At 36.5% G+C, this 144,179-nt stretch overlaps 5 protein-coding genes across 5 annotated transcripts; 2 read left to right on the top strand and 3 right to left on the bottom strand.

The window, feature by feature from the left end:
• Positions 1 to 41,985: 41,985 nt before the first annotated feature.
• On the top strand, positions 41,986 to 48,021 carry gpr26 (G protein-coupled receptor 26). Its single transcript, XM_026286812.1, is given in 4 exon segments — positions 41,986 to 43,204; positions 44,940 to 45,053; positions 46,355 to 46,590; positions 46,593 to 48,021. Coding segments are annotated over 4 exon segments (1,047 nt in total). The 5' UTR covers positions 41,986 to 42,533; the 3' UTR covers positions 46,619 to 48,021.
• A 26,741-nt stretch (positions 48,022 to 74,762) lies between these two features.
• chst15 (carbohydrate (N-acetylgalactosamine 4-sulfate 6-O) sulfotransferase 15) lies at positions 74,763 to 97,247 on the bottom strand. The gene is made up of 8 exons (XM_026285729.1): positions 97,116 to 97,247; positions 81,042 to 81,894; positions 80,196 to 80,535; positions 79,823 to 79,966; positions 79,183 to 79,339; positions 78,857 to 79,013; positions 75,790 to 75,937; positions 74,763 to 75,649 (listed from the first exon to the last, which is right to left on the bottom strand). The coding sequence occupies exons 2-8, from the start codon at positions 81,465 to 81,467 to the stop codon at positions 75,465 to 75,467; spliced, it is 1,557 nt and encodes a 518-aa protein (XP_026141514.1). The 5' UTR covers positions 81,468 to 81,894; positions 97,116 to 97,247; the 3' UTR covers positions 74,763 to 75,464.
• Positions 97,248 to 112,995: 15,748 nt separating this feature from the next.
• Positions 112,996 to 119,842, bottom strand: pla2g4f.2 (phospholipase A2, group IVF, tandem duplicate 2). The gene is made up of 20 exons (XM_026286777.1): positions 119,834 to 119,842; positions 119,293 to 119,365; positions 118,974 to 119,110; positions 118,298 to 118,426; positions 118,118 to 118,158; positions 117,922 to 117,964; positions 117,760 to 117,814; positions 117,367 to 117,515; positions 117,144 to 117,266; positions 117,026 to 117,060; positions 116,678 to 116,816; positions 116,318 to 116,454; positions 115,971 to 116,193; positions 115,749 to 115,866; positions 115,414 to 115,551; positions 115,218 to 115,325; positions 114,147 to 114,320; positions 113,868 to 114,037; positions 113,599 to 113,785; positions 112,996 to 113,234 (listed from the first exon to the last, which is right to left on the bottom strand). The coding sequence occupies exons 1-20, from the start codon at positions 119,840 to 119,842 to the stop codon at positions 112,996 to 112,998; spliced, it is 2,427 nt and encodes an 808-aa protein (XP_026142562.1).
• Positions 119,843 to 121,070: 1,228 nt separating this feature from the next.
• On the bottom strand, positions 121,071 to 129,083 carry pla2g4f.1 (phospholipase A2, group IVF, tandem duplicate 1). The gene is made up of 20 exons (XM_026285728.1): positions 129,000 to 129,083; positions 128,689 to 128,761; positions 128,110 to 128,246; positions 127,850 to 127,981; positions 127,702 to 127,742; positions 127,538 to 127,580; positions 127,277 to 127,334; positions 126,922 to 127,088; positions 126,607 to 126,726; positions 126,054 to 126,088; positions 125,749 to 125,887; positions 125,446 to 125,582; positions 125,090 to 125,312; positions 124,875 to 124,992; positions 123,584 to 123,721; positions 123,229 to 123,336; positions 122,652 to 122,831; positions 122,347 to 122,516; positions 122,069 to 122,255; positions 121,071 to 121,828 (listed from the first exon to the last, which is right to left on the bottom strand). Exons 1-20 carry the CDS (start codon positions 129,006 to 129,008, stop codon positions 121,524 to 121,526), a joined length of 2,520 nt encoding a protein of 839 aa, XP_026141513.1. The 5' UTR covers positions 129,009 to 129,083; the 3' UTR covers positions 121,071 to 121,523.
• A 1,957-nt stretch (positions 129,084 to 131,040) lies between these two features.
• vax1 (ventral anterior homeobox 1) lies at positions 131,041 to 143,784 on the top strand. The gene is made up of 6 exons (XM_026285727.1): positions 131,041 to 131,216; positions 131,954 to 132,131; positions 134,074 to 134,166; positions 135,408 to 137,356; positions 139,107 to 139,294; positions 141,935 to 143,784. The coding sequence occupies exons 4-6, from the start codon at positions 137,140 to 137,142 to the stop codon at positions 142,481 to 142,483; spliced, it is 954 nt and encodes a 317-aa protein (XP_026141512.1). The 5' UTR covers positions 131,041 to 131,216; positions 131,954 to 132,131; positions 134,074 to 134,166; positions 135,408 to 137,139; the 3' UTR covers positions 142,484 to 143,784.
• Positions 143,785 to 144,179: the final 395 nt, after the last annotated feature.

Genomic DNA, 144,179 nt, shown 5'->3' with positions numbered 1-144,179 from the left:
TGCCAAAGTGTTGATCCCGCCAATCAGATCTCTCAAACTCTAGGAGCTTATATAACCTTGGTCACCATCCAGCTCTCTCTCCATCTGGCTGCATTAGACTGCTCCACTTTACAGCGCACTCGTTTTCTCATGGAGTGCATTCGCTTTGTCTGTCACGGCAGCGCTAAGATCTCTCTAGCTCTCTCCCTCCCCCTCCCACCTCCTCTCTTAACTCATTTTTTTAATCTCTGTGAAAATGCCGAGCTCCTGCCCGTTATTACCAGAGTGGGTGTGGGCCGACAGACAGCTGTGTTTGGGCCACTTGTTCCTCAGCTGTGGCTGATTGCAGGCCTCATGCTCAAGTGTGTGTGTAGAGGCCTGATCATGCGGCCGACTTGCTGCCACTCGCCCTTCTGATGTACGGTTCAAACACTGGCAAATTGACGTTAATCAAATAACACAGAGGCCCAGAATCAAGCTTGTAAAGTCCCATTTCAGAGCCATGAGAGAGCGAGACGGAGAGAGAGAGTAAGAGAGGGGTTCTTTTTATTTTGTCTGCTAAGGGTACGGATTTTGAGGCTTGATTTAATTTCCTTGTGCGGCAGAGACCAGCACCCACCATTGTTCTGCACTTAGATTGAATAAGGCAGTTAACCAGCACTAGAGTGAGAAGTACTACTCAACTGCATGCCTGATTGCTCCGAGATATATCTATATCAAGCAAATAACTCAAAAGTACAGTAGCTTATTGACTAATGCAGCTCTCGGAGGATGAAATTAGGTGCTGTTTATTATGAATCAGTCCGGTATTCCAGCAATTGACATTCATGAACTCTTCATGAAGATGTGGTATTGGCGGTGTAGAGGTTGCTCTCTTGCTTACAATCTGAATTATGATTGTGTACTTTAAAAAAGTAGGTAGATGGCCGAAACTCTGTTGGACTATTCTGGAAACTCCAAAATACCTAGAAATTTAGTTAATCCACAATAAAAACCTGCAATTTCTGTTACAGCCCCAATCATAATTTTAGTATTTTTTTTTTCTTTAATTTTCCAGTTAAAATATCTTTTTTTTTTTAGTTTTAAGTGGTAAAACTAAATCTGCAAGCGCATTGAAAACTAAAAAAGCATATTCTTTATTATTATTAATAATAAGGATAACAATAATGATAGTCTTATGTGGTGTATTAACACTCAAACTTCAAGAACATCTTGTTTTAAGGATTTTTAATTCGAGCCAAAACAGAGCAATTTCAATTTTATTAAGAAGTCAACTTTTACAGTGTATGGAGAATAAACAAACATAACCAAAGGGGTAAGCTATTAATATTCTGACAAACAGGAACAAATACACACAAACTTCTAAAATGTCAGCTATATCAAAAAGCACCAAGTAGTTTTCTAAATACTGTGCAGCGGGTGCGATTTCCACAGCGTCTGAATTCCTCAGAAAGCCACAAAAATCCCATCAAATAAACATGAGGAGCTCGGCAAACAATGCCCAATAGTCTTATTCCTCTTAAATAAAACTACTTCCACTGGCTGTATGCAGGCTTTAATATTGCCTTAAATATTAAACGAAAGAACTCTGGGCTCATCTATTTTTCATTTATTGGGTACAAATGTAAGACATCATCAATCTTAGATAAATTACTGACATTTTCATCTCAAATAAAAAAGGGTACACTTTATTCTGAGGGAGAAAGAATTGGCCGCCGCCACCTTCAGCAGCATTATAAGCGTCTGGGGTGTTCGAGAAGGCAGCGGATTTTTATTTCAAAACAGCTCCCTGATTTTAACCATTTAAAGCTGAGCAACACTGCAAATGGCCCTTAGCATAATAACCTGCCACACTCCGATTCAGTAACCACAGAAGGGTTTTGGGACAAGATGTTTTCGCGTCTGTGTCGGTGAGTTAGAGGCTCCGAGGGAAAAATGGAGGCCTTTAAGAGTTAAACCTTCCATTATTTCATATCGGCTTCGGAAGAATAAATTGTCGGAGAATTACGGTGGAAATATTTACAAATGACGGCGGCGGCGTGAACTTAGCCGCATGTGAATTCATTAGTCATTTAATACAGCCATAATTATATTGTGTTTGAATCGTATATTTCAGAAAGGTGAGATCGGTCAATGTAGGCCTGAGGGCAGGCGCGGTGTAATTACAACCTGATATACAAATGGGACCCGTAATGGGGGAACAGTCAGCCGCCTAGCCTGTGGTGACCCCACCAGAGGATTACCATACAGAAGGGGTGAGCCTGTCTCTCAAAAAATGAAGGAAAAAAAAAATCGAGGTCTCTCAATCCAAGGCCCTGGGGTTCAGACAGCTACCCCCCTACCCGCTAGCTTCACACGGCTAGTGAAATCGGTGCGGGCGGTGACATTAATCTGAGCGGCGCGCTAATCCGTCATCGCACAGGTATACAGAATGTTGGGGAAACGGGTACAGAACCAGGCAGTGGGATTTATAACACAAGCTGCGACATGCTCAGTTAATTCACCTCGACGATGGTGACAGGCTACTGCCACATGCATAATTCACGCGCTAAAGATGGAGAGCGCGAGAGAAAGTGACACGCACACACATTCACACAAACCTGGCATTATACCCAGGCCCAAATCTCTACGTCTAGGCTTCTTTCCTCTAATTTCCTCAGCAGGATGGATGAATATTTGTTTATCATTCTCTTTCCGTCTCCCAGTCAGCTCTCCACGGCCCTCACGCCTCATTTGCATAGGTAGATTGAGATACAGTGTGAATAACGAGATGTGGGGTGAAAGGGAACATGGGGTTTGTGGTTGATGAATCATTCTCTCTGGCTGGAGCTGCACTTCTGTAAATGTTTGATTAGTTGTAAATGGATTACTGTTAGATTTTGAGGTTGGTAGGTTTTAATGTGGCTTTTGCATTGGCTCAGTGCCAAGCAACGGACTTCCCCAATGTGTGCCAAACCTTCGTCTCTGCGTTTTCTTTTTCTTCTAGGTGTTTGTATAGCTGAGTCTATAGGAAATGCAGTCCAAATGTTTTTTTTATACAATAAATACAATTATATACAGTGTGTGCATTTTTTTATCAGTATTTTGTCACCATTAATTGTAAAATATTTCAAATATATATATATTTTTAAATGAATACAAATTTCAAATTTAATCAAAATGTATAATTATTTTTATATTATAGACTGTTTATATTAATACTGAAGATAATTCATTATCTTTCAATATTTTTACCGCATTGGTGTTTTCTCTTGTATAAAACAGATGTAATAATATTTAGAGATGCATGTGCTTAAATCAAAATGCAACTATGTGATAATTATGATAAACTTAATTCAAGATATATTTCCAGAAATATTTGTCTTACAACTGATATAAATATGTGAAAAACTTTTCTAACATTCTAGCGAATATCAGGAGTGCTACAATGATCCGTTCATAGCCAGGAATCTCATTTAATCTCACACCTGCCGTTACCTGCTTGAGGAGACAAGTAATTAGAGAAGTCGAAAGATATTTTTCATTAACTGAAGTTTTGACACCTTTGACCGTTAATCTAATTTTTACCCCTTTAATTTCAATTCTGCCACATTCATCTCATTTCTAACACACACTCTCTCTCACCAGCCTGGTCAGACTGCACTTTTTATTCGAATTCTCCCTATGATACCATTTCTCCTGTCCTGGTAAAAAGAAATTGTAATGCTATTGTTGACCTAGACAGCTGGAATGATCATTCTAGAATAGCAGGGAAATGTTTGTTTATATTTGTGTTTGCAAGGGGTCAGAGACTCTTTGCACCCCCACTTCCCCGTGCCCTGCTGTGTTTCCCCCAATCTGTTTGCCTTGCTGACCTTTCTCCGAGTGAGATGTATTAGACTGGTAGCTCATGCAGGAACAGTGCATTAGGCAGTGTTGGCCGTGGCCTGGTGACAGCCGCAGGAACTGTGTGCTAATGGCTACAGGCTTGTAGAATGTTCCCTCATGAATCAATAGCGCTAATGCTAATGCGACGAGGATGTTGACGATGAGACATCGGCGTCGCTCTATCTTCACACTTTTAAATCCCTATCTCTTCATTACCTCATCCACTTCCTTTACTAGCTTCTTCCAGTCACTCATTCCCTTCTCAGTTGTCCGTTATTGGCATGCGCCTCTTTTCTTTTTCCATTAACTTCTTGTCCTTTTCCTTTCATTTTTACTAACCTCTTAACTCAATAGCCAATGTTCTCCTCCCTCATTCTTCGTACTTTCCTTTAGAGGGAGGGAATTAGATGTGGAGGGGAGAGAGAGAGTTAAGCAGCTCATTACTTTGCGCTCTGATTGGGTGGAGTGAGTGAGCTGGGCGATAATAAAGCCTGAATTTTTCAATACGGTTAAAAATGGGTCCGTGACAGCCGAGCTGGAGAGCAAAGGGCCGCCTTAGACAGCGCACAGAGGGCCACCGAATTAGCAATACCATACATCATAAAATCTAATTAAACCCGGCTGCACGGCCAAATGAGCTCCCTCACTCTCCCGCCATTCTATTAAACGAGCTGGAGAGGGCTGACTGAATTATTCACAGTGAAGGATTTTGCATTTATACAAAAATTGTGCACTTAATTGTCCATGCTATATTACAGATTTGGCCTTATGTTAACAATGAGCCTTAAGCACACTTAGTGGGCCATATCCAGAGTGTGACGGAGCTTATGCGGCCGCCATGGTTTAACCAGGATGATCACTATACTACGATTAGAGACGATGTGTGAGCATGGGATTGTCATTGTAGGGCTAAGACAATTAATTCATCAGTCTATTTACAACATATAATTAGAGAGATAGCTCACGCAAAAAATAGAATTCAGTCATCATCATCTCGTTCTAACTAGATTATCACACAGCATCAGGATCATTATTGACTTTTTGGAGTTGCATCTGTTTTTTGTTAGATTTGTTGACAGAATTATCAGTTACGCTAAACATTCATGGCAGATCCCTCTTTTACTAAAGAAATAACCCACACAAAAATGAAAATCCGGTCATAATTCATGTCATTTCAAACCTGTATGACTTACTTTCTTCTGCAGAACACACACACACACACACAAAAGGAATATGTTTGATAATGTTTCCATCCATATAATGAAAGTCAATGGGGTCCAAAACAACACTGCACCACATTTATTTTGTGTTACACATGCAGAAGAAAGAAAGTCAGAAAGATTTTGCAATGACATAAGGATGAGTAAATTATGACAGGATTTTCATTTTTGAGTGAACCACCTCTTTAATAAAAGAAGAATCTGCCATTGAGAATAAAATTACTTATTGGGAATAATTCTATCAACAAATCTGAGAGAAAAAAAACCAGATGCAACTAAAAAAACAGGTGATGATTCTAATGCTGTGCTATAATCTGGACAGGTCTGAAGCTGAGAATGCATCTGCACAGTTGCGAGCGAGAGGCAAAGTCATTTTGTGTATTATTGCTTGTGTATTTCAAGGCCGAGGCTAGAAATTAAAGCGAGAAAGAGTCATCAATCACAACACTTGCAGGTTTTTTCCACCATAACATTTTTCAATCAATGAGCCATTTCACAATATTCCAAAGAAGTCATTATAGCTATTGCTTTTTTACCCCCTCTCAGGCTGTGTCTTTCTCCCTCGTTCCTGGCTTTCCCATCTTCCGAGCTTTCCGAAAACACAACTTTATTATAGTCGCTGTCAATACAGTAATAATAAAGAGTGTGCTCGTAGCTGAGGCCGCCGTAATACACTTTTAACAAGAGCGCCGCAGATGCGTGGCCAGTGAATATTGAGTTTTAAAACTCTTCAGCGCGTGATTTGTGGCCCTGTCAGGGTGAGTATTTGTCAGTGTCGGGGCGGTACGGGCTGGTGTTGACAGTTTGCTGGTAAGTTTGGAGTCTAGAAGGCTAAACTCGCTGATCAGCCATTACAGAGAGTCGGGCGGTGACAGTCAGGTGATGGATCTGTGTTTATCGTGGGGCTGGGCTTTGCTGCCAGACATTATTATAAAATAAAAGGTAATTTTGTCAGGTTTCAATCAAGCCAGCCATCATTTGTCATACTATCGTGTTGGCAAGCACGTCCTCGCGGTGATGGATTGTTGTGGCGTGGTGTCTCGTGTCGCCGGCTGCTGTTGTTAAAGTCGGGAGGCATTAGCTGTAAGAGCTGTTTGCGGTGCGTTATCTCTCTACAACTGACCCCATGAGGTCTTAATCTCTTTTTAGCGATGGAGTGTAGCGCTTGCTTTAGATTGTATTCCTACATGCTGTGTGACATCTCCCCTCGCTCTGCTGGAAGTACAAAAAAGCCTTTGTTTATCTGTTTTACGCTTTTGCCTCTCTTGCCTATATATCTCTATTTCTTTCCAGAGTCTTCCCTAGCTTAGTGGTTTAGCTAATTCTCTCAATCATCCTCCTGAGATTACAGTTCATGAAAACTATTTATGCCTTTTCGAGGCAAACACTCTTTTCAAAGAAACCGTGGGGCATCTGATGTGCTTTAATCATCCCTGATAAAAACTGACCAGGTAGGATGGCTAGATGCTATCAAATATCTAATTCTTCACAAATTAATTTTAATGGATGTGCTGGATCAACTGACATGTTCATGAGCTTAACCTTGGTTATTTATTTACAGGATGCAACGGTTTAATCACAGAGAATGCTTCCTGTCATTCAGGATCACATTTCAGCCGAATTAATCAAATAAATGGTACACTCTCAGGTAACCTAAACATTTTTTTCATATGATAACATCTAAATAAACTGATTTTATTTAAGTTAAAATGTACACATTTGAATGCATCAATATGACAACATACTGTAGGTTACACAAATGCTAAGGGTTAGTTCAGGTGGAAAAAAGTATTTTATAGCCACCAAGGCTGCTACAAAGCCTTCTTACAAAAATACAGTAAGAAAATATTGTGAGATACTGCAATTTAAAACTGCATTTCTTTTTTAAAATATTTAAAATGTTTTCCTATGAAGGCATCATTGTGATATGCTGCTGGTGCTCAAGGAACATTTTTGCATTATCACAGTTGAAAACAGTTTAAGTTTAAAGTTAAGGTAAAGTTTCTAAACTGTCCTAAACTGAATAAACTCTCTGAACAGCAAACATGCCATGAACATTAGCTTTAGCACATCACAGCCATTAGCATGCTACAACAAGGCACAATTTATGCACTATTTTTAAACAAGACCATTTTCATAATGAGAGTCTATAAAACCTAGAGTTAAAGTCAGTATCGTGTTCATGTTTTCTGATTTGAAACATTTTAAACTGACCTTCAGAGTGGCTCGGTCCACAGACAGAGCAGTAGTTAGAGTTGTAATGGGCTTTTATCTGTGATTAGCCGCTAGCTGCTCTGTCACATTTAAGTCTGTAATGCTTTAAAAGTATTAACATTAATATTCATGCACACCTGCACAGGGAGCGCTGAGGTACCCCAGGACTTCAGGTTTGACTAAGAGCCACCATTACTGCCCAGCATTGAGTTCAGTCTGATGGCAGCGCTGCCCTCTACCGTGTCATGGTTCAAACTCTGCCTGAATTCAACACACAAAAAAGAAGCCTTTTATATAAACAGTCACAGTCACAGATTCTGTTTTCAAACCCCATGTAAAATCATATAGAGTGAAACAACTGCAGTTCTATACACCTCGTGCTTTTCTTTTATCTAAAACAAAAAGCATATTTAAACTGAAGTGAATGTCAGGATAAAAACTTAAACACACTTGTAAGCACATAAATGCTAAAAAGTAATTAACTAGAAAAATAATGGGTGGGTTTTGGCTGTTTATCAGTGCATTGTAAGACATGATTTATTGCATAATACAATCTAGAATAACCTACTCATATCATTGGTGTTTCATTCCAAATGTATAAAATTTGGGGAAAAAATGTATAAACAAATGTTTAATTTTTTTTAACATTTGACAAATTTTATTTTTGTTATTTAACATATTATACAGTAACTAATATAATAATTGTTTATTAATATGTTTTTAATATTTAATATTTACAAAATATTATTTATAAATTAAAAATATATATTAAATGTATAAATTAAATGAATTATATATAATTTCAAATATTTATAAATTGAATAAATACAAATACATTAATAATTATTGCTGTGGTTGTTATATTTTAATTAGCATGCATGACTAATTTATAATTATTTAATTTAAATGTAAAGTTGAAATTAATGCAAAATAATAATATAAATATAATTAATATATTATAATAACAATAATATACAGTTCAGAACGTTTGTGTGTGTGTGTGTGTGTGTGTAGCTTATACACACACATAAATGTGCATTCAGAAAGGAATAAATTATAAGCATTGCCAAAGTTTTAGTGTTAATAATTTGCTAAAAAAAAAAAAATTGGTTAGTATGTGGCTGCTTTAATACGGAAGACAACAGGCTTGAAAAATCTGCATAGCAAACACAAAATCAATTAAATCAGCCTTTAAATCTGCAGATGAATCCTTTATAGTGCTTGACTGTTTTGCTAGTTCAAGACATTCTTTCATCTGAAGCTAAGCCAGTCCCTTTGTACACGGCCCACTTCCCATCAGAATAAATCTCGAATTATGCTGACTTTTCCCCACTTACAGAAAAGTAATTTTACTGCGGCATTTATAGGTTAAAAACTACCCAATTTCATGTCAAATAAGCTCTCAGGCAGGAAGTGCTGCTAATATTATGTCTTCCATGATGGAACGAGATGTATTCTTTTATCATCTGCTTCTGAAAAACTAGATTTGGATGACACCTCGCCATCAGGGCATCAGATTCACGGTCAGGAGATAAAATGGCACTTAGGATAATGTGGTTGCCCTTAAGGTATTTGGAGGTGAATTATATTCTGTGATTAATAATCTGGAAATTAAAGACTCACTCATTTTCTAATTTAATTCCTTCTCCAATGGAAAAATGTTCACTCTGAGGTAAATTGGCGAATAATGTCGTTAATTCAAATGCAGATGAAATTTCAATTCGGGGTGGCATTGGGAAGTTTGATTGACGAGTCCCTGGTGGATCGTTACCGCCACCATCCACCATTGCACCAATTCCCCGGCAGTTGTCGTAATAACGGAAGCGATGGACGAAATGAGACAAGTAGCAGGCATTCCCCTTGTCACTGACTCATTCACTCAGCCTCATCGCACAGTTCTCTAATCGTATTTCTGCCCTTCAACTCTCTCTCGCCACTAAAATAATGAACAACGCAGGGGAGGTCAGGAATCATGGGAAATTGCAGTATTTGCTCTGCATTTCAGGCTCCACAGCCCACTGTTTCTAATTATTAGCATGTATAATTACTGGCATCTGCCTCGATGGAGAGAGTCAGGAAAAATAAAATGGCTGCCGTAGAGTTGATTTAATGAAGGGTAAATGTCAAGGTAATTACATGGCAGCACAGGTTAAAAGCAACGTTAAATTTCCCAGCAGTGAAGTGACATTCACCTGACAGAGAGACTCTGAGAGAGAGAAAATGTCAATATATTCAGTATAAATGTTTTCAGCAATACATGTCCATTCATCTCATTTTGAGCAGTCAGCATGTATTTCTAATAATGGTCCATTTAAAGGCAATTGTCTCGGTTTGACTTTTTCTTTTACTTTTCATGATATCTGTCTTGAAGATTTGTTAGACCTTTTACCTGCAGGCTTCGGCAAAAAATGGTCCAGTCTCACCCTGTTCAATTAAAACAATCAATGACGATAAAAGGCATTTGTTCCAACACATTTAACTCTGAACCTCTGGTCTCACTGCTCGCATCATCCTGTTATAACCTCCAGCACAACAACACAAACACCAAGTTTCATACATATGGTAACTACCAAAAAATTAATAAAAAATGTTTAGTTCTCTGTTGAAGTCCTACCCCAAACTGCCTGTATTTACTTTTACACATAAAATTTTTGCACAGTTTTCATATATTTGCCTTACATACTGCCTTTTCATGTCTAGTATTTATAGGGATTATGATTTATTCAGGCTAATTTATTCAGATTAATACTTCATTATTTTCTGTTTTTATTCATAGACCAGTTATTCTCAAACACTTTGACTCATGCCTCACAAGTATATTTTTGCTACTTGCGCTATAATGATGAAGCTTCTTGCTTTCAAACGTTTTAATTTACAGAAACCAGTACTGTCAGTATATTATTATTTTACAATAATTAACTAAATAAATATAGAATATACTAAAATCATTTTAGCATAATTAAACTAAGTAAATTAAAATTATATATATATATATGTGACTTTTCCACTTTGTGTTTTATAGGATTAGGTTTCAATCAATTATTTTTAACTCACAAATACGATAATTTCTCCACAGTTTCTACTCAAAATATTATAAAGCTTGGCATAACTATATATTAGGGGTGTAATGGTCTACAAAATATTTCTGTTTTAAACCATAAAGGTGAGCCAATGGATATCACACACGGAACATGCAAACTTTGCACAAGAGTCGAAACCACTTCAACATATGCTGATAAAGACATATAGCTAACTGTTTTTATTTATTCCCTTAATATTTATCTTGTGGCCCATACAAAGTGAAAACAAAATGGTTTACACATCCACCATGGGAAGGCTAAGTGTTGCTGGATCAGCCAGATGCAAGCTTGCACTGGAAGAGTAGGTCAGACAAGGAGGAATCAAAGCCAGGTTGAGCACCACAGTGCTGCTGAGTCCAGCTCTGTATCTGGTGCAAGTGAGAAACACCAGCCCCCACAACAGGTCGCGTACCAACCAATGGACAGCCCTCAGCAACAGCATCACAAACATATAACCACCTGCACACTCCCAAGTGTAACATCTAAGGAGCTGTCCCGCTGCCTGCAGACCCAAAGTCAACTGGCCAAAAGCCAAAGACAAGGATGAATGGAGAAGCTTCGCCTCAATCCTCTAAAACTGTGCAACATTACCTTAACAACAGTTCTGAAAATGGACAGGAAGGCAAATAGCTACATCAAAAAATGGCTTGGCCTTCCTTGCAGTCTTTCCAATCTGGCACTTTTTGGGAGAAACATCTTGGAACTCCAACTAAAAGCCATCTGTTTGGACTACAAGCATCAGAAGGTGAGGCTGCTATTTGAGATAAGATCCTCAACAGGATGCATGTGGAACATGCACAGACACTGGAACAGGCCATCAACCAACTACAGCATCAGGAGACTGTTGGGTTATCACAGCCAGGAAGGACAGGGCTTGGATGGGGATCTGCACCTAAAATGTGGTCCAAAGCATCCACAAAGGAAAGATAAATCTGGTGATCACAGAAGTGTCAAAGACCCCAGAACCTACAACTGTGGTATGGATTGGAAGAGAACTGTAATCTCAGCTCCTCCCAGAATCCAAGTCTTCAGCACATGCTTTCTGAAAAGAAGACCTAAAACAGTCAAAGAAGACCTAAGACAGTTGATCAACTAGAAGCCTGTGTTAGACAAGAATGGGTCAACATTCCTATTCCTAAACTTGAGCAACTTCTCTCCTCAGTCTCCAGACGTTTGCAGACTGTTATAAAAATTAGAGGGGATGCCACACAGTGGTAAACATGGCCTGGTCCCAACTTTTTTGAGACGTATTGATGACATGAAATTTAAAATCAACTTATTTTTTCCTTAAAATGATACATTTTCTCAGTTTAAACATTTGATATGTCATCTATGTTGTATTTTGAATAACATATTGAAATTTGAAACTTCCACATCATTGCATTCTGTTTTTATTCACAACTTGTACAGTGTACAGTGTCCAGAATGTTACTCTTTATTTTAAGTGGCCAGTTCCTGAGGAGTTACTGTACCATGTAAGTACACTGGCATTACAGTGGTACAACAACTCCAACTCGAGATCCAACTCCTCCCACTATACCTTACACTAAACCTACCCATCTCCACCTCCTGGATCTCATTTTCACCCCCAAATCTGCCCATTTACACCCCCTGACCAAATGGTCTCAATTACTCTTATACATATTTTAGTTACAATATGTATATAATTCACAAGTTACACAACCAATCAGTGAAGTGAAAAAAAAGTGTTGTTACCAATGTCTTGTTACACATTTGTACTTACACAAACCATTCGGATGGTCGTTACATTGTTGTAGTTACAGAAATATTACAGCTGTAGATACTATGTAACAATGTGTACTTAAATATGTATATATATATATATATTCTAAACTTAGAATAACTTCCTTTACTTTTCCAGGTCTATGATTTTTTTTATAACTTTTCCAGGTCTAAATGTAACACTTTTAAAATTCCGGTCTATGGGAACCCTTGTGCTTAAATAAAAAGACTTGTAGTTTATTTTGAAGGCATTTTATATCATCTTGAGGCCCCCTGGGAAGTTTATGGGCCCCGGCCCCCTGGTTGAGAAATGCAGTATTACACTCACAACAACCATGTAGAAGAACAACAATTTATTACTTTCACACAAAATAAAGACATCTTTAGAAGCATTACAAACACAAATCACATCGCTCAGGTTTAGTGGTGCACTTTTGGCAGTTTCGAGAGTTCAAACAGGGTAGGAGGCAAGTACAGCATGCAGCAGGTGTGGGCTGATGGCTTTCACATGGCTGGCTCTTTCACATTAGCCTATTTTTTTTTTTTAATGACAAACCTGTATGCAGACTGAAATCTACTGTATGCACCAATGGAGCGGTAAAAGTTTTGCTTGTATTTGGTTTAGTGAGTATTTAGTGATATGAACAGAGGGTGTGAACTATGTAAAGCTAGGCAAATGATTTAAGCTCTTTTTCATCTATCTGACTGAGCTTAACTAACCACATTTGTAAATTAATGAGACCTTGTATTCTCCACTCTCTCTTTTAATGCATGAACTCCTCCACATTTGGCTCTTATTCACAGCTGTGCAGGAGGAAATACTGTAAGCCGAGCTGCTGGCTGTGTTCAAAACAGAGTACCAGCATACTCAGTTCATTTTTTAAACAGCGGTATACTGTGCAAAGTATGCAAATATTGTGTTTGCATGAAAAATCCAGCCCATTTAGTACCTTTATTAAAATACACAGTATACAAAGTAAATTCTATACCACTATCCCACAATGCAAAGTACGCAACCATTTAAATTGCGACAAAGACATTTTTTTTTCTGTCTTCTGGACCCATTATTTGATCATACAAATTTATCTGAATCTGAATTCTAAATACCAAATATCTTTTCTTTTTTTTTCTTTTTTTTTTATAATCACGTCACACACATGCAATGTAATGAGAAAATGTGACAAAACATAACAATGACAAATATTGTGAAATCATGCCTGCTGTTTACCTACTATTTAAAAATTGTAAGAAGCACCCTGAAAAGATACAAAATATATTGGTATATTTGTTATAAAAACCTTTTGTTGATATAGGCTGATAGTAGATTTTATTAGTAGATAGTTAATTTTATTATTTTTAATATAGAAATTTTATAATTTAAATATAATCTTAAATTTAATCTAAATAAATATAAATGTTCCCTATTTCAGTGGTTCATTTATGGATAATAGCACAGATCTGTATACAATTAATACAGATAAAACATTGTTAGACCCAAATTATTAATTAGCCTAAATACTACATTATTTAAAATATATACTGAAAAATATTGGTTTATCAGTATTGGCCCAATTTTGATATTAGTGCATCCCAATTGTATAATTCTCAATATTCAGTAACTAGTAATTTCATCCTGAACAATAAAACCTCTCTAGAAATCATCTAGGGATCAAGACAGAAGGTGACATCCAGACCTTTGCCCCTCCGAGCCTCTCTCTCTCTCTCTGACACCATGTCACACTATTCTCAAACATCCAATTCTGCAACATTGTCAGAGTCTATTCATTATATTTGGCATGGCAGGTTAGGTGTGCATGAATGAGTGTGAGTGTAAGCAGAGAGGACAGGAGGGGTCATAACACCCCTAAAAATCTAATAATCCCTGCGGTCTAATGGTCCTCCACCTCTCCAGCTCTCTCCTTCACTCACACACGGCCAGCACTTGAGCCAGCCTGGGCTGAGAGGAACATTTTCTCACCTTATTGTTCCTGTTCTTTTCTTTTCCTTTTCTTGCTCAGCTGAACCTCATAGACTGTGAGTGACTGAGTGCCACTAGAGAAGCAGCCGGTGCACAGAAAGATTAGGGCCATGCAGGGTTAAGCCAACAATATGTAGAAGCACTAAGGATTGTGTAGGTTATACAGACGTAAATGACTGTGTGTGTGTGTGTGTGTAGATGACAGGTCCATCATTGCAACCATCGTGCTGCAAAATCGGTTAGGATTGCATAGCAGATCTCTCTCTTTATTATGTCAGGGTGTGAAGTATTTCTCAATTAGAAGTAAATTTGATAATCAGTCACGTAACTTGATGGCCTGCATGGGTTGTAAACAATACTCTTATTTACAAAGAGAGCAGGTGTAAGATCATGAACAAGACTCTCACAAAGCAATTCTCTCTTTTAAATACACTGAGAGAGGCACTTTGTTTTCAGCCTAACGACCCCATTTAGAACACGTCGGCAAAATTAATGCGGAACAAACTCGGCAGTAACCGGGCCGACTAATTTTTGCTCATTTCGTGTGAATTATTGATGATGGAGAAATATACCATATGCTCTCGCCAGAGTCATGCACATCCATTCTGCTGCGATACCACGCCTGTTTGGTGAAAAAGTAGTGGAAACTTGCTTTGGCCGTGCTTTGGTGCAAAAGGTAAGATATAGCTGTGTGTTAATCACGTATAAATCAGGTGTGGTAATTACACTCCCAGCTGCTGCCTGAGGGGGAAGGAGGATCTTTTTGCTCCATAATACAGACTACACACCTGATTCATTTGAATCCTGAGTTCCTCAACTAAGGGGGTCCGTGTCATGACAAATAATACCCCATCAAAAGCCTACCCACTTACACTTTACTCCAAAGTGTTTCTATCGGCAGACTGAACTTCTTTTGAATACCCTAATAAGCTTATTATAAAACCTAGAATATAGTTTGTTAAAGGAATAGTTCACCCAAAAATCTGTCAATCTGTCATCTTTTTAAGAAACTCTTCAGTGTTTCTTTTTGTCCATCCATTAAAATTCAGCGGCCACACAAAACTGTTACCACCATTCTTAAAAATATCTTCTCTTGTGTTCCACAGTAGAAATTAAGTCAGAGTTTTGGAAAAACTTGAAGGTAAAATGATGATCAATCCCTTCAGTACAGTATATTTTATAGCAAGACTGTGGTTAGCAAGATAATACTAAAGATATCTTCACGTAATGCTAACCGATTATACTGATAACGAACCATGCTCTATGTATTTTTTTTACCTTATGTATTTGCATTTATGCATTTAGCAGACACTTTTATCCAAAGTGACCTACAGTGCATTCAGACTAACATTTTTTTACCTAACATGTGTTCCCTGGGAATCGAACCCACAACCTTGCGCTGCTAACACAATGGTCTACCACTGAGTCGCAGGAACATTACATACAAAGATCACTGAGCATCACAAATGGTTACCCCTTTTGTTCCAAGCGATTTGGCATGACATAGAGGCCCACTAGGAGACCCTGAGAAAACTTCAATGACCAAATAAAACAAAACACTTGATCAATTCAAATTAAAAATAAAATGGTAAAAAATGTAACACTTCCATTTGTTAACATTAGTTAACTGCATGAACTAACAATGAAAAATACTTCTAATGCATTCATCATCAATCTTTCTTAACTTTAACATGTATTATTATTACAGCCAAAACAATTTTTGTTATTATTATTACTTATTCTGAGCTTTTTTTTTTTTTTGTAACTAACACATATTGTTAATGTTATTGGACTAACTTTACCTTATCTTAAAGTGTTGAAAAAAAAAAAAAAGGAGAAGAAAAAGAAAGAAATGTGCTGAACTGCAACATCTCATTTTACATAATCTGTCATACTTTTATATACTGGTCAGTCCTGATTCATTTACACAATGTAGCTTACTGTCAGATCATTAAACACATATAAATACGAGCTGTATGTAAGAGCATATAAATAATTTTTATTTAAAAGAAATCTATGAAAACATTCGTCTAAAATGATCTGACACAGGTCCTAATTTGTGCTTCAAGAGTATATTTAATGTCTCATCAACAGATACTACCAATACTGTAGGTTGCATTCAGATGGACTGTTACACAGGTCATTTTTTTTTTTTTTTTTTTGCCTTAACGAGAAATCCATCTCATAAATGAATTCCCTACTCTCATTTAAAACCGGTCGATCGCGCAAGAATAGCTAATGATCTAAAAGATTTCGTATATTGGTGCCATTACCGTCTGTGATATCATAATCTTATGACACACGATTTGCACTGTCCGGAGGAGAAGGGGGACCCCTAGTGTTGGGTATCTGCTACTTTCCCATCCATTGCTGATGCATTGTTTCCTTCACTGAAACCTACCAGAAGATGATTTTTTAAAGCCTTCACATTTTCATCTTTAATTACAGTCAGATAAAGTCAAGATAGTTAAAGGTGTCCTATAAATGATTGCTCAGTTATTTTTTAATTGTTGTGAATTATTGTACACAGGTCTGATTCAATTTACTCTCTTGCTCTTATTTCTTTTGAGTGAAGATGAAGGAAACAATCACTCGCTTGTTCCATACCTGAGTGACTCTTTCAGTAATAGTCAAATAGCTCTGAGGGGGAAAGTCAGTCCAATCCAGCCTAAGTTTGAATCGTGGATAATTTCCTGGTGCCAGGGAAGGGGATTTTGTTTTGTATGCAGCACTAGTAACTTTGCATATATAAACTGTATTTGTATAGCAGGTCCCAGCAATGCAAAACTGCATGGTTCTCTCTAAAGCCGGACAATAATAACCAGCAGCTATTTAACTGAAACTTTATGTGACCAGCCCTCTAACCCTGTTATCCAGAACTTTTACTGATAGGCAAATGCAAGAACAAATTTGTTGGTATGGTGATTTTTATCTTTCTCTCACTGCGATATGGCTGCCATTTACAGCAAATGTGTCTGATAAGAGCGCTCTTCAGCACGGTTCAGGCTAGAGTGATGGCAGTTGTTGCAGAGTCCCAGGAATTGCCTGGATGACAGTATATGGATCAGTGTCACAAGTCACGGGTCATTCAAAATCGCAGCGAGCTGCTGGTCCTACACTTCTAATTAAAGTACTACATGTATACGATGACAGACATTATATGTGCATGACTAATGTAGGAATTTGCTTGCACTTAATATCATTTCACACTGCTTGTACAATACTAATCTTTTTAATGTACGTGCCCTAGTATTAACCATATCTGTGTGTGTGTATACAGACATATGAATCAGGTATATGAAGCAGGTTTTGAGTAAGTATCAGTACGTGATTTTCCATGACAACATTTTTTGTCATTATTTCCATATATAAACATTTGTTTTGTAAATACTTAAGGAATAGTTCTAATGCATATAGTATATAAAATATATAAGAAAGAAAAAAAATCCAAAATAACACTTTGAAAAATCGCTCTATAATGGTACAGTTCTTTGAGTCAGGTGTTGATTCACTAAGTACTCTGACCGATTCATCAAACCGATTCAAACAACTGAATCAACTTGTTGTAGATGTTGTTGATTTACTAAAAAGAGCCAGGTCACTTGTTCAGGAATCAGTTTACACTGGCAACATTGTGCATTTTAGATTCAATAAAAAGAGTAAATTTTGTAGGTTATAAAAATTACACTGGTCACGTTGTAGATGTCGAATTGTTGCTCGTGAATCAGGCTACCTTAACCCCTCTGTGTGCTTTTGATTAAAAAAAGAACTGCCTCGTCTTCATTTCTTTGTGAATTGGGCTATACGCTGACAGTTACAGTATGTTTTGATTTATTAAAAATAACTAACTTATATGAATCATTTGTTTGTGAATCACTCATCTTCTGTGTGGTTTCCATATGCAGTCAGTGATGACGACTCTATGGAAGGATTTTTTTCTTTTGTTTTTGTGGTATACATTATTTCGATTGCATCTTTCAGAACAAACTCACATTCACTACTCTTCCTTTGCTGTGGTGCCACTGATTCAGCGGCAGGGGAGTGACGCTCTGGCAAAGTGGTCTGTGAAATATTGTAACTGCACCAAGAAAGCAGGTGTTACTTCTACTTATCTTGCACAACATAAATGACAACATCTTCAAGATCAGTAATTATGCATTCAAGTGTTTCTCTTTTTTTAATTTATCTAGCTATGCACTTACTAATGGAAAAATCTTTAGTGTTTTTGTATGCACGCACACAAACACGTAAACACAACATTTGGAACGGCTAAACTCCAGGCTCATTGAGACATCAAACAAGAGGGTTTTAATTAGCAGGGAGGGAAGGGATGTAATGACAGGATCTGTTGCAGTATCGGTGTCTTTGTATACATGAATAAAGAGGTCACAGCTCTTACTGTATCCCACCATTCATGGCTCTTTGCAGCCGAAAGCTCAGAGAGGAACACCTGCTGTTTCTAATCAGACCCTGTTAACCAAACGCTGGCAGAAGGGTGCTGCTCTCTGTTTATATTTTGTGTGAGGAGATCACTGAGAGGTTCATTTGCTGTAAAAGAAGAGGTCAGCACATACACACAAATACATACAAAAGAGCATCTTTGGTGGAGACCACAGGCCAGACAGGGACAGAAGCATTTCAGGGCATAAAATTGATGTGTGTTCGCATCTGTGTGTTAAGATGCTAATTTATGATTGCAGTGTTGTAAACAAAGGGCGCATTCACACCCTCAGCCGGCCCGTGACAGCACCAGTACCCTTGGTATGTGCTCAGGCCTCTGAGGATTTATGGAAAAATGATAAAGCGGCTCAGCTCTCTAAATAACATCTGCTTTTCAACAAGAGAGACGAGCAATGCAGCGCCCGTCCTTTCTTTCTGCAAAGTCAAAAATAAAGGGGTGGGAAAATAAACGGTGCTCATAGATCTGACTGTTGTTTTGTTGTACGGGCCGCAGATTTCTTTTGGGTTTTAGAGGCTTTACTTCTGTTTTATGTCCGCCTTTTATTTAATCACACAAATCAGCTGGCATTTCTTTTGTTATTTTGGATCCAAGGCTCAAAGCAGCAAGTAATCACGCGTCGGCGATGACACCTCATCCATCCCAAGCTCGGCGTTCTCAGACAGACTCCACATTTACACCCACTGTGGCCTTGTGCCGTTCACACAGCTGCTTTTAGTTATGGTGAGTGGTAATCACATTGCTAAAGTTTAATTGTTCAATTATTGGTGCGCTTTGTGAAGGGGAAACACAGACCTATCCCACACCCTCTTCTCCTCTCTGCTCTCTCTCTCTCTCGCTCTCTCCTCCTCTTCTCTCTCTCCACCAAATGGACCATATTTGTAATGGTTAGCAATTAGAGGAAGGGCCCTTTTGCTAAGTTGTGCCTGGTGCAGGCTGCTCAGCCCTAATGAAAAGCTTTTATTACAGAACCCGCTACTGCAGTTAGCAGCAAATTATGGGTCATTTCTGTCAGCCCAGGGCCCCGGCTGCCACGGCTACATTTAGATAAATGACTCGCATCAGGCAATGCCAAACAGCCAGCCGTGGGGACATCCGTCTTTTTTATTTAATACACAAACCCACAGACACTGGCTTTTATCTATCTATCATTGTTCTGGAGGATGGCGTGATGGAGGCAGGTAGACCAGATCAGATTTGTTTTTCCAGGGAGTGATTGAAGTCATTGGGGCCATAAAGCAGCGCGCAGACACACGCTGCCATTGTCATACACACCATTAAGAGGGCTACAGGGGGCTCGTATGTTTAAAATCTCCATCCAAGTCCACTTTTTTTCTTTATGCTTTTTTGATTTGCATAAAATGGAAAATAAACCCCTCTGTCATCCCACATGAACACAAATCTATGGTTAGTTTCTGCAGTAGGCCAGCACCGTCAATGGCTTTACTATCTAAATTGTTTACATTAGTGTGTCCTGGTTGGAAATATGGTAAATATTAATTAAGATTCACAGCCTCACACTACTTGCTTACCTAGTCATCATACTGTATAAGTCAACCAGCCAACTATATCAATATGCTTAAACCACCCTAAAAATGACCGTAGCTGGTTTAAACCGGTTGCATAGACTGGCAAGCTGATGGTTTTAAGATGTTTCCAAGACTGACCAGCTGAAAAGTTCCCTAAACCCCTCTAAAACCAGCCAAGAGACTAGCTTAATTATCCAACAAAGTATCTCAGGCAATTTGTGCAGTCCTACAACCTTCATTATGGGTTGTCCAAAGAACTTTTCAGTGAATAGTGTTTCTAGGCGTGAGGCACATATAATAATCTAAAGAACCATCTTCTACTATAAAGAATCTTTTGTGCAATTCACTCAAATAGTGGATAGTAACGTTTCTTTACAATCTAATTAAGAACCTTTACATTTAAGAGTGTATGACTCATGACTTTCCACACCAGGAGAAGCAGCTGTAAATTCGCGTGTGTGTGTGTGTGTGTGTGTGTGTGTGTGTGTAGCTACATTTTAAAGACACTTCAGTTGTCAGTAATTCTCCACGGAATATATTCAGACTTAAGAGACACTCATTTAGTGGCTGATGTCATTGTGTCACTGTCCACTCTCTTCATTATCCAAATAGACGTCTGTGTATTAATAATGGCCGTGTCCCCGGCGCCTAACACAAGAGGCAGTTGCCGGGAAACCGAGCGCGCTATGCCGTCAACTTCACCCGCGTCGCCGGGTAAACATTACCGAGTGATCCCTTTCTTCATTACACTCGCTCCCTGATCTCTCTCCAGCGCTAATGAAGAGGGGAGGACTGTCTTTCTCCAGCAGCACAGAACAATCGCTCTGCATTCTCTGGCTTTGTGTCTGCCCGCGGTAATGAGTAACATATTCACGCAGACGCTTTTGAAGATGCCTCCGATCGCGCGCATCACGGAAGCAGAAGCCGACTCAACAGCGCTTCTATTCAGCACACACTGACTGCTTCACGCAATTACTGCATTTCGCACATTTCTCAACCTTTATGCGGGTGACTTCGTGACAAATGGTCCTTTTCCCCCCTCTCTCATTCATTTTCTGTCCGTCGCTGTCCCTTATTCTTTCACACGCTGTTTCTTTTGCTTGACTTTATTCTCGCACAGAGATGTGTGTAGCCTACTGTCATTTCCCTAAGATTGTTGTATGTCAGGTAACTCAGCTGTTTACCAGGCACAACTATTAGTATTATTTTTCTCAACATAAGACTATAACAGACTTTACTAGGCTTGTGTATGTTTATCACAGATACAAATCAGGTCATTTACATGGTCTCCATATCTTGTTCTATCTCTTCTCTATTTAAATGTATTTGTACCATAAAATTCACATTAAGAGCAAAGTATTTCTGACAAATAAATAAAAAGGTAAATTTACACATGTAATCCAAAAGAACTGGAGTCCCATCATTTTTTTTTTTTTTTTTTTTTTTGGAATAGATGGCTTTTAAATCTAATCTTTCCAACGGAGGCATTGCCCAGAAAATTAGGCACTGTCGCCATCTATAGGTGACATGGGGTATTAGTAGGTCACCTCCAAATTTGTAAACAACATATTTCTGGTTTTATATTGTAATCTACATTCTTTGCGATAGATTTATCATTGAATTTTGCATTATTATATCCTAGTAAATTAGAAAATACCTGACATATTTTCTGCATGAAGTAGCTAAGTAACAATGAAGATGTAAAATCCAGGACAAACAGAAGGCCTGCTTCCCCCTAAAAACGCTGAGGCATATTCGTGTGGAATTGGGCTAATGAATAAACAGCTAAAATGTGATAATGTTTAATATCCTCTTTCAAGTCTAACAGAGTGCAATACAACAGTCATTTGTATAACGGCAGCCAAGCTTACGGAGCATAAAATACTCATCGATGAAGCTGGCATTGTTTTTTTTAGAGGTTAGGCAAATCTCAGGCAAATCCTGGCTGTTTTTTCTTGACTATGATTCCTCATTTGAAGTCACCGTAATAGTCTGAAATTTTTTTTTTTGCATGGCTATCAGATTTTTGATGAACGAGGTGTTAGAATTTAAATGATCTTATTACCATGCATTCTGTGAAGTCACCAAAACAGTTCTCGAGAACAGATGCATAATATATAACAAACAACTTTAAACCTTAAGAGGACAAAAGAAAACATGTGAACTGTTTGCTCTGCAGGGCCTTATTTGCATTTAAAAAGTGAAGCACTAGAGGATCAGTTATTTGCCATGGCCTCTGTGATCATGGATTAACCGTCTTCTGGAGCTTTCTGTCCCCACATCACTTCATAACATTCATATTTACTGACAAATCAGTGACATCTAGGTCTGAAAACACAGTTAGGCCACATCAAATTATAGTACATCATATACTGTTGATTATGAAAGTGTAAAGCTGGCAATTCACATCTGCATTAAGTTGAGAAAACAAGGCCATGTACAGTAGTAGTCCAGAAGTCCTTTAGTAATATCAAAATCAAACCAAATTACTGAAATGTAGAAATCAAAATTAATGTTCACTGTTTACCTACGACAGAGGTTATTGAATGTATATCTATAGGAATAATGACATAATACAATATTAGCTGTGTAAAAAATTAACCCAGATCTATCTATCCTCCAGTTAAATTATGTATATCTTTATATAAAAAAATCTAACACACACACACACAATATCTACACCTCATCTTTGTAAATATTTTTTAAGTAAACATTCACATGCAAACAGACAACTCTTAGCTGAACCCTGATCCATGTTGTTCCTAAGAGACAGTGTTTCAGACAATAGAGATCTATGCAGGTCCCGGTGGGCCTTTTGAGCAGATATCTCTGTTAGCTGTCCATTGTACGCCTGTCTCAAAGGCCCTGCTGACTCTAGGTCAGTGTGCTCATACACACATTTATCATGTAATTACCTTGTTTGGGCTGAGTCTCTGATCTTAGGACATCATTACCAGTAATTACCGAACATTTCACGCCTCTCCTCTCGCACAGATGGGGCTCCAGACTCCTCGCACAAAAGGAGAGTGGAGAGAGGGTCATTTTTTTCATTCAGTCTTTTTCTCCAACACTTTTTTAATCCTTCATCTATCGTACCTCTTTAAGGGCGCTCACTGGCGAATGAACTGAACCATATGTGGTTAGTAGTGCCATAGAGTCTGGTGGATTGGGCAGGGCATTTCTATTACAAACATACATGTAATGATATAATAACATAAACAATTCTGATATCAATATTGTTAATCATTACATAGATACTTAACTAAAGTCTCAGGGCAAAAGTCAAGTGTTTGTCTTAAATCACAATAGAAAGCGTCTCGGGTTACGTTTGTTACCATGGTTCCCTGAGAAGGGAACGAGACACTAGTCCTCTAGGGGTCGCTATAGGGAACACCTTCAGCGTGACCAGAGTCTGAAGCATACATCTAAATACAACAATAACATTGGCTGGCGACAACCTGGGATGTTATCATCCGGTCTTTACCACAGTATAAAAGAACACGTCATCCGCTTCTTCATCTGAAGCTTATGTCTGAATCATGGCAAGGAAACTAGAGGATGCAGTGTCTCGTTCCCTTCACAGGGAACTATGGTAAAATACGGAGCCTGAGATGTTCCCTTCCATGGGAACTTCAAACTGCATCCTGTAGGGGTTGCTATGGGGAAAAGTATACCTACACCACCATGTTGAAAGGAGTGTATGCCAGAAACCTCGACAAACACTAAGTATCTTGATAGATAGCATGGGTCCCATATAACCAGACATGATAGTATCTGAAGAAATAGCGGGACCCAATAACCACTCATGCATACAGAGCTTACTATTCCTTAGAGCAGAAGCATATAAGTGTAGTTTCTGTGGAAACACAAAGTCCTATTACCTCAGGGAATGCAGTATACTAAAGCCCACTCCGCAGAGGGGTGATTACTGGTTCAACCATAAGAGCGGTCAGACGACTGTCTATTAAGGGTTGAGCTCATCAACGCCTCAACGAAAGAAGCTCTAGCTCACAGAACGTGCATGATGGTTAATGAAAGACTCAAATTTCAGGAGACCCCTCAGGGTGAGAAATGAGTAGCATGTCATGAAGCATGTACTCAGAAGAGTACCAGCCCACGAAAAGGACCTGCAGGTCCTGAGGTTCCAGTAATATACTGGGGACCTGATGCTGGGAGGCTTCCGCAGAAGCCCAGGCTGCGTGTCCAAGCAAAGATGAGGTCCTATCACCAGCCTCAGGAATGGGTACAGAAAACCAGTATTTCTTTGGTAATTGGGTCAATACCGGACTACCAATAAGTTTCAGGACAAACTATACTGTTATCAATACTCTTCTCTCCATATACTTCAATGTTAATGGCAAATTATAAGCTGCTGCTGAAAGTGTGGGCTCACGCTACAAAACTAATGGTGCTTTTCCACTGCATTGGTACGGTAACACACAATGTTTACATATAAAAACAATTAGTTACTGTATGTCTAAAGTGAAAGTAAACAGTTGAGAGATAAATGGATGTGTGCAGCTCTTAAAGGGACAGTACTAAACATGCTGCTGATTGTCATCAAATGGATAGTTCACCCAAAAATTACAAAAATACAACTGCAACTCACGAGAAACATTCACATCAAATGTTAATTTAATCAGTAGGGTTACTCACGAGACACTGCACTTATTCGCAATCACTAAAGGGCATTATTTGTGTGTGCTTTATAGCCCTGCTGGTTAAACATTCCATTCACATGCTGTTCATTTTCATTTCAAAATGTCTCATTTTCAACATTTGATATGTTATTTACATTCTATTGTGAATAAAATATAAGTTTATGACATTTGTAAATTATTCCATTCCTTTTTACTCACATTTTGTACAGTGTCCCAACTTTTTGAATTGGGAATTGGAATTGGGTTTGTACTAATACTATCAAAAACACACAATGTTTATATATATTTAAAAAAAAAACAGTTAATGTATGTCTTAAGTGAAAGAAAACAGTTGAGAGAGAAATGGATGTGTGCAGCTCTTAAAGGGACAGTACTAAACATGCTGCTGATTGTCATCAAATGGATAGTTCACCCAAAAATAACAATTCTGTCATTATTTACTCACTGTCATGTTGTACCAAACCTGTAATAATTTATTTCAAAAGAAGATTTTGAAGAATGTGAGTAACCAAAAGAGTTGCTGAGTGGCACACAGAGTGAGATCTGTGGTGTGACGCAACTCAGCCACCTCATCAGTAGGGATGGGTACCGAAACCCGTTATTAAACTGGGCCCAGGGCTAAATTATGAAAGACCGTAGTATCAATAAGATCTGACGGTATCGGATCTGGAGGAAAAAAAATAATCTAGGTACTATGTATTTCTGCTTAATAATGTTGTTGTGCACATTAAATCTCACCAAACATTTCTAATGTGCGATCATATTAAGACGTTTGTCCGTGAGATCTGCGTGAACTCTCATGCACGCCGCGGAGGCTGTCTGTCAGGCACACACACACACACACACACACACACACACCACAACGAGCGCACGCACATGCATTAACTGTACGTAAACTTCTGCTTAATAATAAAGAGTGACGATGGCGAAGAGATTTGCTTAATGTTGTTGTGCACATTTTATCTTACCAAACATTTCTAATTTGCGATATTATTAAGACGTTTGTCTGTGAGATCTGCAAGAACTCGCATGCGCCCCGCGGCGGCTGTCTGTCAGTCACACACACACACACAACAAGAACGAGCGCGGTACACGCATAACAGTACGAAAACTCCCGCTTGATACAAAGAGTGATGATGGCGGAGAGAACAAAACGTTCCAAAGTGTGGTTATACTTCACTAGAGTTAATGCTGACAACCCTCGTTGTCATAAGTGCAAAACAATATTTGCATGTAAGGGCGGAAACACAAGCAATCTGTCAAAGCATCTTTCAAAAGTGCATTATGTGAAGGCCTATCGACTGCCTAGCTAGCTCGTCTCTGGTTGTTGCCCCATCTACGTCAGGTATGTATGCTAAAATCATGTTGAATCTACGTTGTTCACGTCATTTAAAATAAATGTAAAATCTCCCTGGTTTGCTAACCTTACGTAGAAATTCTGTTGATTTCTTTTGGGAAAAATGAGAATGAAATCAACATATTTTCTACTTGTTTTTAAAATTCCAAATAAGGAAAAATCAGTGTGTAAATGTAAACATTTATTTGGCTAACTTAAATGCACAGCACCTCAAGTTAGTTTACAAAATAGCCAATTGCCACATTTTGCAACCTTTTTATTATATATATATATATATATATATATATATATATATATATATATATATATATATATATATATGTATATATATATATATATATATATACATATATATATACATATATATATATATATATATATATATACATATATATATATTATTATTTTTTTTTTTTTTAAGCTGCAGCTACTATGAACCAACCAACTCCTCCTTACACCTCTGGTCCAAGAAAAGCCCATTATTCATTTTACATTAAAAAAAAAAATTAAGAAATGTTAATTCTGTTCTCAACTTGTTCTTAAAAAAACACACACACAACACAAAGTACCGATAAGAATACCGTTAAAGTACCGGACCGTTAAGCAGTATCGGTAAGAGTAGTAATACTGTTAAAACCTTAACGATACCCATCCCTACTCATCAGGGGAAAGACACTGACCTTTATCCAGGTCTTACAGCAGATCAGCCTGACAAGCCTGAAGCACAGCCATGGTGTGCAACGATGCTCCAGCCTGACCTGCTGCCGCGTATGCCCTGTATTGTGAAGGGGTTAGGGCAGCCTTAAGAGAAGATGTCTTAGCATGCCAGCGTCTCTTCAACAGGGGGCAACTTCTCATTTTCCTACCAGAAATTCACACTTCAAACAAAACAGTCCTTGAAGATGAAGTAGAGGCTGATTTGTTCTCAACAACATTGTCTCAGGCGATATTGTGTAACATTGTGACATCACAATAATGATGTCCCAATGTTACACAATGTCACTCGGCAGTTACTAGTGTTAAGATGTATGCTGCAGACACCGGTCACACCGAAGAAGTTTCCCATAGCGACCCTTAGAGAATGCCGTTTGAAGTTCCCTCGGAAGGGAACCGTCAATGGGACATAGGTTTCCATTAAAATATTTGTAATGAAATAAAATACTGTAAACAGTATTGATAATGCTTATCGTTATATAGAAGACAGGTGTTTGTATTAGTTAACAATACAAATCATTGTCAGAAGACCATTTACATGCATTTCCACAGGCAAGATGTACATGCAAACCAGGATGTAATGAAAAGCTTTGAACCCAATTCTGAAGTATTTCTAGTTTACATATGCAGCATTTTATGTTTTTAATTTTAATCTTTAACACAAAGAGCTATTTATAGTTGAATATATATATTTTTTATCTGTTGTGGTCATTCTTCACAATCCAACAGTCTTCTGACACATTCTTGATCATATCTCTATGCAAATATCACACCAGTGAGAGTCTTTTACCCCTTTCAGCAAAGCTACAGACTATATTTCCGTGTTGCCAGGTCTACGGTTATGTTAAGTAATGGGAAATTCCATTCATTTCAGCATAAATCAGTTTCACTGATCCATCCACAGGGTTTGTTGTATATGTAGTGCATATACACTAGCCAACATTACCATTCAAAAGTTTGGGGTCGGTATGATCTCTTATGATTTTCAGGGCTGTATTTATAGTAAAAATAGTAAATTATGTAAAATTATTGTTTTCTATTTTACTATTTTTAAAATGCAATTTATTTCTGCATAGCATAGCTAATTTAGCATGGCTAAATTTTCAGCAGTCATTATTTTAGTCTTCAGTGTCACATAATTCTTCAGAAATTATTTTAATACGATGATTTGGTGCTTATCAAACATTTCTTATTATCAATGTGAAACATATTTTTGTGTAAGCCATTAATATATTTTTTTCAGGATTCACTGATGAATAGCAAGTCCACAAGTTTGCTTTTAAATAATTAAATGTGTCATTGCTAAATAAAAGTGTCCATCTCGTTAAATAGTATCATACCAGCCTCAAACTTTCAAACAGTAACAGTGCATTTGCCATTAGATATGGAATAAAGCTCCATTCATTTAGCTGAGAACAGTGATGTCACAAACCATGGACTATGCTAGACTGGAATGAAATAACAACTGTGCAGTAAAGACAGATGCGAAGATGTCCATTTAAACTGTTATAAAATACTGTGGCTGTCTGTGCACGCACTGAACTGTTCACCTCAGGCAGAATAACGGCAGATGTGGTCTGTGTTGAGACTGTGTGTGTGAGACGGAGAGAAAGAAAGGGAGAGGATGGGGGTCACATTAAGCTGTTGTGACCCTCACATGAACTGGGGGTAGACAGATCACCCACTTAGCAGGTGCAGCCTACAGAACTGCAAAACAGGCCTCTTCAGTGCCATATTCAAACTGTGTGTGTGTGTGCGTGTGTGTATTTGTGTTGGTTCAAGCATCTATTCTGAATACATTACCCCTAAGGTCTCCCCTCTACATTCTTACAATTACCTGTGCAGGCGAAACAGGTGCGTTCTCAGGTTTAAAAGGGGGGTCCAAGCCACTTGGCTGTCGGGGGAAATCCTCACCAGTGACACTTTGGCCTGGCAAAAACAATAAAAACACAACAACAACAATGAAACAAGCAAGTGAGAAAACAAGAGGAGAAACTGAACTGACAGTCTTGTTTAATAGGAAACAAATTGCTCTCCACTTTTCTGTGACACAGATAGCAGCCCATTTATGCCTGTCCGGCTTTGTTGGGAACAATTGGGAGGAAGTGGTAGGATCCCGAACAGGGATTGGTTTCAGGCCTCACCGCCCCTCATGCTGCTCTGAACAAGCCCCTGTGGTGAAGCAGTTCAGGTGCAGCTACATTCGGAGAGAATGGAAGCAATGGTTATGGCCCAAGCTGGGATTGGAAGAGTAGTGGGAGGGGTGGGTGAATTGCCGGGGGGAACTTGGTGGATGAATAACGGTGTTGTTTGGATTCACAGAGCGAAACAGTAAGAGAAAGAGCCTGTTCACATTGGCATCTAGTGACTCGAGCTTTATTTTTCTCACTTGCGCACAAACTTTCCCTTTTATACGCACACACTTGAATTTATTTGCGCATAACGACTGATATATTCAGAGGAACCTGTTAATTTAAGAGGCACATGCATTTGTGTGTCAAGAGTAGTTAGGGTTTCAAGAGTGAGGGCCATGTTTCACTAGATTGAATCTAGTCAAAGACATTTTTGAGTACAGGAAACACAGTCCCCCCTCATCGAACATGGTCCTGTGGGACTGACACACTCACACTCCTATGTATGTAACCTAGGCTGTGTGTACACCTGTTTTACCAAGGCTGGGAACGTATTGACCTCACCTCTGACCGGCCACTATCTGCCTGTTAACTGATCACATGTATCCACATCACAGAAGCCAAATGGCCAGTTCAGGAGCTGAGATTAAGATCGTGTCACTTTACATTTCCATCCTTGAATTACAGCACAAAGGCCATTTTCTTTCATCTTATAAACTGAACTGTTTCCTCGCACTGAAATACACTGACACCGTGGACTCCTGACATGTATTTATTATAATTGACTGCCTCCGACCATGAAAAGCACTATATTTTGGAGAACTACAGCCTGAGGAGCGCAAAGCCTCACTGAGCAGCCAACTAATGGGAGTTAATCTCATTTTCTGTCAGCCGGCTCCCAGGGGTCAGGGTTTAAGTGCTTAGGTCAGAGGTCCTCTGAAAAGAGAAAAAGATAAACCATTTCAGAATGGATAGTAAAGTTAAATACGAGTCCATTTTTGTACATAATGTTTGGTGGTTTTCTACAGAGGTTAGTTTTGAACATTGGCATTATATATTACATGGACTTATACATTCTCTGTTTGCATATCCGGTTATGGTTCCTCAGTAAGATGCAAATAAGCGGTAATCACAAATAGCAGAGATGCTAAAAGAGTCTTGCTTATTTACACAAGAGATTCTGTCTATTGTCATGCTATGTTCGCAGTAGAGTTGGCGCACAGAAAATCCAGGACTTAATTGTTATCCTCTCTGCAGCTTACAGAAAGTGATATCCCTGTGACCGGTGCGCCATCTGATTCCTCAACATGTACATTTGCACTCATTTTTCTAATTGTATCCTCTATTTTCTCCACCTGATTCTGCCCCTGCACTCTTTTTGTAATTATTTAAAGATTTGAATAGTGTGAATAGCTTGCGTGAATGCGGAGCGAGGGATGAATAGATCGACTGATACTCGGGTTTTGCACAAATAGATTAAACAGCTGATAATGCTCTGACTTTCAAGGAAACAGAATAACAGCAGAATGCATGGTACTTTACAGAGGTAGAGTGTATGGAAATAACACATTTGACTATTGTATATTTAAAATGATTTGCATCAGAGAGAATGATCATTTTTGCAAAATCTGTGTATAATAGAAATATTCCATTGCTAAAGCAATGGCTTGATAATTGCCTCACTGTCATCTAATTTAAATGTTTTTTTTCTTCATTGATAATATCATATTACCTAATGGGATGCTGTCAAATTTATAAAAATGGAATGAACTTAATTCAGATTAAGGAAACACCACTTAACCCTTAAACGAACTGTATTCCCAAAAGTCCACATTAAAGTGTGAATGGTCAATGAGCTAAATATTTAAGAAACATGAGGAAAGTGTATAACTACAGTGCCACCTATGTGTCATATGTGGAATAACAGAAGGGAACGGTTGCAATAACTTGAGTTAGTCTGGTTAGATTTTCTTCTATTTTTGATGCCTAAAAATTATAAATAAGCTATTTTGCCACATTTATCAATGCATATATTTGTTGCAATGAATCAATTTCAAAATGTTGACAAAAGAGACTGATTTGAAAAGTTAGAAGGAACAAAGTAGATTTTTGTGTCTGGTCCAAAATGGCATCTTCTAACAGAATTTAGCGGATTCTAAATAGCTGAAATGACTGTACAATTGATCTAAGAGGGATCCCTCACTCTTTCATCATTCTCAAAGGTGGATTATATGGGGATGTGGTTCTTTCAAAATATTGCCTCCGTTTCTCTTTTAACAAGGCAATTACCCTGTCAGACACACAGCCGTATCCACCCACATGCACGCACTGACACACACACACATGGTTTCTTTTGTCAATTAACCTCTGTTTCAGCCCAGCCAGGGGAAGAGAGCCCCTGTCAGTCTTTCAGTGCATGGACATTCTTCTAATAAACTTGGTTGACAGTATGATCAGATTGCGCTGCTTGCCAGGTCACAGTGGTTGGCAGATTGAAATTTTTGGCGATAACTTTGCTCAGATTACTAATTGTTGGAGCATTTTTATTTTTCTGTTACTTCTAAACCCATGAAAAAGTCTCTGTTCGCTTAAAGCAAGCAACAACGCATTTGAAAAAAAAAAAACTATAAAAAAAAAGTTTGCACATAGTTCAGTATCAAGATAATTTTTTAATAAGATCTGCTGAATCATGCCAGAAGAGCTCCACTGTCTTCTTTGATCTGACTCCAGCTTTGATTCTGTCTCTACATGTCCCGAGACCGTAAATGGGTATTTTATGAACGTTCCCTAATTATATCCCTCATCGGCTTCAGTCTGTTTGTGGTGAAGGGTCACTGTAAGCCTTTTGTACTTGTATCAGATCTTCCTGCTCTTCTCAGCCTGAAGAATGACAAATATTTACCCCCCTTGCACTCATATATAGATCTACACACACAAATTGAATACATTATATAACACGAGCTTAGACCCTGTAATGTTCTACAACTTAATTTCAAAACAACTTCAAAAATCCTAAATTATGAAATGTTTCGCATAACAACCGCAAATCCATAACTTCCTCTCATTTTTTTCATACTGTGTGCACAGTCTGCAGTTATACAATGCACAGTGAGAGTGCAGAAAGCAGAGCAGTACGCCTAAATAAGTGCCTGTTGAAATGAACCTCAGAGAAGCACACTTTATCCACTCCCTTTCCAGAAGAAACGCCTGCAGGGAAAGGTAATAGCATCCGGATGGCCTTAACTAAATATTCAGATTATCCTTACCTCTCATCATCACCCAATCAATCAACGCTGCCTGGAAATGTGTGTGTGTGTGCTCTCTGATAGCAGGCCAAACAGCTCAGGCACAGGGTATAAGCCTTTCTTGGCTACATTGTCCCTCTGTTTCCATGGCAACTGGCTTGCCACAGTAAAGAGCAAAAGGAAATTAAGATTATCTGATTAAAAGTTCAAAGTTGAAACCCATAGAAAACAAAATGAAGGGGTGAGTCACTGGCTGAATAATACAGCAGACCTCAAGTCAGTTTGAGTGGGCTTTTGACTTAAATGACTTAGTTGCTAAAGTGATAGTTCACCCAAAAATAAATTCTGTCAATATTTACTTACCCCCATGTAGGAGTGGGCGATGACCAATAGGAGTAATTTTATTTCATGGTAACGATGTCAACATTTTTAATACTATAGAAATTTCATAATTCTTGTCAACGTTGTCAATATCACAAAATACTAGCCTAAATGAAAAAAAGCTCAAGCTCACTGAAGACAAGTTTACAGTCAGCAATTAAATAATAATAAAATAAAACTTATTAAAAGCAATTAGACAATAAAACTAAATAAGAAATGCTACATTATATTAAGCTATCAAATGTAGCCTATAAAAACAGCATATAAATGTGAAAATTAAATATACATTTCTACTTTATTAAAGTTACAAAAGTTACTTAGTCGAAAGCAGTGAGAGATTTTCTCTCTTTTGTTGTTTTATTAACATAAATGACAGAATGCAGGAATATTAGACTGCTGTCACTTTAAGAGCTGCCGAGATCCAATATAATGTTACACGTGTTTTCTTTCTCAGCTGTGTGCGTTCACTCAAAACATATGAAGGTGTTAATATTTGACCGTTCAAGGCCAACAAAGTGGCAAAAAATAACTATTTTCAATACTACCACGTTCTATGAGCAAAGTCTTCACGCGTTCGCGTCTCAGACAGCACGCACATATTGTGAAATGAATTCCTTTTCTTTTCTGATTGCATTCCAAGGGCTTAAAATCAATTGTTCTTTAAACCACAATACTTGAAAACTAACGAATTTTCATGACCACATAGCACAGCAACGTCACTTGAGCAATCAAGTGACGTTTGATAGAGACAGTAGTCCAAAATCTTGGTTGACAAGTTTCCACCAGCTAAAAGTCGTCAACCGGTATATCACCTACCCTATTCCAAACCTGTATGGCTTTATGTAAAACATAAACCATTTAGTCAATATAACAATATTGGAGCTCACTGACTCCAAATTCTTGTTTTTTGTGTTCCACAGAAGTCTTTTTTGAAAAATGTCTATGCTCTGGAAATTAAAAGGTGAAATATGGTGCAACAGCACATCCTCGGTCATCTTATTCCCCAAGCGACATGAATGATGTGTTAAGCAGTTTGTATAACACCGACAGGCCTCCGCACACCATCCAAGTTCAATTTGCAACCGACACCTTGCATCTGGCCCTTTCCTCTGCATCCTGCCATGCCAATTCACTTTGCTGTCGGTCTTGTTTTACAAAAAGAGGCTTTAATGCAACTCAATTCACAATTTCCTTCTTGCGCCCTACTGTAGAGGATACGACCCCATCTCCTCGCTTCCTCCCCCCCTGCCACACACAACAGTGTGCACTATTAGAGACAGGAGGAATTCTGATAAGCGTGGCATTAAACTCAATTTCAGATATCCGAAATCCCCGACCCACAAGCACCAACCCCCTGCTCTAACTTCTAATCTTCCTTAACTGCACAATAATACTTTATTTATCTGGAAGGGGTGGGTGGAATTGTCCTTAAGCAAGATGTGGTAGCACTTTACAGTATGCATTTCACACAAGAGCTAATCCTCTGGGAGAGAGAGAGAAATGGTTTGCCTTTTTGGTGAAGGTAAGACTATCCTGACTCAGGAGAAGGAATGCTGGGCTTATCTGCCTGCGGTTTTAATGCGTTTTGAAATGCTATGACAGATTAGGTAAACAGTGCATTTGATGAATTGGAGAAGAAGTCAATTGGCCATACAGCGTAGCGTTCAGTCCTCACACAACACAAAAAGCTCTTTCTTACGCTCTTCTCATCTACTTTCCGAAGGCTTAGAGATGCCTCCTACCCAAATCTGATTTCCCTCACATTAACCTCCAGAAGGGCAGGTTACACTAAAGCTGGAGACACTTCCGCAGGTGGAGAGTTCAGGGGAGAGACGCTCTTAGTTTGCCACACTGAATCAGCTTCAAACCAGCTTCAATTATGAATGAGTGACGAAAAATAAATTATCTTGGACAATGCAAGCCATTCAGTAGTGAATATAGGTGAACTTTTTCTCAACAAATTTTAATATTCTGAATCCAGCCGCACTAACCTGTTAACAAGAAGAAAGAAGAAAATATCAGAGACCTAGCCATGACCCTGAAGCTCAGAGTTGCTGCCAATTATCATTTATATCCACAATTAGAGTACACCTGGGTCATTATATGAAGATATTCATTATGGGAAATGTTTCGCACAGTATGCATTTGGCATTCAATTTCAACAGTAAAGTTCTAGAAATTTATATCCAATTCATTTTCTTCAGAATGAGAGTCCAAAGTTCAAACAGCTGCTAAAAACATCACAATAATCCACAAGTAATTCAAATGATTCCAGTCCATCAGTTAATGTCTTGAGAAGCCAAAAGCTGCATGTTTGTAAGAAGAGAAAAACACACAAATCAAGCACTGTTTACAAGGGAAAACGTCCAGGGGTTTCCCAAAAGCAACTATGTTTGCAAGTTCCTTCATTAACAATGGAGTTACTGTAAGTGGAACCGAAGGGTGCTAACAATTCTTTTGTAAAATGCACCACAGAATAGTTTTAAACAACTATGTCTGTGGATGTGAGAGGACAACAGGGCATAGACCTGTTTAAAGGGGTCATATGATGCTTTTTTAAAAATCATTATTTTGAGTATTTGGTGTAACAGAATATGTTGACATGCTTTAATGTTCAAAAAACACTTTATTTTTCAAATACTGTACATTACTGTAGGTCTTCTATAGGTCGTTTTCTACAAAGTACCTCAAGAGTAGTCTGCTCTGATTGGCCAGTTTGACCCAGTACATTGTGATTTGCCGAACACCGCAAGCACTCGTTGGAAATGCAATGCCGCTTTCCAAAATCGCGAGCTTCATCTTTCAAAATAAATGTAAAGACAGTTAATATTCTCCTTAGTTTTACCATTTGTTCAAGCCCGAAAGGGGAACAAAGTTGCGTGACAGACACAGTGATTAACCTCATATTTGTTTGCAGAACACAAGCCACGGTTAAGACAGCTGACTCCACTGTGTGACCCCCCCCCTCACACACACACACGCAACATGCAAAACTCTGCATTTAAACATTCAATAGCAAATACTTCAACTAATAACAAAACATACTTACAGTAGCTGATTCAGAAGCGCCAGATGTTTGTAGCAAAGTCACAATCACCTCCTCTCCTAGGTTTACGAAACAGTCACCCATAAAATGCATTGCTGTTCTGTTGTAAGTAATCTTAATTATTCCTAAATGCATCTACTTTCGGAGGCCAAATAAAGTGCTTCTGCTTTCGCCTAGATTCACACAGCATCTCCCTGACATGGCTCCTTCAACACTAACTGCAGTTTGGGCGGCATTACGCAAATATTTCCACATAGTGACATAGACGTGCGGATGTGTTTGAATGAGACATTTTAGGGGGGCATGGCAGAGTCTTAACTTTGATAAAGAATATCTCTTTGGATTTGAGACTTCAGTATTTGCAACTTTACAGATCTTCATGCACCAAGAGCTTGTAACACTCCAAAAAGGAAAAATTGAAAATCGCATCAATATGACCCCTTTAAGTTAAAACACCTTAATGAAGTATTTATTATAAATACACAACTTTTCACTTCACTACTAATTGAAGGACTGGAGTTGTGTGGATTACTTGTAGTTTTTGATGTGTTTTAATCGGCTGTTTGGACAAATCAGATTTTCAAATACTGTTTTGACTTAGAGTTTGTAATTTGGTGATTTGCCTCGCAGCTGTTCATGTTGGTTCATGGCTTATAACTCTTTATCAAAGACTTCCAAACCAGAAGAATCAGGGAGCTGGGTAAGTTGACCTGTTAAATAAAATTCTTAGATGGGCTTAGTTAGCTTTCAATACTGTTTTTTGACTTCCTTAGTGGGGATTCCAGTTTTATTTCATGACAAACAACCCCATGATTCACACCCAGGTTTTATTCGATCAATACTTTTATAGAAAGCATTTGCCACAGTTTAGTGCCCTCTCTCTGTCTGTCTGTCTGTCTGTCTCACTCACATACATCTAAAAAATATATAATCCCCTCAAATATCCCCCGAGCAGTGTGATCTTTTTCTTTCCTCTTCTCCTTTCCTTAACCTCCCTTCCCTCCTTTAACCGTCCCATATATGACATTCATCCATCCACAGGACCATGTCTCTTTTTCCTTCTCTAATCCTCTTTTTGGACATTACCTGCTAATAAAGACACTAAGAGGGGGAGAAAGAGGGGAAAAAATATCATCTTACACCCAGTGGCAGATTCTTCCAAAAAGCTGTTTCAACTGAGCACAGATAAATAGAGATGGAGATAGACAGAAAGAGACATTTGGAAGGAGAAAAGATCCAAAATATCTATATCATGGAACTCGACTCTAAGCAGTGAAGTCTACTCATAAACAACTCAAGTCACAGCTAACAGCAAATTATTATGGCAAGACAAATAGTTTTGTACATACAGTACTACTTAAAATCTGGAACAGTTATGACACTTAAGAGCTGCCAACCTTTCTATCTCGTCTTTTCCTCCTCAATAGTTAAATTACAGATTTCCGTTCAAAGCTCCGTAGTTCCAACAAGCCCGGTTTTCACTAGGACGATCTCTTTCACATACCTGCCTGATCTGCTTACATTCCTCTGCAACACTTGAAAGGTCATCAGAAGGATCTCATTGTGTTTAACTAAGAGGCCGTACTTCCCCTTGCACACTGCTCACACTGAAACAAGAAGTACCAATGATTATAAATGAATGCTGTAACTAATGCGAACTGACAAATTCTTGAAAACATTTTCAAATCTTTCTTCGCTGGTTCATTTCTAAATGAAGTAACTTAAAAATGGTGTAGCATAGTGGTTAAAGATCTCACCCATTTAAACAATTCAGATAAGTTATCTAGATTATTATTTATGGAACTGTTCAAATATATATAATAATTTATTAATCAATTATCATTTTGACTTAACCCTTTTCTTTAAAGGCTGAAATGTAAGGTTTTACTTTTTATGAAAGCTTTATTTGAATATTTCCATTAGATATTTGAACATGCTATTAAACTGTTGTCAGTCAAGTTGTCATTTAAAATCCAAACATCATTTGTAATGTTAATTGTTTCAGTAACTGTGCAAAGAAAAAAAAACATTTTATTTGTTGTTTGTTGATTTTGTTGGTGAAGTGATTTCTGTGTCTGTACTTTTTGAACATCTCCAGCACATTTTAACAATACCATGATAATACTGATAACCGTGATCATTTTAGTCACTATAATCATTATAAGAAATTTTCATACCATTACATCCTTACTTAAAACCAACAAACAACAATTGTATCACCATTGTGTACTTGAGCAATACATTTATGCTCAGGTACGTCCAGGACTGTAATAAACATACTTAAATTTATCAGAATTTAACGAATTAGCCAAATTAATGTTAAATAGCAGCACAATTATTTGACAGGTTAGAAATGAGTATTATTTAGTAGTTGCCCAGCATAAACCCTAATATTCAAAATTTCAAGCAGTAGAACACAAAAAATGTGAATTGGCCCCATTTTATTTACTGCAATATTTACCTTTTTTATGAAAGTAATGAAAAAAAAAATCTTAATAGATGTTTCAGGTGTTTTTTGTGTTTATTTTTTATTTATATACTTATTTTTGAGGCTTGAAGATTTTGGCTTGCATTGACTTTCATAATATAGACAAAAATGTTTGTTTGATGGGGGGGGGGGGGTATTTTTTTAAGAAAAGAAAAATCACTGTATTTGAATAATTAAGTGAACTAGTGTCTTAAACTCAGTTGGGAAAAAAAATAGTGCCCTCACAGTCTTGCTAAACATGACAGATTAACCCTGACTGTGACCTCTGAAGACAGACCAAACAGCACTTATCCTCTATGCCCGTACAATGCACATGGACATTATAGGATGCTGATGAAATGTTTATTAGGTTTGTTGAGATGTGATGAAAGACTTGAGGGACCAGGATGCTTTCAGTGAAGCCCAAGCCCTCCCTCTAGAGGTAAAAACAAGGAGTTCACATTTAATCATCTGAAAAAGCAAGCAATAATAAAACTAAATTAATAGAACACTCTTTAAACAAAGGTTCTTCATTGGCCTCGTTTTCATGAAAATCCTTTAACATCCAATGAGACTTTAAACTCCACAAAAAGGTTCTTTATAGAGCAACAGGTTTTTACATTATTCTAATGTCCTCCACACAAGGAAAAAAAGGTTCAAAATGGTCACTGAAACATGGCCAACAGAAACCAAACTCATTCTTCTATGATAAGCTCCCCTTTTGGAACCTTTTTTTTTAATAGTGTAGAGAACACCATTTTGCAAGCTGGACAGTGGGAAGAATCTGGGGGAATTAGGTAAATACGTTCATTTGAAGAGGGCCCATTTGCCTAGGGCTCTTAAACTGGTAACTCTGCTCCTGCTTGTGAGTGCACGAGTGCTTCCTCTAGTCACATAATGACTAGAGTCAAAACAACATATTTTCAAATGAGGACTAGGCTTTGATTAGTCAGGGCTCCGCCACTGAATACAAATTAGCTGTCAAAGTAAAGATGAGAAAGCCTCAGAGACAATCACAGAATACGCAGTGCATACATGATAAATGTTCCTCATAGAAACTGACAATAAATGAAGCAAAATTATTCTGATTAAAATTATTTCAGTGCATTCTGGTCAAATGTCAATCCAGAGCAAGCAACTGTACTGATTGCAAAATTGCAGACAAGCATTTAACCAGTTAAACCACCAGATGGAGCCACAGCTACAGAGGAGAACCTGACATAAAAAGACCCCTTTAAAATTGGCAAAATGTATACAAATGAAATCTGGCTAAACATATTAGAGGTCTTCACCTACACTCTCACTGTACAGGTCAATGTATTGCATTATTTGCAGTAATTTTTTCTCTCTCTCTCTCTCTCTCTCTCTCTCTGAAAACCTGAAATATCGGAATATAATACATCCTAAATCAACTGAAACAAAAAGCCATTCTTAATTTTTGAAATACAGCCTTTGACTTAAGAATATGACATGAACTGGGTTGTGTATACAAGCCTTTCATCTCATGCAACAAGCAACACAACAATGAATCTGACAGAATCAAAATCACTGGGCCCAGAATGCAATGCCTCTAGTCCACAGGGCAGCATTTCATGCTATTTACCATGCAGATTGTGTGTACATCACTTACATTCCATTGGTTTAGGGAGGTTACAATACACACAGATCTCAAGCTGTATAATCCAGGCTATAGAAACAATGGCATCATCTAATTACACACAATTCCCTTCAGTATAATCCTCTGGAGCACAAAATGTACATTATCTACATTCAAATGTACATCCAAATAAATGATTTTGACATCCTCCTTGCCCTGGGCTCAGTCAAACTGTGCTTTTCAGCTTATAAATTAATGCTTAGATGGATGCACTGTCATGCTGGAGAAAAATTTGTATGTAAATTAATATTATAGATCATCAGGCGCGTCTCTGTGCTCAAGGAAAGCACCCAGTGAAATGGAAATTATGAGGGTCTTATGTTCTCGCAAAGCTACAGCTATTGTGCCATGTGGAACATATGAATCCAGTGGACCAAAGGTAGATGATGTCCAGTGGCAAGAATGATACCAGTAACCCAACATCAACATATGACAACCAGCAATAATTTCCAGAGCAATTATTAGAGGCTTTTAACAGTAAAATATAATATAATATAATATTTTTTAATAATTATAGTTAGTATTATAATAATAAACGTGACAAAATAATTGGCGAGTTTTGGCAAGTTCCCAAAATGATTTATTCTTCACTTAGTGTCTGATTGTTCCTGACTATATCTAATATTTTAAAACACAAATTAGCTAAAAAAAAAGGGAAATTCATTGAATTATGCAGAAAGAGCGATGGAGATAAAAGCCTATGTTTCACATCAAGACAAGCTGTCCGTATATCGCCCCCTCAAGAAGAATAACGAGATCTGTGCAGCTGCTCCACTGATTGGTCAGAATCGTTCATGCTGTCACAAAGGATCATTGGATGGACCACCACACACCCACTGCCCAGACAGCGTGGGCGTTTCCGTGGTAACAGAGCACAGCAGCGATCTTTACGTGGCCTCAGTGAGCGACTAATGAGTATGAGAGCATGTGAGTGTGTGTATGTGTGCATTGATTCATCTCTTCATTCTACAAACTGGGGTTCATGTTATAAGAGAGACACTGCAGTGAAATAGAAATTCATCCAGCATACGAATCTGGGCTGGTGTGTGGGAGTGTGTGTGTGTAAACCGATCTTCAGCTTCAGTAAATGTCAGGGTTGCTTTCTAATTAGAGGAGTCAAAACTAAAGTAATTCCCCAGAAAAATATCTGGTATAAGAGAAAACTGTCATTCAAACTTTCATTTTCGTTCCAGTCAGAATAGTGCTATATTTATGAACACTGTTAAATGAAGAAGTGCCCTACATGTCAACATGCAAACATACACACACGTGCACTCGCACAGACACGTGCACATGTACAAATTCACATACAGATTCATATACACAAAGTGACAGGAAATTCATCTGACATCCCCCAACCTATCAAACAAGAGCCAAATGCATTAAGCCTGGCTCTTCCCTCTAACTCTCTCTCTATTTTTGTATTCAGATACAGAGCCAAGTGACAGACTGTTTGCATTAGCAATACTGGTTTCATTATTATTGAGAGATCACAGATTTAAAGACACATTAAAAAGTGCAGGGTGTGTTTTAAACTCTCGATATATAACCCATTAAATAAACTTAAAATACACTAAATGTGTGAGTGAAAACTTAAACATAAACAAAACATTTTTAAAATGTACTCGCAAAACCCTGCAATTCTACTTTAATAAAATCCAACAATAACGTGATTAGTTACATAGTTCAGTTACATGGATGTTTTTTACATTTGGCTTGAATAGCATTTTTCTACCCAAATCAATATTTTACCAAAGGTTTGATTAAAAGTGCTAGACTTCAAATCCCTCTATTTTTCCCTGTGTCTACCTCTAGCCATTCCAACTGCTGTTGAAAAGAGCTGCTCAGATTATTTTTCACTCTATCAGAATTATTTGATATTAATCAAACGCTTGATTGTCAGAGACTGAAATGAAAAATGAAATTCTCATAATTTCCATGATGTCTCTCAGCATGTTAAATGGTAAGGACAAGCTGTCTTCGGCCAAACTCAAGAATAATTGTCAAACTTTACCACAAGATATTCATGCCCATTTAAAATCTCCATGTTATTAATGTTCACTATTGGGGACTTCCTACTATACATGTATTTGCACAGTTTAAAAATAAGCAGTAGATTTCTAAAACTCTTTCTTTCGCATCAATGAAATAGGCTATGGATTAGCCTAAATGAAAGTTTGAGACTTCCAGTCCTACAAATCCCCAATTCCCAAATGTCGAAATTAAATCCTAAATGCATAAAAGTGACTGCAGCTCTTAAAAGATCTTGTAGGACTGAAGCGGTGTGCGCTAGCGAATCTCAATTGTACCACGAGACCCAGGGCTTTTGCCTCATCGTGACGTGGAAGAGTTCCCTTCGACAAATATAAACATGTCTAAATTTAGTCCTCTCACAGAATTTATTCCCCGACTATTCTTTTGACGGTAGTCACGTGTGAGCATTTCGTGAGTTTGTGGGGGTGGGGGTGACATTTTGACATATAAAGCTGTTTCAAGGGCGAATTCTGCATTAGAAGCGCGCGCTAACCCGAGCTGCGCAATTGCATTCCTTTAGGGTTGCGAGGAAGAGCGGATTAATCGTCCAATCTTGAAAATTTCGCGTACCAACTGTTCGAATGGATTTTCCCAACACTTCTCTGACTAAACGGGGGTCGGAGTCATGGAGACCCGTGGATCGAGCGTCCGTGTACAAGTGGATATCACGTTGGGGGATCTACAAGTCGTATTGATGCGATTTAGTTCCCCGTCATGAACTGTCCTGGAGTTGCGGTTAAAAGTTGGGGGCTTTAAGAGCGGGGAACATCATGCACACAGCGGAGCTCGCGCTCTCTCTCCTACTCGTCGTGATCATCGTTGTGTCGCTGCTGTCCAACGTGCTGGTGCTGATCTGCTTCTTGTACAATGCAGAAATTCGCAAGCAGGTCCCTGGGTTGTTTATACTCAACCTGACGTTCTGCAACCTTCTTCTGTCCGCCTCCAGCATGCCGTTGACTCTTTTCGGGGTGTTGAGTAAATCGCATCCCGGAGGACACATTTTCTGTCAGGTGGTCGGGTTTCTGGACACTTTCCTTACTACTAACTCCATGCTGAGCATGGCTGCGCTCAGTATCGACCGGTGGGTTGCAGTGGTGTTTCCTCTGAGCTACCATTCCAGGATCCGTCACCGGGACGCTGTAATCGCGCTGGCTTACACGTGGGTGCACTCGCTGTCCTTCTCTGTGGTTGCCGCGTGCCTCTCCTGGGTGGGTTACCATCAGCTGTACGCTTCGTGCACCCTCTGTAACGGCAGGGCGGTCAATGCCAAGACGCAGTTCGCAATTTACACCATGGTGCTGCACTCGCTCACGTTCCTGTTGGTGTCGGTGGTGCTCTGCTTCACGTATATGAAAGTGCTCAAAGTCGCGCGCTTTCACTGCAAGCGCATAGACGTGATAACCATGCAAACGCTCGTACTGCTGGTGGACATTCATCCGAGGTAAGAATGAGTGAGAACATGCAGATTTTTACGTTACGAAAGAAAAAAACAAACAAGAAAAAAGTAAATTGGCAGCGGCGGTTTCCTGAACTTTATCATAGAAATACAATGGCGACAATGGGATATTGGCGACTGCCCATTTTAGGCTATATTAATTGTCAAGTTACTAAATTAAATTGGGTATTAATATGAAAAGGCACAGGTAACAACACATATGTATAGGCCATATGCTGTTTAAAAGTTCATCAAAATTGTCAAATGCAACAACACTATTCAGTAATAATTCAAATGTTACCAGATATTATCAAGTTAACAAACATAAAATAAAAAAATTCACATAAAATGCAACAAACCCTAAACAAATGTACATGAACAACAACTCCAATAATGTTTGTACAGTCGACTCTGGGAATTCCCCTTGCTTTTCCCCATGCTTTCTACTATTATAAGTTAGTTAATTAACTTTTTTAAATTAACTTAATATTTTTACTAATATATTACTACTACTATCCATTTTTTTTAAATTATGCTTTTGATTTTAAGTGTCTGTGCCAATAAATATGATATCACATATTCAGCACTCAAACGTTAAATAGAGGCTAGAGAAACTCTTCAGTGCTGCTGGGTTTCAGCACCACAGGTTTGGTCCACATCCCCTACAATAGATCTGACAGGGATTTAAACCTTACTGAATCTAAATAATTGTTCTTAACTGAGTGAACATGCACATTTTGAGTGAACATTTTATTACTTGGATATATCACAGAAACAAACTAAATATTTGAAATTAATTAACTAACTCATACATTTTAAATATATTCATTGTCAAAATTTTAACTGATGGAAAACTAGAGCTGGACTGACTGATCACTGAGAAAAGGCATCGTCTCTAACTGGACCCTCCGGACTAATTATTGTCACAAATGGTGCAATGACACAAAACATAAATTGTGATCAACAATTATAAAATAATTCAGTGATCAACCTTAAATAATATAATGTGGCACATTTGTATTCTGCTACCAAATAATGTGGCTGAAAAAAGTAGTGGATGAGCACACCTCTTTCACATGCCAACAGATATCAAGAGACATTTTGTGCTCATCAGAGAGTGAACCTCATCAGCTCATTGCCCAGAGCTCTGGATGACTTTCAATGGCTCCATGTCGACCACAATAACTTATTAACCAACAATGACAAATCACAATAGCCCTGCACAGCACATGTAATGAGCACATCTGGTGTTCAAGGAGGGGGATGTATCACAGCACTCCACACATTCAAAGAGAAAGGAAAATGACTGCCAGCTGTTGGCTCTTTTGCTATCCATATAAATAAATAAAAGCTACAGCTTTTTATAGACTGATAGCAATCAGCCAATCACACCGTACTTCTGTTTGACACAAGTGACCATGTGAACAAGTGTTAAATAATCCACTGCAGGTGTGACGAAGTTAATCTGACATTTCAATGATTCGCTGAAACACCTTGGGCAAACATCCTCAGGTGAACACCTGTTATGTCTCTTGAATTTTTTGTGAGAATATGTAAGGTTCCTTATATTGTCAGTGGTGAAGTATGTATGTTCATCTGGTGCATAGATACAGTTGTAGATAACATCTGTTTAAAGCTAGATAAAAGTCAGTCCAGTGTGGTTGTCTCATATGCATACTAACATGATACACATTTCAAGTGAAAGCAGTCATCTAAATGGATCATCTAAATCTTTGCCCAGTGTTCGTCAGCGCTGTCTGGAGGAGCAGAAAAGGAGAAGACAGAGAGCCACCCGCAAAATTAGTACCTTCATTGGAACCTTCGTCATCTGTTTCACCCCGTATGTCATTACCAGGTGAGCCAGCTGCTTCACTCCCCTGGGCTCAGCATCTGTGCAGTCATGCTGTTAAAATAGTTTTAATTTGTTGGCCAGGTCAAGATTCCTTTATGTTTTTAGCTGCATGCTTGATATAATACTAATAAGATGGAGGACAATGAGTATTGTTTAAGAGTACTGCATAGTTATTTCATAATTTAACATACTCCATTTTGTTAGTGATCATTAGCCAATAGTTTTTATTTTGTTTTTTATTAATACCTTTATATGGTACTAATTCTTTTAGATATAAGGAACAACGTGTGTTTAAAGCAAAACTGAAAAATGTCAGTAATGTAGATAAAATGAAAAGCAACCAAATAAAAATAGTAATATTTAAATATGATGCATTAAAATATGCATTACAATAATAAAGTAATATTACTTATAAATCGCATCCCATTACTGATCACACAGTGAGTCTATAACGTAAATCTTTAAGATTACGCAGTTTAGGTAATATAATGTGACTACGTTTTGAATACTTTTAAATAATTTTGACCTGGCTCTTTTATCCCACACATTTGAATAATATTACTGTGTGCTAAAAGAAAATATATTCAGTTTTTTTTATTATAAACAACACAAAGTGCATTAAATGTCAGGGTTTCCCAAACTGATGTTTGTGAAGGAATGGCAGGGTTGATTGAAAAGCTAATTAATGAAATCATGTGAACTAAAAATTTCAAAATGAAAAATAAAAGCACTAAAAAGGAAAATATTTTATTTGTTTACCTGTATATCAGTGTTATCATTAACTGACACCAGAGAACTGTAAAGTGCAAATGTGTTGTTAATTTGAAATATAATAAACCTCATAAAATCTCGGGGGAACAATATTTTAGTTTAAAATACTGTGTGAAGTTAGAGTAACTAATCAAATAAGTCATGAAATGTGAAGCCTGTAGTTCGCATACTAATGTCTCTGGTCATGCATGTCCACCTGACTCATAATTCAAAATGAAGAAGGGCTTCCTGACTAGGCATGTTACATAACCTGGGTAAGCTCAGAGAAGATGGCAGGATGAACTGTCTTGTGTATCCCTGACTCTTACTGCAGCTTTTCTTCCTCAAAGCCCCTGTCAAAAGCGATTGTTAGTTTCCCATTCAGGTCACAGATTATCCCTCACATAACTAAACTGAGAACAGAAATTGCTCTGCATTTACTGCCTCTGCTATGCACACTTATAACCTTCAATATGCAAATAAGTGTTAAATGTGTTAACTGCAGAGAACGGACTTTGCAGCTTGTCTTGCTCATGTGGGTGTCATGTGTTTAGGATCGTGGAGCTATTTGTGACGGAGCCATTTAATCCATATTGGGGTGTGCTGTGTAAGAGTCTGGCATACAGCAAAGCTGCATGTGACCCCTTCGTCTACTCTCTTCTACGACACCAGTACAGGAAGACCTGCAGTGACATCATCAATCGACTCTTGAAACGCAGTTCCCCGAATGGATCCATGCATCAGCAGGAAAATGGAAAGATTGGGAGGGCCAAGGAAATCGTAAAAGATGGGAAGTTGAAGCCAGACCTAAACACTGAGGACTCCTGTTGCTATAGAGATGAACGATCACAAAGGTAGAGCTTCGACTCTGGTTGGAGAGAGAACAATGAAGGCAGAGGAAACAGCGGGATTCCAGGCTCTGCATTTCTCAACTCAAACAGAATTCAAGATATAACTGTAGCAAGAGATTTTAGTAGCAAAAGAGATTCTTTTTTTATTAAAATATTTATTAATTCTCTTCCTTCCTTCCTTTCTTCCTTTCTTTCTTTCTTTCTTTCTTTCTCTAATCAATTCTAAAATCAAACTTCTGTAAAGCTGCAAGCCACAAAAGCTGCTAGTTAGCCAACATTCAAAGAGAATCCGTAGGGCCTATTACATATCGTGTTCTTTCTTATGTTATAGTGATAAAGTGCTGTTTAGACTTATTAATAAGTGACTGCTTTGACTTACTGTATCACATGGTGAAATGTGAGAAAACAAGATTGCATTGTGAGTTTTTCACCAGAATAAGAAACAATATTTTCTAGATGATATTTTAGTGGAACTCAATGGCATGTGGTTTAGATTTTATTTGTATTTTTTTTTTTTTTTTTTTTGTAGCATGTATTGTATCTTCAGGGTTTAGATATGAAGCCCCACAGCAATGGGCGGACCTGTTTTTTCGGTGCCTTTATTTATTTTATTTATTTATTTAAAAGGAAATCTGCATAGACTGAATTTTAAAGTAAGTTCATGAAATGAACAAGCTCATTTCAGCAGAGAATTGTAGAGAATCATGTTGTGTAAACCAAAGGCTACAAACAAAGGAGATAAAATGAGTATTTATTGAGAGAGAAACGATACGATAGGTAAAACAAATGTTGGATTAAATTCTGACAGCATAAACAGTCTCTTTTCTTACTTGCCTCTGAAAATTATGTGTGAAAATATTGTGCAAGTGCCTGAAGTGCTGTCATATGGGTTTACTTAATGAATGTTCTCTGTGTGGGAACACTGGCCACAAGATACAGAAAAAACTAAATACTTGGAAAGAGCAAAATGGAAAAAAAAAGGTGACAGTTTTTCCTTCTCTAATTGTTCTGTTTAGTTTTACAATGCCATTCTTTGTCTATGTACTGTATATATGCATATACATTTTTGTATTTTTAAGAGTAAATCATTTCTACAGGGTAATTTATATCTGAATGTCACTCTATAGTAAGTATTGTTTTATTTTTTGTAGTGTGTATGTACGAATATGTATGCAAATATGTGACATTTGGAAGTAAGAACAATATTACACTTCAAGGGTGTTCATGTATAAAACTACATGTTTAAATGTTTTCTTTTGTGCAAATGTAAAAGCCTTAGGAAGAAACATGTCTATTTTTGTTAAACAGAAAATAATGTAGTTTTGAATTTTGCTACATCTTTGTGACTTTGATGACAATAAACAGTGGGTTTGAAAAAAGCACAGAGGTTTTTGTTATTTGTTTGACAGATTCTTGCAGAGCACAAAAGAAATAAACAGCATGCAAAGAAGTCCAATTTATGCTCTGCATATCTGGTGTATTTGGTCTTTGACAGAGTCCCCGACTTCTAAGTTTCCTTCTGTCTAAGAAAAGGAAGAGAAATGCATGGAAAGTTCAATTCCAAAGCAGTAGAAAGAAAGAGAGAGAACGATAGGAATGTGGGGGAGACAATTACTTTCTGAAATGCTCTAAAACAGATTTCATCCCTCCTCTGTTCAACTGAAACGAAGACAGCGTTGCACTTTGCACTCATGCTCTGGCTCAGAAAGCACACAATAGAGAGAGAAAGAGTCAAGAAGTCTCTGTAATTGCAGGTTCATAAGAAAAAGAAAAGAAAGAACCATAAAAAGGGAAGTAGAGAGCGTGAAGGCAGACATTATAGAACAGCAAAAAATGAGACCACTAAAGAATACTGGCCAATTATTACCACCCCCCTTATCACCACCCCCTCCTTCAATGCAAACAAGAACAGAAGAATATTACATCAGAATCCCGCCTCGACAGCCCCCAGATTATAAAAACAGTTCTTACTGAAGTCTTCCCTATCTCCTCTATTGTGTTTGTTTAGTTTCTTTATGGATTTTTCACTGCCGAGTGTGTCATCCCCATTTCTCACTGACCCATCAATACTTGCCACAAAAGCAAAAGACAGTAATCAAACCAACACTAAAACCAGGGGGAAAATGTGTCATAGTTTCCAAAGTTTTTCAGTAAGAATAGGTCAAATGAAAGATACTAATAATAAATGTCAAACATCAAATAAGGATATTAGAATGATTTCTAAAGGATTGTGTGATCCTGAAGACTGGAGTAATGACTGCTAAAAAAAAATGTTTGCCAACACTGCAGAAATACAGGAATGTAATGAATTTTAAATATACATTTTCACATAGAAAAAGATGTTATTTTAAACTGCAATAAATATCTTACGGAGTAATTTTTTTGAGCAGTAGTTTGTGTTTGTCTGAATAACATGTAAATATTCAGTAACACTTTAGATTAGGGAGCACGTTTTAAGTGTTTTTCCTCATTAAACTCCTAATTACTGCGTACTGATATAAAGTATAGTTGTTGTAGTAGTTATGTGTAGGTATGAGGAAGGGTTATGAGATCTATAATATGGTCATGCAGAATAAGCTATTAATATGTGCTTTATAAGTACTTATAAACAGTCAACACATTAACAAATAACTAGTTAGTAGTAAATAATGTTCCCTAATCCAAACATATTCGACATGAGTAGGTCTTTAATAACCGTTTTACAATAGTTAGTTCTACAAAATTGTTTTTATTATTATTATTATTATTATTATTATCATCATTTTTATTATTTAATAATAATTTTCATAAGCTTTACCAGTTATATACAGATAAGAACAACACTGACAGTAATGGAGACTAGGACAGCAGTCAATTACAGTTTAGAGGTCAAAATACTAAAGTATTTGAATACAGGATTCCTTGGTTGACCAATCAGAATCAAGTATTCCATGGAATGTAATGGTAATGGCAGGTGTAGCTCTAGTTACATGCTGCCTTCACGCCATATGGTAATCACCGTAATTTCGAGATGACAGCACGTGAAGTTCTACTCGGAGCTGTTTATGTCCTCAGAATACGAGTTCCCACGAGGACGTGGGAAATAGCATATTTTCTTAGCGGTAGATGCTATTTACACGATGTTAAAATTTATAGCTGCAATTTACAAATAGTGGCTATTATCAGAACCTCAGTACTGTTGTACATTATAAAAAAGTATGCAACAATAACTTACTGAGTGTAAATTTTTATTTGAATTCAAATTATCAAATGGATGCCACCTTACTGGGACAATAAAGCCCTCCCTACACCTACCCTAAACCTTGTTACTTATTTTCAACTTTTTTTTATTATTATTATTAGCCTTTTTTATTATTTCCTTTTTCCTTGATTCCTTCATTTTGATTGAAAATAAATGCTTTTCTGATGTGATTTGAAATTTGAAAAGGGAGAAAAAGGTTAGCCAAAAGGTGGATTCGAACCCTGGTCAATTAATGTCAAAAAGAGCCCAACACACTTTTTACCATCTTCAATAGCAATCGTCTTTTGTAATGTTGTCTAGCCCAATCACATGTTGGTGGGAGGAGTTATTTTGAATAACCTCTGCCAACGAGGCAGGCTATTTGCACTTAGTATAAATATACACTCCGAAAAAATATAGGCTTATATTTTGTATTTTAAAAGTTATATGTTTATTTTTTTATTCTGAGGGCAGAGTTTTTATATATTATATAGCATATTTTAAAAACTTTTAAATACATAAAATTTATGTTTTTTGGCAACAGTTATGCTAACAACAATAAAAAGACATTTATGAAAGTAAAACAGTGACATCAGCTAACAGACACAGTGCTACCTTGTCATGGAATGCCAGCTGAAGATAATGAGGAAATTACGTCACTCCCTTTGCCCAGTACATTCCAAAGGACTACATGATGGCCCTGCTCACTCCAAAGTCCTCACTCCAAGGGGATAGGGATGATCACTTTCATTTGGAATTTTCCCTGTGAACGTACGTGTTCGGTACTGATACCTACCGATACTTGCACACCCCTACTCTATATGAAAGAAAAAAAATATTTTTCTTACTTTTCTCTATGTTGACCACTTTTCTAGCTTCTGAACACCAGCTTAGAGACTCAAACTGAGTGTGCTTGTTCTAGTTGTGATAAATTGCTTATAATGTTCCTCATTTGTAAGTCGCTTTAGCAACATGTTATATTACGTTGCCATGTTTCATAAAGGTTCCTGCAGTTATACATTTAAAACACCCTCAATCCCACCATTAGCTTTTGTTAAACAGGATGTGGGCTGCAGCCCTGATGAAACTCTACACAATTCTACACATACATTCACATATACAGACACTCTTAAACATAGTCATTTAAGGACATACTTGTACAAACATATAACCTTTTTCCACACACAATCACATACACACAAGCCCAAATTCCTAAATTACTATAATTTGCTCCAAGACTCACCCACACAAACACAGCACGGAGCTCTCCAGGGACACACGCAGTGAGCCCAATTAAAAAGTGAGCAAGCGGATAGATAGAAAGAGAGGGGGGAAAAAAGAGAAGGAAAACACCAAGCGCTGTCAGTTTGTTCTCTTATTTCCACTCATGAACTGCACAGCTTCACAGCAGTACAACACAGAACAACTCATGAGAGAGCAGCTCTTAAGAAACTTCAAATACTATTCTGTGCTAACTGCAACTATTTAGGGTCAAGCTGAAATTAAGTGCATCTTCCAACGACGCCACAATAAGTGTTCTTCACAGAACAAAAGAGAATCGTTTTAAAGCTTGATTTATTTTGGGGTTAACAAGATCTTTTAGAGATGATGTGTTGTTTTCACTTACTGACTACTTGTCTGTCAGGAGATTGCAGGAGATCATGCAATCTTCTTTCCTGTAATTGCTAAAATGTAATGGGGACCTGAATGTGAGAGAACTTACAACTGCCATTTATGCTTTAAAACCATGCATCCCTCATGAGAAGAGCATTTAGAGTGATCAATGCAGACACAAATACACACACTGATGGTACATTGAGAATGACGGCTGTGGGCTCCATTATAAACGAACAGAGGTTCAAAGGTTTATTTGAGCTAATATAACATATCCCTGGAGAAATAACCAAAGTAAAGAGCCTGTAAGAGATAGCAGGGGAGACACTGAATTAGGGCAATAACATGAAAAATGACGCTTCTTCTTTGTGATGCAATGATATTAAATTGTGGCCGATACAGATAAGATAATTATTTTAATCTCATGGCTAAAATTAAAATTAAAAAAAGTTTGGCTAAAAGTAAAAAAAAAAAACGAAACTAAAATGAACTTATAAGTGCTAAATTAACTAAATATAAGTGAATTTATTACATTACATATGAATGAATTCATTACAAAGTTTTTACGAAGATAACATTTATTACCAAGTTGAAATTGCATGCTTAATACCAGTATTTAGTACTTAGATGTGGATATGCTGATATTTAAAGTCTGGCCAATACCGATAAGCTGATAATTATTTTAATCTAATGGCTGAAATTAAAAATTTTATAATATTGTGGCCAAATAAACTAAAACACAAAACACACACACACACACACACACACACACACACACACACACACACACATAAAAAATAGCATTACAATTTAAAATACTGTCAAGTTATTACATTATATATGTACAGTAGGTTAAATAATGTCAAATAATGTACAGTATTTTGAATGAACAGATATTAATTTTGAGATTTTTAAAAGTTTTTAAACATTTAGCCTATTTAAAAATAATGCATAATGATCTCAATGTAAAATTGGGAGAAACTGAAAATTAACCATTAAATATTGAATATCATCCTGAAGCGAAAATACATAAATAAAACCTTCCAACAGGACACTGTTGCACCATCCATCACTTTTGCAAGAGTTTTTGTTTGGTGAAGTTTGTTAGAAACCAAGAAAATTCTACTTTTAATAAAGCTACTGTAGTTTATATTGGCAGTGTCTGCTGCACAGACAATCCAACAGTCTTTTATAGAAACTTCTCTCAATTCACTCCAAGGACAGTACAGCTCCAGACAGAAGGAAAGAGACTAAGAATATCAATTCCTCACAGGGAGAAATCAATTACAACTGGGTTGACACCCTGCAAAACAACAAAGCTGCAGCGTCTGTTTGTGTGTGCCCATAACAGCTATTTACAGATTTGTTGTCTGTTTTATAAAATTTTCCTCCTACTTAGTTTGCAAGCCTGTGTATTATTTGATTAGATTAAGATGAAGTTTCATAGCAACTGTCTGGATTCTGAGTCAAGCATAGATAGGTACAGTCCATGCAAACGAACACATTGTTCTCATTCGACCATGGCATGAAATTGTTTTGTCATCTCAAGCAAGTAATTTACTCACGACATTTAAAATTGTGATCAGATGCACTATACAAATTAACAAAATGTACATCCTTCCAGCATTACTCAACTCTGCACTTTGAAGTTTAAAATATGCCTTAGCAAGTGGTGTCGAATTGTCAGGAGTTTAGAGCTCACAAACACACACACACACCCCTACGCACAAACTTGATAGGTTGTTCAAAAGATATCCCCAGCATCCAAGCAATTAGTGCTCATTGTTTCCATAGCAACCCAAAAGACCAGTAGGAAGGAGCTAAAACTTGGACCATAATTGCGATTTTCCCTTCCTCCCCCCTGTACATTCCCTCACTATGCATTATGGATTAAATCGTGCACATTTTTACAAGAACTGATTTGCGAGTTGCCAATAGCTTCCTGCTGAGTTGTTCAAGTGAAAGCAAGGACCTTGATTACCCATTTTAGTCGTTTGACTAAAAAGGAACTAAACCATATGAATTTAAATGTCCAGGGGTAAGTAGAGCCTCATAGTAGTGGCATGCATCTATATTCAGTATTCTATACAGTATACTGTATAAAGACCACATTTCCACAAGGCCAATAACATAATTGAGATTTAATGACAGCCCTCAGTAATTTACTTTCAGCTAACTGTCTAGCAATTATAGTTAATTAACTGGCATTCATGCAATTCTGTGTACTGTAAAATAAATATATATATATAAATATAAATATAAATATAAATATATATATATATATATATATATATATATATATATATATATATATATATATATATATATATATATATGTAATGCCTGAGGCAAATATATAAGTTAAATTAAAAGCTCAAATATCAAATTTCAGCTCTGTGAATGAAGAGGGGATTGTTCATTCACTGGATCAAATCTTAGCAAGTCACACCATGTCAATGAACACATCTGATGCATATTTTAATCATCTATTCAAATGAGTCATTATAGAAACATCTGTTATTCTGTTCATCACTTTGCATTTAATAAAAACAAAGACAGGGATAGTATTATAATTAACTCACCAAATGGTCAGAGTCAGTGAAGCAGATGAAATCTTCATCAGGCCAGTTCCTGAGGCTAGCAGCGAGGAGATTTTGAACCCTGTGATCCACAGTGACTGGGGGAATTACATATACATGCAGGGAAGTGATGGCGGTGATGCTGTTTGCATGATTGTGTTTGATTGCCATCATTCCATGTTTGATATAGGCTCAGAAAATACGGTGAAAACTCTAATAATAGCACCTAAAGCCTGGAAGGTAGCTTAAGGGGGAACATCACAACACACAGACACACACACACACACAAACTGCTTGGTTTATCGGCCTTGGAGTGACACACACTAAAAAACACATTAAACCTGTTTTCATTATCTGCAGACACACACACACACACAAACAAACACATAGCCATTATATTCCTGACAGTCTCAAGGGAGGTGAAATTTGATATGATGGAGGTTAAGCAGTCAGGTCAGTCTTGCACTCTTCAGATTCCCATGACTGTGTGACCGGGTCAAGTCCATGGCCGTCACCAAGGAGACACAGCCTCTGAGGATCTTTCTATAGAGCTTTTATTCAGCTTCAGTATTCACAATGGAACGAATGCAAAATGTAAAAACTATATGAAAAACAGGAAATTAGTGCATGGTTACATTATCATTAGGGCTGGGTTGACATGTCATCGCTACCCAAAACCATGCACAAATCCATCCTACATACTATGACTGGGGATACAGCTAATCTAATCCCAGATACTATTTAGGGCACATCAATGCATCGATCTGATACTCAGTATTGATATTTTCTGCTGGATTCTGTTGTTGTTGTTAAGCCTCAAAAAGGCACAAAAACATTATAAACCACTATAAAGTTTCCGTGCACTATATTTCAAGTGTTCTGAAGCCGTTCCATGGTTTAATGTGAGGTAAAGATGAATATTTAAGTAAAGTTGACATAAACGCTTCTCTCTGTTGCAGCTGTCTGTCATCCTCCATTCAGCATTCAAACTCAATGTTGCGTTCGGTTACTTTAGTCGAAACAATGAAACTCTCTTCAAGAGCACACAATAACTGAGATTTAAAACTGTTGAAAGAAAAGGTTTAATAAACTATAGCACACATTTAATACAGTATGCATCAATATCTCTTCCCTTTGTGCTTTGAACTCTCCTACATATGCTGTGCACTGTATTGCTTCAAGCGCATCATTCTGCGCACAGGATGCGCATAAGTACTTTGTACCACTGTGTATTGGAGTCTTACCCTTCATATTCTAATACTTTTGTGCAATGAAATATTAATAATAGGCTTTCTTGTTCAGTCCTATCTATCATATGTTGCTGCCTTCATTACTGTGCATTACATTTAAAATGTCTTAATTTTATAGTATGTATTTTTATATTAATATATTTACTTGTTTTTCATGAATGTATATTACAACAACACAAAAAAGCAATATGTAACATTTTTCCAGAATTAGTCCTACACTTATTACCTTGTATTTGTTCCCCACTAAATAATGTTGTTACACAAAATGTTTAGATTTTACAAAATTATTATGCCCCCATCATTTTTCAAGAGCATCCTTTGCTGCTGAATTATCCACAAACTTTGTTTATAATAGTTTTTTTTAGTCAGAGTATGATTATATATATTGTTTTTCTTTAAAATTAAGTTTATATAAGTCTATATTTAGCAGATTGTGTTTAACACACAAAAGAGTGATGATCAGGTCAACACAAAAAAGTATACAAATTCTACATTGATTTATAAATGGTATTATTGCATGCCTAATTGGGACACAGGGATTGTTTTCAAAAAGGTCTTCTGAACAACTGGTTGTTAAACAGACAATACAACCCCAAATGTTAGCCCCTCCTGACCACAACTACATTCAGGCTTCAAAAAAATCTTTCTCCATTGGTGAGTATTGATTAGTGAAGAATATTTTTTTACATTTCAAATGGCAAATAATTAATGTAGATGTTCTAACAGTGCAATTCTCTTTGAAGGGTTCTTTATAGCGCCTTTTATAGGCCTTTACACTTTATGGAGATATCAAATTAAAATTGCTTACATACAGTACAGCTCAGTCTCATATTAAGCAAGGACAGGAGATTTTAGCATCCAAAAAATTACACACTTCATCTCTACGTAATGAATTAGACTCACTGAAGTAAGAGGATTTTAGACTATTTAGACTCTGGAAAATTATAGCCAGACAGAAATTCTGACAACCAGTGAATTTCAACAACAAGTAGTTGTGTGAAACAAGAATGACAAGTATAGTGAAGATGTACTAAAAAACACCCCCATCCACTGACTGTACTGTATAGTTTCATATTTTTACTTACAAAATCATTTATATAAAAATAAATATGGCAAAATACTTTCAAATATTTAAAGGTTACTGATACACTACCAAAACTGAGATTAGAAGTTAGAAATGTAGAAGTTTTAATGTAGTTTTAAAATATTTTTTTAAACAAATGTTGTTCTTTTGAACTTTCTATTTATTATCCTGACAAAACTTTTTTTAACAGTCAACAGACTGCTTTGAGCATTCATTGATAATAATAAATGTTTCTTTAGCACAAAACATTTTGTGGTCTGAAATCCTTTTTTCAAAATGTCTCGCATACAAATGTTGGCTTTATTCAATAATGTTCAATTGTTGAGATATGTTTTAAAATACATATTATCAAGGAAAATAATGCATTGAGATTTTTCAACAGCTTTCTTAAGAACTGCCTCCAGCAATGGTAGTCAGTCTAAATGCTAGTGTACCCTTGCAGCCATTAAAAGAAAATAAAGTATTGGTTAAACTAAAAACAATCGGAAAATCAATACTATTGCCGAAAAACAGATTTACCAAGAATTGTAGATATTGAAACCTTTTTTTTTAGGTTTAACAAAGTAAAATCTCTGCTTTAGAATTCAACACCAGCACTTACACTTTTTGAAAAGAGCTGAAAAGAGCTTTGAGAGAAAAAGAGGATGATATTCTAAGGCAGTGGCCATTAAACTGACTCCTGAAGGATTCATAATTATTAAAACCTCTGTGCGTAGTTTTGTGTGTGCGTGTGAAAGTGTAGGCAGATGTGTGTGAGCGTGATGTTAATTAACACTCACTTTAGTCACTTAATCAAACAGGAAAATTCGAATCCCAATTTGCAGACAATTGCATCTGCTGCAGCATGTCAGCAATGACGTTTCAAGCAATGACATGCACTCGCCGATTCTCATGACAGTAGCAGAAGCAACTACATCAGAACCACATGCACCACTCACTCAAAGCATAGAGTATTTTTATAGTTCTGATTAATATCTTCAGAAGAGATCATCTGAGATATGACCAGTGATTGAGAGGATATGATTAACCAGGTCTCTGAGAGAGAACAAAGGAGGAAACTGCTGATTACAAATCAAACAGAATCTGTCAAGATATTCAGACAAGAGTCAGAAAGTGCCATTTAGGGTCCGCAGTAATGGAAATTCATGCATAATTGACTTGTTTAACATTCCTGTCCTAAGCTGCCAAGATACCATCAAGGTGGCTAATGTCATTTTCACTTGCAGCAGGAACCTTCTTGATTTACGTGAAAATATAATTAGTTTCTTTGGAGAAACTACATTAGGAGTTGTATCAAAGACAGCAAACATTAAATTCAAATGTAACGGTATGTGCAGTTAGTATGATAAATCAAATGGACATTACAAATAAAATTCACCATTTAATAGTAGTAACTGCTGCATGTATGTACAAGGACTATATATGCATCTGTATTTTTTTATTAGTTTTATGTTTGGTAGAACCAATTGGGAGAATTTGACTAACAGCATTAAACTATGTTTTAAAAACAAGAAATTGCAACTCTATTCCTTGTTATTTTTCTCCATAGACAGACAGTCAGACAGATAGATAGAGACAGTTTGTAGACAGAAATAGGCATGTTTTACCGCTCATCTGAGTTACCTCATCAGTGATGAAATCCATTGCATTACTAAATTGTAATCATGACTAAAACACAGTAATTGCTCAGACCTGTCACAATTTCATTACTTTTTATACAATCCATTCTGGTCTTTGGTATGATCTTATTCAGATCTACATTGTGAGTTCGAACAAAAGGTCTGAATCACTCTTTCACTCCAAGCTGAAATTCACGACCCTTGAAAGTCAGAGCCGAAGCGAAAAGCCAGGAATTATCTAACCGCCCCCTAAAATCAATTAACCTCAGTCCCCTCATTCTGCCCAGGTGCAATTCCCATCATTCTCAGATTAATGCTTGCCCATCAAATAAAGACACGTCACAGTGGCTTATCGTGGGCAGCACAGGAACGTCAGAGGAGTGCTGCAATTTAGGAAGAACTGTTGCATTGCTGAGGATAAAAGATGTTCACTGCTTCCCGAATAACAGCCTGATGTTCATTCTTATAAATGTCACTAGGCTCTCATAGGACAATGTTGATGTGTTTGACCTTCTGCATGAAAACGATCAAGACAGTTCTTCAGATAAGGTAAGAATATGCTGCATCAAACACTGCAGACGTTAACACCATTCAGACAGTAACTGTTTCTCTGGTCAGTAATAAATAAATTTAAAGCATCCAGAGAGTAAACTATCAAATATGTCTCCATAACATGTGTGCTTTGGACAAAGAGGCTGCTAACTTATAAAAACTCAAGCACAAATGTAGACGAGGAAAAACAAGGCTTCCCCCAGGAGAGTCACTTTAATTTCACTAATTAAATGTCCCTGAAAAGACTAACCAATGTCTTTGGGTTTAACTGAAATAAGCCGAAGGAATAGGAATGAGTAATAATAATAATTCTTTACATTTATATAGCGCTTTTCTAGATACTCAAAGCGCTTTACATAGACAGGGGGTATCTCCTCATCCACCACCAGTGTGCAGCATCCACCTGGATGATGCGACGGCAGCCATATTGGGCCAGAACGCCCACCACACACCAGCTTACTGGTGGAGAGGAGACAGAGTGATGAAGCCAATCAGTAGATATGGGGATTGTTAGGACCCTATATTATATCATTATCACAACTGACTCGTTTCTGCAGATTGTAAAGTCACCAATAACAAGGTATAAAATACCTTTACGTTAAAGAGGACAGAACACAATGTCCTTTTCGTAATTTTCTTTGTCCGACGCTTTTTTTAAATGCTTCCACTTGGGCTTGGAAAGATAGCAGCCAACCCCTGCACTGTATGACTCATGGTACTATTACTCAGAGCTAAACCCATAGCAGTAAATTGAATAATGGTCAATTAGACAGGGGCTTCTAAACACTGCAGAAAGAACAAAAAATGGAAAGAATGAACAACGAATGGGCCTTTTTTGTTTGTTTAAAGGCCTTCTTTGGTGTTCAGATTGTTAACAAAAAAGAAAGGTTGTGTGGTTTTAGTAAATAAATGAAATCGAAGTGAAACAGTGGTTAAATCTCATGACTGAACAACCAGTCATATGGTTTAGTTACTATTAAAAGTTAGACCTTGAGAAATCAAAGTAAGAGGGGAATGTGGATATACTAAAAAGTTGTTATGGTAACACAACATTTAAAGCAGTAAACTTTTCGTAGTTCTTTCCTTCTACTTTCTTTTCAATATTCAGACTAATTGAAAGATAAGTTACATTTCTATTCTAAAAGCAACGTTTGGTGTGATTTTTTCATATTACACAAATTAATTAGTTTAATCTGCTTTTAATCACATAAAATATTAGAAGTAATGCTCAAATTAGAAAACATTTAATGGCACTGTCAACTAAAATGCAGCTTTAAAAATTGTCGTCAGATTATGAGAAGTACAGAGTCTCCATGTCCTGCTTGCTAAACAGATGCTTCATAATGTCAGATTGATTAGTTCATTAATATATGTGCACAGTCTCCTATTTCCAGAGAGGTTAATTTTAATATAGCAAAGCCTCTCAGAAAATGAGAATGGAACAGGTTAATTAAAGTGACGCTGTGGGCATGAACTCAGAAATGAAGTCATACCTCAGCTCAAGCACAACAGATTGCATTTGCTCAAACTCAGATGAAGGTTAGTTATTGTGTCTTCACTTCTTTCTTTAGCCCGTTGTATCATATAGTCATACTTTTAACTAAATGACAAAAAGGTCTGGTCCACATTGGTCAAAAACTGATGCCTCCTGAAGCTCCATGCACCCTAATGGCAATTCACTTCAAGGACATGCTGTTGTTTTCTAAAAGGTAACTCTGCCATATAAACTTTATTAGTTTGCAGACTGCTGTCTGCCATGACAGCTGTTTTATCTGAAGTACATTAAAAGGAAATAGTTCACCCAAAAAAGAAAATTTCAGTCCATCGAAGATGTAGAGGAGTTTGTTTTTTCGTCAGAACAAATTTGGAGAAATTAGGTGTTACATCACTTGGATCCTCTGCAAACAGCTGATAAAAAAAGCATCACAATAATCCACAAGTAATCCTCACGACTCCAGTCCATCAGTGAATGTATTGTGAAGTGAAAAGCTGTGTGTTTGTAAGAAGCAAAACCATAATTAAGGCATTTTAATGTCAAGCCATCACTTCTGGCCAAAATATTGCTCAATAATCTTTAATAATGCTTTCTCCCAAGAAAATGTCCATCCCCTGTTGTCCTCTAACAACAATTCCACCAACATATTTGTTTAGTACAGTTTTTGCTTGTAAATGGTGCTTAATTTGTTCATATTGCTCTCCTGAATCAGATGAGATTACTTTTTTTACTTTATATGAATAGTGGGCACATATTTTGCCCAGGAGCAACGGATTAAAATTTAAAACAGCTTGATAAATTTGTTCATTAAAAACACACATCTTTTCCATTTACAAGATGTTAATTAATAGACTAGAATCATGTGGATTACTTGTGAATTATTGTGATTTATGAGCTGTTTGGATTTTCAGTCTGATGGCACCCATTCACTTTATGCTGGTCAAAAAGTAGAGTATTTTACTGACATATTGTATTTTAGAAATATTAAGAATCTATACATTTCTGCGAATCTATTTTTTTAAAAGGCAGACAGAAAAGTTACCCCCAGAAGTAGCACAAATCCAACCAAATTAGAGCTTGCAAAAATTTGAAAAATGCATTTCACTGTGAGCCCTTACCTATAATAGAATTTTTCCTTATGAGGTTTGCAGTGTATGCTTGGTTGGTATTTTTTCACGCTCATCTTAATGGGTTAAAGCGTTCACACTGCACATGGCTGGGGTCTGGCAGTGCATTCCATGAGCAGTGCATCTGCAGCAATCGTTTCTGCATCAACTGAACGCGCTGAATTAAAGTAACAGCACATTGTTTGTGGTAAATATGAACATGGATTGACACGAAAATGAAGCAATTAAACCATAAATCCATACAATTAAACTATACTGTTTCACAGTCAACACATAGGCTATGGCTTTTTGGCTAGGTTTAAAGGAAAAGAGCACTTTTAGATTAACAAGGCAATAAATAGATGGTACTCGTGGAGGTAGGAAAACAAAGTTCTTTATGAACCGCATGACTGTTTCTAATAAAGGTTCAAATGCAAAATGCAGTAGAGCTGCCTGTTTCTGTCATGGCAAGTTTTCATTTAGAATATTTGTGATGTACGAAAAGTAGTTTAAATGTTTTCCTACTTGCTTGAGCAACTTAATATGTAAATATAGAATTAATTACAAAATTTAAAAGAATTGAATGATCTGTTATATGTATTGCATTTTAAAAAGTCTATTAAAACATTGTATTAATGTACTGTGTAAAAAAAAAAAAAAAAAAAAGAATCACAATGCTGAAAAAAGCATTTTAAGTAACAATGTTTGGGTTAGAAATCAAAATTATGGAGAAATCATGCGTTTGTAAACAGCCATGGATTAGTTGAAGACACCTATGTGAAAGCATAGTCAGTGCTGCTTCTGCACCGCTTGCATACTGCACCGACTGCAAACGCACTGCAAACAGAGTGTGTGAACCTGGTGTAAAAGGCTGATTCCAATTAAATCAGGCTTGTGCTGTGCTATTGTGCAACAATTATACGGTTGTCAAACCAAAAATGCAGTGCATAATAAAACATTTAGGAGAGATAAATATATATATTTCCAATTCCAATTCATCTCAGAAATGCTTATTCACCTTAAATGGGAATTAATTTTCAAAAATGAAATTCAAGCCCTGAATAAATGTCAAAAAATCTTGATTGGATCATCATAAATAATTCTACATGATAAAAAGATCAGTATCTGTGATCGTATCAGCAGACACTACTTTCTGTGATCGGCCTCAAAAATCCTGATCGGAGCACCCCATCTATTACTGAGAAGTTTAATTACCCCTCTGTTTATATGCTTTCAAGTAAGCATGTGCCATATCATACTATCCATGATAATACCAGTATACATTTTTACATGATAAAAAAGTGTCATATTACAATATCATAGATATAGCGATGGAATGATGTATGGTGGATAAATGTTCCCTAGCACGCACAACAACAACACCACAAACCCAATAGGTTTGTTCAACTTGAAGCAGTGCTGCGTGGACTGATCGTTGTATGACAACAAAGTATCGCAAGAGGGGTTCTAGAGCATATTTGAGTGCACACTCTTACTTTCAAAAATAGGCAAGGAGCATATCTTTAGTAAAGTGGTGTGGAGAGAGTGGAGGGGGCCGCTGATTTTAACCGACTACCTGAGGCCAGCGTAAAAAGACTGCCTCAAGAAAAATCACGAAAGCTTATCAATTGCACATGTTTAAGTCTTGCAAATTTAAATATTCAAAACAGTTTAAAGCATTCAAACAGAAGACACAGAAAAACTCAATTGAGTTTGTGCCCCGAGATCGGTGAGCAACGCAAACACCAAAACGAGCTCTTCTTCGATTCCTCCCATGCTTGAGTGAACAGCCCTTAAACACCAAATTGAGTTTTGTTTCTTCTTGCTCTTTAAACGACAATTACATACAAAATTGTCACCTTCGAAAGTATCAAAGTCTCTTTAAGACAAGTCATGTCACTCGGTGGCCAGCTCCCGTGCAGCTCCTATCTCTTTGAATGGGGAAACATAAAATTCCCCTAAACTGTTCACTAAACTTAGGATCAAATTTCATATTTGAAATAAACCAAATAAATCTGACAACAACTGTGTCATGTTTTGACTTTTAGTCAAACAGCATTATAAAAAGCTTATTTCTCAGGCTAGATCAGCCAGTGCTCATGCGCAGTCCTAAGAGCATGTCCCAGAGCGCTGACTGTTTCTATAGCAACCAGGACACTTCTGAAGGCAGCTGCAGTGATTTGCTGACTTTACCGATTAGCAATTGGCTATTTCATTTAAAAGGCGGGGCTTCCTGCGATTGAGCGGTTCTATTAAGCATTGCATTTTTTCCCCCATTCAAACTATACAAGTGTTTGAAAGTATCCTCAAAAAGATGGTTGGGTATGTCTTACTGTAAGTGAAAGTAAACAGTTGCAAAAGAAATGGAATGTGTATCTGTGTACATGTGTATATGTGTACTGGATGTATTATCTCTTAAAGTGACTGTGCATAACTTACTAGATGCTGTCAGTGTCCTTAATGTTAATCCAAGAAATGAAACGGGAGAAAACCACTCACTACTCACTACTGAATCATTTTGTCGTTTTAACCAGAATTAATCTATATTTAATTTATACAGCAGAGACTATGCAATGCTATTTACATTTGATTATTCAGGTCCTGTCCCTGGAGAGCTACAAACTTGAAAAAACATAAACATTGTTTAATTTGTATAATTGTTTATTTGAGCAATTTACATAATTTCAAACAGGGCCCACCTGTAAAACCTGCAGCGGAGCCCCACAAACCCCAGCTACGGCGCTGTACACCGATTGGTCTGCTTCAAGTCGAACATGCATGCAGCTGCTCCTGCCATCTTATGACAATAGATTTACACTTCAAATTAGGTAGTCTGTCATCGATGAGAGTAGCTCATTGAAAAATGATTGAAGTTGCCATTCTTTTTGTTTGCACTAATAAATGCTGCCGCCTACCAGCTGCAATCAGTAATAAAACATTGATCTTTGCTTTTTTTTCTATATCGTCGTAAATATAATTAATGCAAATATTCTTGAGATATCGTGATATAATTTTAAAGTCTATCACCCACCCCTACTTTCAGGTCCCATCTGCCTGTAGAAGGAATACAGGAGTTACAACAGAGATTCAATTCCAAGAAGACAGTGATGAACGACTCATAGTTGCCTGACTGTGTAGGCAAACATGCTTACACCCAAGCATCATTAAAAGCATTTGTGCAAGCATCAGAAATATATTCTAGACTTCCTCTAACTCTATTTCACCAGCTTTACTCATTTAATGAGCTACATACAAAAACATTTTGAGTATTTGTGATTGTGAGAAATATTTGTAATTGTGCAATTGTAAAGTTGCAAGGAAAAAGTAAATTACAAGAAAGTTGCAGTTATAAGATATAAAGCTGAATTTATATGAGATAAAGATGTAGTTATGGCATCGAATCAGAATTATCGAACAATTGAAAAAAAAACTCATCTGTGAGATATAAAGTCACAGAACTTTTTTTTTTACTCTACAGCAAGCTTCAATGTTAACCCAGTGTTAACAGCACTGACCTACTATTGCAAAAGCTCTTCATTCCTCCCATAGAAATGCTTTCTTAAAATGCCAGTGCAATTTAAAAAGATGAAGTAGAACAAGGACAAGAACAAGAAGAAAAGAATGCAAATGGGTTGAGTCCTGTATATGGCTGGAGAGGAAGCCGCTGCAATATCATCATGCATTCATGCTTCAAGGACCCCAGAAAGTTTGGTAATTATAAATGCATCAAAATAAATTATTATAAACATTGTGAGGAACCTCAGACAGAAGGAACATATGCCTGAATGTTTCCTACAGCTAAATATTGAAGCTGTTCCACTAATTTAAGGTATTTTAACTATTCAAAGCTAAATTTTATAAAAACACTCAGTGATGAAAAAAAAAGGATTTTCCTTTTTCCAAGGAAACAAAGTTTTCTTATTATATTAACTTTTTCTTTTTCTTGTAATTATTCATATGTAAGAATTAGATTTCAGTGGGAATAAAAATTGGAGAGAGGCAATGGATCATTGTAATGCATGACAATGACAAATATTTCTCATACGGATGTTCGTTTCTTATGTCTCTCTTTCTCTCTTTGCAATCCTCCTCGGGAAGCCCATCACAGATGAATATAGAGACCATCTGGATGTGCATGATCATCCGGAAGACTCCAGTTATTTAAAAACCACAAATGATGTCAAAACAGGAAAATGTACCAAATGTTTGACCAGCCTGGATTATTTCGTAAATGCTTCAATTAAATCCTCAGCTACTGCTCTGTGAATAACAAGCCCAATTATACCTTTGTACATCTACCGACGTCTTAGTCAGAATGCTTCCTGCTATGGATTGTCAATTTGGTTGTGTACCTTATGGTCTAACTAGAAAGTTATCATCATAAAAAGTTTTGATATGAGACTCAAAGTTTCAAAAGACAAAAGTTCAATATCCAGATGACAAATAACAAGGGTCTCTTTCTTCTTACATATGTTTTTAAATAGCCTACATCTTATCACATACATACAGCAAGACGTGTAGTTATTCAAATGGACTTTCACAGATTAGGTCACTCACAAGTCACTGCTCAATCATCTACTACTCACTATTTCCACATGTGCATTCACAAAACATTGTCACATCTGAGCATCTCAGATTTACTATATAATACAAAGTTGCATTTGGTAACTCATAATGGCTTTAAATTCAAAAGACGATGCCCTTTAGGCTCCCCAATCACTTTATGACATCAAGATCTGCTGTATAAAACTTACAGCAATGCAAAGGCCAGCTCTTCTTTATACATCAAAAGGCTCTGTCTGAAGTAGTTGGTCATGGTGCAGTTTTAATAATCCATGTGGATTCTAATTAAACAGAGAGATGTAACGTCTTTGATGATCTCCCATTTTTAATGTGCAGCTTAGATGAGATCCATTTATGTCCTGAGAGATTTAGCACATTATCGTTCAGCAAAAAATAACAAATGTGAAAAAGTGCGTATATTTTAGTATATTTTAGAGTATATTTTATGTTTTGTCTACACTGGGTCTATACAAAATGTGACCCTAAAAGAGACAATGATCAAGCCCAGTTCAGTACAGGTGTCTCCTTGCATCAGACGTACCTGTAAGTATGTGCAACATGAACACTAAATAAAGTGATCTGGTTGATGTGCACATTTCTATTTTACAAGCTTCAATATCTCTGTACAGAGCTTTCCACTGTTTGCACATACGACTCTCCTATTGCCTTAATATAAAAATATAATATAATAAAGGCTTAGTTATGAGACAACAAGCAGATGAAGCTTTGTGCCATGCTGCCTATTTTTAATGAGCAGTAAAACTGTCCATTCCTGTGAATAAGTGTATAAAGTGACACAGACGAAGCACCAAGGTCGCTCACCTTCAACGTCACCACCACCACGCTTATGATAACTTATTCAAACATAATTGTAATGTGTTCAGTGAAAAGGAATCACTCTGTGGATTAATTTTAATCCACGCTACACTAAGCTTTTCATATAAACTGGAATAAATATAAAACTAGAGCCAAACTAAAACTCAAATGAGTAATAAATAGTATAGTTAATAAATTGAATTATCATAACTAAAGGACATAAGGTGCATTAAAAGTCAATAAATCCTTGATTGATATGAATATTTTAGTTAAAAACGTGTCTCCACATACTGTTAAAAAAAAAATTCTAGTACATTTAATCTAATACACAGAAGATTGAGGAAGTTTTGGATATGGTAAGATTAAACTTATTTTAGTGAATAAAGTACCACATTTCAATAATCGTTTTGTTAGTACGGGTACACAAAATTTTATTTTATCCTTGCTTCTAGAAAATCCTCAATCTATGCTTTCTAACAGCTTCATGTGGCCGTGAACATTTAATTTTAATGTGGCTTTAAGCACTATGCATCGTTAAAGTTTCACTTTCACAGTGACTAATCCAGTAAATGTCTTGTTTATATGGAATAATCTTAATATGAGTATACCTTATGGTACGAAACCAGATCAGAATCAGTAGGACAGCCATAAAATGAGCTACTTCCATCCACAGACTTGAGTTGTGTTTCGGAGCAAAAAATAATAATAATAAAAAAATAAATCTTATGAACAACAATCTAAAATGCAGGAAACTATCGATTGGTTAGTCAATAATTTATTGTACTATAAATTATACTACAATAGAAATATAATGTAAATTGATAATCTGTTCGGCATAATGATGTTTAATGTGTGAGCAATTTTCATTATAATAAATTATATAATAATGCAATACTGATAGACAGACTTTATCAATGCTTAGAATAATATGAAATATGTTGCATGCCTTATTCTGTGTAAAAGAAACCACATCATCAAACTGAAGGATTTATTTTAAGACTCGACTGACATTATGAAGTGAGTTTGGAGTAAACATGTTATTAAATGGGGGGGTGAAATGCTATTTCATGCATACTGAGTTTTTTACACTGTTAAAGAGTTGGATTCCCATGCTAAACATGGACAAAGTTTCAAAAATTAAGTTGTACGTTTGAAGGAGTATTTTTGTTCCAAAAAATACCTCTTCCGGTTTGTCACAAGTTTCGGAAAGTTTTTTTCGAGTATGGGTCTGTGTGACGTTAGATGGAGCGGAATTTCCTTATATGGGTCCTAAGGGCACATCTCCCGGAAGAGCACGCGCTCCTGTACATTCACAGAGCAGATAGATTCATGGATCAGAGCGAGAGAGCGACATGTTACAAAAGAAGTGTGTTTTTGGTTGCCAGGGCAAGACAACCCTGCACAGATTACCAAAAGAAAAAAACAGCATTAAGGGACCAGTGGATGGAGTTTACTTTTACAGAGCATCAACGGAGTTGTGCAAGTGTTTTTGTTTGTTCCCTGCATTTCGAAGATGCTTGTTTTACAAACAAGGCCCAGTTTGACGCCGGATTTGCATATCGTTTATTGATAATGCAGTCCCAACGAAAAAGGGTCACGATCGTGCGTTGGAACCGCAGGCGGTGAGTAAAACTGCTTCAAATATCTCTGTGTTGTTAACTTAACGATCAGCGCGTAAGCACGTCAAGTAAACAACATGGGATGTTGTCATCAAACTGCACTTTCCACGTGTACACCTTAAAAGACAACATAAAGTGGAACTTAGTCATTTTCCAAAACCGCTAAGCAAATATATACAATTTCAGTACATACCACATAGAGACGTCGTTGCTGATGCTGCTCTTGATAAATTTCAGCCTCTGGATCTGATTCTGGATCATAAATATACGCTGAATATGACTGTTAGCAATGGTTTGTTTTGGATGATGTTTTTTTCCTCACGGTAATGTCACAGCTTCCAGCTCTCAACGCAAATGCCTGCTGGCGCTCGTGATTCTTTAGCTCCGCCCACACATCACGCCTCCAGATGCTCGTGTTTTTCCGGGAAAAAACGGTACAGACTATCTTTCTCTTATAAATATAATAAAACTAAAGACTTTTTGGAGTTATGAAGGATGCAGGACTACTCTATAGGTACTCAAGATTAACAGGATATTCAGTGAAAAGGAGCATTTCACCCCCCTTTAAATGTGGTATTTTCACATGCTTACAGATAGAGCAGCATTTACTACACATAGCCGTAGTTCACTGGGAAAACTAAACAAACAGCTGTCATTAACGCAAATTATTTCATAATTTTGTGATTATATTGTGATTTTTTGCAGAGCTTGTTAGTGAACTACAGCTTGGTGTAGTAAATGGTGCTCCATCTGAAAGCAGGTGATGGAGATTTAATACCAATTACAGAGCCGGCTTTACTGGCAAAAATGCACATGAAAATTGCATTTGATTAATCATGCAGCCCTATCATTATGCCATTTCTATGTCATTGCACATGCGCAGTACTTTCCAGTTTTGGTTTTCAATCAAGTGTTTACATCGTCCTCTCAACTGGATTAGAAAAGGTCTACACCACCCATTCAATCCAATGAAGCAATCAATAGAATTACTAATGGATTATTTGGTTGCATGTGAACATGGCCAATGTGAATTCTAAGTGAATTAGGACTAAACTTATCATTTACTTTTTTGGTATGGACCAAAAGAACCAAGAGAACCGTACTGCAAGTGTAAACATCCTTAACAGAGATCAAGAATGAAAATGTTCTATTTCCTAAGTGAAATTACTACACGTAATATTCTGAGTTAGGATGTTTGTTTTATTTTAATATTTTTCCTTAATACTAAAGTAATTGGCAGGCCTTCAGATATCTTTCATGTGAGCTACAAACTCATTGTCCACAGTTTTGTTTTCTCCTCTTAGGCTGCATATCAGAATACGAATGAAATGAATAATGAATGATATGCCTCTGCGACTTCTAAACTAAATTTTTCACAATTTATGCAGAGAAATTTCAATCATCAACTTTAACTTCTCCACTTTCTTGGAGCACATTTGAATAATTCATTTCAAGAATATTTATCTATGCAGAGATTCAGATGAAAATAAAAGTTTTGATTAAATTGTCATGACATCAAAGGTTGGCCTTTCAAGAAACAAATACTACTGGCAGAGTTTCAGCTTTATGAAACAGTCAACAAGAGTGATCAAATAAGGGCATTCAAGCAGACATGCCATCAGAGATATATGTGTGATATCAGAGCTTAGATTTAGAGATCTTAATACATATTGGCTCTTTAAATCAGCACAGATTACTGAATTAAGTACACTCTCCACTCTCTCTACAAGGAAATATACAAAATGACACTTTCAAAATATAGAGCCTCAAACAGCCTTTCCCAATAAAATGTAAAACATTCAATATCAATAACTGGTCATGGCCAGTGAACACAGGGAATGCAACTGCCAACAGTGCATTATAGCCAATCTGCCAATGATGCCAGCAGTGCATTATAGCCAATGATAAAGTAGCATTTCAAGCACCACAAGATAACAGGTAAAAAAGCGTTGTATCTATTAATTTATTCACAGGCTTTTCGCGTCTATATTTTCATATCTTTTCATATTACGGTAATCAATATTTAAGTGTAGAAAGTGAAGTCAACAGCAAGCTTGGGAATAGGTGTCCTTTAGTAAACTGAACAGGATTGAAGAACATCAGGAAGTCTCATGAAGTCAAAGTGTGCTTTTGAACCACACAAACTCATCTATGGCTGTCTTCTCTCCCCCACAGGGGCCAAAGCAGCAAATTCATACTCATTATTGTCTGAATGGATCACACAATCATCCATCTGAGGATGCCCTGCAGCCCAAAGCCCTCTCTATCAAGCCTAAATTACCACTGTGGGCAGATTGAAAGTGGTATTTATGTGTGTCAATGTGTGAGTGTCTGTGTGCTTTTACTGCATGCTAGCACATGGAAATCAGGGAAGAGGTGTTGAAAACTTCACAAACCTTTTTGGTCCCTTTCAACTCTGAATTTAGGAATATGAACAAGATAAAATTATATTGTAAGATATATAAAAGGGAGTTCATTCTTAAAAAAAGGTAAAAGCTGTCTAAAATGTACCTATTTGAACCTTATTAACCCACTAAATGGTACACATTAGTAACCAAAATGCACGATGGAACTTTAAAAGTTTATTTTACCTAGTATTAACACGCAAACCATTTATTAACATTCTAAAATTTAAATATATGCAAATACTATTTTGGCGACCCAACCTATTTTGTCAAAATAAACACTAAAACCTTTTTTTAATTCTACAAATAAATGTTAGCATAACAACATTATACGGAAAAAAATAGTATGAAAAATAGGTAATCAGGTTAAACTGTTATTAAATTATTACTGTTAAGCAAAGGTAATCTAAAACATGGGAAATAAGCATGCACAAGTAAATAAAATTGTATATATATATATTTATTTATTATTATTATTATTTTTTTTTCAATATCAAGCAATACAGCTAAATTAAATTTTAAATTGTACATCCCTTACCCACGTGCTCAGAAAAAAACAGTACAAAGCTGTTACTGGGGGCAGGTACATCTTTATACTTTATTTATGCCTAAACGGTACATATTAGATCCTAAGAGTAGTAGTTTTTGAAAGTGTACCACCCCAGTGAAGGTTTTGTAGCTTTTTCCTCTGAGAATGAATTTCCACATTCTGCTCCAAAGCTGAATGCAACAGTCACCGCAAGATGACAAAATCCCCAAAATGCCTCATTTGAAATCCTACCAGCAAAAACAGAATACAGAGAGAATATGTTCTTATCTGCAAAACAATACCCCATAACAGCTACAGGCAGTCAATCAATACATCACTTTTATCTACATTCCTTTGGTCAAACAGATATGAGCCCAGACCTGAAATCCATCTCCTTGAAACAATATGTTTTTCCCTGAGAGAGATTCCAGCTATAGACAAACAACAGATGAGTCATGCGCACGCTTGTCTCTCCAACCACCCACAGAAATACGGCACCCCTGTATTTCTCAGAGGATTCTATGAAGAGCAGGTGAAAAGGAGGCAGACAGAGTGAGAAATGTGTTTGAGGAAATGGAGCAGAGAGCCATGAATAATGTGTGTGGAGGGGTGTGTGTCTGCAATGTCATACTCCATCAGAGTGTGGCCCCAGCTCATCGTGAGCCAAATCTCAAAGTAGAGGCTGTGAGGTATAGTGATGATATGTTATATAAAAGGTTCAAGATTATGCTTTAGAGATCTGATCATCTCTCAGCAACCTACTGAGAAGGTTTTGAGATATTTTGATTAGAATATCTTTCCTACAATAGCAAAGACTGTCAAAAACATCTTGGTGAGGTGTGAACTCAGCTGAAGTGTATCTTCTGAAGTCCTGATTTCCTCGGCATACAAAAAACCATAAAGAGAAAGAGCTCCATGTAACAATTGCCTGACATTTTTAGGTCAACTTACTGAACATTAAAAGCCTCTGCATAGCAATTGTGAATTTACAAGGTACTGGGTTGCATTACTGCAGAAGAACATAAGCTTACAATGTTTTTGACCCAGTAAAGATGTTAAGATTTATTTTAGTCTATGTCTAAATGACATATTCAAGCATACTGAACTGAAGTACAGCATCTGCTTAGGTTGAATTGCTGTTATAGGAGCAATAGCCATGTACACAGCGCGGTGTCATATGCCATAGCTGTGCACAAGGTGTTTTTCACAGCTTCAGACTTATTTGTTCATTAATGATCATCAGCGACTAGTTGATGTCGTTTAACCCCTAATGGTATTGGGCATAAAATTTCTGTCACACGCTTGAAGCATTCGGCCAATCACAATGCACTGGATAGTTGGCCAATCAGAGCACACCACACTTTTTTAGAATGATGAGCTTTGTAAAAAACGATGCGTTTCGGTAGGCGGGGCATAGAGGAGAAACGATAATGTACAGTATGTGGAAAATAATGTTATATAAACACATTGCATTACACCAAATACACAAAATAATGTTCTTTTTTAGCAACGTCATATGACCCCTTTAATATACTATTCAACAAAATAATTAATAAACAGCCTTATCTGAACCTCAGCTATTTCTGTGATGTGTAAATATTTTCTTTATTGCACACATAAAATTGCTTGCAAACTTCAGGAGAAAACACCTTACTGCCCTCAAATATTAAAATTGACATTTGCTTCTCCATCTCAGTAATTCCATCTACCATTTGTAAAGCAGTTCCTGTCTATCACAGTGACATTTCAGAGCACATTTCCTTTTTCGCTTGTTCACATTTGCCCCCTATGAAATATCTCTATTAAGATGCTAAAACAATTAATTGTTTTGTAAAGCTTTCCAGATTTATATAATCACAACCTTTTTACAGATATTAAAAGGACTTTCCCACGGCTGATTAAAGTTGCTTGTCACACACAAAAAAAAGTCAGAATAGTCAATATTTAGTTTTGTCGAAAGTTTTATATAAATAAAATCAAGCCAGTTTCGTGCAAATTTGTTGGTTACCAATGATGAATGTTATCAATAATGGTGCAAAGGGTCATAAAAGAGCAAAAAAGGACGAGGGACAAAAGGTGGATTGATCAGTTTGTCATGTTAGCTCCTTGATTAATGAACTTACGATAATCTGTTGATCACATACAGGTGAATTTATATTATGTGGGGACTTCCCAGTGACCTCTATTATTTTTATACTGAGCTAATATGATACTTTCGTCCCTTCACATTAAACCTAACACTCAGTCTTTCTTAATTTTTACATTTTCAATTAATTATTTAATCTATAGGATTTAATCAGGTTTTACGACCCTTGTGACGACCCTTGGTCCCTTTAGCAGACACAAACCATGACACACGTCTTATCTGTGGCTGTTTGATAGTGAATATTTTCATTTACGTTTTCGGAGTTATTGACCGGTCTGTTTTCAGGTTGGCTAGACTGCACATTTTTAAGGCCTTTTCCGCCATCTAGTGAGGATATTTCTGAACTACGTTTTTTTTTTTTAATTCTTACATGTAGTGTAGACAATTCTCTCTGAGCAAAAATACTAAGAACAAAATTTAAACAAAAATTAAAACTTTCAAAAACAATTAAAAGTTCATATCTGTGACTGCCACTGCCTAGTTATATACAGTCTAAAACAAGCCCAACGTTACAGTTATTAAACTAGCCATGTAGCATTCTCAGTAAAACTAATCAATATATAATACTGAAAAACTGCCATCATTTAGGCTAACTTACTCACCTGTCAGGCCAGTTTTTGTATAGGGAATGCGATGACGAAAAAAAAAGTTAATGGTCGTCCTTGGGAGAAATCCATGTGATTTATGATATATAACTAGCTACTTTAAACTTTTAAAGTCATTTGTGTGACGAACTGACTTAAAATTTACTTAAAATCTTCAGAAATCTGACGCTGTCGATTAATCTTACTCATGCCGTCGCATATTTAAATTTGGCGCGTGAAAACGTACTTTGCATAAGAGTATGTTTACTAGGCCTGCTGTAACGTATGCTAAAAACAATTCGTCAAATAAATGAGTAGAAAGTCCGAGTACAAGGTACTTGAGAATACACTACTGCATTGCACTACTGTATGGCCGCATAATGCCCTTATATCCATTGATATGTTAAGTCCACAAGGCCATAGAAAGCCTAATTCGTCGCTTTTACCGTTAGCTCAGTGATAACCTACTGTCTGTGCAGCATTACGTCACCAATTACCATAGTGTTTCGAAGGGACCGCAAAGTTGGCTTTTTTTTTTTCTTTTTTCTTTTTACATTTTTCGATATTCCCTCGCTCCGACGTCATGAAGGATAGCCTATATCAGTTCTTTAAATGCGGAGGATGTGAGAATCTATTGGTTGGCAATCGAACAGCATATAGCCTAAATTACCAATTATTTCATTATACTTTAGTAGACTTTCATCATTTTTAAAACTGAACTTCACAGTATTTTTACATAAACATTTCTAAAATGTAACATATGAGAGATAAAATATGGTATAGGCCTAAGCTATTGACTTGAAAGTCTTGACAGGAAAAAATATTTTATTATTGTTAGTTTCCATTATCATTTTTAATCTATATTTATCTAACTTTATTTATTTACCATCACCAGTTCTCCAGACAAATTTTTGGGTCTTAGAGAAGCAAATATATAAAAAAGCAATATTTATTGCAATTCAGTCAGAAAATATCATAGTTGAATTAAGTTGGAATGAATCTATTCTTGCCCTTATCTCTGTACAGTCACAATAACAGATTTACATTAACATTAAAATTACATTTCAGTGACATCAGGTTACCTAGTTCAATATCCAGGATGGCTTTTGTGATCAGTTTCCACAACTCTTATGTTGTCCTTTATACAGGTCTGTTTCTTCCAGCATCACTATAGGCCCTCTCTCATTCACCTCAGAGCTAAACTCCAAAACACTGACACTTTTTTATTAATTGTCATTTGTCGAGTGTATATTCAATTTTGATCAATACCTTTTCTGTTTCTGTATCCTTTCATATTGTAGAAACACTGTGGATTCCAAGGCCTTATAACAAATACATTAAATAAGTTGTCTGTTAATTTCTCAGTGGTCATCCTGACCAAATACTCTCACAGTATCAAAGTGCAATAATGAACGTGTCCAGCACCAAATAACCAAGGAAAAAATTATAAAAAATAAAGTCAGTGGTAACACTTTATAATTGACTAGAATTTAAAATATTTTCTTAAATTTCAATTCTGGCCAAAGGTGATACCAGCCACCCAGCAATGGCCTAACACATCTAATTTAGTTTTAAACTTGAGTTTAATCAGTGTCCCTCTTTTCTATTATGTTCATTCCCTCTCTCTCAGTGCTACATCCACAAAAAGGCAGGGTCCCTTAGCACTTGGGCCAGGCGCTGGTTAAAAGGCTCGTAGAAGCTCTGCAGGATCTCCTTGGTTATGGGCAGCATTGGGCCAAGATTGCGATTGGCTGGTCGTCTGGTGTTGGAGGCGGGGCTCTTTGTGATGTCTGCTTCCTTCTGCAGAGTAAGAGGTCCTGCAGAGTCAATGAAACCCTGTCAGTGATATAACAGATACATATTTGCACATAATGACACATTTCTGAATACTTCAGGGGTTAAACAAACAGACACACATCACTGTAACGAGTGTGTGGAAGGATGACAACTAACTCACCCAAATGTAGAAATTCAAAGACTCTCCGCATAGTGATTTTTCGGTTGGCAGCATGATCCTCAAGTCGTAGGATGAGCATCTGCTCTCTACTGAAAACACTCAGCCAGTCAAGCAGGTATATGACATATAGTCCAACCTGAAGCCTCACCTACATCAAAAACAATAGTTATTCAAGTAAAAAAAGAAATATGATTATATATTTTCATCTTGACATTTTGTGATTTTATCATTTTAAGTTGTATTTTATAGAAATAAATTATTTAAAAAACATATTTTGCCCCCCTATTTAAAGGGACAATAAGTAACTTTTTAGGTATTTTATTATCTAAAATCAATATTTTTATTCATAAATATGCCCTCAATGGTGTACAAATACCTATGCCAATGTTTAAACTAATCCTCGTAAATGAAGAATTTATTATCTCTATATACATGGGACGGGTAGGTCGACGGAGGCTTCCATGTAGTTCCGCCATCTTGCAAAACTATAATAGCAGAGAGGGACAAAAAGTACTAAGCCAACGCGTTTCCACAACGCGTTTTCGGTCAGAGCCAGAAACGCAGGTGCAAAGCAGTGAGAGGCGCTTGAAACTGCACCGGCAAGTTTAAAAGTCTGGATTGCATTCTTATTATGGACCATACATATGCCGCGCCACAGGAGAAGAAAACATTGTCGCCAAAACAGTCAAAAATAGAACGTAAAAGGAAACGTGACCGTAGATTACAGAAAACAAGAGTTAATGTCGGGGAAGCTTTTTCTAGGTGGAAAGAGCTAATGCTGGATAAAGATTTCAAAAGAGACGCTGAAGTGGCCAGTTTTCTTCTCGACAGGTAAGTCAGTGTTACAATCTATATTACAATATTTTTTTTATATCTAACAATGCACATTATTCAGAAAATATAACGAATAAAGAAGACATAACTACTAATTACAATATTTCATGTTTTCCACAGTCAGTAATTAATACTGTAACATTCGTTTGTTTATGGTCATGTTGCTGTTTGTTTGAAATAACACACCTGTTCACCTGAAGGAAAACTCGACGAAGTGCTATTAGAAGACATCCTGTCAAAGCTTTTTGGTACATATCGCCTACCGTAGATGCAACGCGCATTTGAAAAAGCGAGGCGCTGGAGAGCAAAATTAGTTTGAATGCAAAATACAATTTCACCACTAGATGGGAGTAATTCCTACTTAGTGTCCCTTTAAGAAGTCTGCATTAAGAATAGAGTGGGAGTCAATGGGTATTTTAAATAGGAGTTTGGTAAAATGCCCTAAAATGAAGTCCGTGGTTCACACAAGCTCAAGATACTTTTACGTTTTATTCCATGAAAGTTATACCCAACTCGTGAGTTGCTAACAAGTTGCTAAATGGGATTAAAGGTGCTGTCGGAGACATTAAAAGTCAAACATCAAAAGTTTATAAATTTACAGTATTTTCAGATTGTAGTATACTTTATAATACAATTTATTGTAGAATAACCAATTAATAGTTTACTGCATTTTTTTATTGTTGTTCAACAAAGTTGTTTTTTTTTTTACTTTGCCCCAAAATGCAAAATATTGAATTCACAACATATGACCCCTTTAAGTTCTGGCACTTTTATTTTGGCTTCAAAATTCATCAAAGTTATACTATCTTGTGAAGATTATCTTGATGGACAAAAAGTTTCATGAACTATGATTGAATATGAGTGTTTTTTCTTTTTTTTTATTAATGTTTTTTTATTTATTTATTTATTTATTTATTTATTTATTTATTGCGATAATAGAAGCTTATGGAAAAAGCCTTTTTCGTAGAGGGAACAAGGTTGACATGGAAACTTCAGACCCATCATCTGCATACAAAGTGGCGTCAAGTGAATTTATTAATTTAATGTGTTCACCAACAGAGGGACCCAAAGGCTCAGTATAACATTTAGCACTGTAATAAGCCTTGATTTTTTTATTTTTTTTATTTATTTTTTTAGTTTGTATAACAGTATTTTATGCACTGCTGTATTATATGGTGATTATACTTAGTACATCTTTATAGTAAGTAGCTTCTGATATAAACATCTTGTGTAGTATGGATTTAATGTGCTGTATTAAAATACCAATGAAAAATACATGTCCAACTTATGAGCAGAAGTTTAGTACAATTTATAAATAATCACGTAATTAATTCTGACTAATATTTTTATTTACTTCTTGATATGTACATAATATATTTACAACCATCAAAAATCTAAAAATGCCCACCACATTGTTCTCAGATAACTTTTTGCAAATAAATATTTACATTTATTTTGTGTATTGATGTTTGGCTCCATTTTAAAATCTGAGAATTTTGTTGTGTTAAATGGCTAACTAGTGATTTATTTTATTTATTTATATTAAAATAACAATTCTGTATTCTGTTTGTTACCAGTTCATGGTGCACAAGCTTCTATTTGTATTATATTACATCCAATTTACCGGACTAAGCAGCAATGATTCAGCAATCCAGACTTTTGCTGGTTCATCAACCAGCTTCAAAGCCATAAATCAAACATTCATGACTTAATCCCCAGATCAGTGCAGCAAAACAATGTATACTTCACAACACATTTAGATTTCTCTAAAACTGCTTTCATTTCAGCTTCCAACAGCCTTCTCCAGAGGTGAAGATCATCTACTGGCTACACAGCTTTGGGGAGCAGCCAGAACAGCTCATACCCTGGTGGGTATATCTTATCTATGCGGCTGCACCTGGTGGCTGAACCAATTACATCATATCAGACTGAACAAAATCTGACTCTGACTCATACCAGCCAGCCTCCTTTGGTGCCTGTCCCTAATGAGAAATACCAACTGAAATGCTTTGGTGAGACATATCCATCTATCGTTCAGAAGATCTGATAACATTTTAATAAACTGAAGGAATAATTTTTTGCAATTTGACGACTTTTTTAAATCACACCGGTTCTGAACAACATGAGGTTGAGTAAATAGAATTTTCATTTTTGGGGTGTACTTTCCCTTTAAGAGAGCAATAGCAAATTAAATATCCACATTTGATATGCTCATGATTCATACTACACTCACAGGCATCAGGTTGTTGAGAGTGGTATTGTAAATGCAGGAACGGATGGACCTCTCTTCCAAGCAGCCCTCAAACAGGTGCAACGACTCTGATACTCGTTCATGAAAATCCTCCACAGATTTATTAGCCATGCCAAAGTACAGATAGTCTGAGTAAAGCCTGCTCTCTCACACACAAATACACACACACACACACACACAGTACACAAACACAATAAGAGGTAAGAGGTAAATCTAAAAGGCATCTCTCACATAGTAATATTTTACTGGTTATGATATCCAAACCATTCATTATTATATCTTATTGAAACAGTGGAGTACTACAGTACCTTTCTACTGGGTCTCTGAGCATCACAATGAATCTGGAATCTGGTTGGACAGCATGAATGAAGTCTTGCACCAGAAAAGGTGGCTCCACTTCTGTCCCATTGTCGTAGAAATAAACCCAAGCGTTATTGTCCCACATTGTGGATGCACTCGCCTCACCTGTCAATCATAAAATGTGTGAATTGCTTTATCCTAACCAACTTGATATTTCATTTGAAGACTTGGCTTAATCTGATGAATGCTATTAGTGATTATTTATGACTGGGTTGTTTTGTGTTCGATTTAGTTGACTTAGGCCTCAGAAGACGAAGACTGAAATTTCTAAATTATTTATTGTTACGAGTCATAACAAGAGGATAGACCTTGGCCATAGCATCTGGCATTTCTCTAATTAGAAAGTCTAGATGATGTGTATTTAATTTGAACACGTTCTTCATAATCAACATTATAGAAAAAAGCACAACAACTTGAATTCCTTCCCAAAAAATTTAAAAATTAAATAAATGTAAAATAAATAAAAATTTAAAATAAAAATGCCATTATTTTTTTGTTCTTTTTAGTTTAGTTTTGTTTACCTGACTGTTAACTGATGTCTGAGAATTAGTGAATATGAGAAAACATGATTGAAAAAAAAAAAATTACCAATAATGATGTCTACTTTTTTGTGGGTTTTGGAGGAGTTGCTTGTCAAGTGATCTTGAATCTGATTGGCTGCTTGGTCAAAAAGGTCCAGGTAGTCATTCAGTGGATAGGGGTTATGAAAACCATTACTCAACCTGATGATACCTTAAACCAGGGAAATACAAAGTACAATTATTTCAGTTGTAAAATAGCTTACAACCAGAATTGCACAGCAGCTGTTCTTTAGCTGTAAAATATGTGTAATAAAACGAATGTAATAAACTTTAAGCAGATGCTCTGTATTGCAAGAAAATGTAAGTGGTGAACATTATGCAGACTTTTAAAAGAAGACCATAATTTTAAACCTGTAATTTATCTCTTAAATGAAACTCACCAAATCTCTTTCGTGTCCACCAGTGTGGCTCCTTCATAGTGGTGAAATGGACCTCTGGATGTAGGCGTAACCGGTCGTAGAGGTCCGTGGTGCCACACTTAGGCTGTCCGATGATGTAAAAGAAAGGCAGGCAGCGAAGGCGATACTGTCTACCTGTGTGATGATGCAGGTGAGCCGGAAATGCTCTGCGCAGGTGGTCATATATTGCTTGGAAGCGCTTTGAATAAAGAGCATACAGGTTTTTCCCATAAGGATCAGCTGTGACATTCCCAAAGAACTCTTCATACCAACAAGGGTTCTTGAGATGAGGAAGAAATTTGAGGGGAATTCCAGAGAATATCTGTGGACGAGAAAGACCAGAAGGCTTATACTAGCAAACCAAGACTTGACAGAGCGTAGCTTGTAGTATGTACTTAATTTATGTACAAAGTTTGGGGTCAGTAAGGCTTATTATTAAATTATTTATTTACAGGTTTTGTAAAACTGATTAAAAGTTACAAAGATGTCTTTAAGAATCCTAAAAAAAAAAATTATTCTGGTTTCCACAAAAATATTAAGCAGCAAAATAGTTTTCAATATTGATAATAATAATAAAAAGCATATAAGAATGATTTCTAAAGGATAATTTAACACTGAAGATAACATTTATTTGCCACTGCAGGAATAAAATATATTTTAAAGTGTTTTAAAATTGAAAACAGTTATGTAAAACAAGATTCATAATGATGTCAATCTTAAAATTCACAGAAACAATCAAAAATGCAAATTTTTATGTACCAGATTTTTTAATTGTAAATAAATCAAGATTTTTTTGCATGTTTAGCAATTTCGTTCAAATGCACATACGTTTGGCTCTTTCTTTCTCACTTCTCTCAGGTCAGGCACTCTCCTCTGACTGAAATCCACTCTGGCCACAATGCTTCTCACCACCTCTCTCACAACTGTGTAGTCTGTGGCGAAGGACAGATTAAGGGGCAGCTGAGCCGGATGAGACTCCACAGTAAGGTGATACGGTGATGGTGTTAAAAACAGCCCTTTCTGGTCCCTCGTTAAGATGTAGGATGCCATTATGACAACGGTGACCATAAGTCCGAAAAGGAAACTTAAGATTTTGATTTTCCGTACAGACCTGAGTGTCCATGGGCTCCATGTTTGATGTTGTGCTCTGTGGTTCTCTATGACAGTCAATACACCCGTCCACCTGTTGCTGGGGTGCAAAAACACAGGCTTTTTTTCATCCAGGCCATTGAGAAACCCATGCCTGTGGTCCATAATTATGTGTTATGCTAGCTGTGTTTTTTTCACATATGAAGTGAATCCCATCTATGTGAGTTATAGTTCATGGTCTTCATCATACTGCTCACATGAAGTGGACCATAACCCAAGGGAGCCGTGTTTTGCCAATAAAATCAACATCTTTCATGGAGCAGATGCCATGTGGCTTCAGGTCATTGTTGATGCTGGGATGTTTGTGGACAGGAAGACAGACAGCAGAATGAGCGGGCTGGCCACCCTGGGTTTCTGCACGCGTGGCGAGGGGTAAGACGTGTGGGAGACGATTAGAGCACTCCTTCAATTTAGCTGCCACAAATGACACAGCGGCAGCGGGCTTGACAGCGCACCAGAACAAACAGTGCAGATTTGGTTGTCAAGGTCACAAGCACCCCAACACCAGCACAGATAACAGAAAGGTCTGTTCCTGCAAGACAAAAAAAAAAATTTTAATACAAAGACGGTTCATTGATTTGAGTCTAGGAGGCAGTGGATGGTGGTGGTACTCTGTTTCTGTCTCTCACACATGCCAATAACTCTGTGATGGGGTTTGGATAAGCATCAGAGAAAGGATGGCAGGAAGATCACACAGGCCACAGACTGTGTGGCATATGGTGTGTGGGTATGTACTGTATGTGCTTGTGTGTTGTGTGTGTGTTTTGGAGAATTTTAGAGCGTAATCCATTCAGACATGATAGCCTCAGGACATGCCTAATTAAGAACACAGTAGACCAGCTGCAAGCTAATAGATACATATTTTATTTGACAGCCTCCACTCCTTCTTTCCCTCTCTCTGTCCTAATCTTTCCTTGTCTTCATTACTAGTTCCTGGAAATTGTGCAGATTATAAAAAAAAAGCAGAAATCAAAGAAAACATCAGTGTTAGAAACAAATGACGTGCAGGTTTGAGGGGGACCTTAATTAAGGCCTGAACACATGAAATGGAAGCTAAAAACAAAAGGATGGTTGTAGTATATTTTTTTAGTAGACATACTAGTATATACTATTTGCATTATTCAGTTTTGGGTCGGTAAGATTTTTTATAGTTTTTTGAAAGAAGTCTTATGCTCACTAGAGCTGCATTTATTTGATCAAAAATACAGTAAAAACCCCAATATTTCAAAATCTTACTAAAATTTTCTATTTCAGTATATTTTAAAATGCAGTTTATTCCTGCGATGGCGAAGCAGTAATGCTCAAGGAACATTTATTTTAAAATGTTTTATGCAAGCTGCTTAATTGTTGGATGCAATAGTGACAAAATATATAACATATTTTTGTAAATAATCAAAATAATGAAAACTGGGTTTTCTTTTGTCATGTAAACAGCTTACTGCAATTAAGACCTTACTCTAATTATTGGAAATAATTGCATTATATATAGTCATATTTATCACTTCATTATAGGTTTGCAAGTCACAAATGTATCACATTAATTGGTCTAAAAGTAATAATGATACAAGTAAAAAAAAATCTAAATCATGCCATAATAATGTTAATTCATCTTCATAATAATTTTCTGTATTCTGTGTTTGGTAAAACTAATGGCTATATACTTGATAAATATCTGAAAGTGAGTGTTTATGGCCAGAAAGTTCTAATTATTTATCATCCCTTTAATTACGTGTTAAGGACACCATCTCTTCCTACCAATGTCATGAGTCAGGCTGGGAAACAAAAGAGAAAAAATGAACAAAAAAGCATTTCTCCTCAATGTAGACCTAACGACTTTTTATTGCTGAATGTGCAAGGATAGAAATTCTAGAGCAGGGCTTTTGAAAACCTAAAAAAATCAATTTGTCTTATTTTGCTTTCTTCCTTTTATTTGGGCAAATTAAAGGGCCTGTGCTAGGATCCTCTGGTGGAGGGTTTGTCTTCATCATTTCATCAGACAGTTCAGGGCTGTTATTTACCGCCTAATTGTGGTTAAATTTACCTTGGGGATATCATTAACAGAAATGTGACTCTCCGGAAGCCCACACAAACCACAGTAATTTATGCTGAACTAATAAATAGATGTAGGGCTCATAAATTATAGATAATTTCCTATTTGTGCAGGAAAATAAATGGTTTGTATAACGCTCCGAGAGAGAGAGTGAGAGACAGAGAAATAGGGAGAGATTAATGAAAGAATGAGAGGGAAGGTAGTCAAAGAAGGACATGTGTGTTCCCATGGAGATGAAGGCAGGTGTCACTGATCCGTGTTGCTATGGAAAATAGACTCTGGGAGCATTTGTATTTGTACGATGACCTCAAATGACATTCCAGTGACATCTAAATCATAGTCCCATCATAATCAAGTCTCGCTATCTCTGTCGAAAATAAGAGTTTGAGGTAAACGGTAGCATCGCTGTCAGTGTGGGTGTCTATTTTAAGCATGAGCGTTACATTTCTGATGACTTTAGCATGGAGCTGGTCTGATGGGTGCTGTCACTTTAAATATATTTCAGAATAACAAACCCAGCTCTAAGTGTGGGGAGGTGAGGCATCTGTGAGCATGTTTCCATTACAGATCTGACTGAAGTAGAGGAGGGGTCCGGGACAGCAAGGGGATGTAGAAATGAGCACTCACTGCGGGAATGCCACAGCAGTCCACAGCTCAATGATTCATTACTGAGAAGCTCCATCATTATATTTGTCAATCAAAACCACAAGTGAGGAGCTCTACAATGCATTTGCCTATTGATGCTTCTGGATGTTGTTAATGTAAAGCTGACACAAGCTCATTTCAGTTTAAAGGTATAGTTTACCCTAAAATGAAAGTTTTGTGATCATTTACACTCTAATCAATATGTAATTTATGTGCAATTGGTGTCACCAAACATGATTTTGAAAATAATGACTTGTAGTTTAGAGATTACTCCTGATTTAATCACATTCCAAACCTGTATGACTGTTTCTATTGCAGAACATAAACAATTTTGACCATACAAAAATAATAATAAAATAAAATATATACAGATTTGGAATTAAATGAGGGTGAGTAATTTATTTTTTTTCTTCAATTTGACCAATTTTAATTTGTTTTCACTATATCATTATCATTTTTTTAGTTGTAGTAAATATTTTTTCAATGTTCTAGTTTCAGTTTAATTTTTATTTTAGTTTCAAATAATTTAGCAGACTCTTTTATCCAAAGCGACTTACAATTGGGGAATAGATCAAGCCATTTATCTTAAAGAGGCAAATAAACACAGGAAGTGCTTGTCATACCAAGTTTCAAGCATTGTTCAACTAAGATAGACAGAGAAATATATTTTTTAGGGTGAAGTCAGATAGTGACAAAAGAGGTGAGTTTTCAGCTGTCGCTTGGGTTGGAAGATCATTCCACCAGTCAGGAACGGTGAACGAAAATGTTCTGGAAAGTGATTTTGTGTCTCTTTGTGATGGTAAAATGAGGTGTCGCTCACTAGTGGATCTCCAACTTCTGGAGGGGATATGGATTCGTAAGAATGTTTGAAAGTAGGCGGGTGCTGAGCCTGAAGCTGTTCTATATGCAAGAATTAGTCTCTTGAACTTGATGCGAGTTGTAACTGGCAGCCAGTGCAGGGAGATAAAGAGAGGTGTGATGTGGGCTCTTCTGGGCTCATTAAAGATCAGTCATGTGGCTGCATTCTGAATCATTTGTAAAGGTTTGACTGTGCATGATAGAAGTCCAGCCAGAAGAGCATTGCAGTGGTCCAGCCTAGAAATGACAAGGGCCTGGACAAGAATTTTTGCAGCACACTCCGTTAGGAAGGGCCTTATCTTTGTGATGTTGTGCAATGCAAACCTGCAAGATCTAGCCATGTTTGGAAACTTTTCAAACATTACACCAAGATTTCTGACTGAACTTGATGGGGTAATTGTTAATGAACCTAACTGGATGATGAAGAAATGCTGTAGATTTGGAGTGGCTGGGAAGATGAGAAGCTCAGTCTTTGCCAGGTTGAGCTGTAGGCAATGTTCTTTCATCCATGCTGAGATGTCCGCCAGGCAGCCTGAGATCTGTGCAGTTACTGTGGGATCATCTGGTTGAAATGAGAGGTAGAGCTGTGTGTCATCAGCATAGCAATGGTCTGAGAAACCATGTGCCTGTATGATGAGTCCCAGTGATGTAGTGTATATGGAGAAGAGGAGGGGTCCAAGAACTGATCCCTGAGGAACCCCAGTGACCCGTTGATGTGCTTTGGATACCACCCCACCCTGAAAGACCTACCAGTGAGATAGGATTCAAGCCATCGAAGTGGAATCCCTGTAATGCCCCATGATGAGAGGGTGGACAAATCCAGTAAAATGAGAGCTGATGAATTGGAATCAGCTTTTGCAATCCGCAGGGCTTCAGTGTCAGTTGAATGGCCACTCATGAAGCCTGACTAGGTAGGATTCAGATAGTTGTTCTGTGTAAGAAATAATGATACCTGATTAAAAACAACTCATTCAAGTGTTTTTGCTATGAAAGGAAGGAGTTAGACAGGTCTGTAGCTATCTGTAAGCGAACTGTTTAATGTAGGTTTTTTGAGCAGTGGGGTTACCCAAGCCTGCTTAAATGCAGTGGGGAAAGTGGTAAAAGTGGTGGTAAAAAAGTGTAGTGGAGATTGCTTGGAGAAGGTGTGAAGGGTCTAGTGGACATGTTGTAGGATGGCTGGAGAGAAGTTTGGATACTTCTGCCTCAGTGAGGAGACAGAAGGAGAAGGGGGATGTTTTAGGCGTGTTTTAAATAATAGCGACTTTATTTAACACACGCATGTGGCATTCTGAAGTAGGTCTCATATGGTCCTATATTGGTAATGAAGATCTTACGGGTTTGGAACGAGATGAGGGTGAGTAATTCAAGACAGAATTTTCATTTTTGGGTTAATTAACCCTTTAAAAATTTCAAACAGGTTTCTGGAACACTCCCCCAAACTTTCATTTGTCAGACAAACAAATAGTCCCATCCCCAAATTCAAACCTCTGACTGAGCCATTGTTGCTATGTAAGGTCGGTTGATGGAAAATGCAAAAATACTATCCTACACTTGAAGGACTGTTTGATGTCAGGATGCTGTGATGTTCCTATATGAGAGTGCTGCGGGACATCTTTCACATATGTCTCTCTTTACACCCTTGCTTATCCATTTCCAGAGTCATATAAAGAGGGTGGCAGGGCTGTCAGGACCTCCGAGCACAGTGGGTGCTCTGTTTGGGTCAGCCAGTGCCATGACCAATGGATCAGAGTATGCAGGAATGGTTCCGGGTGGATGGAAGGGAATACCAAGGATCTAGGAAGGAAAGTAGTTCAAATTGGAGCCCACAATGTACCACACAGACAAACACTGATATACATAGGAAACTCATGAGGAGCAACGTACTACCAGTAGATGTGAAACATTACTATTGTGGATGTCTTTGCATATAGAGTGACCGTAAAGTATATATCTATTTATATAAATATGCACTTTTGGTTATATATGTGGGTGAGTCTGTTTGTAAAATCACAATCCAGCTCTTCAGCTCAAAGAAGACATAGAAAGCAAAATGCTTGCGCTCATCTCTTTCTGAGTTAATCTAAATTCTCCTCTAATACATACAAGCTCAAACACACACACACACACACACACATAGACTATCAAAAGGACACATTCCATTTGTGCAGTGTCAATACAGGGAAAACATGCAGGGATAACATCTATTCCACAGTCAGAACAAGTGAGAGGAAATGAACGAATTCAGCAGCCAATAGAGATGAATAATGAAGCTCAGTGGAGCGGAGTCTGAAATGGCATCAGTCGGTTATATTAGTATATACTTATTACATCAAACTGAATAATCCGTGCTAAATGCACTTGGTTATATTCATCGAAGTCACCTATTCAAAGCGTTCTGGCTGTGTCACATCTATGTTTTACTCTCACCCAGTTTCCTTTTCATATTTGCATTTTTTTTTCTTAACTCTCATTAGGAAAAGAGAGACAGATTTTGTTAGCTGTATGTGTAATATGCATTTTTATTATTGCATTACTATAGTGTATAGTATTTCATATTTCACTTTCATCTATTTTATTATTCAACATCCATTGTTGAACACAAAAGTGGATATTTTGAAGAATAAACAAATTGTTGCTGAATTTGTAGCTAGTGAGTTCCACAGTAATGAAGAAATACTATATTTGGAACAACATGTGTAAATTATGAATAAATAATGATAAAATTGTCATTTTTGGGTGAACTATTCTTTTAACCCCACTATAATATCCAGCATTAACTGTTTAAAATTAATTATTATAATACTTCTAAATAATAACTGAATGTCTGTGACATTCTTTTTCCTGACTGTGCTGATTAAATGTCCTCCAAATGACATGGAAAAGAAAACAAATATGTGGTAAAAATCAAAAGACATTATGATCGAAGGCTTTGGGTACAAGGATGTGATGTGACGTCTGACAAACACAACCCAGAAAAAGCCCTGAGAGTGACAGTTCAATTAATATAGTCACTCTGTGAAAAACCTTAGTCGCTCTAATTTCCTCCTCACAGCATATGAAAGAGTCTCTCCCTGAATAGTAAAATAGATAAATATATATAAATTAAATTCAGCTTCTTTGACAGAGACAGTGTAAAAAAAATAAGGTACTGTGAAAGTAATTATTTTGTTTTCCTCTACAGTGAAAGCCATTATATGGGCAGAAAGAGTTGAAACATTATACAAAAAAAATCTAATTTGTGTTTTGTTCTTTGGGGGGAACTATCCCTTCAATATCAAAAACTGGTTCTGTGCCCACCATATCATCTATCACGGTAGAGCTAGAAAACACTTTGACGAGTTTGATTAAACAAGGCTCAGTAGGAAGTACTATATGGAATCTGACAAATTAGGACATACATTGTAGTTGTAGTATAATGTTTCTTACAGATATAGTGTGCTAAATATAATGTATTCCATTCCGAAATACTTTTTTGAGCTGATTATAATTATTAATAAAACAATTGCATAACAGAATCTCACAAGAAATGAATTTTTGCAATAAAGAAGTATACGTCTATCTGTTCTCTGTTCTTAACATCTCTCTTTTATCATAGTGACAGCAGACCGGCGCATAAACCAAATCAGATTAATACCTGCCGTTCAGTAGTATTAATTTTCACACTCAGTTTCCGAAATTACTTTTAGGTTTGACAGATCACTTTGCAGGCGAAATGTAATCTATTAGCATTGACGCTCCCCTTCATCATGCACTTGTGGAGACACACCCCAAATTACATCTTCAATCAAGGAAAGTCCACAACAACTGACAAGATATCCTATTTTGTATACCGTAAGTCAGCATGTGAAACTTTACTTAATCAATGGCTAAATTAATTTAAAAGCCACATGACACTAAATTACAACAATGTGCACTTGCTATTTATTATTGCAGCAGGTCAGTAAAGCCTAAACTTTTATACTACTTGTGTTTTCCTAAACTGATAAATACAAAGGTGTAAATAATACAGCAGTTATTATTAGCAACATCTTGTGTAATTTGGCACCCATCTGGCAGCCAGATGCGTTTATGGTTGATGTTATGTGAACTCTTGCTGAAGTAGATTTCTCAATGCTCCTTTATTCCTCCCTCTGATACTCCAGCATCTATATTTATGTATGTATATATATATGATGAGAGGCTCATGTTCGGTTTGGCAGATTTGTTTTGCTGCTTGAAGAAGATGTTTGTGTCTCAGCTCTTGAAACATGAGGCATGGGGTTTGCTGTTGATTTCAGACTGTTGATGGAAGGCTTTATTGTGTTATGCTGTGCAGCGTGTGTAGCACAAGAGCAAGGAGGCTGGGGAGAGCTGTTTACGTAATCCACGCTGAAAAGAGACGCAGCACAGAAGAAAAGAAGTGTAATTAAACAACAGAGATGAGAGAAGAGAAGTTCCCTGAGGTGCTTCATTCGGCAGCCTATGTGAAAAAACACCTTGTTTATGAGGGAAGAAAGAGAGATTGAACCATCTTTATTAAGATGATTACAACTGTATCTTTCACACTCTTGTTTAAATATAATTATTAATTAATTTATTTTAATATATAAATTTTTATTTATTTTTATATTTTTTAACATAATTACCAGCTCTCTGCCCATGTATTGAACTGTTCTGTTTCCTGACAATGCACTGTTGAAACACCATTGTGTGCTTGATGGGAAAGTAAGGACACTTCTTCCTAGACCTTTATGTCCCAAATATCCACACAGTTCAACAATAGATCCAAGTTCCTCTTGCCAGTTAATCAATAGCCTGTTCTTTGTTACCATCCCACTGCACAATTCACAAGGATAATATGTAGCAAATGTCAGCAGTGGAGTTGCGCATAAAAATGCGAAGTCACGCCGATTCTATACTGTCAGATAACAGCCACTTGAATTTATCTCATAAATAAACGATGTATTTGACTGGATTCTTAATTAAATCTGCTGCCTGGGACTTACGATATAAAGAGTTGAGAAGCAAATTGCAAACAGAGGGATGAGAGATTTGTTACAGAGCATCCGTTGTGCGAATGAACAGACGTGAGCTACTAATAACTCAAAGAATCCTTTCTATTTGCTTTATTTTCTCTCTCTCTCTCATCCTCCGCTTTTATGAATCTCCACCCCCGAATGCAGGTTATGGAATGCAGCTTTCATTTTCCTTAAAAACAAAGTTTTACCTATCACAATATATCCTTGTTTTTTTCCTTCTCTTTGTTATGTTTTTATTGTTATTGTTTTATGTTTTATTGTTTAATCATAACTTCACTCTTTAAAACCAGGTTTTTTAAACCTTTTTTTTTTTTTTTGCCAAAGAACTCTAAATATAATATTTTCCTTGCAAGAGATTTCTTCACTAAAATATGTAAGCAGCTATGTATTTTCATGTACAGTATAAGATCCCATTAATATTATAAAAACAACAGGTTATTATTTAATTAATTTGCAAAATACAAAATAAAATTTTATTTTATTATTTCAAAGACACTATTAAAATATTTTCTGGAATTTTATGACACAAAATGTTAATGGAATAATATGTCAATTGTATAACTAATGCTGATGTATCTTGATGATATATCTAATATCTATCTATCTATCTATTGTAATTTTATATCACAATTCTGACTTTTTCTCTGAATTCTGAGTTTACATCTCACAATTACATTTCTTATGTTTCTGCAACAGACTAAAACAGGTGTAAAGGAAATTGCATGTTTATATCTCGCAATTCTGAATTTTCTTTTCAGAAATGTTTGTTATATACTTCTCATAATTCTGATATTTTTTCTCAAAATTGCAATTGTTTTTATCTTACTATTCTAACAAGCTGAAAAACCCTTTCATTAAATGAACATGATAGTAAATCAGATATTTCACAGTGAAGTGTAACATAATTAAAATGTCAAAATAAGTTAGATAAGATGTATGCATGTAAATTACTGCGAACATCATCTGCCTACCGATCACTCCATGCACGGCAGAAATGTGCTTGAATATGAAAGATATTAAAATGTAATTTGCAGCAATCACAAATTAGGATTGTGATAACAATTTTAGAAAACAAACTCGACAGACAGCACACTTTGTTCTCCCCTTTCTCAGTAGACCATGCTATTCTGAATCCAAACAATGCAGCCTCTTTGACCAGAGAATGCCATCGGCCTCGTTCTAACTTGGGATAGTGGCTGGCTAATGTTCCATGCATCATTAAAGAGGGCAGCAGACCAAAGCTCCTGGCACAGATGACCAGAAGAGAGAGGGGGAGAACTGAACTCTCTCCCTCCATTGATACTGCTGCACAATGTTTATGTTTCTGCTCCAAATAGACATGAAAGACAGAACTGAGCCTCAGGGGGCCTGATGCCTCAAGTAAAATCATATTAGGATTTAATCTGATCTAATTCTGTGCCTGTTGATAATACCTATTCACCAACCAGCAGGTGCTATAAATACTCTTTATTGGGGGAAGGGGGCATTGACAAGGCCAATGACTCCCTGTTTGTGGTTTGCATGGTCTTTCATAGCCAAATCTCTGATTAAAAAGAGGTCTGGTCCTCATTGCAGCCTATTCTAGTGGAAAACAATCTACTAAGACAGGAAGAGACTGTCTGACTGACTTGCTTACTTTACAATATCATTTAAAAAATCAACATTGAAAACTAATGTATGAAAAACTAGTGTGTGTGTGTGTGTGTGTGTGTGTGTGTGTGTGTGTGTGTGTGTGTGTGTGTGTGTGTGTGTGTGTGTGTGTGTGTGTGTGAATGTGTAAAATCATGATCATGTTAATTTCCTTATTTGCAATCATCTAATGCTCACTTACAGATAATCTTTCATAACACTAATAATTTAATAACAGAAATGTACCAAATCTCAGTATGAATATCAGTGTTTCATGCTGTAAATTATCAAATTATATTTTTTAAAATATTAAAATTAATAATGTACACACATTAACTTGTGGCATTTAAAATATCTGTTTTAGTTTTTTGTTTTATTTGTATTTTAACTATTTAAATGCACCTCAAATAGAATTCATTTTATTCTATTATTACAAGTAAATATGAATAAATATGTATTTACTATTACAAATAAATATGAATACATATTCAATTACTATTTAATAACTAGTTATTTAATAAACTGTTTAAATTAAATTAACTATTTTAGTTTTATTAATATTAAATAATAATTCAGAAATAATGTTTGTTACTATGAAGCTGCTTTGACACAATCTGGATTGTATGAAGCACTGGCTGAATCGGATAACTTTGTAAACATGACTGTGCTTGCAGGTGGACTAAGTTACAAAAAAATCCTGTGTGACCTGAGCTGCACCAAAGCCAGCCAATCAGATAGCAGCTTGCCAGATTGTGAAAGTAAATTCCAGTTTTGTGTTCAGTATGCATCAGACGGGTAGTAAGTGGATTGTGGGCGGTCCGTTGGTGTGCCGTCTGTGGCTGAGACGATGAGAAGAGCATAAAAATTCAGAGACAAACTGCAAAATCGAGTTCTCTCTTTGCTTGGAAATAAATGAAGATGGGCATTTAAGCTACTGAGCCAAGACACTGGGCAGGAATATGCATAAATGATATACATCCCTCAGATTTAATCTTATACAGTAGCTAATAGAGTGATGCTGCCAGGAAGTACATTACAGTAGCTCACTAAAGTTCATTTTTTACAGTCAGTACGTTCATTTTTTAACATAAAGTAAGCATAAATCAGATTAGCCTTATGTAAGCTTATAACATAAAAACATTATTTAAGGAACAGACTGTGCGTAAGAGTAAATGTGTGTTTGTATTTTCAAAAAGTAAAGCAACGTTACCCTAGAGGCACCCTGCATGATGAATCATCCTGGTGGAATGGCCCATCATCCTGAAACTCACTCTGTTTCTCCCTCGTATACTCGGCTTCTTTTCCTCTCACTGGCCAGAATCCATATTATCAAAGTTTTGAAGTTGTTTTGAAGCATTCAGTAAGTTTAAAATCCAAATTAAGTAATTAGGCGATAAACAGGAAGCAAGTGTTGCAAGGAGTGAGTAGCATGTCCATTACAGTAAATGTCATAAGGTCACTTAAGAGTTACCAGAAATATTTTATGACTGAACTCAGCAGACCATTAACACCAGCTCACTATAGCCCACTGAGGCAGGCAGACACATCTCCCTATTTGGCGGTTTCAGACAGGCTCACACCATTAAGACTGGCTAACACAACACAAGAGATTAATACCACTCAGACCGACACCATTAAGACTAGCAAAAAGCACTCATGCAAGTTAATGCTGCATACAAATGACTCTACATCGGCACTCATGGTCTTCTGTACTTGTAGGATATGCTGTTAGCATGTCTGAAATACACAACATGGCTTGAGGCAACGTCTGTTTATATTCCCACGGATGGCCAAATAAACTGCTGACTTGACTGATGTTAACAGTTGGTGAAGTGTGGAGTGAAATATTTTAGAGAAGTATCTTCGCCATTGCTATAGAGTTCATTTAACTAGGCAGTGTCCTGCAAGACAAAGAGGGCCTGCACAACAATGATCGATTCAATATGGGTGAAGTATGGATGTGACACGCATGAACTCTACAGGATGGAGATTTTAAAAATGTTCATCATTTAATGATATCTATCTTTATATATACTCATATATATCCAGACAAAATTATATATATAAAGAAATATATATATATATATATATATATATATATATATATATATATATATATATATATATATAAATTGTATATCAATGTTTAAGTAAATACATTCACATACTGTATACACCACCAATTAAAATGTTTGGAGTCAGTAAGATTTGTAAATGTTTGTAATGTTTTTTGTCTCTTATACTCACCAGGGATTCATTTATTTGATTGAAAATACAGTAAAACCGTAAAATATTATTACAATTAAAAATAAATGTAATGTATTCATGTGATGGCAAAGCTGCATTTATATATACAGTATAAGCCTACATGTATTCTATTTATAAGGGTTTAGAACTGTTTGAAACCAACCATTTGGACTTTTGATTTAAAACTTTATAGTTCCTGAGATTTCCAGCCCTTATAACTGCTAGCCCTGTTCTCTCTCTTGTAGAATGAAAGTTAGGTTACTTGATTTAAACTGCTTTCAAAGTTTTTAAAAGATCTCTCTTTCTATCTAGCGCAGACCAAACAATATTAAAAATTCAAAGCTGTGTAATATCTAATACTGGGGTATGAAATTGCAAAACGAGAGAATGGAGAGCCTTTATAGAGCACAAATCGTGCCAGTGAACAGATGACATGAGACATAAATAACTAAATTCTTTCTCATTTTCTTTTTTTTCCCACTTTCATCCCCTTTTATTTTCCTCATAGGTTATAGGAGGCAACTTTCATTTTCTAAACAAATAAAAAAATAAAAGAGGGGGTTTGCCAGGGGAGGAGACGGAAGAGGGAGAGGCCGGTCACAAACAATCACAAACACACACATAGGTAAGATGAAGGAGACATTCACATGAATCCAAACACACACAGGCACAAACACAGCTCCATGTCCGAAGCCAAAGGGCATCTGTCAACTGTCAGACTAAGTTTTGCAAATCTCAGAAGAAAAAGAAGATAAATGTTAATAAAGGCCTTGAGCCCTATAGTGTGAGGTCTGAGAGACCCTGCTGACTCCCAATACTGAGTTTCATCTCATTGCTGAATGCAATATGAACACTATATGAAAAGCTTCCATAATATAAAATGAACTCTTATGGCATTCCAGAAGAAAATGCATAAGTTATGACGATGAAGATAATGCTTTCTCTTTTTCTTATCATAAGCCAAGCGAACCATTAAAAAAAATTGTGCTCAGTGACTGTGAAATAAATTCTGACATGTAATAAGAAAATTACATTTGGAGTCTTTTGATATGAACTGAACATAATGCAAAGTGACTGGATGCAATATAGATACAATGCACATAGCAGGAAACACTATTTGCTTTATGGTATAAACAGAATTGGTCCATTATAACAAAAACAAAGTAGCAAATGTTGTTGTTGCCTACTACATTGCGGAAGAAAAGTCTGAAGGTAAGAAAAGGTGAGTGCTAAAATGTTGACTTCTTAACATAAGTGCTGTATTTTGGGGTAAAATATGATTGATTTCATGAGAAACACAGAAGCCAGACCCTTCATACTATAAATATTTTATGCCATGTGAAATGGAAATGTGTATAAGTGTGTATATGCGTGTTTGTTTGACTATGGGTGTATGAGTGCTTGTAGGCATAGGGTCAGACTGTGTGTGTAGGCAGACAGTGGGTCAGAGCGATGAAGGGTTTGGTTGTTGGTATGGATAGCATGTTGACTCAGCGCTGAGTTATATATTCTGCAGCTGTTAAGATCTGAGCCTGGTGAATGTCTTTCTAAGGAAGAGACTCTCCAGCCATCCAATGCACACTCCTTGTGCCAACAATTACTAATACATCACAGCCTTGTAGACACTCCAGAGTGCAGTAGCCATGACAAACATAAAAGCACTCCATGGCAATTTCCTGAGGTAATAGAGCAAAACTCTCATTTCTAACATGTCTCTTGCTAAAAAAAAACCAATGCAGCCTATTGAATTCTCAAAATTATCTTAACCTTTACCTTAAATTGCTCTGAATTCATTGTTGATTATAATTAACCAGCTACAGCCTGATAAACAGGTGCTTCAGGGTACAGAGCATGGATTTCAACAGGTTTCGACATGTATTTCGTAGCTGCAACCCGATGCCGTTGAATAATGTAAGACTACATCCATCTGTGCTTTTCTCTTAGATAGCTGTCAGTATATTCCATGGGGGAAATACGCATAATACGATAATCAAATGAGACATGTTCTTCAACCAACAGCCACTGCTGTTCATATAGGACACCATTCCAACCACTCTCTTACCCTCGCCTAAAAACCCCATTCCTAAAATCATAGTCAGGGGTGGAGTTCAATGGATGGTGGTGAATGGAGTGTCTGAGTTGGGTGCAAGTTCTGGAAATTAGACAAAGCCTCAATCAATTGGAAAATGGCCTGATATATAAAATAGTATTTTAACATATTTAATTACTTGGGAATGCTATTTTTTCATAATAAAATAACATTTTATATTCCATAAAATATATTCACTTTATACAGTACATAAATCACATTAAATGATGTGTGATTAATTATAGAAATGCAAATATGTTTAGTATGCTGTACTGTAGGTAGCCTACCTAAAAATAGTTTAAGAGCAATAGTCAATGCTTCCAAAAAAATTCCATGGTAAACCTAGCATTCACAAAAAACATTGTATCTATAGTAACTGCTAACTTAGTGTTAGTCATCATCACCAAAAACATTTAAAAAATAATAATAAAAAAGAAATTCACCACAGTCTCTGAAAAGGGTTCAAATTAATCACATCTCGAATTTTCAATGGCTTTTTAAGCAAAATATTCATATTGGGAAAATGTTTTTACAGATGTATGATATTTTAACACTGAACCAACCAACCAACCCCTCAACCTGAAATGGGTTGGTATAAACGCACAAAATAATTTTGGTCAATAATTGACAAAAGTTAAGTCTCTAAATAGCCTATTTGGTAACATTATTTTATTTTATTTATTTATTTTTATTATTTATTTTTTATTTTTTTTGCAAGGGCTTGAAGTGAATATCTGCTGTTTTTTTTTTTTTTTTTTTTTTTTTTTTTTTTATATTCAACAAAGAGTGGATATCGTACCAACCGACCCCGGTCTCCTCTAATTATACAGTGACAATAACTGCAATGATGGTATTCTTGGGTAAACTGTGGTTACCATGGTAAATGTTTGTAAGGGTAATAATGCCGTTGAACTTGCCAGAGGTCGCACACAGCGAATCTTGTCATAGCAGCTTCCCATCTATCTGAATGAAACATTGTGCGTGTGAAAATCCTGATGAGAGCCTCTATTTATCAAGCCCTTCTCAATGGACAAGTTTTAGAAATCATCTGTTAGACGCTTTATCATCCCGCCGGTGTTAGATGGAGCGTCGCTATTAAACACCCTCACTGTCATCTAATATTTGGATAAATCTATTAGCTTGATCCAGTGTCACGCGTAAACCATCGAACATTCCTGTCCAAAAATACCGTCACATTACTCGCGTGGAAAACTTACCTTGACAACTTGTCCAGCTTTAATATCCCAGCGTTTAATGACGATGAAGCGGACCGCGATACAGAGAACTTTCTGAGCGACTGAGTTGATGAAAGCCTTTCGGTCTGTATTCAGCCACAATCTCTCTCTCTCTCTCTCTCTCTCTCTCTCTCTCTCTCTCTCTCTCTCTCTCTCTCTCTCTCGCAGGGGTTCAGTTCAGTTGGTAGAGGGGGTGGGATACGGCGCGTGCTCCATGTGCTGTGCTCCCACCAATCCCAGCTATTTATAAACTCAATCTATTTGGGATTAATAATAAAACAGAATAGAACGAGCTAAATGTTGGGGTAAAGCATTAAACATGAATGGGTGGCTAACATCTGTTGTTTTGTGAAAAGTCATAGCCCTACGACGTATATTGTAACAATGAATCTGTTGAAATGTGCATTTTGTGACAGTTTCGCTAAACAATATGTAGGCCTCAATAAGTACTCTGTATGAAATAATAATGTAGCCTAAGCATAGATAGTCTGCCTCATACAGAGTGTAATAGAAGTACAAGCAAATTTGCCACACACCATCATTTCCCAAATGCCACACATTTTTTTTTTTCATTTATTGAAAATGGTTTAAAACAAACCCTTTCAGTAATGTTGGCATTTCATCATTTTTTACTCCCCCATGTTTTTTCTAATTTACTGTCATAGTATTCAGAAAAGTATTTTTGGCAAAGGAAACTAGCCTTACACTGCATTAGTTATTTTTATATATCTACAAGATGGTGTGTATAGCATTCACATAAAATAGGCTACTGTAAACATCCCCCTTGCTCATCTTCCCTTTGATGGATCCACAAAGGCCCATGAGCTTCGAGATTGATGTTGTGTGTGGTTGTGCACATGGTTTAAACCAAAAACTTAAAACCTTTGGCAGACCAGTTACTTTTTCCAATGGGAGAAAAAAAAACTGAATGGTTATACAAGATGAATTCACTGCAGTAGAGATGCCAGAATAAATCAGTAGTGAAAAGATGCATGAGCAGTTTGAACAGAAGTCATTACATAATTGTTATTGATTGGTTTGAAATCGATTAATCTGTTTTCTAGCACTCAGACAGCAGTCTTGGCAGTTTATCAGGCCACAAATGTAAGACAATTACCAAGAGTCAGACTCTCTAAAATCTATTTAACTGTACTGTAATCCAAAAGTTTTTGCGAAAAGACTTGAGGTTTGTCCTCCTCATTCAGTAACTTTTCATTTGTCAAACTAAAATTTGGGGGAAGAAAATTGGATAAATTTAAGAGATAATAAAATGGGTTATGGTTTGACTGGTTTTTATATGAATTTTTTAATAAAGTTTTTATTTATTTATTTTAGTTTTGTCATTTTAAGTCAGTTACATTTATAGGCTATTTGAATGTCTAAGTTTTAGCGCACAAAATAAACCACATTAAGGCAATTAAAATTTTATCCTGGTTCATTTAGTTATTTATCTAGTTATTTATTCAAATGACCAGATAATGACCAGATGTTTGATAATGACTGTAAATTACTGTATTAATGTGGTAATGACTGTACAGTAGCAAGCAGCAAGACAAGCACTGCAGCAATGTTATAACAATAAGCCACTGCTGTATCCGAAATCACATTCTTATGTACTAGCCTATTTAGTAGGTTTAAAAGGAGTATGTGACAAAAGAAGTATGTCCGAATTCACAGTACTTCTTTCATTACAGTTCAGTGTACAGATTTCATTAAAGTTCAGTGTACAAAAAAATAATCTGTTGAGCTTTCTGAATGACAGTCACGGACCTTTGAATTATTGAGAAATCTACTGAGATTATGAGTCATAGTTTTCACACTGCTTGTCTTGCATGAAATTCTTATTTTACTGGAATGGCACTGTGGGAAAACACATATTTGGTAATATTCCCTTAATGCCAGAAATGAAATCATTTTCATCTAAAGTTGGCCCATCATTGACTAGCTTGTTTCCATGTTACTTCATGAACTTTTTAGTGGGATACATTATGTATGAAGCAATCATTTTCAAATATGTGTATAGACACTGACAGGATGACAGGATATCATACCCCTGATATTTTGCAATACAATAAAAGCGTAGCTGTACACAGCGATCTGCTGCTGTGACAAAGACTGGAAAATGAGTCAGAGTTCAGACTTAAATCGTAAGACAGACCATCACTCCTATGATGCAATGGTCTATAATTTCTGTTAAATTTCTAATTTTTGTGAACTTCAGAAGTGTAATTACAGATAATTCATTTGTATATATTTTGAACGCTAGGCTTAGCTTACTTTCTCATATTTCAGAAACTTGCTACACTTGTTGTGTTTGTTACAGCAGCATGCTCTAGATTCCGATGCCATGTCTCAGAGCTAATCGCTCTCTCTCGCTCTCTGTCTATCTCTCCATGTCGCCATCAGTGCCAGCAGCCCACCTCTTCAAAGAGAGCTGCCCTCTGGGAAATCAAAATTTAATTCGCTGTAACGAATGGGATTTGACTAACACTGTCACATCCGTGTGTTTGTTCAATGGTCTGCTCTCAACCCAGAATCAGAGATTGAACAACTGGGTCTTGCCTCAATGCAGAAACAGATGAAATTGATTATGTGTTGGATAATGGTCGTCTGAGCAAGTGAAATAATTCACCATAGATAGATACATAGATTTTTTTAAAGGGAAGAGCATTTTAATAATCTAAAGAAACTTTTTCCACTATAAAAAGCTTTTGTACAGTGGAACAGTTTTATGGATGCTAAAGGATCTTCATAGAAGCATAGATTCCAATAAATGACCATTATTTTTAAGTGTAGACTATAAACTCACTGTGCACTCGATGGACATCTGTCTGAGAGCCTGTGGATATGTTTTCACATGGATTCCCCCCAATTCTCTCTCTTCCTTCTGAAAACATGCTGAGTAAAATCCCTAAGAATTAAGACAAATTGAAACAATCTGTGGGGTTTCAGCAAAAAACAAAACAACAGATTCAAGCATCCTCAAATGGTTAATAAAACCCGTAAAATAACTGTAATCATCCAAAACCAGCTGGATTATTCTTCCAGTTTGACAAGATTGTGTCAACTCCAGGGGAGTGTAGCAAAAGGATGATAACGATTAAATGAAGATGTGTTTAACATGTTGTATAATGAGATAAAAGAGGGCTGTTGCCCAAGGCTCGATATCTTTGAAATTCTTTCCCCTTTTAGCTTAAATCACTTGATATGTTTAGACCCCTAGGTGAAATTTACCATTGGGAATGCAGCACAACAAATCTAAGCAAGCAAGCTGAAATATATCATACTGTAGGATCACTCCCAAAGTGCTTGTCACTAAGAGAAGAAAAAAAATTTTTTTTTGATTGAAAATGGTCCTTGAATAAGCCAAATGCTCTTCATCTATATTCATGACAGAGGCATGTGTAATTTCATGGGTGGGTGAGTTGTGTTTATAAGCATCTCATCTGAATGCTGATCAACTCGCCACTCTACTCTGAGAAATCCTGCATGTCTTGATGAAGCTGATGATGTTAATCAAGTCGATGAGGAATATCAAATTACTTTTTGATATTTCATTCAGGTCTTCTCTCTAATTTGTCATTAGGCAGGCAGCCCACTCGTCGCAAATGTTACCTGGGCGCTTGATGAAATGTCAAAACAAGACACCAGCAGAGATGACTACATAAATCTCATTACACCGTCCTATATTTTTGCTCCTGGAAATGTATGACCAACATTTTTTTTTTTAGCATTCTGTATGTTTCATGCATCATTCAAACCCTGCAACATATACATTCAGGTGGGTTAGCCATTCAGTGCCATTTCCTTACTCAACTACTGTTCAGAGAAAAGAGGTCGATTTCGATATTCAAAAACTTTCTAATAGTGCCAAATAGACATCTCAGTCTAGTTTTTAAAATACTCAGTTTCACTTCTCTCTGGTAAATGTTTGTCTGTATACTTAGTTTTGGATGACAGTCAGGATTAAGAAATATTTAACCATTGAATGCCACATCTGACCAATCAGAGGCTACTATTTTAAACAGCCATAAAATACAATAATTATTTTTTCTTCAGTGCAATAATTATACTTTCTTTCCTTTTGAAAAATAGTTTCGTTTTTTTGGACAAAGCAAATGAACAAAAATGTGGTCATAAAGATAACTCTGTGGCATCCTCGCTTTATATTCAGGGCATAGTGAAGCCAAAGAGTTGAGAATATATGCACAGCTGGAATGGAAGAGTTCATCGATATTCCAGGAAACATTCCTGTGTGCTGTCACTATGAAAGAGTAAAGAAAAGGTAACAGTTATAAATATATCAAAGACCAATATACATGCAAACACACTCAGCACTACATGAATAAACGACTTTATAAATCGTGGTAAATGATTTGACAAAAAACTTGCATTATGAAATATTCCTTCGTGAGAATTTTTTTTTTTAAATAATCAAAAATGCATATATTCAGTTTATTCATGGCATAGCAAAGAAACTGCATGCATTTTTTTCTTTTGATTTATATTTGTAATATTTTATGTTTAACTTCTACAAATAACAAACATAAAATGCATATTATAAATATTACATTTTGTGGAAAAAGTTGGCCATTCTTGATCCACTTGAGATCTTTTGAAAGGTCTCAGAGCTTAATTGACTCGGTAGGCCTTAATCTCAGTCAGGTGATGACAATTCCAGAGCTTAATGAATACTGTAAGTATGAGTCCCTCAGGATGTTTTGGATACGCTCAACAACTGTGGGTTCTGGGGCTGGCAGAGGATGAGAAAAACAGACTCGTACAAAGCAGAGGAAGCCCATCTATATGCTTCCTGTCTGCCGTTTTCATGGTTTGTAATGTAATTAAAGTAATGGACTTTAAAAGGGAATTTAGTCATATAAAATATGGCAGAAGAAATAGAACTTCTTGTACACTTACATCAATAACAGTAATGTATAATCTCCACATCAATACAAAGGACATGCAGAAAGAGTTAGTGGTTTATGAAAAAGAAAAGAATGTGAAGAAAACCAAACGCCAGTAAATTGGAATGGGGGAAGTTTGGATAAGCTTTGAAGTCGTATGGTAGCCTGTAGATATGAGAGGAGGAAAGAATGAATGGATTCTCCATCAACATTCAGGAAGTACTGATAAGCAACAAATAACAAGACAAAAATCCAAAACATACATCCATGAAGTACCTCACAAAATGAAAGATTGTAACAGTGGCCTTATTATTGTGAATCTATAAGGAGATCTTAAGTATGCAGTGGATGAAGGATGAGCGTAATATGATTTCTAAAATAGAAGCACTCAGCAAAAGCAAGAATAGAAACTTTGCTGTGTAAAAGAAATATTGGAGGTTATAACGTCTGCTAAAATGGAAGCTGGTAATGGGTTCACATTCAGTTATTTTTTATTAGAAATTGTCATATTTTTTATTTGAATTTATTCTATTATTTCATTTATTACATTTCTGAAAATAACTGGATTGTCATTCAGAGGAATGTTTATGTTTGTTAGCATTCAGTTGAAAAAACCATATGAAAGTGCAATATCTGTATGACAAAGTGATGTACAGTATAATGATGTAAGCTGTAAGATTTAAGTAACACTATACAGTATATACAGAAAAATCTGTATGTTTTATAGGTTTTTGTAATATATTTTTAAAGACATTTAGAAGATATTCGGCATGAAAAAAAGTATTTACTTATATATTTTACCAATATGTTTTTTAGGATGCAAATACATGTCCAAAAACATATTTTTACTTCATGGCAATGTTGTGTACATACAGTAGAAATGTAATGTATGTGCATATAGGCCTATTGCATGTGTGTATGGGAAGATCAAGGAGTTGACACAAAACATTCAGCTTTAGAAATCATGGTACACAGACTTTTCTCTTTTTTTCAGACAGCAAAGATGGGACATGAAATTATCCGTTAGTAAAAACGTGAAACAATCTGTAATCTTTTACACACATTGCCGCTGTTTGTTTTTTGGATTTATAGCTCACATTTTGTTCCACACAATCTATTTAAGGATGCATCCCATCTGCGAGATGTCAGATGCACAAATATGAAATGTCCTTATTAGGGGAATATCTAAAAGAACAATTGCAGATGCATTGAGCTCTGAGAAGTCGAAAGGTCACAGAGATGTCAATGTTCTAGCGAACAATAAGCCCACTGACTTTGACTGTCAGTTCATGCTGAGGTCTAGGTTGAGAATAAGGACACCACATATGCTTTTTTGACCCTCCCTCTCTTGAGATCTCCATTCCCTTCACCATGTTCTTTTTTAAAAACACTTGTTTACCATCCCACTACCCTTATATCTCTAGCCCAACCCCACATCCACCACCTCATTAGTCTCGTCTTCATTTCCATTCCGTCTCCATTCTCGTGGTTCCTTCCTCAGATGAGACATCACGTTCGTTTCCCCACAGACTCTAGTCATAATGACTATTTCCCCTCGGCTGCAGTTTTCCATCAGACCAGAAGGCCAGGAGGCCAAATGCTCATCTCAAACCAAAATCACTTTTTCCTGTCCACACAAAACTCCACCATAGTGGAAGAGAGATGGGTTGTGGAACAGAAAATGACCCCCCCCTGTTCATGGGTCAGAAATCCATGCAGCACTTCATTACTACACAGCGTTTTGCTCTGTTCAGACTCTCTCTTTGTGTCACCTTTTGTGTTCAAATCAGCTTTATTGACCTCAGTGTAATTCTTTATTGAAAAGAAACCACAAAACTGGATCTTGGGTTAATAATTGCATTAAATGCTTGATTATTTCTATTAGCACAGTAACCCTGCTGTTTAAAATATTATGCATGCATGCATTTCCATATAGATCCAGCAACCTGAATGAAGTCATGAACTGATGTTCATTACGGTCGTGCAAGTCAACAGCAATAAACAAAGTAATTGTCTGAATCAGTATGTTCACTTTGTTTTCCAGTAATTCAATTGATTTGAATAACCCTAACCCTAACCCTCACTACAGTTATGTTTAAAACAAGGGGAAAACATAAAAACGTTTTGCTTGTGGGGTAAGAAAAACAGTTCAATTGCAGTTTTTTGTAATGAAGATGGATTACAACTAATATCAACACCACTGCTTGTTCAAACATAACAAAACTCATTCTAAGCGATGCTCCTACTCAAATTCAAATCCATTCAGTGCTCACATGGTTCTGATTTGGATAAATGCTTGGTTCGATCAACTAGTGAAGAGTTGTTTGTTTTTCTATCATCACAAATTGCTGTTGGGAAAATAGTTTGCCATTTCCTTTGAATCTAAACATGAAACAAACTTGGATATGTACTGTGTGATTTATTCAAGATCTGTTCAATCAAAGCTTCTTTGATCATAATTTTCCCACAGAAAAAAAAAAATCTCATGGCTTCTGTTTAGATTTTCATTTTCATTAATTTTTTTTCCTCTGCTGTTTGTTGAAACAAACTTTGTCTTCTGTATTGTTTTCTTTAATTTCATCTTCTTTTTAGCATTAAAAATGCATTTTACTAAGCTTACAGTCTCAGAGCATTTAGATTACAGCTTTAGTGTTTGTTTAGAAAGCATAATATTAAACAAACTACAACACTCCTATAATATTTGTGTTGCAACATTTCCCAGACATCTGTGGTGGATTTTTATATGAAAGTCTTGTTGCTAAAAAAAAAAAAAAATCCAAAGAAAATCATATCTTATCTAAAAATAGCTCAGCTCTGGTTGTGGAATCATGCAAGTGACATCATGACCATGATGAAAAGTCATATTTATACCCTGCATTTTCAGTATGATTTTACACAAGGTCAAAATTATTTTTTCTTTTGGCCTCTTTTCCCAAAAGGCATTGCTGCAACAGCCATGCTCAGACTGAGTCAGAGAATGAATCTCTCAGCATAAGTCAGAATATGTGTAATGGAAACCAAATGACTCAACAGCTTTTAGCCAGTGTCCATATTTCATTTGGCAATGTGAAAAATTAAGTTATACTGCTGGTCTATGAGAAAGTGCATTGCCTGTAGTGAGCACAATTTCAGCTTGGTCTCATCTTTCAAATCCAAAGGGCACAATTAAACCTAAAAAAAATGTATAAATAATGAAATCTAAGAAATTTATTAATTTAAATAGACAGGCCAATATAATGTCTGTGGTTCAAACTGGGGAAAAACACTTTTAAAAAAATAGTAGTTTAAGAGTTCACTGATATTTGGCAACAAACAAAAAAACAAAAACAAAATTCTTATGTCTATGGTTATGGAATTTCAAGAACTTGTGTCGCCTAGGGCAAATCAATCAAAATTGCACACACGGGTGCTGCTTTGCACCTGTTTTTCCCCTTGGTGATTAATAAAATATGTCTTTTTAGTTGTATCTGGTAACACAGTCCAACTAGCCCAGAGGTATTGTGAATCAATGTCACTCCTGTTGAGCAATTCATGACAGGTAACAGCAGTGTCCTGAGAGACACCTATAATTCCAGTCAGAAGCAAAACAGGGCAGCGGGAACTGCAATAGCACTACAGCCTTTTACTTTGGAAAAAGTGCTGGTCTGAAATGAACTGATGGTGACAGCCAGACCTGAGATGTAAGTGAGTAGGTCCATCTAGTGGGCAAAAGTGTAAGCAAGCATAGAATGAACCTTAGACCAATTTTCTGCTGCTATTCTGTGTTCAATTACATCAGCTTACACTACTGTTTAAAAGTTTGGGGTCAGCAGGAATAAAAAAAATCCATTAAAAAAATGCATACATTTTCAGCAAGGATGCATGCAATTGATCTTAAGTGAGAGTAAAGACATTTATAATCTTACAAAAGATTTCTATTTCAAATCACCCTGAAACATGCATAAAAAATAAACCGTTTACAAAACTTAATAATAAGAAATGTTTCTTGTTCACCAAATCAGCCTAGAGTGAAGGATATTCCTTTCTGAAGGATCATGTGACAACATCACAGCAGTAATGACTAAACTACTTTACTTCTAAAATCGATACTATTAGGGATAAAATTGTAACCATTCAGCCATCAGCTACAGTATTACATCAGACAGTGCACTATAGATCATCTGAGGAACAGTTCCACTCATTCTCTACTATAGGAGAGGAAGAATTGTATAAACTTGTTAAATCATCTAAACCAACAACATGTATGTTAGACCCTATACCATCTAAGCTCCTAAAATAGGTGCTTCCAGAAGTCATAGATCCTCTTCTGACTATTATTAATTCTAACATTGTCTAAGACTTGATGGCTGCTCTGTCAATTCTTCGTCATCATTTAGGAACCTAGGTGTGCTATTTGATAGCAATCTTCCCTTAGAAAGCCACATTTCTAGCATTTGTAAAACTGCATTTTTCCATCTCAAAAATATATCTAAATTACGGCCTATGCTCTCAATGTCAAATGCAGATATGTTAATCCATTCATTTATGACCTCAAGGTTAGATTATTGTAATGCTTTATTGGGTGGTTGTTCTCCACGCTCAGTAAACCAACTACAGTTAGTCCAAAATGCAGCAGCAAGTTCCTATAACCAGGAAGTATGACCATATTAACCCGGTCCTGTCAACACTGCACTGGCTCTCTATCAAACATCGTATAGATTTTAAAATATTGCTTATTACTAATAAAGCCCTGAATGGTTCAGCACCTCAGTATTTGAATGAGCTCTTGTTACATTATAATCCTCCACGTGCGCTGCATTCTCAAAACTCAGGGAATTTGATAATACCTAGAATATCAAAATCAACTGCGAGCGGTAAATCCTTTTCCTATTTGCCGCCTAAACTCTGGAATAACCCACCTAACATTGTTCGGGAGGCAGACACACTCTTGCAGTTTAAATCTGGCTGCATTAATTAGGTAAACCGGAACCGGGAACACTTCCCATAAAACCCGATGTACTTGCTACATCATTAGAAGAATGGCATCTACGCTAATATTAGTCTGTTTCTCTCTCATTCCGAGGTCACTGTAGCCACCAGAACCAGTCTGTATCCAGATCAGAGGGTCACTGTAGTCACCCGGATCCAGTACATATCCAGACCAGATGGTGGATCAGCACCTAGAAAGGACCTCTACTGCCCTGAAAGACAGCGGAGACCAGGACAAATAGAGCCCCAGATACAGATCCACTATAAAGACCTTGTCTCAGAGGACCACCAGGACAAGACCACAGGAAACAGATTATTATTCTGCACAATCTGACTTTGCTGCAGCCTGGAATTGAACTACTAGTTTCGTCTGGTCTGAGGAGAACTGGCCCCCCAACTGAGCCTGGTTTCTCCTTTCTCTATTTATTTTTTAAAAGAAAGCTGCCTCAGCTCTCTAATATTATTTACTTTTCTTTATTCAAATAAGGTACATCAGGATTACCACAGGGAGAAGAATTTTGATGAATACTTTAGTGAATTTAAAATTTGTGCTGTCCTTTAGACAAAGCTATCATATGACTTTCAGAAAATGGAAAAATTGCATGTTTGGCATTATTTGGACTACTGTAATTGACTTTTTATGATGCTTTCATCATTAAAAATATATTATTAACACCCTAATATAACCCCCTTAGATCTACAAAAACAAGGAAAATCACATTGGAACAATATAAGGGTGATGAATGATTTTTGGGTGAACTATCCCTTTAATTCAACTGCATGGACAAAAACTGTTGAAACATTCTTCAGATTATTATAAATGACAGAATGACCATTTATGAGTGAACTACTGCTAAAAGTTATGGAAATAGTAAAGGTTACAGTTGGCTCTACTCACCAGGAGACTTGAAATGCTTGAATGAGATATTGACTAAGGGAAAGTGAAGCACTATGGGAACCTCTGGATTCTCTTTATCTTCAAACACATAAACTTCCCTAATCGGTTTAGACTCCAACATTCTGTAATCAATCTTTGGAAATGAAATCTTGCGATCAGTGCAGTTCTCCTGAGTTTGCTTTATGGCCTATAAACAAACACAGAAACAACAGAATCGTATTTTCTCCAAGATCTCTCTCCTTGTAATCTGCCAAATCCCCCTCACCTTGAACTGGTCCGTGTCCCAAGCGTAGTTCAGAGACAGAATGACGTCCGCCCGTCTGTTAGAGCGTAACACATTTCCAAGTTTGATTAAACTGAATCAAAAGGTGAATAACACTAATTAGACTCTACTCGACAACATAAATGATGTTCTGACCTTTCCATGTGGTGAAGGCACAGTTCTCACTGTAGTTCCTGTGAAGATGGAAGCCTCTAAAGAAGTTGAACACTTGGCTGATAATGGGACGGCTGGTCAAAAAGACTGTTTATCATTAATTAACCTCTGGAGTATTTACATGTATTTACCCAATAAAGAGTATATTCCAGATTCAGAGAGATTATTGATCATGTGGCCCAGGTAATATTCACTCCCAAAGTTCTGTGCAGGTATCAAGGCACCATACTTGATAAATCCAACCTCATATGGGGGGAACTCACACAATTCTAAAGAAGAGAGCAAAGAGGCACTTTTTGTTGGTCAGATAGTGTACCCATTTGTTTCTGAGTAAGAAAATAATGTATGCATTTTTTCTAAACTTCTAATGGCAGCCATTTATTTACGGTTTTATGCTAAAAATGTATTTTGTTTCTGTGAAATTAATGGTATTCAGGTACCTTTCCTTGAACAAGGTATTCTATAGCCATGTCAAGGAGAGATGAATAGTCCGTCTTTCTCTATCTCTTCCATCTTCTCTTTGTGGTGTCATTACTGCTCGGGGCAAGATATACTGAACACACTTTTAGAGATCTGCTTCTTTACAGACTCCAATAACTCTATGTAGGTCATTGTTTGACCAGTTAGCATCACCATAAAGAAAAGCCACAGTCCTATGAGACAATGTTGAAAGTCTGATGTTTAATGACATGATCACCAATGTAAAATCAGGCTTTTGGTTTTGAAGCAAAGCCTGATGAAGCACTGATTTAGAAACAGACAGGCCTGCAGTGCTCCTTATACTCACCAGGTAGAGGCAGAAGCCCTGTGATGTAGCTGATTGTTTCAAGAAGCTGGAGTTTCTGCAGAGTTCTTAGGTTTCCAAATGTGCCAGTCATTGCTCACTGAATTTGTGTGTGTGTGTGTGTGTTTGTTTAACAAATATTTCCAAGTAAGGTTTGTTTTATGGAAACCTGAACTTGCCCTGCTTAAGATTCTAACACACTGTAAAATATACAATCATACAAATGTTATGAAATTTATCACATGAAATAAGCATACTGTACGTACATCTATTAATTATTTTTTAATATGTGTACGTAGGTTTAGCTGCATCTGAGTTTATACTGAAATATAATGTTAGGTGAATATCAATAAAATACCACAATCATTTGTAACCTGATCTTTTTAATGTCAATTTATTTTCACTCAAAAGCTCCCTCTTTCTCTTACTCTACACTGGTTTGCAAAATAGAATTTGACCTTCTCCACATTTTTCCAGTGCCCTATGATGCTTTGCATGAATTATGTATTTAAACTGTTAACAATCAGCGAATTACTGCACTATGAATGCAATAATAAGCCATTTAAAAAACTGGGTATAATGAAGTGTCATTATTCTGTTCATTCATGACTTATTTACCAGGGCAGTGGAACAAATTTAACCATTGGCTGACAATTTAGTAAGTTTCTTGGGATATTTTAGGGATTGAAGTTAGATTACATAATTATACTAACTACTCGTATAAAATTACTTCGCTTTTATTCCAGCATTTCACTGTTAGGGACATCCCAAGCATGTCATTCATCACTTGTTATTCAAGAACAAGGGTGGAGAATCACTTCATGCTGTCAGCTGAGATTGGAAGGGCAAGGCACAGTGGCAACGAAACCTTTCATTCAGTCTTGAAAAGCTCAGTAGTGTCAGATTTTTCTTGCAACTTTCTGAGCAGATTTTCTTACCTTGACTCCGCTTTGAACTTAGAAAGGAAACGTTTGATTACATTTTAGTGCATTCCGTTTTTTTCACAGTCTTAGTGCTATGGCAGCAAGCGCAGGCGGTGGGTAACTTTAAGACGATTTAGCAGTAACATTATCACTGTGCTGCGGGGAAAATTTAATCAGTCCTATGACCTTTGTGAGTCCATCAGTCCTCAAAAACCTTGTGACTTTACCACATGTGGTAAAAATAAAATAATAATAAAAAAAGCTTTTAAACAGGTGTTCTGTGTGTATTATGTATGTGGTTGTGTGCCTTTGCTGAATTTGATTAACTGCATACTCTTTCTCTGAAACAATGGTTTAAACAAACTATTTTCATCTAAATTTGTAACAGCAACATTTGAAGATATAAAATGGGATGGGATATGTGAATTTAAGTGAATTCTCCTGGCTATACTAAAATGTAAACATCTTTGAAAATAACTAAATAAATGTATTTGATATATTTCACTGTATTTTTTATTTCTTTCATATAAATTGCATTCATTAACCTAAGAACAACGTTTTACATTTAACTTCAAATGTTTTGCTCTTGCTTTTTTAAATCACACATTCTCAGATTGATCCAGAAATTAAACTAAAAATGATCTGTTTTATAAAGTGTTCTAGTAAATTACCAAACGCAACAATTTTCTTCTTTCTAAAAACAAAACTCAGTGGGTTAACCCATTGAGTACAACAAGAGAGAGATTAATTATTTCTCTAACAAACAAAATACTAAATCTTTCCAAGTGCTCCCAAGAACTTGCTTTCCTGATTGGGAATCCCTGTCATGACGGATCCTTGATCAAGCTCCTAAGGCTTGTTCACAAAGCTGCTATTTGTGGTTTTAAACTAAAATAGCAATGCTACAAAAGAAGTAGGTTAATTCATCAGAGTCAAATATCTGTGAGCTTCGGCATTGTTGTTTTCGGTTCAGCAGACCTACAGTGAAGTCTCAAAACCAAAGGATGAAACTAAGATCTCACTAGTCAAAGTGAAATATAATACAGAAAACCTGAGAGACTTGTTTATCTCCAGCCTCACCCACCCTAATAGAATACGTAATGGTGTTTTGTGTTTAAAGTGTTGAGGGTGGATGAAATTCTGCTCCCTCTGTTTCCAATCATCCTCCATCTCTATATTAACATGTGTGTGTGTGTGTGTGTGTGTGTGTGTGTGTGTGTGTGTGTGTGTGTGTGTGTGTGTGTGTTTTGGTGGACAAACCTCCCTATTTAACTCCACAAGAACGTTGCTCTCGCAATTTTTCAGAAGAATGGTTTGATTGTATAGTCGATTTGTTCATGCCCTTGCAAAGCCTGCTTTTAATCCAGGGAAGTTTCTAGAGTGTTATAGTGAAACTAGTTATGTCATAGATGTGAAGTGCATAGATACTGTATGGCACACCTCAACGACACTCTATAGGAAAACAATAGAGTATCATAGCAAAAGCTTCAGTTTAAGTAAATGAGTCACCCTGGGCTGAATTACCTGGTATGTATTTTATGTGTGGAACACCATTCATAATATGTGTCCACTACCGGATCACAGAGAAACACAGTCAAAATAATAAGTGCATTATCTTCAGTAACTGCCGTGTATTGGAATACAAAGCCTGTGCTTAAATTACCGTATTTTCCGGACTATAAATCGCACTTTTTTCATAGTTTGGCTGGTGCTGCGACTTATAGTCGAGTGCGACTTATTTATCAAAATTAATTTGACATGAACCAAGAGAAATGAACTAAGAGAATTTAACCGAGAAAACATTACCGTCTCCAGCCGCGAGAGGGCGCTCTATGCTGCTCAGTGCTTCTGTAGTCTACACTGAAAACATAGAGTGCCCTCTCGCGGCTGTAGACAGCTGTAGACGGTAATGTTTTATCTTGGTTCTAAATAAATGCGACTTATAGTCCAGTGCGATTTATATATGTTTTTTTCCTCATCATGACCTATTTTTGGTCTGATGCGACTTATACTCAGGTGAAAAATACGGTAATACCAAAGTAGTGGTCTTAACATAATACTATTTTTGTTGTTAAAAATTGCTGGCAAAAAAAAAAAAAAAAAAACTGGTGGCAACATTACAACTAACAAATTTACAAAAAAAAAAACAATTTAATAAATAATGTGAAGCCAAAATGTATATATATCATAGCAAACTATCTGTTAATTTAATAATATGACCAAATTATTGTTATATATTAAACATATTAAAGTACATACATATATTAAAGTAGAAAAGTATTTTAATTTAAATTAAATTTTGATCAAATAAATGCAGCTTTTTTGTGCATAATAGTCTCCCTCCCCCCAAAAAAAATGTACAAAATCTTACTGACCCCAAACTTTTGAACAGCAGTGAACATATGTAGCATCTGTTTATCTCCAAATATAAAATGTCTACTTGAATAAATGCTCATAAATGTCACATCAATGTTACATCAATGACATGTTCCATGACTTATTTTTTCCTTGAAATGCAAAAGATGTTCTGGTCATTATCATACAATCTATTTAACTTGTGTCCAATGAGTTTCAAGCTTCAAAAATGACAAAAAAAAGCACCAAGAAAGTTGCGATGTATAGAAAAGAACAAGATGTCCCATTATTTACTAAAAACCTTCTCACGTCTCTCAAATATTATGTACTTTCGCTTTATTCAAATAAGGAGCATCAAAGTTGCTATGATGAAATAATGCCACACTTGGAAAATGGCAAGTATGGCATAATTTGGACTACTGTAATGGACTTTTTATGATGCTGTACAGAAAAAAATGTAAATTGCACAGTTTTGGAACAATATGAGGGTGGTGAATGATGACATTTCTGGGTGAAAGTCAAATATATACAAAAAAAATCACTCTCCAGTTGCTTCTGCTGTCAGCTTTAACTTCTCATCTCAATATCAAATCAGAATTTTGACACTTTTGTAGCAGAACTTCTCTCCATGTTTCTCTGAAGCGCTTTGTTCAGTGTGTTTAAAATGACGTCTTTGTTGTTCAGAATGTTGTAGGTGGTGAGGTTGGTCAGCTTCTGGAAGTCCTCAGGTTTGTATGTAAGATGGTGAGTGGCGAATGGACAGAACGCACTAGTGAAATCAATATCAAAATCTCCTTCCTTCATCTCTGCCTTACCCTCTCTCTTCACTCCTGCCACAAAAACACACACAATTAGTTCATAAAAATACATTTCGTAATCTATTCTCTACATGCAAAGGGAGAATCTCTATCTAAGATTCTTAAAGGTAAAGTTCAACCAAAAATGAAAATCATTTGCCATCATTCATCCACACATGTGTCATTCAAAATCTATATGACTTGCTTTCATCTGCAGATCACAGACGATGAAAGTGCCTCAGTGTTTTTTGTTCATACAATGAAGTCAATAGGGATCCCATTGACTATAATTGCATGGACAAAGCAGTTTGAATATTTTAAAATGATCTACTTTTTGGTGAGTAGATGATGCTAGCATTTGAATTTTGGGGTGAACTATCCCTTTAATAACACTCACCAGGAGACTTGAACTGCTTGAATGAGACATTAACCAGGGGGAAGTGAAGCACTATGGGAACATCTGGATTCTCTTTATCTTCAAACACATAAACTTCCCTAATCGGCTCAGACTCCAGCTTTTTGTAATCAATCTTTGGAAATGGAATCTTGCGATCAGCGCAGTACTCCTGAGTTTGCTTTATGACCTATAGACAAATACAGAAACAACACAATGTAATTTCATCCCACTCTCCTCATAATCTGCTTTGCCTCTGTGGTCTCCCTCACCTTGAACTGGTCTGTGTCCCAAGCGTAGTTCAGAGACAGAATGACGTCCGCATGTCTGTTAGAGCGTAACACAGGAGGGAATCCTGACTTCAGGACAAAAGCAGAGTCCACTAGGCCAAGTGTGGCGTCTGCTGGTGTCAGGGAGTTTGGGAAGGCGTCTGGATGTGTTTCTGCAGAATGTCCACTTTATAATTAATCATTTCCAAGTTTGATTAAACTGAATCAAAAGGGGAATAACACTAATTAGACTCTACTCGACAACATAAATGATGTTCTGACCTTTCCATGTGGTGAAGGCACAGTTCTCACTGTAGTTCCTGTGAAGATGGAAGCCTCTAAGGAAGTTGAACACTTGGCTGATAATGGGACGGCTGGTCAAAAAGCTGCTCAGCTTTTTTGCCAAACTAGTCATAGGGCTGACCCCAAGTGTGTCCAACGTTGATGGTTTGTCATCTTTGTCTACAGACAAGGGAGGATAAAAAAAATTTCATTGTTTGCATATAGATTAAACAAAGTCAAACATAAAACAGAATATTTGCCATCACAGAAATTGTAATCACAGCTGGTAATGTATTTACTCAGTCTGAGTAGTTTTTACACATTAAAAAAATGTGGTAGCACTTTAATACAGGGACCAAATCTCACTAGTTGCTTATTAACATGTCTATTATTAACATATTGGCTATTTATTAGTATTAATAAAACATATATTCTGCATGACTATATTCTACATCCTACCCAATATCTATACTGTACTTAACAACTACCTTACTAAATATTAATAAGCAGCCAATTAGGAGTTTAAATGTTAAAGGACAAACTTTAACTTGCTGATTAGTATCTTAGAGTTACTAATAATGTTTTTAGACTGATTGCATGTTTTATTTTTTTATTTAATTTCTACTGTCTTTGAAATATGGTTAAAGTGTAATGCCAAATGCATTGTTTGGATTAAGTTCAAATTTGGTACATTTAAATTATTTTAAATGTAATATCACATAGTTAAGTACTCTGCATGTGCTTGTTAGGCAACACATCAAAACAATTGTACTTATTTAAAGCATGACAAAAGAATACTAAAACATAATGATTTAAAATGTCAAATTTAATCTGAGATCATAACAAATTGCAGTGTACTTAAGTGTGTTAAGAAAATAAACAGTCCTCGCTTTAAGTACACGTAAGTGGTAACATATAGTTTTTTTTTTTTTATCTAAAGCAGACTGCTAGTTCATATGCATACTGCTTCTTCACAAGGGTACTTGTGATGAAAGGCAACCAAACTTTTGAGATCTGCATAGGGATAATTTGCTCAGGTGGTCTTACTCATTGCCCCTGCCTTCTTTTTACCTGTCTGATTCACTTCTTCCCCAACCTTGCTGGCCCAGGATGGAATCACTCCAGTGACAGTATTCCAAAGCTGAGTCAGACTCAGAGAGAAAACACTGCTCCATATCCCTGCAAACACAACACATTTTGAACTGCCAGTCATTATCTTTAACTTAAAATACATTCATCAACCATTATAATATTTACACTAGTTTACCCAATAGAGAGTAAATTCCAGGTTCGGGGAGTTTCTTGATCATGTGGCCCAGGTAATATTCACTCCCAAAATTCTGTGCAGGTATGAAGGCACCATATTTGGTAAATCCAACCTCATATGGGGTGAACTCACACCATTCTGAATGAGAAAAGAACAAAGAGATCCATGGACAACATATCTACAGTGAATACTTCTAGTTGCTCTTAATACAAATAATTGATCTGTTAAGGAATAAACATAATTAACTTATTAATAAAGATAATGGACCCTTATATTGTAGGATAGTGAGCATCAAGCATATTAAACCGGCCAAAGTAAATGAAATCCATTCTTACCAGTCTCTATGGTACATCCTTTCTTGCCATTCTTCATGTTGAGAGCAGTGTAGATGGGAAGAGGGTTCTGGCCCTGTGATAGTGCCATCTGCTGGTCAGATAGTGTACCCATTTCTTTCTGATGAAGAAAAGAAATTCTCAAGTTTCTGATGGAGAACTGTATTTGTTTTTATTTTTGCTTAAAAAGTATTTTGAAGTTGTGATATCAAGGGTGTTTAGTACCTTCCCTTGGATGAGGTATTCTATAGCAAGACCCCACATATCGACAAGAGATACTAAGTGTCCATCTTTCTCTCTCTCTTCCATCTTCTCTTTGTAGTGCAGTAGCTGCTCAATGGAAAATACACTAAACACGCTTTTTGAAATCTCCTTCTTTACAGACTCCAAAACCACATTTAGGTCATTGTTTGACCAGTTAGCATCACCATAAAGAGAAGCCATAGTCCTATGAGACAATGAAAGAAAGTTTGATGTTTAATGATCTCCAATAAGTTCTGGGTTTTGAAGCAAAACCAAATGAGAACCACTATTTTAGAGTTGAGCAGACCTGAAGTGCTACTTATACTCACCAGGTGGAGCCAGAAATCCCTGTGATGTAGCTGACTGTATCAAGAAGCTGGAGTTTCTGAAGAGCTCTTAGGCTTCCAAATGTGCCAGTCATTGCTCTGGTCCCGCCGCCAGAACACACAACAGCCACCAATGGGACCTGGACAGTCACATCAATCTTACTGATGCTTCTCAATAAATTAGAATTGAGGAAAAGTTCATTTATTTCAGTAATTCCACTCAAATTGTGAAACTCATTCATTAAATCAATTCAATGCACACAGACTGAAGTAGTCTTTGGTTCTATTGTTGTTATGATTTTGGCTCACATTTAACGATTCAGTTGAATGTGTTAATACTCAAGTTTGTGTTTGCTTTCTTGCCTTGCTTGGTTCAGGTGCAGAGCTGAGCTTCAAAGCTTTCTGAAGAGCTTGTGACACGACTTTGCGTCTCTTGACCAGAAAATTCTTTTCTTCCAGTGGAATATCAAAATCCAGACGCACATCCAACTTTTCATCAGAGCTTCAAAACACACACACACACAGGATTATTCTGAGAAAAATGAAAGGAATCAGACTGAAACCAGTTGAGGAAATGTTGGTGGTTTACAGTGCTTTGTCTCATTTGACTACAATTAATTACACAATTAAAATAATTCAGGTTCGGTTTATGGATTACATGCCAAAGCACTTTCTTTAAACTGTTAGAGATAAGCCATTCAAATTATTTACCGTCCCTCTGTGCTTAGTTGCAGATCCACTTCATCCTAAAAGAGTTGCAGTTATTTAGCTGTTCTTTTTGAAACATTGAAAAAAGACATGTCTTCCAATTGAGTTTACCAGTACCCACCTTTCCAATGGGCATGGAGAGTTTAATCTGTTGTTTGGCTGGTAATGGTTTAATAGGGACCGATGACAGTATGTCTGCAATCTTTGAATTTATCCCTTCCACTTCTTCCCCAGCCTGGACAAACTACAATCATGCAAACACATAAACAAGCATTATACACTCTCTGTTAGTGATATTGATAAACTGATTTGCTAAGAAATCACCAGTTTAATCAATGACACACTTTTGGTGGAATGAGACTAAACTCAGTCTCCAGGTCTCGGTTGATGTAGTAGCGAATGCTCTGTGTGTAGCTGAGGTTTTCCTCAGAGCCTGGGATCAAACAGTCTTCCTTATAAGCGCCTCGCAGTTTTAACATCATGTCCTTCGCCACTGAGGTAAACAGAGGAAAATTTCACATCATTTTGGCACTGTTCTTAATGCAGCACCTTAAAAATATTTATATAAAACCAAATACAAATTGTATTTGTGGAATAAAATTATCACTTAAATTCAACTCAAGCTTTCAGTGGCTATTATACAGACTCTAATATATTTAAATATCTGATTGAGGTTTGTTAAAAAGTATAGATGTATGGATCTAAACCCAGAAATAACCCTGTGTTCTTCTATTCACCTTTAGTCCTTAGACGTTTTTCCACCTTCACATCCAGTGCACAGAATGGACCTGCCTAAAAATGAACAGAAAAATTGAGAGTGCTACTTATTTCCAAAGTGATTTATGGAAACCTGAACTTGCTCCTTATGTGCTGCTGAAGTATGTGTAAAATATTCTCACCATCAGCACTCCATTAGAGAAGTATGGTTCAGGCTTCTCAGAGCTTGAAAAAGAAAACGAATAGATAAGATTCGTTCAGATACAGATTCGTTCAGACTGATTTAACTGAGAAGATTTTTTTTAATAAAGAGGTACAATTACTGCATGGTTAATTACACCACTAATATTGTTTTTGATTGTTAAATTCTCATTTTACCTCACAGTCATCTCAAACTCCACCCACAGCTCACTCTTTTTCTGGAGAAAAAAAAAGTGTATTACATTTGTAATTCTTTCTTTCATACATCGATTTAAAGTAATGGACATAGAAACATGTCCACTTCAAAGACTCTGTAAAAATCTAATAAAATGATAGTTTCATCATCAAATAATATACCTCATCTGTAATGAAGCATTTTGCTTGCTTTTGGCCAGGCGTGAGGTTATCGATGTCGAATAGGATGGTGGAGAAGTAGTCATCTTTCGTTAACTTGTCAGCATCAAATATGTGGAATTCCAGAATGTTCTGATCACACGAGAACAAAATGGCAAATTTATTTTAGCTCAAAAGCTCCCTCTTTCTCTTGCTCTACATTAGAGGATTAAAACGTAATGACAAAATTCTGCTTTGCAAACCTATCATATCACATGTATCACAACCAAGCATTTTTACTCAAGTTCAAACAGTATTAATTACTTTAGAAAAGCAAAACAACTAAATAAAATCATTCTAGAATTCTGGTTTATACACGGCAGCAGTTCTGATAAAGCCATGGGGGGAATATTTTGGGGATTTATATGAGGTAATTTCTTATTATTATTTTATACAGAATTAGTTTGCGGTTATACAGTAGCAGCATTTGACTGTTACTGACATCAGCATGTCATTCATCACTTTTTTTCCGAGAACAATGTGGGTGGAGAATCACTTCATGCTGTCAGCTGAGATTGAAAGGGCAAGGCACAGTCACAATAAAATGTTTTAGTTAAGAAAACCCTAAGTAATATACACAAGCACATTTTTTTCCCACTAAAAGAGTTTTCTTGCAAGTGTCCAAAGCTGATTTGCTCACCTTGACTCCACTGTGAACTCTGAAATGAAACGTTTCATTCCAATTTGGTGCATTACTGTTTTTCACAGTCCTGGTGCGATGGCAGCAAGCGCAGGCCGTGGGTAACTTTAAGACGACGTAGCAGTCACATTTAGAGACTGGAGAGAGAGCAAAGTTTGAGCTACACTAAGCACTTGATAGATGAAGTCTGTAGTATGCAGTAAATCAAAGTCAGAAAAGGCAAACAAACACATAATACACCCAGAACACGTTGATTTAAAGGATTTTTCATCAATATTTCATGACAAGTTGCAATGTTTTTGAGGGCTGATGGACTCACAAAGGTCATAAGACCGACTGAATTTTCCCCGCAGCACAGTGACACTGAGGTTCCAGTATGGCATGAACTCTTTCTGTGAAACACAATGAAATGATGTAGCAATATTTTCATCTGAATTTGTAAATGCGACGTATACTTTATGTAAGCTTATATGGAATATGGGAATTAATTTCACTCATTTGAAGTGAACTCTTCAGGCAGCATGTATTACAATATACTATCACTGAAAAGAAAATATAGTGTATAAACAATTTTTTTTTTTAATTGCTGGTTTATTTCAAAAATAAATATTAAGAAGACATTCAATTAAAAGTGAAGTTTGAAGGAAGAAAAATAATGAAATATATAAAATATACATTTCAGTCAGTGTATTGTTTTCATAAACATGTATTCATGTTTTCATTAAAATTTAGCAGTTTTGTAATACTATTGTTTTTATTACATTTGAACATAAAAATCACGTTTTTTAAATGATTAGAAAAACAAGCTATTTAGTCTTCTTCAGAAAAAGGGTTTGAGTTTTGCTTGAAATTTGACATACCTTCAGCATTGTTGTCTTCTCCTCAGCAGGCCTACAGTGAAGTCTCAAATCAAAAGATGAAATCTCTCTAGTCTCACAACTGAAATATAACCCAGAAAACCTGGGAGACTTGTCTATCTCCAACCCTTCGCACCCTGATGAAATATTTGATAGTGTTTGTTTTATTGTTTATAGTGTTGAGGTTGGGATCAAAAAACCTCCTCCCTGTTTGCAATCATCCTCCACCTTTAAGATATAGTGAAAAGATGAGTTATTAATGGCTAAATGCCCACATTGCATACGTTGTCTGGTGTGGACTGTCTTTGATTATAAAAACAACAGTGACACATCCAGGCTCATAAGACTTAAAAAAAGAAAAAAGATTTCAGTTCTATTACAAGGAATGTTTATGGAAACCCTCCCATGCCCATGAATACCCGCCTAGCCTTCTTTCATTCAAATGCTATGTAGTCATAACACTCCTTCTGATTCAAGGTGTAATCTGAGAAAATTTAGCTATTATTAACATTGATGTTGTATTGTTTGTTGTTATTTTTGCAGATTATGTACAGTATAAAATGCTTCCATAATGTGGAAAAGGTTCTAAAATAGCATTCTGATTATCTAATAATCTGCTAATTCTAGAATAAGGCCCTATCATTCAACTCTATAAGAATGCTCTTTTTCTGAATCTATAATAACTGTTCCTTTTACTGGCCATTGATGTTTTCAGAAGTGTGGTGTGTTTGTATAGCTGACATTTGCTCATACCTTGCAAAGCCTGCTTTGAATCCAGGGAAGACTTTAGGATCCTAGTGTTATAGTGAAACTATTTAGTGACGTCGCGTGCAGTGCATAATTATGTCACACCCCAACGATACTCTACATTGAAACAAAAGAGAATTTCAGGAAGAAAAAAAAACTATTTTTTCTAAGTAAATGAGTCATATTAAACACAAGAACCTGCCACATATATTATATGTGGGACACCACTCATAACATGTCTCTACTACTAATATTGTTAAAATACTGTTGTCATGAGTGTTTCTATAAACAGAAAAAGAAAAGAGTCATTTTGCACACCGTTGACATCAGCTTGGCTGGCAAGTCTTTGGCCAGAGGGCTAATGTCTAATATCTAGTGATGTCAGTAAAATAAAATAGTTTTAATTAATGAATTAATTTTAACTGTGTTGCAAGATAAGTGGTCTTTGTTCATTAAACCGTTTCTGTTGAAAAGAATGAAAACAGTGCAAAAGTTTCAACAACCGATTGATAAAGTTTATTGGATGTTTTAGAACACTTTGTATTGAATTACTGATGAAGAAAATAGAGTTGTAATGATAGAAATGACTGTGACAAGTTAAATGTACAGAAACAAAGATGCTAATTCCTTATCCACTTCTTAAAAATAAATTATGTGAAGCTAATGTTGAATAGTATATAATCACACACAAAAAATTAATTTAATAGTATTCTTGACAACTTTAATTTCATTAAATAGGTAATTTCAATTTTTCCTTTCTTTTCCTTCTTCGTTGCATGGAGGAGCAACAGTAATGTACATTTTGTGGACCACCAAAACACCAAAAAACACCAAAATTACACCAAATACCCAAAATAATGTTATTTTTAGCAACGACATATGACCACATTAAGGATGCAGGTTTTCTTCACAGTAAGTGTGCTGCAGATGACTGTGCTTCAGTCTTTCATATTTTTTTTAATCCTGTTTTAGGTGTAGACACTGAACTGTTCTTTCCTACAGCTGCCGTCTCCTTTTTGCCTTGACTATCATCACCTGATTGCCTTTCTCTTTTTCGGTTTAATGCTTTGTTTAGGGCATTCAAAATGACATCTTTGTTGTTTTGGATGTTGTAGGAAGTGAGGTTGATGAGACTCTGGAAGTCCTCTGGTGTGTAAGTCAATTTGCGGGTGAGATATGGGGAGGTGCTACTGTTAAATTCAACATCAACTGCTCCCTCCTTCCGCTCCTTCTCACCCTCCCTCTTCACTCCTAAACCCCAGACATACACAATCTTACATGAGCATTGTTACAATGATGTGCATTCTTGGATATGTGAGCTGATGTACCAAACAATAGAAATATCCAATCACAATATACTGCAATTAAACAGTTAAAAGTGCTGTATTGTTATGAACTTTGAGGAATATAAATACAGTCCTGCCTGAGAAGCAATGAAATTCCTATTAGGAATATGGCAGATGGGATGTAAAGAGTGATGGTAGTGCTTACCAGGAGCTTTGAACTGCTTGAATGAGACATTGACCAAGGGAAAGTGAAGCACTATGGGAGCTTCCGGATTGTCTTTATCCTCAAACACGTAAACTTCCTTCAGTGGCTCTGACTCCACCTTTTTGAAATCGATCTTTGGAAATGGAATCTTCCGATCAGCACAGTATTCCTGGGATTGCTTTATGACCTATTGGACACAAACATAAATCTTTTTTTTTATTTTAAGTTCCTGATATTTGCACTTCAATCAAAACTCATAGAATCTTCCAGGTCCTCACCTTAAACTGATCTGGTTCCCAAGAGTAATTTAGAGACAGAATAACATCCACATGTCTATGAGAGTGAACCAAAGGAGGAAATCCTGAATTTAAGGCAAATCCAGCATCTACTAAACTTATCACAGGATCAGCTGGAGTCATGGTGTTAGGAAAGGCATCTGGGTGTGCTTCTGTAGACAGAGCATACATATTATGACAGACATCACCAAATTACATCTACCTGCAAGGAATAACACTAATATAATATATAGTGCATGTGAAGAATAAATATAACAAACACAGAATGCACACTCAGAGCTCTAGACCTTTCCATGCGATGAAGCTTGAGTTCTCGTTGTATCTGCAGTGCATGTTGAAGCCTCTCAGGAAGTTGTACATCTGGCTGACAATGGGGCGGCTGGTCATGAAGCCACACAGCATTTTAGCTAAGTCAGTCACAGGGCTGATCAGATATGTGCCAAGTGCTGATGGTTTACTATCAGTCTCTTTACAGAAGTAGACAAGAAAACAGTTGCATCATGTCACTGTATAATAATTAAACACACAATGTAACTACCATTCAAAAGGGTTGTTAAGATTATTATTATTATTTTTTTAGAAGTCTGATGATAATGTAATGCATTTATTTGATCAAAACTACAATAAAACAGTAATATGTGAAATGCTGTCACAATTTAATCTTTAACATTGTAAACACAAATGTAAATATAATTTATTCCCATGAAGGCTAAACTGAATTTTCAGCAGCCATTATTCCAGTGTTCAGTGTCACATGATCCTTCAGAAATTATTCTAATATGCCGACTTTCTGCTCAAGAAAGAAATCTTAGAATTATCATGAAACTGTTAAGTTAGGAGTTGAAATGCATCACAAACTCTCACCTGTGTTACTCACTTCTTCTCCACCATAAGGTATCCAGGAAGGATTGACTCCTGTGGCAAGATTCCAGATTTCCGTCAGATTTATAGAGAAAATGCTGCTCCACATTCCTTTAAAACCACACACAGTGTTTGCACTTATTAATTCTGACTTATTACAGTTTACATAATTTGCTTACAGCATAGGATCATGTTCAAATAGAGATGTAGACTCCCCCTATTGGTCATAGAAAGCAACACACTTTTTTAGATTCGAGGTGCAAAATGCCACTTTCTCCTTCTCTTTTTTACGGCCTTCAGTTTTTCTTTTGTTTCATGTTTTCATTATGTGCATAAACGCACATGCACTCAAACTCACCTACAAGAAAGGACAATCCCGTTTCAGGGAGTTTCTTGACCATGTGACCGAGGTAATATTCACTCCCGAAATTCTGTGCAGGTACAAAGGCACCGTATTTGGGAAATCCAACCTCATATGGAGTGAATTCACACCATTCTAAACAGGAAACAGAAATAAACATAGGATTATTGATCTGTTATAAGCTCTTTTGTTCGCAAAACATCAAGCTACAAGCTACCTTACTTAAGCATACAGTGAACCTAATCTAAAAATGTTCTGTTTCTGGTTTCTGGTCCTAATCTAAAAAAAGTTGCTGCATAGTCTCTTACAGTTATTAATACTGTACATCACTTCACAGGAAACTGATACTGAAATTAATCCAACAGTCATTGCACATCACTTCAGCACTTGAAGAAGTTTTATTAATATAAAGGCAGATTTGTACTTGACTGGTCACAATTATAAAGTGCACAAGGTGCAACAGCTACAATGTAACATTAATATAACCAAATTACATTTATTTTCATTTTATACAACACAACAGGCATTTATGACTTTTGAATCCTTTTAAATGACATTTTATATTAATTACATGTCAAATAAAACCTGGATGCCTTATATATACTCTACAAGTATAATACAAACACTTGGTATGGTATCTTATATTAGCCTATATTACAGAATTATACTATCATACCTCAAGCTACCATACTTAATATGCACGCCTTAACTAAATGACATTGCAGATTGTTCCAAATGAATGCATTTAATCAAATGCCATGAACTTCAATACAAAACAAACCTTTGACTATATAAGAAAGTCTGGTTTACTTATTAGACAGTATGAGTTTATAATATATAAACTGTCTGACAGATAGGTAAACCAACAGATATGTAAAAACCACATTTTGATTATATGAACACTATTCAAACAATTGCAAAGCAGTTTGTATGTAAATAATATGTAAGCATTTTATAATATTAATTTAGTATATTATTAAGTGAACTACTGTTACTCTTAAAACAAAGCAGAACATACATCGACGCCCAATGACATCATACCACCTTGACTCAAATAACGTGTGAGACCAGTACAGCAGGCAGTATCTATCCTATACAAATTATGCTCTTTACAGAAAGCGCACCTAAGCACAATTGTGTTCTTTGTTTGACAGTTAATACTGCGCTATTATGAACTTACCACCCATGTGTTGTTTATATACATTGTTTATATGTGAATATGATTCAGATTCATGTCTTAGTCTGAAACAAGAAGCTGAAAGGCACTTACATTTTTATTAGTACATACCTGCATCTGTTATACTTTCTGTTTTGGCTTGCTTTAGGTTAACTGCTGTGAATATGGGGAGAGGGTTCTGGCCTTCAGACACTGTCTTCTGCATTCCAGATAGTGTACCCATGGGCTTCTGTAAATGGAAAGTGTATTATATTGTGTACCAAATTTTAACAGACAGTCAAAACTGACAGCAAACACAATTTGTGCTATTTTTTATTTTTTTTTACCTTCCCTTGGAAAAGATACTCTAAAGCTAGACCCCACATGTCGATGAGAGACACAAGGTGTCCTTCCTTCTCTCGCTCTTCCATCCTCTGTTTGTATTCCTTTAGCTGCTCTGAGGAAAACATACTGTGCACCTTTTTAGAGAGCTCCTTCTTTATAGACTCCATAGACTTGTCAAAGCCACCCTTTGACCAGTTAGGGTCTCCATAAATAGAGCCTAGGGCCCTGAAATATGAAAATTAAACAAAAAATACAGTCTGACCGGCTGACGTACAGGAAAAATGCTACACATGGTTTTTATCAGTCTGTCTAGAAACAAAGTCATGTTTAAAAATACACTAAGACTCTTTATTCTCACCAAGTGGCGCCTGAAACCCCTGTGATGTAGCTGACTGCATCAAGAAGCTGGATCTTCTGCAGACCCTGAAGGCTACCGTATGTGCTTGTTAATGCTCTGCTCCCACCACCGGAACACACCACAGCCACCACTGGGACCTGACGAGTCACATCAAACACAGAATTACATTTTAGTCTATTTGTTGTTGGGTATTTGTATTCTATACAACATTAGACTCAGATTTGACTGCATATTGTACAGCAGGAAAACATCCCTCAGTTCTTTGCTGAGTATGTGGGTGATTTGTGCTTGTGTCTGAAGTACCTTGCTGGGCTCAGGTGCAGAGCTGAGCTTCAGGGCTTTCTGTAGGGCCTGTGACACAACCTTTTTTCTCTTCACCAGAAAATTCTTTTCTTCCACTGGGATATCAAAATCCAGACGCACATCCAACTCTTCATCAGAGCTTCAGAACACACAAAACCGTTTTTAATTCTGAGGTTAGGGTGGATTTGAAATGAAAGCTGATAAATAGTATTGTAATTAACAATATTTCATTTAATACATTCAAAATACAATTTACTATTAAACTACTACTGAAGATTGATGTGAAAAAATTCACGATTTGTTACCGATCATCTCTTTTCAGTTGCAGATCAACCTTATTCTTTGAAAAAAAAGAAAAGTCTTTCTTTTAAAATGCACAAAATATGAGTATAAATACACGATTGTTTAATATATTAAATATGAGAAAAGATGGTGAGAAATTGATAGTACTTAGTTACTCTATAATGTGTTAATATATTAATCAGTAAAACATTCTTGGAGCGTCACTTTCAGATTAGTGGTGTCAAACGATTAATTGCATCCAAAATAAAAGTTTTTGTTTATCTAATATATGTCTTGTGTACTCTGTATATTTATTATGTACTGTATATAGAGTATAAAAACACACACACGCATAGAGTATTTATTTTCTAAATGTTTACCTGTATTTACACTTACATTTTTCTGAAATATATAAATGCATGTGTGTGAATTTATATATACATAATACATACAGTGTACACAGTACACAAACATATATAATGTACACAAAAGCTTTTATTTTGCATGCAATAAATCGCGATTGATCGTTTAGCAGCGCTAATTCAGATTTAATATATTAATGAATAAATAACTCACCTCTCCCAGAGGCCAAGAGACTGTCATCTGTTGTTTGGCTGGTAATGGTTTTAAAGGGATAGAAGTCAATCCAATGTCCACAGGGTCTGGAACAGCCGCATCCACTACTACTGTCCCAACCTGGAGAAAAGTATGTTCAAGCAAACATTTCAAGCAAAACTGTGTTTGTTTCATGTGCTTTATAAATCTACCAGCTATGATGTGAGACACAGTATACATACACACTGTTCCATAAGTAATACATTGTACAGTATGTGGGAGATTTTACAGCAATTTGCAATAAAATTGGAAAGCTAGTTGTCATGGATGACCTACATTTTCTGAGCTGAGAACAGTATCTGAGGTCAGAAAAAGTTCAGTTTCCAGGTCTCGGTTAATGAAGTAACGTAACGTTTTCAGCAAGCTGGAGCTCTCCTCAGAATTTGAGATCACGAAATCCTCTTTGTATGCCCCTTTCAGTTTTAACACCATGTTCTGCGTTGCTGGAAAACACAGGGAGTAAGCCAAAAAACACCTAAATCTAGGATTACATGTGTTTTCAAAATTAATTTATAGAACAGAGCATTTTCATTTTCTTTTACAGTTATTTCTGAATACCACTGAATTCTCAGCAGCTGTCTAATATCTAAGCATTTGCATGGGAAATGTGGATGAAAATGTCTTTATTTACCTTCAGTCTTCTTTAGAAGCTTGTCTATCTCCACATTCAGCTCACAAAAAGGACCTGCCTGTTTAAAAGCAAAGCATAACGCTCATCTGATAAAGGTTATCTTATATATTTTTGAGGGTTTAGTTAAGATTGTATGTAGCCTTTGTTAAAACTGTAGCTTTTTAGGAAGACACCTTCTTATACTGTACATCAGAAAATAATTTGTAATCATCTGTCTGCAACACATGACACAGATAAGAAAACTGTAGTAAAGCTTCGTACCACCAAAACTCCATTAGAGAAGCATGGCGTTGGTGGCTCAGAGCTGAAACACAAAACGGACACTTTCAGATTTATGTGTATAGACATGCATATTCAACTGGTATACACTTGTACCTATTTTTTTTTAAATAATCACAAGAACTGCTGAAGGCATACTCACTCACCTCGTAGTGATCTCAAACTCTACCCACAGTTCATCCTTGTTCTGAAAAAGAAAGTAGTCACAAATCAAATATCAAGGGTTCTGTCAACTAGGTGTTTACTTTATGTTAAAATGTCTGTTTAGTTATGAATTCTACATATAGCACTGACCTTGTCATTTATTCTAAAGCACTTGGTCTCCTTTTTCCCAGGTGTGAGGTTATTGATGTCAAATAGGATAGTGGCACACTGGTCATCTCTCATTAATGGATCCTCATCATAGATCAAGATTTCTAGAATGTTCTGTGTATAGAGAAGAGAAAAGTGCTGTTCATATGACACATCTTACTGGAGAGATAAATAACGGGGGTTAGAAATAGGATATAATAGAATTAAACATTCTAAGATCAGACAAAATCTTAGTGGTTTACCTTGATGTTACTGTGCACTCTGAAATTGAAAGTTTCATTCCATTCAGGATTATCGCTATTTGATATAGTCTTGGTGCGATTTGTACGGGTCGATGCCGTGGGTAAGTTCAGGATGACATAGCAGTCAGACGCAGACACTAAAAAGAAATTGAGGTGGTGTTGGAAAAGTTGCTAAGTTGGCTGACAGAATTACAGTAAGTGTTAATCTATTTGTTTGCATGTATACTCATGAATTGAGGTTATAAAACTTTAGGACAAAGGCTTTTGAAAGCCCAGAAACATCTTTAAAAATCTGTTACGTAAGCAAAGTATTATATCTATACTGATTTAGACTTTGAGATAAGAAAAAAGATTGCTACTACTATACAGTATAGTGCATGAGTAACTAGTAGCGCAAGTTCAAGTAACAACACACATTTGTAATAAAAACCACAAACTAGTTTAGACATGTTTGCTTTAAACTTTGTACACACTTTATTTTTTATTATTGCAATAATACTTTACTCTTTTGCTAAAAAGAAAAATGTACATTTGTAAATGGATATATTAGGCTGCTGTTAAGAGGACAAATCGTCTCACGGTAGTCATAGGACTGATGGATCTTCGCATGCAAAACTTTGACTGACAAATTCCAGTACGGCTTGACTTCTCTCTGTTAAAAGCAAACCAGACACAGAATAGGAAGTGGTTGAGAAATAATGAAAAATAATGTCATCTGTCTACAAAAGTGTATGTACAACACATGATCTATGATCACAAGATCTATACGGTTTACTGATATATATATAAAAAAAAATAAGTACTGTTTGTTACTATTAGTATCTCTTTGCAAAAATGTTTAATTACATTACAATCATATAAAGAAATACAGAGAGGAAATACTTGCTAACCTTAAGCATTGTTGAATGCTTGCGCTGAGATCAGGATCCAGCTGCCTGTGAACCTCACAGAAGAAACGCATGTGAACGCAAAAGCTGGTGCATGCGCAGTCTGAAAAGTTATTTTTCCTGCTTATCAAGAATACATTCCAAGAATACATACTGGTTTTCTTCGAAAGTCACAAGTCAATCTTCTCCTTCACAATGTCAGGTTTTCATAATAACGCATATTGTTAAGACATGCTAGAACAAGACAGAATGCTTTTACAGCGAACTGATATAAATCTATGTATGTAAAAGGAGAGCAAACATTCAACGTGATGGGGAATTCAAAATAAAATTCCTCTTTGATGACAGTTTTTTGCTTCTACAAAAATAGAAACATTATAAACTGTCATCTCTTTTACAATGATTCACCCAGTTTTATTTCTTAACTCAAGTGTTCAGGTTTTTTTTTTTCACCTCAGAGTGATGTCTGATGTTCTGCTTAAATGAAGTTGCATTATTTATTTCAGTCTACATTCACTTGCTAACTTGTTTTTCAATGGATTTTAAGCGGATATGCACCCAGGTCAATGAATACAATGTTGCTTCAGAAGAATATGTTCAGTATGTCTAGACCTGTCTTAGACTCTGGGTATAACTAGTAAAGTAGCTTGAGTGCTGTTCCTCTTTTAAAGCCAATATCACAGGGTCATAGCTATTCAGCAAAAATATTTTCTGACTCATTACATTTCACATCCTATTTCTTTATAAGTGTTACTGTAACATGCAGACTTAAATACAAAGAGAAAAATAGAATGATGAAAGAAGACTGATACACCAATTTTTTTATTTTTAGAACTTGACTGAAAGAACAACTGCAAATATTTTTCTTATCCCATAAAAGACTAGGCCTATAGCATACTTATAAACTACATAACAGTGTGAACACGTTATCATTGGAAGTATTGTTACTGTGTTTTATGCGTGTGCTGTTGTTCTGACTATTTTTAATCTGATTGGTAACATTATTTTTCAAGAACTAGAATGTTCACTACGTTGTCAGTGGGTGGGGCAAATACATCTTTATTTAATTCACAGTAAAGCACAAAAAGACACGCTGTTCCAGTGAACCAATTACAGACTAGTTGTAAAATGACTAATTCCTCTCTTTCTTTTAGGTGCCTACTAGTCTGCACCATAGACTGTACAAAAACAGGTCCCCAGAACCCGCTCGAGTGCTCCGTAGTTGTGGTTGTATCAATAACAGACCACTAGATGGCGTTGAATAATCAGAGTTCTATTATAGGGATATAAATAAAAGGTTCTGCCCTAAGCATGTAAGTTACAAGTTTGTGAAAATACTACAAGTGTCAGGTAAACATAAAGTAGGTTATGAATATACTTAAGATTCACAAATACACCAGACGCGAGAGGCGCGATGCGACATGACAAATCCATGCTCCGGCACTCTCCATTTCAAATATTAATATTAATATTAAGAGAATCGTGAAATAGTTTCCTCAAAAATATGAAGCAGCACAAGTGTTTTCAGCATTAAAATAATCAGAAATGGTTACTTTGCATCAAGTCAGCATATTATAATAATTTCTGAAGGATTATGTGAAAATATTTCACAATATTACAGTGTTTACTGTATTATTTAATAAATAAAAAATAAAAGTAATAATAATAATAATAATAATAATAATAATAAACATTTTTTGATGTACGCTTTACATTTATGCTTGCTGTGTTTTGTGTTTTAACTGTTTTACTGTTTATAATAGACAGTTTAATGACAAGCTCAATGTGACAACTTGCCCCATCGCGCCGTTTGTTGTCAAACCGTTATCAAAGAACTGTATATTTTTCGATGCCACTGTGCCACAAATGTTCAAAACCATTTTGTAGCCAAAAATGTAAGGCATTCGTCTGTATAGGATTTCTAAAATAACAATTATGATATATTTATTGTGACAAATAATTATTGTCATGAATGAAAGTTACAACTAGCCTCGCGCGAAGTCGTTATGTCACCAGAAGATGGCGTCCGCCGCTAAACTGTAGGGGACCTAGGAAGCGTCGTCACAAACGCAAATGTGCTCAAAGTCTGTTTCCATTCTCCACATTTTTGTAAATAAGTTTTAACCTACGTTTTCTTTTCCCTGGCTACCTTTGATTATAGATACTTCTCCAATGGCTCAATTAACCAACTGCTGAAATATATCAACTAGCCTACTGACGGTATGTGTTCCCAGATTTTGTTCGCGTTCTTCGCTTAAAGAAATCTTAAGAAACACATTTCAGTGTATGTGCAGTTAAGGTGTCATAACCAGACTTTGTATTGACTGTGTCGTTTTGAATCACTCCAGCACAGTCCCATTCATTCACATACAGATCCTATCTTCCCAAAAAGTCGCCCATACAAATTGTCAGTGTATTACCAATACTCCACAGCGTGTCGCATTCATTTACCCTCAAACTCATAGCGGTGCTGTAACAGATTGAGGTTTTTAGGATGCTCCTATAAGTACAGCTTTGTGGATAAAATCCCGAAACCAAGCTTAAGTGGGACGGTAAAGGGGGAAGGGAGATCTTTATCCTAAAAAGCAAAATGCTGCATGAAATTTTATAACTGCAGATTGTTCCACTGGGAAAATATTTCTTGTCAGAAATTACTTTCGAATCTATTATTTTTTAGATAATATAACGTATTTATCAGTGCAAATATTTTCGTTTGTTTAAAGAGGAGGGGGAAAAACTTAGTGAAAATGTTTACAGCTCCTTTGTTTAGAAGATTAAATTTTTTTCTTTCAAATGACTTTTCCCCTTCGATTACAAAGCTTTTGTGTGCCTTTTGAATTATTTAAAAACTTTAAATGACTGTACTTTTTAATTTAACAAGACCATGTTGGCTTTTGTTAAAGCTTTTGTTGCACATAAAAGGAAACTGAAAACACAAATTCCTCGTCTCTTTGCAGCCCAGTTCATTTAATTGAAATTGGAGTGATTGTCTGAGATTTCGTCTCAAAGATGAGCGCCATGGCTCCAAACACCCCTCCTGCTCCACCTGTAATGGCCCTGAAACCCCACATTAGACCCTCACAAAATGTGCTCTGATGAGAAACCTCAGCCTGTGTGCTTAAACACAGACTCCAGGTCAGACTGACACACTTAGATGAAGCTGTGTTTTTTTTTTTTCTCTCTCTCTCTCTGCTGGTATTAAATATTCTATTATGATTTGAAGATGGTTCCTAGCACGTTTTGAACAGGAGAGCCAGAGGCTGTGAAACGGTATTGATTTGTTAAATCTGAATGAAAGGCTTTAGGTAACAGGATGGAAGAGAAAGAGAGGAAACATTGACGACATGCCCTCCAAAACAATTATCTGAAAATCACTTCCGTTTGAAAACAGCCAGGTCTGTGTCTAATCCTTGAGAATATACAAACCTCCATGCAATTTTGAGACATTGTAAAACAATGAATATAAGACCTGCCTGAAAGTACCAGACTTAAAAAAATTTTTTTACTTGATTGTCTACAAATACACACTTTATAATACACAGACTCTACACAATCAGATATCATATTTAATTGATAATACAGATAGATAGATTTAAATCTATAGAGTCCCCTTTAAAATACACCTAAATACAAACACCTCTATTGTTTTCATTTATTTTTGTTTGCACTGTTTATCTCTTTTCAATTTCTATACATTCTGTTTTTTGCAAAACGTCATAAATCATTGGAATGATCACCATGTACAGGTAATCAAACCTGTAAGCATCATTATGTTATGGATTCTTGTTTAAGTGCTGTATTTACATGTCACATGAAGGTTCAAAATCCTGAACTTTTTTACTTTGTCTAGATAGAAGCAGCTGTCTGCTTCATCCCCCCCAACACAAGCAACAATCCACCTTTGTGTGAGAGTATGAACCTTTCAGAATATCATTTCAGAACAACCCCTCTCTAGCAGTAGCATGGTATGTTTAGAAACCGTTCCCAGGTTTTGGCTCTACTTGTACATTTGACACGTCGTAGATGGCAGAAAGAGGTACGAGGAACATTAGCAGAATAAAGGTGCTAGCGATATAGAAGAGAGCCTGCTTAGCTCTACTAATGAGCTATTAAGAGCAAGATAGGACTCAAGTCTCTCCCCCTCGGCCTCTTTTGCAGCCAAAACACACTTTGTCTGGTAATGGGTGTATTAGCGGAGTAAGATTGAACTGGTTTTAGTTGGGGGTGGCGAGATAGATCTGTGTGCATGATTTTTTTACCTTATTACAGAAGCATAATTCCAGGTTTTCATTGTTGAAACACGGAAATACAATAGCACCTAGACTTTAGTGCCTTTATTTTTATTTTATTTTATGTTTCATCACAGTGTTGTAATTTAGTTTTACGAACCGATGAACAATTTGTAATTATGGATGCGTATCAATGCCAAAACGGTTTAACTGTCTATTTTAGATATTGATATTTTTTATTTTTCAATATTGTTATTCAGTTTTGCATTCAAATTTTCACATTTTTAAGTTTGCTTAAAGTGAATGTTTAATAACACTATTATATGGCACTTTTTATATGGTATATTTCTCTTTATAAAGTGTATAATTCACTTGCAGAATTTAAAATGACTTTTTTTGTCTTCATTGTTGTTTTATTTTATTATATTTTTAGCAAAAAGTTTTTTTTGTTTTGTTTTTTTTACAATATTATTTAATAAAATAGTATAGAATTTCAATGTCAGCCATTTATTGGTTATCGGCTGTAACATTAAAACTAAACAAAAATAAATTAAAACCAAAATGAAATATTAAACCTTGAAAATGTTATCACTATAGGCCAGAATTTTTATATTGGTACGTAATGGTACATATGTATGGATTTATTTTTGCTTGATTATTAATCAGTTTTTGTGACATTAAATAGTTCTGAAATGCAATCAATATTGAATTGTGGGTGTCTGAATAGTTTTACACATTCATAACATCCACATAGACATTTTAAGAAGCAGGTATTCTTAATGAAAGTAGTGATCAGTAGTCCTGGCCTTTTTTATCATTCTTATGCACTGTTTTTCCCAAATCCCCAGGAGGTTTGTAAAATCTTGGAGTTCTGTGTAACCCACTTGCTGCATCCCCCAGACTCAAAGGAGCTGCACAAAATGTGCCCTTCCCATCTTCAGGTATTGTCATGTCATGTCTTATTTCTAATTTATCTATTGATATGTCTCCCATCTGTCTTTTTGTCTCTATATCTATGTGTGTTTCTGCCCATCTCGCCTTTGTCCCTCTTCTCTTTGGACGCTGAAGTGTTTTGTTGTCTCTAAATAAATGAGGTGGGTGAGTTTTGCCATTCTGACTCTGTGGGCTTTACTTACCATCTGATGGGAGGCTTTACCAGCAGTGACACAATAGAGACAAACAGAGAGGAAGAGGAAACAGCACTCATATTGTTCTGGGATCTTCACAGCTACTTCATTAGGGGATATCTGAATAACCTTCACACAGTAATGTAAAAAAATAAATAAAAGATAGCCGAAAGCCCAAATATGCCATGTCGAAAATATTAGCATTTCAGAATGTTATGACTGCTATTGTTAACCACAGAAATGACTAAACTGAAGGTCAGGACATTAATTTTCAACACAAATCACTAAATTGTTGCGTTTTACGAGGCTTTAGACGCTGTCAGTGCAGTTTGATTTCAGATAATGTGTCCCTCATACCACTCACACGATTATAATGAAAATACAGTGGAATTTATATTTCCACTCAAATATTTGTAATACTTTTAAGTATCAAAAGGTTGAGGCGTAATTTGCATGACTGCAGGATCGAACATTTCCTGACACTCTATCTGCAGTACATGAATTGGTGGTAAACCTGGTTAACACACCAGCTTTAAACAAGAATAGTCTAAGCTCGCTGGTTTGGTGGCACTCTAGTTATTTGACCAGCATAGGCATTTTATTCATATTGATCAGCCATGTTGGAAGCTGGTTGACCAAGTTGTTCCTCCTGGTAAAGCTAGGTGAGACACATGCATTATCAAAATATGTGTTGCCTTTGTACTGTACATTATCTACCCCTAAAGTATACTGATATTTTAATGGTTGATATTAGTAACTCAAGGGTTAATATTAATAACTATTTGTATCTGAAGGGTCAATATTCATAATTTGAAAGTAAATATATGTATTACTACCGTAAAACTTGATAATAGTAAGGTTACATAATTAGTTCCTTAAATGTTGACATTTATAACTTCTGCATTCATATTAGCATCTTTAGGGTTGATATTCGTTATTTAAGGGTATATATTAGTAACTTAAGAGATGATATTGACTAAAGAGAGAATATAAGAGTCTTAAAACAAAGTAGGAACCCTCATCCCAAACCTAACATATGTTGTTCTTTTCAACAGGTATCACACAGGACCGACAGTATTCAAAAGCAAAAGCTATTTGAAGACGCCTCTGCACCAAGACATTTTAGTGTCCCACAGCCTCCGTGCAGGACATCTTCATCTTTTGTTGGCCTGGAACATCTCAGACCACAGCTGGTGCGCGTCCCACCGAACACTTTTTCCCAAGCTCGGTGCAGAATCACCCCGTTGCCCCTGCGGCCCCCTTTCGTAGCCTCCTCTTACCTTTTCTTTAAACAATCCCTCCCTCTCATCTTTTCTTTAAACAACCTTTCCCTCTCTCCAACAGGCTGCCCCACACACTCGGTAAATGAAGTTAGTCCAGCACCCCCCTCCCCATCCTCTTCTGCTCCCTACCAGACACACTCACAGAATTGTTTGTTAATAGTCCAATTAGATAATTGCCATCTTTCACTCCTTTTGCTCTCCGTTTCCCATAAAGGACTGAATGGCTTTGGGAGGGGGGGAGTTCAGCATGAAGAGGGCCTCTGGCCCTGCAAGGTGACAAGAAGGGTCTGAGTCTGTTCCCTGCTCGCAACCATTGGCTTGAATTGAATCATTGTAGCCTAATCAATGGTCTTATTGGATTACAGACCACTGCTGTTCCCCCAGATATTGTTGCGTTGACAATGAAAATAGGCGAGACTGAGTGGGTGGGTGTGTAGTGGTGTGGAAGGAGTGGAGGAGGGGGGTCGCTTTGGGTGTTAGCGTTGGGATCTCGGGCAGGTTGAGTTTTTTAGCTGTGCTTTAACAGGTTTCTTGTAGGGTAAGGTGGATAAGTGATGGTAGCATTGGATTGGGGTTTGGATTAGAGGTGCTGGGTAACTCAGAGTGGTTGTGCGCACTGTCCCCCATTTGACAGAGTTCCCTTGTGTTCATATCTTTCTTTTGTCAATCTGTGTTCATTACCACTACAGATTCCGAGCGAAGTGGATTCCATTTTTTTTTTCGTATTCCAGGTCTCTCCGCCTCCCTCATTCTTTTTCTCTGTCTCTCTCTCTCTTTTGCTCTCCACCGATCTTTTCCTCTCTCTCTTTTCGCTCTTTTGCTTGTATTAGCTCCGAGGGTGCAGCTTGTGGTATCGGGCCGTTATCCAGGGGGGAGATTCGCCAGCCTGTACGTAAAGTTAGCCCAACCAAACATCTACAGCCCGAGAGCAGGAGAACAGCCAGTGCTGGGGCATCGAGGAATGAAGTGGAACTTTTCTGACGGTCCGTAATTGCGCGTGGTGGCGATTCGAGGCAAATCATCTCCCTTGAACCTTTGCGAACGAGGGTGGAGAGGGGGGTCGGAGTGAGTGGACCCCTCAATCAGGACAATGTGTATTTCCCAAACAGTTTAGAGTATTCATGAGGTTACGCAAATGTGGAGGCAGCAAAATTACCGTAATCAATTGAAGCGGCGAGCATGCGTCTGTCCACAGCTCTGATTACCCGGAGATCAGCCTGATGTGAACGTTACAAGGAGAGGAGCTGTTAAATTGCTGTTGAATTTGGGTGAGAAGTCTATGATCATTGGGCAAGTGAGTCTGCACAGAGATAATAGAGCAGATCAGTGGACCGGGCAAGTGCTGGTCGCACATTAGCTATCTGACTTCGACTCCAAGCTGCTGATTTACAGAAAGACCAAACCTATATTACCCAGAATAAGCAGTGTGTGTTCATACCCGAATAGTTATTTCTTTCCAAGAAGGAGAAAAAGACGGCAAAATCTTCGTAGAGGATAGGAGACTATGGAAGTCCACTACAGCCAAGACTCAGAGCCTGGAATGTTGCTGAAGAATGGACTAAAGGAGGGGAAAGAGGGAAAGGATTCCCAGGGGAACATTTCAAAATCGTTCCTGAAGGACCAGCAGGAGTCCTTCTCTCCATCCGGACCGGTGGAAAACTGCGAAAAGAGCCGGACGAGCTCAGGAGATCCTGATTACTGCCGGAGGATTCTAGTTCGAGGTAAGTTTAAAAACACTCCCGTGGAGCTTTCTGTATATTTTGTTCTCAAAAAACCCCAAAAAAAACAACGGAAATCGACATAACGGGAACTTTTACTTTTTGCTTTTTGTGATAGTTCTTCTGAGTCGCTGGTTTGGTTTTTTATTTTTTATTTCTTTCCTCCATGAGTGAGTGTATAGATTTGAGCATGCACAAGTGTTCATGATGCAAATTGATCTTTGCTAAATTGAGAACTGGACAAAACTAGGTCTCGTTTGAAGTAAAACAATTATGATTTTTATCTTATCAGCTCTTTTGGTGTGTCTTATAGCTTTCTGATCCAATTTCTCTGCTGCAAATATTTGCAAATGCTATTTAAAAGAATATCGAACATATATTACTATTATCAACATAAACACGCAAATAAATAGAATAATTATAAAATCTGGAAAGTACTTTAGAACTATGTTTTTGTGAGGGTTTGATTTCTTTACAGTACAGTTTCTGTGATTGTGAGATTTCAGAAATTATTTTGTTCTTTTTATACATAATGAAAACGTTTTACTTTTTTTGCATAGATGATTATGTTGGTTCTCATTTATAGATAGTCTTACTATCTCTGCCTTTTTATAAATATATATGCGTTTATATATGCGTAACATTCACATTAAGTTTTTTTGTTTTCAGATAATATAATGTTTTTGGAACAATTTAGCTAAAAGCTGCTTGTCTATATTTGTATTAAATTACTAAGATAGTTGTGGAGCCCCTGCTGCTTGTGTCAGCTGATTGTGAAATTCTGGAGAGCAATCAGCTCCATTAATTTATTTAGGTTGTGAAGCTAAATCTAGGTCAGTCTCGGAGGCCTGCGGAAATATGAGGAAATTAACCTGATGAAATTATTGTTTTCAATTCAGCAGCCAGTACAATTATTCAGTATCTGGATTTGAATAATTATGGAGACCAGTGTGTGTGTGTTTTTTATTATCATGAAGATGACACAAAGCTTAACTAATTTTTTAAAGAATGTTTTTATTGCTCAAGAATGCTGGAGCACGGTTCTACACATCACAAAGACACAAATAACAACAAACATAATAACTTTAATAACTCACCAGCTAACATGTTTGGTGCATTTTTTAGATATTTTATTATAACTTTGGTTTTTAAAACACGCATTTATCTCTCTGTTTTAGTGCATTTACTTCATTAAATACTTTATTGTTCGACATTTTTAGTAATCATTTCTTCCGTTTTAAGATCGAAGACCAATTAGAAAAATTTATGACATATGCAAAAGACAGAATAATACAAAATTGTTTTGCAGTATGATTTGAGAGACTTTTTTGTATTTTTGTGTTTTATGCAAGTTTTTAACTACTATTTTAACATGCTTTAAGCTTTAATTTAGTCAACATTATTTTCCTACATGGTGATTTGTTAGGATTTAAAATAAAACATTTTTGTTTTAATGACTAAAATAATAAGAGTCTAGTCTGCATTTGTATGGCATTGATGTGCAATGATATAACTACAAAACACTGACATTTTTAACAGCTTGTGGTGTAAAAATAATTTTCTTGATTAAAAACTTTTAATGTTTTGTTGGTTATTTAGCCACAAAAATTGTGCAGTGTTTAATAAGTTTTGCATGATTACCTATATTACATTTTTTTCTAATGATTTCTTCTAATTATATGTACAGGTATTTTAACGCTAATCTTATAGCAGGTATGACAATTTGCTAAAAATATTTTCTTATCACATTTAGATGCCAAAGGTTCAATTCGAGAGATTATTCTCCCTAAGGGTCTGGATCTTGACCGACCAAAGCGTACTAGGACCTCGTTCACAGCAGAACAGCTGTACAGACTGGAGATGGAGTTTCAGCGGTGCCAGTATGTTGTGGGACGAGAACGAACCGAACTTGCTCGACAACTTAACCTGTCTGAAACTCAGGTACACGATCAAATACACATATCCATACACACAAATACAAGTGCATAGAAATAAAACAATCATTATAAATACTACTGAAATAAACCAGTACAATAAAAACACAAAAATAATCACGCAAATGGACTCTCCCAAACATATTTATCCTCATGACGCATATATGAGGCATAATGATGAATATTATTTAATGTAATTAAAATGTATTGTAGATGCTCTGTACAAATGAAAAGACCTGGTACCTGGTAACAAGCTGTTCTGTCTATGGTTTTGATATTTATTTAATTAGCATTTTGTTCATCCTGTGGCATCCCTTCAGACCACGTAAAACATCAGTGATCCGATCACATCTTCCTGACATTTTCTCGGATAATTCCCTTTTTTCTGCCCTCTCCATCAGCGCAATAGTTTGATGTTTTGTTAGTGGCATAAATGCCCGCTTTACAAAAATAAGCCCAGCGATGCATTTGCGGCACATGCTTTGCGCAGGGGTCAGCAAGAGGTCACAAGCTGGAGATTACATGACTGAACTGTACATGCACTCTCTCTCTCCCTGCCTCGATTTATCCCTCTCTCTCTCTCTCTCTCTCTCTCTCTCTCTCTCTCTTTACGTGTCTCCCTGGATAATCTGCCGTCCGGGGAAACTCTGACTGTAATAGTAAAGCTAATTTTGGAACCTACGTTTGTATTTGTTTATTCATTAGTAATCATGTTCATTATACCACATGTTCGCATGGCCTACAGTACTACATTTAATAAGGAAAAAAGACATGATACAAAGACATCTACTTATTCTCACTACACCACTCAATCTTTCAGTCGTGTATTGATCGGAGCTCCCCTAATTAAACACCCTGAACACCTGCAGACTGACAATGCGGTCTCAAAGTTTCTAATTCTATTGGCCATTTGAACTGTGTCACATTCTATCACATCATCACCCCACTAACGACTTTAAAATTCTTCTGCTCTCCTGTGGGGTGAAATGAAGACATTTAAAGCCCTGAGGCAGATCGGTGCTGCGAACACATGGAGCACAATAGAGTTAGCTTCGCTAATGCCCTCTCTAATGCCCCGTGCTGCAGTGCAGCTCCAATCCATGCCTTGATTACATTAAAGCTTCCTGTGTCTGTTCTTGGCCGCCTGATGAGGAGGATGAAGTGCTCTTTAATGACGACTTCGTCAAATTAACATTGTGTTCCGAAACACGAAACATTCTGTGGAAAGTGAAAGTGTACCAGCAATGCATCTAGTAGTTTTAAAAATGCATAGAGAACGACGGAAAATATTATGTTTTTATAAAGGTGGAATTGCTGGTAATTAATTTTTTTTTTTTTTTATGAGCTTCCGGGTCATAGTATCCACAAAACATTGTGAGATTAAACAACTGCAAACAACAAATGTACATTTTAGTGATTTAGAGACAATAGCAGGTTTGAAATGATAATTCAATATTTAGCATTCCATTACAACACTGATGAAACTGTTAAGGCGTTCCCTTTGTATAACTAGCGGCTGTTAAAACAGCAGCATAAGAGCTTTATTTAATCTTTATTTATCCAAAAACATTTAAATAGTATTACGATATTTATTGTGACGTATTTAAGTGGTTTATTTTAGTGTTATTTTTATATGTGACAGTTAAACTGCGTGACACAATTCTGAGATGTTAGTCATACTTCATTGTTCTTATTCCTCTGAAGCTATTATAGATCATTTGAAGTACAGCGAGTATAAAGCGTGCCTCCTTTTCTCTATAGAAAATAAATATATATTATGATTTTGTTCAGCCATTGGAACTTGATATTAAACATGTATTATCAGGAAACTGCCATTCCTCTTTCTTTGTAATCCTAAATTAAATGGATACAGTACAATTGTGTGGTTCAAAACCATATTGATCCATCCGTCCTTGCTAAAGGAGGAAATGTTTGGTGTTTTTTCAAAAGAATACACTCTTAACGATAAAGGTGCTTAAAAAGTTCTTCATAGTAATGCCATAGAAGAACCATTTTTGGTTCCACAAAGAACCATTCAGAACCAGTCAAAGGTTCTTTAAAGAACCATCTTTTGCCTACCTTTTTATAATCTGAAGAACCTTCTTTCGTTTTGTGAAACGGAATGGTTCTTCGGATGTTTGAAGGTTCTTAATGGAACCATTTAGACAAAAAGGTTCTTTTTATGGCATCGTGAATTTAATTTTTAAGAGTGTAAGTGCATGTTTTAAATAGGTTTATATTTACAGTTACCTTTAATTTAAAAATAAGTGTCACTTACACTCAAAATTAATTTTATTTTTAACTAACCCACATTTTTTTTACTGCTCCAAAATACATATTAAATTGGTGCATTAAGAATGAAATATTTCCAACTGTTAATTTAAAAAGATTTAGGTTCTACATAATCTAATTACATTTGAACTTTTATAGTTTCTATAATTAACATTAAAAAAAAAAAGTTTAACTTTGTAAACTTTACCTTTATTTTAATGTATTTATTTTTATTTTAATATATATAATTGATTTCTATTTCTATTTAAATCAGTCTGAAGTAGGATTAACATTATGCGTTATGCAGGCTTACTGTATTTTCCTTATTGCATTGCTTTTTGTTCTGTTTTCATTTCTAATATCATTCTCTCTGCAGGTAAAGGTGTGGTTCCAGAATCGTCGCACTAAGCAGAAGAAGGATCAGGGGAAGGATTCTGAGCTGCGCTCCGTGGTCTCTGAGACAGCTGCCACCTGCAGCGTCCTGCGTCTCCTGGAGCAGGGCCGGCTCCTCACTCCCCCAGGCCTGCCAGGGTTGCTGCCCCACTGCGGGAGCTCGTCGCTAGGCTCAGCCCTGCGTGGGCCGTCCCTGGGCATCACCGCTAATGGAGGCTCTTCCAGCAGCAGTAGCAGCAGCGCTGCCAGCTCAGGCACAGCCGGGGGGAGCCCGCCGCTGCCGACGGTGACCAGTTCGGGGACAGTCACAGGGCTGCAGGGATCTCCGCCTGCCCATGGGCTGTTTAGCTTCCCTATGCCCTCTCTGCTTGGGTCGGTCGCCTCACGCATCTCCTCCACCCCACTCGGCATGGCCGGATCCCTTGCGGGGAACTTGCAGGAACTTTCCGCCCGCTACTTGAGTTCGTCCGCCTTTGAGCCCTACTCGCGGACCAATGGCAAAGAAGCATTAGACAAGAAAGCTTTGGAATGATTGCTAGGCATTTCTGTTTGTCAGTTTATTGTTATTGTTGATGTTTTGAAATTAGTTTGAGCTCTGGTTATCTCCCTTTTTTTAATCGCTTTTGCCCCTTTTGGCTCATCAGTGCTGTTGTGTATCCAATCTTGCGTTTTTCATGTCGTCAACCTGCACACGTGATGCCTCTCAGAATTGTAAAAAGGTGGACTCATACTTTTCAAAAATGAGGATTTTCAGAGCATTTTGCACTAAATCAAATTTTCTCCAATTTGACACAAATGAGAGCTTGAGGAAGGAATGTAGCAAGAGATTATAGAGGGGGAAGAGAGATGAAAATGGTTTGCTGAGGCAATATTTTCGGGGCACTTTTTTTTCCCTTATACCTTTTTTGGAGCTGGACAGCTATATTCAGATTAAAAACTAATCTGACAGCTGCTGGGTAAAAACAAAACAGTACAGAACATAGACCCCCGATAAAAACTGAACTCACGGTAACATCCTTCACGTTTTCAGTTCGAAGAGCGATCTAAATGTTTGATTTTTGCATAGTGGCATTTGCCAAGTCTCAAATAATGAAATATATATTATACTGGGGTTCATTTCCAAAGGTTAGAATACAATACAGTAACACTGTGGCTTTATATACACAATTTGCTTAAAGAGGTCATGAATTTGCCATATGAAGCTATAAGATCAGATGTCTATACCATTTTGTATTCGTTTGGTTAAACATGTTCTGACTAAATGGAAGGAAAACGCTGTCACACCGTTAAATAGTCCAGTGGTCCTGTGTTCATTGTTCTCTAAATGGTTTCTGTGAGGGTTCTTCCCAAAACAAGTTTTGAAGGCAGTCTCAGTTTGTGAGTTTGTATGTCTTATATATGCAGTTTTTCTCCTCTGTGTGTGAGTGTGTGCGCGCATGAGTGTGTGTGCTGGTACTGAAGTTGTAGTCCTGGTTTCCATGTTTAGGTGCATGTTTAACTGAAAACCTTTCGAGAAAACTTTGGAGATGTCATTGCCTGGGATTAAGCTCCGGAGCATCTATGTGACCCTTGCATTATTGGACTAAATGTATTTGCTGTGAGCGGCAACCCCTCTACCAACGGTGCAAATTTTCCAGAAGAATCTGAAGCCCTTTCTGTGATCAGAGTTGAGACGAGGCAGATCTCTGAGGGATGAACAGGGTATGATTACTGTAGTATATAAGCAAGAAGATTGAATAACTAAAATTGTTATATTATTGTAAATTATTCATGTCTGTAATAAATAGATCATTAGTATATCTGCAAATAATGAAAGAATGAATGTATGGGGGGGGGGGGGGGCGGGGTTTTCCAATTGAACAGCCAATCAAAGGTCTGGTGGTGTTGTTGTTAAATATCTTGAAGTTTGTGAAACTGTGGTATGAGTGTGGATATATATTATATATAACTAAAAAAAATCTAAACAAAACAAATCTCTTCAGTCTTTCATTCCGTGTATAAATCCTAAATTCCGTGATGGTTTCTTCATGTGTCTTTCTCAGCATCAGTGTAAATCATCCAAGGTCACTTAACACTGCCAGCTCTGACCTCGTCTGCTGTGGTGATGTTTGAGAGATACACAGCCGTACATGAATGAATGGTACTGAACATCTTGAAATGACAAATATTCCTACTCTTCATGTTTTCAACTTATATGGAGTATCAAAGTTTCATATAGACAGTTGGTT

The sequence above is a fragment of the Carassius auratus genome, chromosome 17 (genome assembly GCF_003368295.1).
Source record: "Carassius auratus strain Wakin chromosome 17, ASM336829v1, whole genome shotgun sequence".
Classification (NCBI taxonomy): Eukaryota; Metazoa; Chordata; class Actinopteri; order Cypriniformes; family Cyprinidae; genus Carassius; species Carassius auratus.
This window is presented reverse-complemented; position numbering and strand designations above follow the sequence as displayed.

Coding starts and splice junctions, on each gene's coding strand:
- chst15 (XM_026285729.1), bottom strand. CDS start 81,467: ATGGACCACAGGCATGGGTTTCTCAATGGCCTGGATGAAAAAAAGCCT. Junction 80,536..81,041: donor TGAGAAAGAAAGAGCCAAAC/GTATGTGCATTT, acceptor TCTCGTCCACAG/ATATTCTCTGGAATTCCCCT. Junction 79,340..79,822: donor AAAAGTAGACATCATTATTG/GTAATTTTTTTT, acceptor TATGATTGACAG/GTGAGGCGAGTGCATCCACA.
- pla2g4f.2 (XM_026286777.1), bottom strand. Junction 117,965..118,117: donor GAGTTTGAGATGACTGTGAG/GTAAAATGAGAA, acceptor TTCTTTTTCAAG/CTCTGAGAAGCCTGAACCAT. Junction 117,516..117,759: donor AAAACGTCTAAGGACTAAAG/GTGAATAGAAGA, acceptor TGTTTACCTCAG/TGGCGAAGGACATGATGTTA.
- pla2g4f.1 (XM_026285728.1), bottom strand. Junction 126,727..126,921: donor CTGTTCTCAGCTCAGAAAAT/GTAGGTCATCCA, acceptor ACTTTTCTCCAG/GTTGGGACAGTAGTAGTGGA. Junction 123,722..124,874: donor AGAAAGTATAACAGATGCAG/GTATGTACTAAT, acceptor TTTCCTGTTTAG/AATGGTGTGAATTCACTCCA.
- vax1 (XM_026285727.1), top strand. CDS start 137,140: ATGGAAGTCCACTACAGCCAAGACTCAGAGCCTGGAATGTTGCTGAAG. Junction 137,357..139,106: donor CCGGAGGATTCTAGTTCGAG/GTAAGTTTAAAA, acceptor TATCACATTTAG/ATGCCAAAGGTTCAATTCGA. Junction 139,295..141,934: donor TTAACCTGTCTGAAACTCAG/GTACACGATCAA, acceptor TTCTCTCTGCAG/GTAAAGGTGTGGTTCCAGAA.